This window comes from Macrosteles quadrilineatus, unplaced genomic scaffold (assembly GCF_028750875.1).
Source record: "Macrosteles quadrilineatus isolate MER2022 unplaced genomic scaffold, UCM_ALF_1.0 Scaffold_5__1_contigs__length_97177068, whole genome shotgun sequence".
NCBI lineage: Eukaryota > Metazoa > Arthropoda > Insecta > Hemiptera > Cicadellidae > Macrosteles > Macrosteles quadrilineatus.
This window is the reverse complement of record NW_026542598.1, coordinates 95,796,369-95,918,264: the sequence shown is the minus strand read 5'-3', so window position 1 is coordinate 95,918,264 and position 121,896 is coordinate 95,796,369. Positions and strand designations below refer to the sequence as shown.

The 121,896-nt window shown below is 36.8% G+C and overlaps 3 protein-coding genes across 3 annotated transcripts in view; 1 reads left to right on the top strand and 2 right to left on the bottom strand.

Moving 5' to 3' along the window:
- Nucleotides 1–1,144: 1,144 nt before the first annotated feature.
- On the bottom strand, nt 1,145–15,467 carry LOC128994265 (tRNA (cytosine(34)-C(5))-methyltransferase-like). Its single transcript, XM_054418680.1, has 14 exons — nt 15,307–15,467; nt 14,468–14,551; nt 13,892–14,094; nt 13,165–13,342; nt 12,241–12,460; nt 11,232–11,361; nt 10,487–10,617; nt 8,954–9,155; nt 8,196–8,432; nt 6,575–6,710; nt 5,340–5,417; nt 2,116–2,764; nt 1,588–1,743; nt 1,145–1,487 (listed from the first exon to the last, which is right to left on the bottom strand). Exons 1-12 carry the CDS (start codon nt 15,361–15,363, stop codon nt 2,600–2,602), a joined length of 1,821 nt encoding a protein of 606 aa, XP_054274655.1. The 5' UTR covers nt 15,364–15,467; the 3' UTR covers nt 1,145–1,487; nt 1,588–1,743; nt 2,116–2,599.
- Nucleotides 15,468–16,721: 1,254 nt separating this feature from the next.
- LOC128993960 (low-density lipoprotein receptor-related protein 1-like) lies at nt 16,722–105,098 on the bottom strand. Its single transcript, XM_054418106.1, has 80 exons — nt 104,995–105,098; nt 97,604–97,720; nt 88,366–88,506; nt 87,637–87,762; nt 84,942–85,052; nt 84,423–84,548; nt 83,438–83,692; nt 81,275–81,437; nt 80,247–80,472; nt 79,166–79,337; nt 78,179–78,310; nt 77,328–77,511; nt 76,523–76,756; nt 76,029–76,242; nt 75,472–75,661; nt 74,270–74,536; nt 73,338–73,589; nt 73,034–73,176; nt 72,202–72,478; nt 71,393–71,572; nt 70,500–70,748; nt 68,948–69,148; nt 67,836–68,040; nt 66,916–67,086; nt 66,437–66,681; nt 65,784–65,912; nt 65,182–65,282; nt 64,849–64,975; nt 64,314–64,492; nt 63,563–63,719; nt 63,101–63,340; nt 62,621–62,794; nt 61,738–61,872; nt 60,504–60,635; nt 59,795–59,885; nt 58,182–58,371; nt 57,419–57,567; nt 56,338–56,462; nt 54,594–54,713; nt 53,690–53,923; nt 53,057–53,243; nt 49,859–50,063; nt 49,211–49,400; nt 48,318–48,575; nt 47,939–48,166; nt 47,038–47,190; nt 46,552–46,689; nt 45,390–45,506; nt 44,803–44,999; nt 44,347–44,539; nt 43,920–44,039; nt 43,107–43,355; nt 41,834–42,036; nt 40,376–40,563; nt 39,841–40,061; nt 38,604–38,795; nt 37,685–37,887; nt 37,411–37,572; nt 36,516–36,668; nt 35,654–35,925; nt 35,137–35,238; nt 34,009–34,152; nt 33,301–33,519; nt 32,168–32,256; nt 31,525–31,770; nt 30,659–30,810; nt 29,122–29,229; nt 28,208–28,386; nt 27,209–27,429; nt 26,222–26,395; nt 25,391–25,521; nt 25,016–25,228; nt 24,046–24,184; nt 22,613–22,767; nt 21,691–21,796; nt 20,744–20,969; nt 20,133–20,375; nt 19,512–19,694; nt 19,056–19,173; nt 16,722–18,563 (listed from the first exon to the last, which is right to left on the bottom strand). Exons 1-80 carry the CDS (start codon nt 105,089–105,091, stop codon nt 18,432–18,434), a joined length of 14,070 nt encoding a protein of 4,689 aa, XP_054274081.1. The 5' UTR covers nt 105,092–105,098; the 3' UTR covers nt 16,722–18,431.
- Nucleotides 105,099–111,382: 6,284 nt separating this feature from the next.
- Nucleotides 111,383–121,896, top strand: part of LOC128995172 (roquin-1-like) — a 30,759-nt gene continuing 20,245 nt past the window's right edge. Inside the window, exons 1-4 of the mRNA XM_054420095.1 lie at nt 111,383–111,483; nt 119,326–119,488; nt 120,255–120,447; nt 121,826–121,896. The exon at nt 121,826–121,896 is cut by the window's right edge and continues 154 nt beyond it. Coding sequence (XP_054276070.1) covers nt 119,327–119,488; nt 120,255–120,447; nt 121,826–121,896 — 426 coding nt within the window. The 5' untranslated portion in view covers nt 111,383–111,483; nt 119,326. The remainder of the gene's footprint in view (nt 111,484–119,325; nt 119,489–120,254; nt 120,448–121,825) is intronic.

Below are 121,896 nucleotides of genomic sequence, written 5' to 3'. Positions count from 1 at the left end.
TTAACTAGTATTTTTATTCCTTCCTAATGTTTGTTTACTTAGTGCAATACTGTCTTAATGTAATAAAACTTTGTTTTCTAAACTCCTGTGCCTAATATTACCTTAATGTCTTTAGTTATTTGTGTAACTAGTGAGCAAAGTAAGAGAAATGTTTACGCACGAGCCTGAGTGCAGCTAAGGCCATTTGCGCTCGTGTTACACATTATATTTTTCCTAGTCACTATAAAGCATATAAATAATTAGTCTTTCAAACACTATACAACACGTTTTTAGGTTAGGTTAAGCCTAAGCGTTGAACGGAATGGAAAATACTGCACCAGATGATTGTAGTCGTAGTATCTTTAAGTGTTACTTATTTTCAAGAGTACACGTATAAACAGAATAAACAAGTAGATTGTTCTGCAAAATATCCTAACAAAACATTTTCTAACAATTCTGTAACTTTCTTACTTACACACCAAGAGGAAAACAGTTTGTATGCTTGTTCATACTTCTTTCTTGATTTTTCAGGTAACAGGTTTAATGAAACATGTTTGGCAGCTTCTGCTATTTCTTCTGGTACACATATATTCACAATCACTTTCACCGAGTTCATTATTTTTTAACATGTTGGGCCCACTTTATAATTAATCTTTCAAATACCACACTTTAGGTTATGTTCAAACCAAGCGTTGAACAAAAATAGAACATAAACTATGAACACAAAATGACAGGTTAAATCGTAGTTATAATAGTCAATAGTTTTTTTTAAGCTGTACAAAATGGTTTGGAAAGAAATTGCTAAATTTTATATTTTTTGGTTCAAAAATGGGAAAAACCAAATTATAAATACTTACCCCATAAAACCCCCCTTAAATCCCCATTCCCATAGTCCGATCATGCTGGTTCGCGAACTCGTTCAAATAAATGTAGGTTTACAAGTTTATACCAAATTTAATCACAATCGGATCATTTTTGCTTGAGTTATCGTGCTAACGGACTAGCACGTATATATATGTGTGAATTTGAACGGATGGTGTTTTTGGCCTCTAGGGACCTCAAAACAGAAAAGTAAATCGGTCCCGGTCCAGGTCTTACCATAAGTACTACGGTAATAGCTTATTCCCTATATGGGAAATTCGCTAAAAGATCGGAACTAGACATATAAAATAGATAACAAATTAAACAAATGTTTTATTTATACCTAAAACAAGCGAGTCGACAATGTAAAATTATACATTTCTGAATAAGTAAACCCTCTTAGCTGGATTACAAAGTTTCGGATACAAAGTTGTAATTCAACTAAGATATTTGTGGTTAAGTTGTAGCAGTTGTTTCTGGAACATCTTTAACTTCTGTCTCTTCACTGTTTTCATCTCCCAGAAATATTTTCATCCCCTCCTCCTTGAATTCATTTTTTTCTTCAACTTCTGAGTCTTTGCTACCTTCATCGTTTTCATTTCCTAGAAATATTTTCATCTCCTCTTCTTTCTTGAATTTATTTTTTTCTGGAAAAGAAATGAGCCATTAGAAAAGATATCGCTTAAGCCCCCAGAAGAAAACTGTACTAGTTGCTTAATACTTTTACATAACCAAAGTAGTGTTTACCAAACATTGACGTGTCTCCGCCGAGAAGTCTCAGGTAGTGGACACAGTCGGCTTGGTTGGCGTAGGCTCTCAATGAACACTTCCCCTTCCAACCCACCAGGTCTAGGTTGAGACCGTCTTCTCCTCGGTACTCCAACACACAGCTACCACCTCCTGCTACAATAAAGAAACATAAAACTATCAAAAGCTTGACTTCACTAGCAACTTCAGTAGACTCGCCAATCTGACACATTCTGGACTTTGGCAGTGGAGGATTATTGAAAATGTTGGACTAGCGAATTTATCGCCATTTTTCATAGCAGCAGAAAAAGAAATTAAAATAAAGCATACCCGAGTTTTATATTCATGAATCACGCCTGTAGAAAGGTCTACACTCGAGTCCTACATGTGACAAAGTATTGTGTTCCCTATGTTTACTATAGCATACTTGGATATTTAATAGGGTAAGCTAGCTGGTATACGTATGATCAATCCATAAGTGCAATGTTTAAAAAAAAACCTGACAGACAAAGTAAAATATGAACATACCAATCCCCTTGAGCCTCTCTTGTGTGTCTGGATGTAGTGTGTCAGTCTCTGGGGGATGTGTAGGATCTGTACACATGAGCAGCTTGATCAGGTCATCCTTGGTAACCAATACTCTGCGGCATTGACCCAGGTAAGGCTCTATACTGGCCAGTCCCTACAACAAACCAAAGTCTTTGAGCCTCTCTTGTGTGTCTGGATGTAGTGTGTCAGTCTCTGGGGGATGTGTAGGATCTGTACACATGAGCAGCTTGATCAGGTCATCCTTGGTAACCAATACTCTGCGGCATTGACCCAGGTAAGGCTCTATACTGGCCAGTCCCTACAACAAACCAAAGTCTTTGAGCCTCTCTTGTGTGTCTGGATGTAGTGTGTCAGTCTCTGGGGGATGTGTAGGATCTGTACACATGAGCAGCTTGATCAGGTCATCCTTGGTAACCAATACTCTGCGGCATTGACCCAGGTAAGGCTCTATACTGGCCAGTCCCTACAACAAACCAAAGTCTTTGAGCCTCTCTTGTGTGTCTGGATGTAGTGTGTCAGTCTCTGGGGGATGTGTAGGATCTGTACACATGAGCAGCTTGATCAGGTCATCCTTGGTAACCAATACTCTGCGGCATTGACCCAGGTAAGGCTCTATACTGGCCAGTCCCTACAACAAACCAAAGTCTTTGAGCCTCTCTTGTGTGTCTGGATGTAGTGTGACAGTCTCTGGGGGATGTGTAGGATCTGTACACATGAGCAGCTTGATCAGGTCATCCTTGGTCACCAATACTCTGCGGCATTGACCCAGGTACAGCTCTATACTGGCCAGTCCCTACAACAAACCAAAGTCTTTGAGCCTCTCTTGTGTGTCTGGATGTAGTGTGTCAGTCTCTGGGGGATGTGTAGGATCTGTAAACATGAGCAGCTTGATCAGGTCATCCTTGGTCACCAATACTCTGCGGCATTGACCCAGGTAAGGTTCTATACTGGCCAGTCCCTACAACAAACCAAAGTCTTTGAGCCTCTCTTGTGAGTCTGGATGTAGTGTGTCAGTCTCTGGGGGATGTGTAGGATCTGTACACATGAGCAGCTTGATCAGGTCATCCTTGGTCACCAATACTCTGCGGCATTGACCCAGGTAAGGTTCTATACTGGCCAGTCCCTACAACAAACCAAAGTCTTTGAGCCTCTCTTGTGTGTCTGGATGTAGTGTGTCAGTCTCTGGGGGATGTGTAGGATCTGTAAACATGAGCAGCTTGATCAGGTCATCCTTGGTCACCAATACTCTGCGGCATTGACCCAGGTACGGTTCTATACTGGCCAGTCCCTACAACAAACCAAAGTCTTTGAGCCTCTCTTGTGTGTCTGGATGTAGTGTGTCAGTCTCTGGGGGATGTGTAGGATCTGTACACATGAGCAGCTTGATCAGGTCATCCTTGGTAACCAATACTCTGCGGCATTGACCCAGGTAAGGTTCTATACTGGCCAGTCCCTACAACAAACCAAAGTCTTTGAGCCTCTCTTGTGTGTCTGGATGTAGTGTGTCAGTCTCTGGGGGATGTGTAGGATCTGTAAACATGAGCAGCTTGATCAGGTCATCCTTGGTCACCAATACTCTGCGGCATTGACCCAGGTAGGCTCTATACTGGCCAGTCCCTACAACAAACCAAAGTCTTTGAGCCTCTCTTGTGTGTCTGGATGTAGTGTGTCAGTCTCTGGGGGATGTGTAGGATCTGTACACATGACCAGCTTGATCAGATCATCCTTGGTAACCAATACTCTGCGGCATTGACCCATGTAGGGCTCTATACTGGCCAGTCCCTACAACAAACCAAAGTCTTTGAGCCTCTCTTATGTGTTTGGATGAAGTGTGTCAGTCTCTGGGGGATGTGTAGGATCTGTACACATGAGCAGCTTGATCAGGTCATCCTTGGTAACCAATACTATGCGGCATTGACCCAGGTACGGCTCTATACTGGCCAGTCCCTAAAACAAACCACAAAGTCTTTGAGCCTCTCTTGTGTGTCTGGATGTAGTGTCAGTCTCTGGGGAATGTGTAGGATCTGTACACATGAGCAGCTTGATCAGGTCATCCTTGGTAACCAATACTCTGCGGCATAGACCCAGGTACGGCTCTATACTGGCCAGTCCCTACAACAAACCAAAGTCTTTGAGCCTCTCTTGTGTGTCTGGATGTAGTGTGTCAGTCTCTGGGGGATGTGTAGGGTCTGTACACATGAGCAGCTTGATCAGGTCATCCTTGGTAACCAATACTCTGCGGCATTGACCCAGGTACGGCTCTATACTGGCCAGTCCCTACAACAAACCAAGGATTATTTTGAGTACTAATTATTGAAGTGAAATTGACACAACAGAGTCGTCACTCGATAATTTGACTCTTGATCCGTCAGGTAATCCGAGGCAGCGCTTGTGCAAAATGTTGATGTCTGTGTAGTGGATCTTGCTTTTTGATGAGCCCGGAGTCATTGTCTCAGTTTTCAGTCCAGTTCTGCAGTCCTAACCAATAGGGAAACAGTCCAACAAGTCACTTCTAACGTCAAGGACGACATTATCATGGAGGCTGTAGTAACGAGACATACAAGTCAGCTGCAAATACACTCAGTAGCTGTTGCGAAGGGCAGGAGCTTGTCTACAATGGAATAATAATATATGCAGTAAAAAAAAACTGTTACAAGCTGATAGAACTAAAAAGAGCTAAGACAATGGTCTTGTTAAGTTTAAACCAGTGGATTGTACGTCTAGAAATGGCTGCTACTCCGCCCTTTTTATAGTGTTAAAGAGTATAAAGACTGGAAAAACAATATTTTGTGAAGCAATATCACATCAAAAATGTTTAAACTGTGTATTTAATACGACCCCATTTTCAATCTTGACGATTGCAAAATAAAGAATCTCTCTCTCTCTCTCTCTAGTTGAATTTTGCTTATATTATAAGTTGTTTATATATACTTCTTGGTAGATAATTTAATTTTACTATTATTTTCAGTAGCCTAATCCAACAACCTAATGGCCCCATAAATGTCTGAGTTAACTGTAAATCTTTTCAGAAGTTCTTTACCAAACATTGATAAGAAGTACTAGGCCTATATAAAATTGACTAGATAAACCATTTAAAATTGAAGGTCACATTTACTTGTAAACTAAAGTGTTCATAATTAATTGTTAGATATATCTTTGACACAAAAAATTAAATATGTAAGCATTTTCTTATATTAAATTACCTCTTGAGCCAGACGAAAGCAGTATTCACTGTTTTTGTTGTCACATCTAGCAAATGCCTTAACACCAGCGTTGATGATCTAAAAAAGAAAATCAGAAATTGACTGCAAGAACATGCAAAGTAGGCCTATAATTAACCGAATTATACTACCTACATGTATTGCTTACTTAAAAATAGGGATGGTCAAGTCTCGAAATTTCGGGAAATTTTTGGGAAATTTTCAATCTCGTTACACGAGACAAGATTACTTTTTGGCCGAGATTTTTATCGAGACGAGAATAAAAAAAAAATTAAAAACGCCTGCAGAAAGTCAATGCAATACCGCAATACAGGAGCGTGTTGTAGTTGCGTTTCCTTTTCGAAGGCATTCTTATTTAATTAATTCTTTTAATGTAAATATTACTTTAATTCTTTTAATGTAAATATTACTTTCATTATTTTAATAATATTACTTTAATAACATTTGAGAAGTTTTGTTAAGTGTAAGCAGTGTGAGGAATGTTTTATTACTATAAAAAAAGTCTAAACTATTTTATAAAAATTAATATTGCTTTTATTTTATGATTTATTTTATTTTAGGATAAGTTGAACTCTATCCTAACTGATATCACCATGTTTCCTAATCGTAGGAATTTTTAATAAGTTAGGCGTGATTAATAAAAAAATGTTATGCTGATGTTATTTAATGAAAGATTGTAAATATTCTTGCCTATTATCATTATTTTAGTATTTAAACAGTCATCTAACAATGTTACAAAATCAGGTAAAAATTTCAAACGTGCATTTCCCGTTGTGTATGAGAAGAGAAATCTCGTCTCGATCTCGTCTCGAAATTTTATGAGAAATAAAAAATCTCGTCTCGTCTCGTCTCGAACTAAAAATCCAATCTCGTCCATCCCTACTTAAAAATGACATTGAAAGTTACATGTCTGTCCATGCAAATAGTGATATAAAAATGGAATTTTTAATACTCCAGCGATGTCATTTATTGAACAAATAATTTGACTTCCAATAAGCAATTACTTTCAGCATAATTATTATTGTTATTTTAAAATATTTGTAGACTCGGAAGATAGGAAAGAGACAACTAATAAACAAGGGATGTAACATTTATTTGTGAGTGGTCAATTAAATTTGTTTAGGAAAAGGAAGAAAAACCTAACAACTGAAAGCAACAAAATCTGTTTAGCACTGGTTGAAATGTTAAACCTATGTAGTATGAGTTACAAAACTTGCCTTTACTTTTTCCTGGTTTTTGTTCAGAATGTCTCGGATAATCGGGGAGACAAAGTAAATATTCTTCCTCTTTCCACTGGCACACCTTGTGAGCATACAGTCCAACGGCAGATCTGGTTTTATGTCGTAAAAATCCCTGCAGTAAACAATCTTTATTAAACACTGAGACTTTACAAAGGTTTCCTCACTTAACCTTCCCGACTAGGACAAAAAAATTGGAAACTTTTACTACCTGAACGGTTAAATGTGTATCAACTGGGACGGTGGCGTCGTCCTGTAATCCAGCTACTAGGAGGTCACGAATTGTGGATATTTATAGGCATGCACTGTTGACGCGATTCTCCCTAGTGTGGATTAACGTCCGCACTAGTGAGTACTACGACTATCCGCAGTACTATCCTGATAATTAGACCAATTTGTTAATACCAAGGCAAAAATGTGGTTCGGATTCCACTATAAACTGTAGGTCCCTTAGTTGCCATTAGATGTATTGGCTATTAATTAACAGCTGTGTCTAAGCAATATGTCGGCCTTAGTCACTAACAAGACTACAAGATCGCGCCACACATCCTACACTCATATTTTGGGTTAAAATACGCACATAGTAAAATACGCCCCATCTGAAATAATTGATTTAGCTGATATAAGAATTCCCCTGAATGGAATAGGTCACAACGTGATTCTTTGCTTCAATCCAGGGGTGTTTAAGTTTGATGGGGGGAGGGTCTGCAATGTTTTTGAACATTATTTGATTATTATTACTTCCCTACTAATATTTAAATTATAATAATTAAATTCATGATATGTATTATTATTACTACAAGTGGGTTGCAAAAGAAAATTCAGGATGTATATGGGTCCACAGACAAAAAGGTTAGCGAACCGCTGAAGTATAGCCAAAACAGTTAGCAAAAACTAACCACCAATTGAGAGTGAAGGTGCAATTGGACAAGTTACATGAGCACTCATGAGAGTTGCCTTAATAAAGCCCTCGATTTGTTGTCTGGATTCTTGACTTAAAGAAGAGAAAAAGGTTAAAAACCGGAAACTCAAACAACCTCAATCTTATCTTCAAGAATAACTGGTAATATTGGAATGAATATAAATTTGAAATAAAAACTTTGCCAATATTTTCAGAATTTTAAATTTTGACTTAGTGTAGAGTAATGCTTGAAAAATGTACAAATTGATTACTGTTGGAATTGTTAATTCTGTGAAAATAGGTTTACAATGAGCTAGGGAACTAGAATTATCAATATCATGTAGGTAATGCCTTTTTTGAATCGACAAAATATGAGCTACATGAGGGGAATGTACCCAAACTAGAATACCATCGAGTATGTGGGCTGAAACAGACCAAAATACCATGGTCTCAAATGTTCTTGGTTCTTGGTTAACAATTTATTTTTTTAATTTCCATAATAAGCAATCTACTCTTGATAACTTTTTGCAAACCGTCTCAATTTGAGTTGACCAACTTAATTTTGAATCAATATGAAATCCTAAAATCTTGACAGAGTCTATTCTAATTTCCTGCTTGAGACTCAATGTTAAATATTGTGTCTTTTCAAGATTAGAGTGCTCTCATTTGAAGACAACATGGCCAGAATACACAAGTTACCTTATGATAGGCCAGACAGGTTCTTCTTCTTTAAAGAGCACAAACGGGTCCTCACGATAGCCTTGTATTCTCCGTCGCTTCTGAGGAGGGCCGTTAGTTTTGACGCTCTCTTTCTCAACAACGTCTCCGTTACCAGCTTCTGCGGACTTGGATGACTCCCACGGTAGCGGTGACAGCTTTACGAGAACTGCGATGAAGAATCCACCGGTGTCTTGGTGATGGGGTAGAACCCTCATGCTGTGCAAAACCACAATACATTAGTGGTAATAGATGTATTTTTAAGAAGGATTTTACTTCACGAAAGAATGGTATTCAATTTATTAGAGGACACAAGCCCACTTATATTAATGGGCCTTGAATAGTTCAAACTTTATATGGGTCTTAGAAAAGTGGATGAAATAACCATTTTAGTATATTGGACAGCCTTGTTGTTTGACATATTTCATAATTTTAACCCTTCCGAGGAATAGATTATGAACCCAATAAATTAGTAACTATCAAATAATTAAACTGCAATAATTAAAGTATTAGTCAACGACAACGCCTACAAAAATTAGGCTTCCTGCGACTGCGAAAATAAAAACTCAATACAACCCTAGCTTGGCCCAAACATTATTTCCAGCCCGAACTAACCCTTGGGCCAACTGTTTGCCTGGCCCGACTCATACTTGTATCGAACACCCGCAGACTACTAGTCATAATTAAAAGGATTATATACAAGTTTTGCTTATGGTCAACCGATTCACACTTGCCCTCACCATCTGTCCAGATGGTACTTGTCAGCATCCTCTGCTTTGGGAGGAAACATCGCCGGACGTATCATGTTGTGTAGAGACTCTGGTACTTCCTCAAAGGTCTTGTAGATCTCTGTCTCCTTGGACGCCAGGACCCAATGTGACACTCCAGGGCTGTGCCTCAGTCCTGGCAGACTCTGAGAGACATCCTGCAATTCCACAGCTCCTGTAGTCGTAACAAAAGGATTTGTCACAACAGGTTGTTTATTGTATGTCTATCGATTGAAACAACTATTGAATCACATGCCCTTGGCTTCTGTCCGTTTGGTCAACTTCTAAGAAACACAAGGCACCACAAAATAAGAAGTATTATAGCAAATGCCTTACAAAAAAGGTATAATACATGGGAAGTGCATGAAGAAGTACATTGTCTTTCTTCTAACGGAAGCACTAGAATAGTAGATATTTTATTGATCGAAAGAGAAACAAACAAAGGGATAATTCTCGATCCAACGATTTGATTTGAAATAAACCTAATCAAATTAAATAAATGAGGAAAGGAAAAAAAATATGAATCTATCTTTGAATATTTCAAGCAAAATTTCAAAGTTTCAAAAATGGAGGTGATTGGATTGTTTATTGGTTCTACAGGAACATTATCAAAATTTTTGTGAACTTTTGGAAACAATATGATTTGGACAGATCCTTTTTGAAAATTATTATCCACGAAACATCAAGAGGTTCATTGACTATAATGAGAAATCATTTATATGGCAAACATAAAAATTGATCAGTCTTATAGGTGTTAATAATCCTATAATCCTTCAATATTTTGAGTGTATATTTTTTTCTGTGTCATTGGCAACCTTATTTTTTTAAGGCAGATGTGTTTATTTTTATAAATAAATTCTTTTCTCTCACATTTACTACCAAGTGTCAGTAAACTGCACAGAGTAGTTTGACGGCTGATAGTGAATTTGATAACAGGCTAATATTGAACAATTAATTAATCGTTGGCTCTGTTGGTAGAGAAATCAAATCAAGCAGCGAGGTTGTATAGTTAAGTTAACATTTTATTCATCCTGTTACTGTATCAACTCACCCTTGCTTTGTTTTAAACAATGTGTTCCATGCAAACACCTGAGGCCCATGGTGGGAAAATCCGAGGACAAACGAAGTTACCAACCTTTTGAACAAAAATTACTTTACGGCTTTCCATGAAGAATAAGTGGTGTTGTGAAAAGAAAATTTTGTGAAATGGTGAATTTATGAATAAATAAATTAAATTAAGGTCTCAATAGACAGTTCATTTTGACTAAGAGACATTACTTTGAAGGAGATGTAACTGAAGATGGACTAACAATACTGTGTCGCAATTTCAATAATAAATTGTCATTGTCATTTGTCTGGTGGTATTTCAACCCGTTCTATCGACCAAAGTACTGCACTCTAACAATGGGCCAAAATCCGTAAGAAATGTTTCACAGCGCTCATTGAAAACGAAATTTCTTCCATTTCCCCACCCTCCCGTATGTCAGAAAGACCAACGTTGTTTACCTTTGGCCTCGACTAAAGTTCTGTGAATGACTGCCTCGTCTTCTAGTGGGTTGAGGGAACACGTTGAGTAGACCAATCTTCCACCCACTGCTAGCAGTTCTAAGGCTCTTTTCACTATCCGCATTTGTACACTACAAAACCAAACAAAAATCTGGTGTTAGTAGGTAAATAGGTAAATTAAAACCCAACACATAATGTATTACTCTTTAGGTTGAAACTGTAAAATATTTTTTAAGTAGAAACGTAAGTTATTAGAGATGTAGGATGTAGTGGTTATTTATTGCACCTGGAATAATACAGTTCATAAACCATTGAGTTTGAGCCAAATATGTTAACTACTTCAAAGGTTTTATTAATACTTTGTATAGCTTTATCTATGGTAACACTTGTTCAGTTGCACACTAACATACACCTTAATAATGATTTGTTCAGGGAAAAATCAAACGTCTACCAAATAGTTCAGGGAAAAAATCAACCTTCTACCAATGTATAACAAATCTTTACCACCCAGTCATTGTCAAAGCACATGTATATTTTCTCATCCTCTGATTATTAAATTCAATAAATGGTTTTAAGTTACCTTTGTCAGTAGGTCAAATGGTCGTTAAAACTCTACAACCAGGTTTCCATGCTGAGTTGCACCATGATCACCTAAGTCAGGAGGATAACTTCTTGCTCACATATGTCGGTCAAGTTGACGTCGTTAAAAAGTTTATAAAAACAATATTAAATTCAATTGACTCACCCATGCAAATTATTCGAGTTAGCAGGGTTCCACTTTGTCCAGATGTCGGGATTCTTACGCATGGTGCCATCTCCGGTGCATGGAACGTCACAGAGAATACGATCGTACCTCATAATCTCAGAGCTTCCGTCTGCAATGTTGATAAAATATTTTAGATTCAACTCTAGGCCTGACATCCATCATCCATAAACATTGTTATTTGATATTCTGTTACAAAATTAATCAAGAAAACAAAAAGATAATAACAAATGCCAAAAGACATTGAAACTGATAAGAACAGGGATTTAAACGGTGTATCTAGCATTTTTGACAGATTTGCCATGTAGATTATAATTGTATCCTAATTAAAAACTGCAAAAAGTTATAGGTCGTTCTAAAATATGTTAGACATAGCACAGTAGGTAAATCATAAATTTACTGTGCAATGTAAATGTTGTAGGTATCATGTTTTTTAACAAAGAAATAAACTTTCAAAAGAGCTTTGAAGTTCATTAAAGTTATAAGAAAATACAAACCACACTGGTCGACACTGGTACAATTCTTTTGCCAGTATATCCGTATTGACATTTGGTATTGAAAAAGCCAAAAGCTTTTAAGCAAATTTGGAAATGCTGGGAATCAAACCTACTATTTCTGCACCGCAGACGCTGACCACTAGGCTAAGTAGAGAGTTCCAGGCAGCAGACATCACCAAATTTTATGACTCAATTAATTTAATATTCCACCCAACAAAGGAACTTCTTCGTAAGGAAGTAGTTGAATTTTGTTATCCAATGAGAATTCTATTATTTTTTTCAGAAGTAGCCCCCGTTTGACAAATAAAAATATCAAATCATATGAACTTTTTGTGTACTGTCAACTACTTGAAACTTATTTCTTGGGTAAAGTAAATGTGTATCCTTAGTGTATTCCTACACCAAGTACTCCTTCCAAAAACTAGAGTAACAACACACCTCCTTACTCAAAGTATAAATATTTTGAAAACGAGTCCAACCACAAAATATCTCACCCTCTTTCTCCAGGTAGATGTTCGGCATGATGCTAGCGTCGTGGTTGGTCACCAACGTACAAGGACTGTTGAGCCGCTTGGCCTGATGTACCAACATGTAACATCTGGTGTTGTCAACGTCATTGGCAATCACAACACCACTGGGTACACTGGCGCCAGTGTGCATCATCTCTATCAGCTGGGCCGTCTTGGAGCCTGGCGCTGCGCACATGTCGAGTACCTAGTCAAACATCAATTACAGCATTGAACTGGTGGAAACTACCAATGATTTGGTAAATACTTAGTAGCTAAAACTGTTGATTGTGTAAACAAAAGTTGGGTAGGGTTCATAATTTCAAACGAGGAGATTCACAATAGTAGGCAGTAAGTAATAATATAGGCATAGTAACAAATTAATTCTTATTGATCATATTTTTAGCCACACCAAAGCTTCACTTTCCCAAATGATCAATTTATGATAACAAAATGTTTCAAATTGCTAGCATTTCTGAGAAGCATGACTAGAGCTAGATTTATATTTTTCATCTGCTAAAATCGATTATTTGACTTCCGCAGGCCAGCCAAAGTGGGCAGCTGACAGATATAATCTGCCTACACTTTTGGCGCAGAAGATATCTCTCTGAAATGTGACAACTTAAGAAAGTACTTTGGAATCATGGGATGATCTCACAACAGTTTTCATAAACTAACAATTGGCGGAGTTTCAAGAGGGGCTTGAAGAGGAAGCCACCAATTTTTAACACTCAATGTAAAACTAACAGTTGAATGAGTCTCGGTTTTTTTCCAAATTAAGGTCACTAGCCCCATCCAGTGCTATGCTTAAGAAAAACACTAATTTTTTATATTCCTCTAGTAAAATAGTCTTACTTATAACAAAATCAATACGTGATGAGGTAAAGCAACATGTAGCCAATGATTCCATACCTTATGATGAGGCTGCACGTCAAGCACCAAAGGAGGTATCATGCTAACCACTTCTTGTCTGCTGATGTTGCCCGAGTCTGTCTCGGACATAAGAAAGTTGTGAAGTTTGAAGTACGTCTCTGAACGACGGATATCCTTGCGGGATATCGGTACTTGCCATCCCAGCCGTTTCGGGTACCTAGAGGAATGTTTGTCAATTTGACTAGTGATGTTTTGGTAACTAACTTAGCCTAAATACAATTCTCAGTACCAGGACTTATCAAAATGTTGGTACGTAGTTCAGTCTTATTAGAGCACAGGACCTTGGCAACACATTCTTTAGATCACCAACCTTAATTCCCTGAATATAACTTACTTTTGAAATAACCTGCTATAACAAACAAATCACCTAATGCACTGAGTAATATTTGATTTTGTTTTGTAATGACTGAATTATTAATATTAAGCCTATAGTGATACAATTTGTTTTTAATTATAGGCCTACTTAATACAAATTATTATAAGTCTAAAATCATGGTTTGATTACCTATCTTTAACCTGTTTACTGTCAATATTATGATCTAAACGAAAATGTTTATGCAATATCCTATAGGCTAACTTAGTTAGAACTTAAAACATTTCATACATGTTAATTTGATCGTTCAATAGCAGATTTTTCATTCTTATCTATTCAAAACACAAAAAAGGTAATCTAAAATCTACCAGGATATATCTGAGGGTTAATTACCATGGCAAGCAAAATGGTTTCTTCTTTTCTTCTTCAGGATCGTCAGTATTGATCAGTCCTTTGAAAAAACTCCCTTCCACAATATCTAATAGGATTGCTGCTTCTTTCTCATTGCAAGCACTAATACGGAAAGCAGCGGGCAAGTCTTGTCTAAGAGCGTTGAGGAAACTTTCCCACTCTGACTCAGGGACGATGTTTTGGGCCTAAAAATGCATTTAACTTAAATACTAGAAGTTCTTAAAAAGTCTTAACCTTAACATAAAATTAAGTTGATTTTTAATTGGGTTTTAAAAAGTAGCATAGGGTAGCCTCTAAATTAATTTCAATATAACAAGCCAACAATTTCATTGCTTAGTGTTAGTAAAACATTCTTAATTTTTATATCAACTTCCACATGTCCGTAAAGAGAAAGGACAAATCTCAGTTGACAATTTAATTAACTTAGGCCAACATTTTATTGAGTAAGTTAACTCAAAATAATTGCAGCCTATTATAGTGTAGCTTAAGCTGTGTTGACTATTAAATTTCCTGAAGGGACAAAGCTTGGTTAGGCCTAGGTAGTTTCTTGTAGCTTACCTTGTAATATTTTTCGAACCCTGCACTTTCTCTCACCAATTCTGAATAAGGCCCACGTACTCTTTTTGGTTTGCTTTCCCTATTCTGAAAAAAATCAGATGATGTAAAAGAGTTTTGTTGCTATTTCAACTCAACATAGGCTAGAGGCCTAGGCATAGAGTGAAAAAGGTAGTCGGTCTAGGACTAAGTCATTAGGCCAACCGTAGCCTAGAGCTAGGGCCTAGGCATAGCGTGAAAAAGGTAGTGTGTCTAGGCCTAAGTCATTAGCCTAGAACTAGAGCGTGCCTTTATACATTTCAACGTTTAACACGTTCACTACGGCCCACCAATGGCAGGCATAGCCCTGGTGCGGCACAGCGTCGAGCGAACCTGTTTGGCTTTCAAATATTTGGTCCTGAAGAATGACAAATGACGTGCGATGATGTGCTGCGTTACGACGACAGTCGATGTAGTTTGCTGGAACACTCACAGAAAGCAGCACTGGCTGGAACTAGCCAGTCCCATTGTAAGTTATTGCCAGGGAATAGTGCGACCGCTGTGGGTTAGTACTGACCCAGGCACAAGAGCGCTGCACCCCCAGCGAACGTGTTAATGGATTCAGATTCAATATATAGCCAAAATCATTAAACACATAGTGCAATATATCTTGTATATATGTGTAACACTCTCTGATATAACATGCAATACTAATACCCCAGACAACTTGATGAAATATGATTATAACAATGCTAAAAATCTCAGTAAGTAAAGCACTTATTTAACATCTCTATCAAAGGTTAGGTTATAATTTAAGCTGGCCTAACCTATAAATGGAAACGTGAGATTTAAAAAAAAATTACCTGATTCCTCTCTTGTCTTCTAGTCTTTCTATTCTTAAACTTCCTAATACCTCCCATGGTTTAAGGATCTAAGTTTTTACTTTAACAGTATATATTAGATTTACAGCCGGTTTGTTTATAATAAGGGCATAAAATAAATACAAAACAATACTTCGCCTTCACTTGACTTGACAGCACGGACGGTGAGAGGAGGAGGAGTGAGGAGAGGAGAGTGACAGAGACAGATAGACAGACAGGGCTTTTTTCGCAGGCTTGTTATTTTAACATGCAGTTTCGTAGTTCTGCAGGCTTAGGCTATAGGAATAGTCCAATAGGAATAGGAGACCTGATTACTATGATCGATATTGAATCACTTTAAATGACAGACAAGTAACATCAGCTCATTAATTCGCGTATTCATTTAAATTTATATTTATGAACATAATGTAATAAAAGATTGAAAATTAAACATATAAAAATGAAAACCAAAACAATATAAATTGAGAAAATAATTCTGTACATTTAAATTGGAGTCAATATTTTCATAACCCAGTAACCATGCTTTCGTAATCTTAAAAAATACCATTAGCTACGTCTAAGCAAAACAGCTGTTATATCACTACTTGCGACGTTGCCACTTCGAAGGCCGGGGCCTGTAGTTGAAGGTGGCCGTGAATATACTCAACATTAATCACGCCCACCTATCTGGTATTCAAATATGAATTAACTTCAAATTAATAATGGGTGTTCAACACATTACAAATGTCCAAAATTGTTGAAATTTTGAGTTTCCCAGCATAAATTGTTTAAGTCTTTGCCCTCAGATAGGTTCTCAAGAAAATTGTTCCTTGTCCCTTGGGGTCGTCTGTCCATTGTCAGTAGCCCCGGAAATTTTTTCGCCAGCTAGAATTTTTTCTGCCACACCAATGCTCAGTACTGGCAACGGCATGTCCACTCAATAACTCGTTTATTGGACCAATTATAGACATTAATTACCGTACTTACTCTCTACGACCAGAGTTAAGATGGTGCATGTGATCACGAACTACGATGCACTGTGAGTACTGAGTGGACAGGGGAGATTAATTTAAGATGCCATATACAAAAATTACATATACATATACAAATTATTTTACATTCCTTAAATTCTAGAATAATCATTCACTAAAAATCATTTAAACAGGGAAGGACAAAGTAGCTATGGAGGTAATTAATACATGAGCCACTCAACAACTCACAAGGTCTAAAGTAATTGAAGCTTTAAAAAACCATTGAAAAGGAAGGCCTTTGACCTTAGAAAAATTCCTTTTAAGTACCTTTCTTGAATGGACGAAGGTAAGGATAAAGAGGACATAATCTCTTATATAAAAACAAATAAAAACACTCTCAACCATAACAGATCAAGCAGTAAAAAGGTGGAGGTGAAATAGACAACATTTAATCTAAAATTTGTTTATTTTCGTACAATCATGCTAATAAATGACTTACAAAAATATGTGTAAAAACAATAGCGAAATATTTGGCACAATTAAAAATATAAAAGTGACAATAGTTACCATAGAGAGCACAACCATCAGGTAGTAGAAGCATTTTCATATGCGACCATGACGTACAAATAGTTGTCTTGAACCTAGCATTTAGAAAATAGATCGAGATCACCATAGAGAAAACATAAATAAGCTCTGAATATTGATATAGAAGAAAAAAAGTGTCAAACTTAAAAAAAAATAAGAAGGAGATAGTTTAGGGTCAAAGCCGTTAATCTATTTGCTAGATGCCCCAGACTGCTAGATAAAACAAATACTTGTACAATCATTTACACGCTGCCTTGGACACTGTTCTTTTTAGCACTGAATAGGATATTTTAGGACGAAATCGGATTCTTACTTCTTAACTATAAAAGTGTAAATTACAATTTAAACTTTATACAAATCATTTAGTTGAGTTACTTAAACTAAACCTGCTTAAGTGATACATATTTACAATAGCTGATTGCTTTTAAAGTAGTTGGCTACTTTTTATCAGATATAAACAACAAAAACGTAAATTAATTTTTTACCCTGTGATGAATTAGATCTAAACATAACCGGTTACATGGCACCAAACATAACGTGATGTACATAAAATCAATAAAAGAGATTCTCTAAGTAAAGATCATTATTGTACAATGTATTTCTTATGATTAAAATGTTACAATTCAAGGGAGCTGTACTCATAAAATAGGAAAAGGGTAAGGTTTGATTTTCTTGTGCAATAAACCTTCAACTTTATTGACAGTTTTATTTTATTTGTGGTATTTCGGCATAAACAAAATTAAATTCATTGTAAAAGTGCTCATAAATATATTTTAGTATAAAAATAACAATAACAAAATATAAAACAATATAAAAACAATTCATTAAAAGCTGCCTGCAGTTTTTATACAACCCTGGATACATGAAAACCATGTAAATAAAACATATAAATTGAAAACAGAGGTTTGTGCAAAATAAATCATAAATTCAATGTCATGAGGTCAAAACTTAACTAGACTACACTAAAATGTAAAGTAGATAGTTAGAACAGTCTTTTAACTAATTTGGCTTATTTATATTTACAGCCAAATTATGGTTTTCCGTTTGTAAAAACAAAAGGACAAAAAATACAGTTGTTGTAGGAGTTAAACAGTTCACAAATAGTTGTTAGTGACAAAAAGTTACACCTTCAAATACAGTATGTTTTGCCTAGAGGTTTGATTAGTTGGCGAGGAAAATATAATTTTTGCTCTCAATATAAAAAACTAAGTTTTATAGCAATTAGTTTTACATCTTTAAAACACTTTTCAAAAGGTAAAATATTTCAAAGTATTCTAACATGGTTTTGACCGTAGAAACATAACCTTACATATACTTACATCTAACACAGTTTAAACGACTATACATCACAAAAGTGTAAAATAAATGACACGTAACTATAAAATCTACATAATCGATAACATTAGTTTATCACATATAAATGAAGGACAGTTCTTGGACTGTTGGTGCTTGCGTTCGAATAGTTAACCTTACACGTTGCGTTTGTACAGCAATATATAATAAAATACTTAACTCTCTTTGAAATAACTAAATAAAATCTCATTTCGATATTTTCTAAAACTTCGACGAGGACTAAAATTTCTCATTGACCAGAGGATGGTGTTTTTCCATAACGGTTTCTCCTTGTAGAAGTCCCTTTTTCTCTTCGCTTCCATTGGCCGTGTTGTAAAGGGACTCGTACACAGGGTTGCCAAAGTTTGCAGCCTAAGTAAAAGGCAACCAGGTTAAAAAAACATCTGTGTGGAATATTTACACAAGACCTAACTATTTTTTTACCATTCGTGATGGAAAATGTGTGTAACTAAACATCACCAAAAATGAAAAATAGACTTCTAACGATTAACGTAACATAAACCTTTAAGATATATGTCAGATGACAATTATTAAAAATGCAGTAGCATCAGGAACAAACATGCAACCCTATTTACACATTTCCACTATTCATCTTACTCAAATACTTCAAGAATATTTTAGTACTTTAAATTGTATCCAATAAAATCTTAAGGTTCACTTCTAAAACTATAGATTCCAATAACAATAACATCTGGACACTCCTTTGCTGAAGGCCAAAAACACTATAGACATTTCTTACTATTGGTAAACGTGTAACACCTGACACATTAGGTCCAGGGAAAACTTCAAAGGTTAATTATAGTTATACGAATCACAGCTGACCTGGTGTATATGTTGACTTACCCGATCAGATTCAATAGTAAAATCTCTCTCAACTTCATCATCCAGCTCCTGGCTCTGATACATGGGGTTGCTGATCTCTACATTATCTTGCATTCGAACATGACTGAACCCTTTTCCACTGTAAATGCAACATCAATATGAATTTGACCAAGCTCAAGAACCATCCTATATATTAATAAACAATTTGCAGCACATTTTAATTTAGATACCAGTGACACCAACTATTACATTACATCAGGAATTGCCAAAACAGCACCTGTGTCCATGAGATTCTGTAAAAGCACTGGTATTACCAGGGGTTATTCGGATAGCACAGGTGGCACAGTGAATATCTTATAGAGCACATATGTAACGTAATTGTCAATATCTCAAGAGGTTAGTATACAGTCTAGTATACATTTGAGAAACAGAGGGATTGAAATAACACATTTTCCTAGACACTAAAGATATACAAACCTGCGCTTGAACTTGATGATGTAGTAGGTGATTCCCAGTCCTGCCACAACCAGGAGTACGAGGGACATCAGTATAAACAGTGTGGTGATGGCTATATTGTCCTCCTCCCAGTCCAACACAGGTGCCGAGGCCCCAGCACCTACCCTGGTCTGACATCTCACGCCTACAAACTGCGGTGGACACCTGCGTAACAAGAGGAATCACGTGAAGTTGCTTTAAAACCAGAAAAGATGTACTCATATTGTTCGTATGTGAATCGATCAACCAGTAGCGAGTCAGACTATGGACCCACGCATCCAGGTGCCGCCACTAAAATTTAATACAGTTTATTCTTGTATTGATCATGTCAATTAGAATGACAAGCGGGATACACAAGTGTACAAGAACCCTTCACCCACCATCGTCATTTTTGTTATTTTGACCAATAATCTCAAATATCAATTTCCGTTGGATCAATTCAATACCACTAGTGGTGTGATTCTCAGTGAAGTTAGGAGTTTCCTCTCACACGCCTTATTAATTGACACTATCTTTACCAGCTCCCCATTTGCTTTGAATCAGGACTGGCAAATGAAAGGTTTAAACTGTTTCAGAAAATAAATTATGCTGAGGTTTACTCACGTGCACACTGGGCCAAGATCTCGGTCAGGACTCTCTTTGCAAGTTCCACCGTTGAAGCAGTACTTGTTGTCACAGACGGCTCTAGTCTCACAGCGGGGGCCTGTCCAGGAGTCCAGACAATGACAGCGGGGCAGTCCGTCCTCCACACTGCAGACCCCGCCGTGCATGCAATAGTCTTCACAGCTGACTGACTCGGAACCCCGCCTCACTGAACACACTTCTCCTTCCCATTCGTCAGGACATCTACAAAACATCAGTAGTTGTATTAGATGTTTTGCTTACAAGAGTAGCATACATTTGACTCGTACCTTTTTGTTGTGCTATAGCTATAGCAATATTATCCGAGAGAGTGATGAAATGGAAATGGTTGAGAATAGAGAGAAAAGTAAAAGTCCCATAAAGTTTTAGCTCTGATAAGAACCAACCACCAAATTAATTCAAGATTTTCAAGCTTTTAGAAAATGTTCCTAAATTTAACTGTCACCAAATCTAATCTTAAAAAATAGTAAAATTTAAAAATGCACACCAAAGCACTCACCACAGACCAAAAAACTTCCCAAACCAAACAAATGTGCTAGTATATTTTTAAAAACTTCTCGCTAAAGTAATACCTGCAAACTCGGTTGCCGCCGCTGATGAAGCAGGTGCCTCCGTTGTGGCAGTGTTGAGCGCACTCAGGCGTGTGTTGTGTACAGTTGGCGGGGGGAATGGGGGGACAGAGACAGGTGGGGTCGCCAGGCGCACACGAGCAGTTACACGTATCTACTTGACACCTGCGACCCACGTAGCCTGGGCGGCACCAGCACACCAGCTTCTTGGATGTTACGTTGCACGTGCCTGTCACAACACATTGTGTAGCACATAGAAATGTACTTAAACTATATTTCTCGTTAGGATGGAACATAGGGTACAATAGTCCTGGAATTTTTGTTAGGGTAGCAGGTTTTCTGAATGGGGAAGAATCTTTTTTTGGCACAAAAACAAAAATTTAACATTGTACACAGATGTTAGAAAATTTCACTAAAAAATAGAAATGTACAAGTTGCAACTCTATTGGTTGAAAACGCTGTCAGTGACAGTGAGGTGAAACATTCTAACTGTTGAATATTTAGTCAATTTTTGTGTTTCTTTTCCACTTTATTTAGTTAAACTGTAAATTTTGAGGATACTACAGGAATTAAAAATCTGAAATCTACCTTATGCGTGTTTCATGTTCAATTACGTTTTTAAGTGCGGACTAAATCATTTTCTGTTATTTTAGGGTCAATTACAAAGTGTACATGTTACTCTTTGACTCAAATACAAGAAAAGTGTTATCTCCCAAATGTATAATTCTACCTAGTTGAAAAAGTTGAGTAAGCAAGAGAGTAAGAACAAATAAAAATCAAAACTCCACAAATACAACAATTACTAGATGGAAAAAACACAATTTTCTTTTAGGACAAACATCCAAACGGTTTAGTCTAAGGTCAAATTATGTGAGTGTACGCGACAAACAAAATGAGACGTTGTAATATCAGTTCTAAAGCTACGGCAGTTGAATGTAAAACGACTTTACCTCCGTTTAGACAGAAGTTGGCACATCCGTCCTTCTCACACTTCTTGCCACTGTACCCCGGCTGACATTGACACACAGGTCCGTCTGGGCTCAGGTTGCACGTTCCCTGCACAAACAACATTGTTAGCAAATGTTATAGGTACACTTGGAGTGGGAGCACAACTTGGCTAATGTTTAGAGTGTGACACTTTTGTTATGGAGGATAAGGTTTAAATTCTGTCAATTACAGCTTTTAGCCAAGTGATAACACCCCGCACTGGTATCCCTGTACTGGTCCCTGTACAGGAGCCATGGGCAGAAAAATAATATAAAATATCAATAGCTTAGTATAAGATAAATAAATTTGCTAGTTTTGATCAAAATATATCCATAAACAAGCAAACTACAACAGATTACTTATTCTCCATAAGAATAACAAGGTAATTTAATTTAATTTTTAAAATTTTCCCCGTGGCTAATAACTGTATGAAATACATTAATATTATAGTTTATTTGTTTTTTAAGATCTACAAAATATTTTAGAGAAAACATTCTGTCTTGAGGCTCAAAAATGAGTAAATCAAATTTTACCCTTTCCCGTAGTCCGATTTTGAAGTAATGCAGGTTTGTACGTTTTCAAATTTAATTAAAATCATATTGATTTACTCAAATTATCATGCTAATGAACATATATATATGGAATTGAACAAATGGTATTTTAGGCATCGAGGAAGATATAAACAAAAAAGTAAATAGGTCCCAGGTCTTACTGTGAGACCTACGGTAATCGCTTATTCCCTATAATGGGAAATTCACTGAACTCCTACAATAATCTAGATTTCTATCTAGAAATTGAGGTGCACGGTCATTTCCGCCCTACAATCGGTAGTGAGCTGTAAGTCACCCTGGCACATTAACATTGAGAGACAGAGAGTGATCACACCTTGTTTTGACAGTAGTTCTCGCAGTGAGAAGTCTCACAGCGTGTGCCGTTGTAGCCACTAGGACATGAGCAGTGCAGACTACCTGTAGAGTTGCTGCGTTGACATACACCACCGTTCTGACACACCAAGTCCGTGCACTTCTCACACCTAGAGCCTGAAATAAACACTCGAATAAAATATAATGAAATCACTAATATCATAATGCTATTGCACAACAAACAGTATATTAAGACAAAGCTGCTAACCTTTATCTACTCATCAAAACAGCTTTACAGTATCATTAACTACTGAGCATACATAGAAGCCAAGAACTACTACTTTTAATTTGCATGCAAGACTTTTTTTACAATGGGTCGGACTAAATAAAATGTTGGCCTTCCGGTCTTGTACAGTACCAAAATTGGATTGCTTTTGAAAATATTGATTTTCAAACATGATCTTCCCTAAATTGCAGTGTGATTGTGAACATCGACAACAGTTACAGCGAAATCAAGAAAAGTCTTTCAAGTTTGTGTTGCATTCATTCTCAATAACAAAATTTTCTGATCTGCATTTCAAAGTTAACACAAATGGATAACAAATCACAAACTTAACCATATTAATGGTTTAATAGAATTTACTGTAATGTATATTCAATCTTCAATATTGATTGGAGAGTATTGAAAAGCAGTCGTTTGAAATGGAAATGCATTTTAAATGAGCCACAGGCAACAACTGATGTTAATTAATTGATTTCTGTCGAGTACCCACAATTATCGACAAAACCTAATCGGCAAGATAACTTACTCTAAACTGTGGCATCTCTTACTTTAGATAAATTATAATTCAAAGAGTAAAGGAGGAAATCAAATTTCAGCAACCTACTCTGTAAGTGGCTCATTCAATTACAGCTAGTACCTAAAGGCTATGTCACACACGGTGAGTTTACTCGCTGCTATTAGTCACCACTACTTTAGTCGCCACTCGTACTCGCAGGCTTGAAAAACACTTCCAGTCACATATGGCGAGTTGTAGCGGCTACTTCAGTCTGGTTGTGTAGAATAAATTGCTGTGCTGAGAAAAATGTTATCATTGGTATTAAGGAGGGAGGCTTTAAGACGTCTGTTGCGGATTTGCGTAGTGATCTGTGCAAAAATCAAGAAGAAAAAACGCAAGTAGGTTCGGGAGTGGATAGGGAGACGAGAGGGTGCTTAATCAATACTAATGAAAGAATTAGCAAATGAAGGCCCCCAATCATATTTTGAGGATAACCGTTCCAAAATGAATTTTGACTCGCCAGCAAGTGCTAGTCACTGCTACTTACTATGTCACACACAGCAATTAGTAGCTAATACTCTAGTCGCAGCGAGTAAACTCGCCATGTGTGACAGGGCCTTAAATGGGATGTCTACTTCAGTATCCAAAACTGAATGGTTCAACACAAACAACTCACCAGTAAAACCAGCGGGACAGTTGCACTGAGCCAGACCTGGTCGTGGGGTCAGACACGTGCCTCCGTTGAGACAACGACCGTCACACAACAACACCGGGACCTCACACCTCTCACCAGTCCATTGAGGCGGACAGTAGCACTGGAACAAATGTTTAATATTCAAGCAACGACATAACAACTTCTCAAAAATTAAAATTAGTAAAATTTCAGTTTAGAGATTCAATTGGAGAGTTTCAACACACTAGCTTTGAAGTACCAGAATTTTTCTTCTTTTTTTTCTGCAGTAAATCTGCCAGTGTACATTTTTATTTTTAAATACTCAGATCAACAGTATTCTGTCTAGAGACAAATGTTTCCACAAGGTACACTTTATAGACATTTTAAATTTGTTATCCCCAGAAAATTTTTAACCTGGTTAGTATTGTATGCAAAAAAGACATACCATTCACATTATCACATCCTAAAGTAAATCTAAATCACTTAGAAGCATACTTGAACATTCTGTAAGAAATTAAAACAAAAAAAATATGTAAGTAAGCTTGCAACAGTGCATTTAATTTTTTCAACAAAAACCAGTAACATTTAAAGGTCCAATTTGAAAAGTTGTTGTTTAAGTTTTAAGATTCATCAATTTTACCAACATATTGCAATTGTTTATTGAGATAGCCATAGTACAAAGTAAGTCGATTTCACAGATCAAAATAATAAGTTGTTAGTCTCAGTGTGATTTAGTCGACATTACCAACACGAATCACGCAAATAAACAGGGTATTATGATTGCAAAAAGGATGAGTCTTCCATAATATTCAGAGTCAATGCAACCACTGACATGTTTCAAACTGATTTCTTATACAACTGGTGTAAATTACCTTTTGTCAATTTATTCCTAGCTCCTTTGGAATGAAAACGATTACACTCTTCCAAATAATCTGAGACAACCATCTATTAAAATGCAAATTAAAATTATCACCTTGAGAGGCGGTGGCTGAGTACTATCCGTCCCTGAGTGTAGCAAGTCAGGGAAACACATTCCGTTGTTCTTGCAGTGTTGTGAGCACAAGTAGTGCTGACACTGGTCACCGTCGTACAGTGGTGGGCACTTGCACTGCGGCCCAGTCTCCGTCACAACACACTGACCAAGGTGACAATGTAGAGGACACTCTGCCCCCGCCACACACTCCATCTACAACATCATACTTTATGCATACAAAGGTGGACATATGGTTTGGGAATATCGTAACTATCCCAACTTAAATTTTCTTTAAACAATCCAGGCCGTAATTCCTAAAGACATAGCAAGTAGCAATCAAGGCGATGCCATAGAAAGAAATGCCTGAGGACTTACCGTACTGTTGGTTTCCTGTACCAGTCTGGGTTCAAGACCGTCGGGACAAAGACACTTGTGCGCACCGCCTCCCTTGGCAATGACACACAACTCTGTCTTGTGACAAGGTGAACTTGCACACGGATCCGTCACTGAAACATCACATGTCAAATATTAGATGTGAAGCAGACATAATGCACTACTACATTTCTGGATAAATTAAGGCTACGACCGTGAAAATTTAAGAAGCTGTCAGAAAGATGGTATATTGGTGATAAGTAATCACCAATATCATTACTATTTTTTTACATGAAACCTTCCAGGCTACTTAGAAAAAGTGGACAACTAAAGAATGTACACTGCATAAATTTTCAAAAATACCAGGGTTCCCATTTAGTTGTGAAAATAAAACTCTTGGATTATCACAGCTTAATCTGCACGTGTTTAAATTATTCAAGTGTCAAAACTATTGAGATATTAAAGAAATTACTCAATGCAATGTTTGTGCAATTAAAAATTTATATTGTCACCATGATCATGGGGAAATATTATGATGCTACCAGGAATCAGTGAGATGATCATTTCAATACCATTATCATAAGTTAAGGAATTGAGAATCAGAATCGGCCCATCTCTATTTGAATTAATCACAAGGTTCACACTTCACAGATGAATCCAGATTTTCACAATTATAAACATTTACGTTACATTCACAACTTTAAGGCTTTCAGGCTTTCGTGGTTGAATGGATAACCTGTTTGCCCAGTGTCAGACAAAATTCTCAGCCCATCTTTAGCGGAGTAAATATACTCTAGACAATAGGGGTTCCTCCATGAGAGGCAGAGCACTCACGGTTCTGCTGCTTGTGCTCGTGTACAATGACAATGTCCGAGGCTCTCGTCAATCCTTGCGAGATGTACGTCGTGTTTCCTCGACCAAACTTGTTGATCCTCAAAATATCGTTGCTCTGGTACATACTGATGAACGCAAAGTCCTCGAATATCTCCACCTTGTATGGTTTTTGGCCTGTAAATTGAACACATGATTAGGGATTCATACAAAGTACTAGGTAGAAGAATACATTTCTAATGAATACTGGAAAATATTTATAATGGATATACTTGTTAAACATTTTTAGGAATATAATTTTCACTTTAATTAACGTACAAGAATATTTTGTAGTGTCAGATAATGTTAGATATATTACAACAAAAAATTAAATATACAAAAATATAAATTAATCATTGGATTCATAACTAGGACCCTTTAGCAATTCAAGCACTTTTATAATCTTCTTGAGTTTCCCCTTCTATTTCCAATTTAAAATTTTTCATTAGAGAGATGTTTATCTAACAAATTGATAAATATGTTGTACAAAAACCCCATCTTGATAAATAAAACATGCTATTAAATAAAACAAAATCATGTACAAGCAGTTATGGGATTCCATAGAAGGGTGGTAAACACCATTTAACACTAAACTCATGAGGACTACTAAAAGCTCTTTCTGCAGAAAATACTGCTATGTAAAAAATATAATATTTAACAGAAGGTTTAAAACCTTTTTAACACTTAAGCACTACTACAGCAGAACTCCAAAATCTGAAACAGTTGGGATCATCCATCTAGATAGCCAATTATTTTTCTTTCCAAATTGATTTACTTTTTCCTCCTTGATCTGGATAATATACAATCTGGAATGAGTTCACTTCATTGGTGTTCTAATATATGAAATAACTACTATAGTTCGGCCGCTTAGAAAGAGACCTCCTCCAGCATTGGTTTAGCATTGGCGCGCAAGTCGTTTTCTAAGCGGCCGAACTATAACAACTCTAGTACCTTGGGCAAACTTGTGCACCAGCTGTCGGCCCCGTCCGTCCAGCAAGATACTGTCGATGGTCAGAGCCTTGGGGTCGGCCCAGTAGAGGCGTCTGGCGGGGTAGTCCACGGCCAGTCCTGTCGGCCAGTTGACAGCGTCCACCAGCACGCGGCGTCCCTCCCCGTCCATACCACAAGTCTCAATCTTGGACACCACGCCCCAGTCCGACCAGATCATCATACTAGTGAAAGAAATCAAATGACATCATAGTGACAAACAATATCTTGTTCACTTCTGTGTCTGGAATCCATGATTAAATTAATGTTTATGTTCTTTTGACCAAATTTAACAAAACATAAATAGTACAAATAGGGCTAGTATTTTAGGGGCGGGTCAGTTTGCCCCAGGAACCGGTTTGGGCCAAAAATATTATCAGGCAATGCTCGAGTAAGGTCCAGCCAAGCTGAACATTTATCTCTAAGATAGGGGAAAGCGTGTGCTAAGATGCATGATTAAAAATCATAGTAGGTTATGTTAACGTTATTGCCAGGAAAAATTCACGATTTTACCGTTATTGCAGAATATGTTTGCGATTTCACCATCACTTTAGAAAGTCTTCATGATTATGCTGTGAACACGGAAGATGTCTTTGATTTTGTCATGACTGTAGAAGATAGTCTCGATTTCACCGTAAGCATGGAAGGTGTTCTTGATTTTACCGTTACTACAGAATTTTTTCTAAATTTTGCTGTGAAATTGGGGAGATAAAATACATTATTGTATAAACAAATTGTAGTATTCCTATTATACATAATCCAAAACTCAATATCAAAGAAACCAGATTTTGGCTTCAGAAAAGAGAATTAAAATTGTTTACCCGACTCGACTCAAAAGTCTGGGCCTTGAGACCCCTAATGTACATAATCTTTGTGATTTTAAATATTACCAAGAACTCTACATTTAAGTGCAATCATTTACTGGCCAAGACAAAATATCACAACCAAACCCTGTCTACTCACCCAGACTTGGGATCGACCACAATGTCGTGCGGCTGGTCCAACGCCAGCTTGATCAGTGTCCGGCGCATCCTACCGTCCAGAGTGGCCACAGAGATCGTGTCTGCTCCAGCGTCCACCCAATACAGCCTCTTGGCAACCCAATCCACAGCCAGCCCTCGGGGCTCCACTAGGTTGTTGATCTGCACAACACATAATACAGTACTACTTGTGAGGTTAGATTCAACTTTGTTTTAGAATATTTAGTAAAAGGTAATGTTGGGTACGGATGAGATGTTATAATGGCAAACAGCTTTGACCAGTCACGTCAGTCATCATCAGTGTCAATCAAAGACAAGATCAAGAAGTTCTATTGTAATGTTAGGGACGTAAAATATATTTTTGTAGAACCTCGATAATTCACCACTGGACAGTTGGACACTCCCTTTAGTTCGACACGGGCTGTGATGACAAGACATGTCGGCTAAAAATTGGCGTTAAGGATTGAGTGAGATTTTAGGTTTAGCTAGTCCTTAAAAATATGGCTATCATGATGTCCTACAACAATAGGCAGGAGTAATTTGAGCTTTGTAGTACAACTGATAACGGAGGATGGATGGAGATAGATAATTCCAGCCAGTTTGACTCCGTCTGTGCCGAGACTGGTTGATATTGTGCCTAATGTTTCGTATGTGTTTATCAATTAGATAATCCTTCGAAAGGAAATCACTTTGCCTGAGTAGGCAAAAATGTTGTGAGTTTGACTACTACTTTGCTGAGCTGTTTAAGTGAAAGTATGTACCTTAAAATTGTCTAATCTAAATAGTTCAGGGGGTAAAATGAGTTTTAATATTTGACTTAAACGTGAGCATAATATATTATAGAAGAAGTTAAAGGTATTTCAAAGAAACAACATTATTTCTATGTACACAACTCACCAGCACTCTAGGTTCCCTGGGCTGAGCGTCTCTGTCGACTCGCGTGTGAGACGACATTGTGATGAGCAAACTGCTTATCTTCTTCTCTTGATGATCCGCCCAAAACACCTAACAGCAAAATTCTATTTAGATTCTTTGATATACACACTAACACTTGATTTTATTCCACTAGTTAAAAGGGAGTAACTGAAAAGTGCTAAGACAATAATAGGTTTTTTACATACATCAGTCAAATAGTCCAAAAATGATATTGCTCAACAGCTTACATGTTTCGTTGCGAAGACAACATTATCAAAGCTTGCAACTCGTCAAAAACACATTTAAAACACGAACACGAACGCAGAAAACATTAATACGGTACGAATACACAATTGACTCACCTACCATCCCCGCCATCTGCTACCAGCCCCGCGCCGCGCCAAACCAAATCAGTATTATGATAGCGCTATCTAAATGTCAATTGTGTATTCGTTACGCCTGAATTTATGATGGTATGGAACTAGGGATGGTCAAGTCTCGAAATTTCGGGAAATTTTAAATCTCGTTACACGAGACGAGATTTTTACCGAGACGGGAATAAAAAATAAAAAAAATGAAAAACTCCTGCAGAAAGTCAATGCAATACCCGCAATACAGGAGCGTGTTGTAGTTGCGTTTTCTTTGTGAAGGCGTTCTTATTTAATTAATTCTTTAAATGTAAATATTACTTTAATTATTTTAATAATATTACTTAACTTTAATAACATTTGAGAAGTTTTGTAAAGTGTAAGCAGTGTGAGGAATGTTTTATTACTATAAAAAGTCAAAACAAGTAACTATTTTATAAAAATTAATATTGCTTTTATTTTATGATTTATTTTATTTTAGGATAAGTTGAACTCTATCCTAACTGATATCACTATGTTTCCTAATCGTAGGCATTTTTAATAAGTTAGGCGTGATTAATAAAAGAATGTTATGCTGATGTTTTTTAATAAAAGATTGTAAATATTCTTGCCTATTATCATTATTTTTGAATTTAAACAGTCATCTAACAATGTTACAAAATCAGGTAAAAATTTTGAACGTGCATTTCCCGTTGTGTATGAGAAGGGAAATCCCGTCTCGATCTCGTCTCGAAATTTTATGAGAAATAAAAAATCTTGTCTCGTCTCGTCTCGAACTAAAAATCCAATCTCGTCCATCCCTATATGGAACCTTTAATAATGTGTTGAAAAAGTTCATGGTACCTATATTTTTATTTTCGCTTTTTCGGTAGAACTCGGATAATTTAGAGATATTCCAGAAACCTTGTGATATTATTGTGATCACAGGAAATGATCATTTTGTTGCCATGATGTCAGATCGTGGATGAAGAACTTGTTTTAAATATTTTTTTTACAGTTTAAATCAGTTAAAAGCTTCATAAATGTTCAAAAGGAAGTGACAGTAAATTTTCACCAATTCTATTTAGTTATAGAGATTATATTTGGATTCAAGATTCAGAATTTTCTTTGTTTTACTATATTTCTAGATTTAACCGTGATAGCTGGTGTACCTTAGTGGCTTGTCTGGCCCACAACACGTCCATGGCGTCCATCTTGTGATGGGGGGAGGCCGACACTTGGTTGACGGAACTCTCGTGAGACTTGTACGGGTTCAAGAACTGAAGGTCGCTGTCACTGGCGACCATGAGCACTGCAGGCTCACCTGTCGACATACAACTCACGACTTTACAAAGGGAAAGTTAGGCGTTTTTATAGTTTCTGAGACTACAGAATAACATTGATAAGTGTAATGTTTGCTGCAAATAAAAATAAAAATCATAAAACATCTTTTTTCCTCTACAAGTAATAAATAAAATAATTAACAATATTCATTAGCAGGATCTAAAATACAAATTATTTTCAATATTCAAAGTACATAAAGACTTAATGAAATTGTTTAAATTCACGAATTTCATTTGCTTTTAAGCCTGCAAAGAAATATATAAATAAAACACTTTAAAAAAGGGTACAGTGTGTTTAGGTAAATACAATTATTATGGGAAGTGTCCGGTTGAATAGATGTGAATTAGTTATGTATATTGATGTTCATGATGTTGATAAGTATTAAGTATGGCCAGGTCTTGATCCCCAGTTTTGAGATTTTTCCGAGACAGAACTTTTTCCACCCTTCAGCAAATTTGCTCTGTTGTGAGTAACAATCATGACGTCTCCATGATTACGGGAGATGTTGCCGGTATGGAGTGGGCCGATGGTTCACGATTTTTCCGTTACCATGGGAGCTGTTCACGATTACACAGTGATCTCTGGAGATAATTACGACTATGCCGTAATCACGAAAAATGTTTACAATGGCGCAGTGATCGTGGAAAATGTTTCACAACAGCGCTACAAGGCAGAAAACAATGGTATAGTTTACCTAGAGCTATGCACGTATTGTTGACTCTGTTGTACTGGTAGCCCTCCGCACACACACACTTGAACGTCTTCTTGTACTCTTGACATGTGTGAGGACAAGCACCGAACACACAGGGCGGTTTGAGACAGCCGACCTCGTCCGAGTTGTCTCCGCAGTCGTTGTTGCCGTCGCAACGCAGCTTGCTGCTGATACAGTGACCTCTGGCACAGTGGAAGTCTCCTGCCCCACATAGGTTGGCGTGCTGACCTGAACAACAATGAGGACAGTTAGTTGTTGCATGATTACAACTAAAATTTATATTCATAATAATTATCTTAGATGAATCAGTTTTACATATCCCTTTACCCTTAATGTATTCATTAACAAGAATTTTATTCAGAAATAATTATAACATCACAGTCAACTAAAAAGTAGCGTAGAATATCATGATCACCATTGAACATGGAGCCCTCAAAAACAATGTAGAGTAAGTGGTAAAATCTGCAATACTTCCAAACATTAATTTCATAGTGAACACTACACTTTATACAATTAATGCTTCAAAGAACTACAATTCAAACTACTGCTTTCCAACCCCCAATGCAAAGGATACCATGAAACTGCAAACCTATTAATATCATGTAAAATAAAGACAATAACTTACAAGCCACAGGTTCCTCATCAGAGCCGTCTCCGCAATGATTGACTCCATCACAAACGTTAGCCTTGGGTACACATTTGTGGTTCCTGCACCTGCAGTAGGAAAATAAATCTGTTTATTTATACATTTCAAGGCACCATAGTCTACCATCCTGTTCCTTTATAAAACACTTAAAATAAGGACATTCCATCATCCATCCTTATGTTAAAGTTGACGCCAGTTTTTTTTTGTCAAAATCGTAGTACTTGATGTAAGCCACCAACAGATTGTTTTGATCTAAACTAATAAAAAACTTTTTTGCCAGGCCAAACTAGCTATAGCAACTGTTATGACCATCAACTTGGTCAGTAAAAAAGGTAGGAAATATTGTGGACACTAGCGCATTCTGTGACTCGCACACAGCTAAATTCTTTTTTAATAAAAATTTGCAACAACTGGTCCATATAGATGGGAAGTCCACTTCAGTACCCAATAGTCAATGGATATAATAATACAGTGTCTCCACTCAAACTTAAAGAAATTTACAGTTATATTTGCTTTTTTGTGATGTTAATAAAAGAGTTGGGCGGCTCTGGTCAAGTACAGATCGCATCAGGGCATCTCGTAAAAGACCAAGACCGCAGAGAGAAACCGAGCAGTATTAATAGGCAAGCAACAGCAGCGACACCACATGTTATCATGTTCCATTTGTAAAAAATTGGCAACAGCTGATGTCTAATTAAATGGTTTAGATTACCTGTCTCTCGGTAGTCCTACTGTCTCCATTGTGACCGGTTTGGAGATTAAACTCTCATTATCAGGCTTCCTTAAGTGCCATATCACTCAAGTTGAGATTTTAGGTGAACACAAAAATAAGCACATAAAACACAAAAACACGGAAGGCCGTTGTACAAATATTTACGACACTATGATGCAGCATGGGTAGAGGTGTGGTCATGACATAGTAGGATATAATATGCGTAGCAATAGACGACAGTAGGATCATCGACGGATAGGTAACTTAAACCATTTAATTCCACAGGTGATCCTGGGCCACTAACCACCATGAGAGATGTGTCTACTTCAGTATCCTTAAATCAATGGTAGAGCTGAAATTTACACCGAAGCTATTTCTCAACACCTAGTCACTCCATTACCTGAACCTTCCGGGCATGCAGGGCAAACTGGCGCACAAGCTCTTCGCCTCGTCACTGCCGTCGGCACAGTCGTTGTCTCCGTCGCAGCGCCACAAGTAGCTGATACACTGTTGCTTGTCCGCACACATGAACTCCTTCAGCGGATCGCAGTGACTCTTGTGGCAGTCCATCTCATCTGACCCGTCGGAACAATCCACGTCACCGTCACATTGCCACTCTCTACAAAACACAAGTTTAGTATTGCTTAGTATTATCACTGTCTCTAAACACAGTGTGGGAGGGGGAATAAATAGAATTCAATAGTTGCTTCTTAAATGTGATTGTTCCGTGCTTTCTCAAAGGATGCGGATGAGGAAGAAAATAATGTGGATCTTTAAATTTACCGTAACAAACAGTCACCGTTTTTAAAAGAAACACTAAATTGTGCCTCTTTGTTTTATTTTCTATTTGGTTCAACCCAATCAGCTGTCTGGAAACCAAAAATTAATGACTAAATCAAACTATACGCCTATATTGATACCTACTGATATGTATTTATTGGCCTCTATTGCAACAAAAAGACACTGCAGAGTAGACATTTACACTCCAATGAAGACACCACATTATTTACTCTGTTAACAAATTAAAAAAGTTAGCAATTCTATTTTTAGAGAAAGCTTTGGAAATTTAACCTTTAAACCCTCATGTTGGACAATCCACTCAACTTACATGAATATGCAGTGTTTGGGACTGCGGCACTGGAACTCTTTGCTAGAACACGTAGTGTTGCAGTCGTTCTCATCGCTGTGGTCCGGACAGTTGTATTGTCCGTCACAACGCAGCAGATCTCTGATACAGCGACCATCCTTGCATCTGTACAACACAGCTGTTAGCCTAAGTATACGTAAGACCTGCACAGCTGTTTCAATCAGTATAAATTGTTATAGCAGGCATTCCCTAATTGGGATGGTAATAACGTACTGCGGATTTCTTTTTAAAATAATGCCTAAACTAATGTAATTGAACCCTCATTATCCAGCCAATACATAATAAGGCCTTCCAAGTTGACTCTTCCTTCTTCAGAGGCTAATTCTTTCAACCCTCTAAAAAATATTTGACCTCAAAGGGTTAAGAGTTTGACGGCTAGTTAATTTTTATATTGTAATAGAATTCTGACGTTTTTGGTGACAAAACACCCTCCCAGTCAAATAAGTTTCCCTGATCTGATTTCTTTTTAAAATAATGCCTAAATTAATGTAATTGAACCCTCATTTTCCAACCAATACATAATAAGGCCTTCCAAGTTTACTTTTTTTCTTCAGAGGTTGATTTTTAAAGAGGTTGACGGCCAGTTAATTTTTATATTGTTTTAGAATTCTGACGTTTTTGGGGACAAAACACCATCCCAGTCAAATAAGTTTTTCTGATCTGATAACCCAAATAATCTTGATTGTACAGCTGGTTAACCGGCTTAAAAAAGGTTTCTTTTATTATATCTTTGGCGATTTATAAGACAAATTTTGCCATTGCAATTACATTACGACATAACAATCCTGTTTGGGTTATCTTGAGAATTTATTGCTAAATTACTGCTCGGTTAGAGCAGTTAGAACTCAATTACTCAAACTTAGTTTAGGCTCAGTTGAAAATTCTAGTGGCTCGCCCACCGTAATTTGGAATACAAAAGTTGTTTGATAGAATACATTACCACTGCCTGAGACCACTCAATTCTACTAGACCAATCTGTGGACCGCCAGAATAAGATAGTTCTGAACCACTGTCAAAGCAGATGATTGGCAGGATTCAATCCTGTGACTTAGGACTGAAGTCCTGTGCTCATATCAGATGATTACTTACTGGAACTCAGCCTCAGAACAAGGTCTAGGTTCGCAGTTCTCTTCGTCAGAACCGTCCCCGCAGTCGTTGTCGTAGTCGCAGTGCCAGCGGCCTGGGATACATCTACAACCCAACAGTGGAATCAATAAGTTGTTGAAGTGCTTGTAAAATATTGTACAAATAATACTTTTTATTTATTTTGACTAGAAACTTATGACAAATCAAAGGAATTTATTGTATTGAACGAATGCAAAAATTGTAGTATTGCAGGGAAACAACAGATGTTACTTGTACAAAAAATTAGATTTAAGATTTATTTTACAAATCCATCACAAGATTCACAAATCTCAAATTTACATTTGGCTTTTACACATAACTTATTTAAACTTAGAGGTTAGAGTTTAAGCTAACCTCTGTCGGTTTTAACGTCTTTAGACAAAATTCTGATCCTAGGCTGTCCAAACCAAAGAGGAATTTTCACTGTTCAAAAAAAATAAGATAAAATTTACACCCACAACAAACAAATCAAGGAAATCACCTGTTATTATTACACTTGAAGTAGGTCGGGTCGCAAGTGTGGACGGTTGGGTCGGAGCAGGTGGGAGGCTCGTCTTCTCCCCCGGGACAGTCCGTAGTCCCGTCACACCTCCAGGACTCCGGGATACACCGTCCGGACTCACACAACATGAGCCCCGGATGGGGACAAGTGCGGTTGACACACAGAATTCCTTCGTCACTGTTGTCGCCACAGTCGTTGTCGCCGTCACACACCCAAACAGATGGTATACACTTCTTGGTTTCACAATGGAACTGTAAAATAGGGGTTTATGTTGTTAACCTACAAATCACTTGTAGTAAATGTAATAGTTTTTATCACAGCGCTTGTCATGTAGTGTTTAGGTAAAACTTCCAAGACCCTGGTGAATCTGACTGGAGGTACAATCTATAATAATGGCTTTAATAAATTTTACTGGTTCTTGTCAAAGAACTACAAGAATCACCTGGGCAGTAAATTGTATTTAAACTACTCACATGGGGAATCAGAGCTTAGATATCACATACAGAATAAGACAACTGAGGTGTATTTATGTTTTAATTTACTAACTGAATTTCTAATCTAACCAAAATTATAGTTCCAGACAATTGAACACAAATAAACAAGTTCACAAAACAATTAATTTGATATTTTGCCCTTACAAAAAAGGGCTTCTTTAGAAGGAAGAGAAGGAAGTAGTTGAAGGTGAAGGGACTGAAATATCAATATTAGTGAAATCTTTATCCTGTTAACTACTTGGAACTTTTTAGTATATCCATTCCTTCTTCTACATATACTAAAGCCAACGTGTGTTCTCTTCCAAAAGCCAATCTAATCTAAACTTACTGATGTTTACAGAACCTACCTTATCCACAGGGCAGGTTTGGTCCAGACAGTTCTGCTCATCTTCTCCTGCCGGACAGTCTTTGAAGCCGTCACATCGTTTGGTGGAGGCTATACAGAAGCCTGGCGTAGTAGCATTACCTTGGCACTTGAACTGTGTGTCCATACATGTGTACTGGAACATAGAAAACCATTATGGTTTTAGGGTTTGTTGTTTGAAGAGGTTGGTGGCCTATAAACCTTGTATTTACATTTGTGTGGAATGTATCCTAAAGGTTTGGCAAGTTGATGAAGCACAAGGGTGAACTGTACTGATAAAATGTTGTGAACACCAAGACATGAACTCATGACAGCGATTGACGACGCTTCCATGAATCCGTAGTCCTTGCACTACAAATTGAGCCACTGACTCACCAATAGTAAATTTTTCTTCTTCACAGTAAATTTAAATTGTCATGACACAAAAGTATGTGTCAATGACTAGTTTCACACCTAAAGGTACATTTTCAAGCTACATACCGAGCTATTTTCTAACCTTAACTACCCAAAGTTTCTCGTCAATCAGCTATATTCCAGTTATAATATAGGACATATTAGTACTGTGCTATGAGATTATTTACTATAACTATACTCTTGAATTAAAAAGCGCTCTATATGTTTTAGCAACAAGATACAATTTTGACTCCAAAGTTTATCATATGAGATCCAGTTTTAACTGGTCACACTATTTGTACATATGACCGGTTTTATTCCAAAGATTACAATTTTTGTATTCTTAATTGTGTAGAGAAAATAAATTAATAAATTAAATTTTCCCACGTATAGGGCTAACACGACTCAAGAGAAACCAAACTGTTAATCGGACAGCAACCACAGGACAGACTAACCGTCATGTACTGATGTATCAAGCTACTTACATTGTCACAGTCGAGTTCGTCAGACTTGTCGGGACACTCGTATTCGCCGTTGCACAGCTGTGATGGATGTATACAGTGATGGTTGTGACACTGGAACTGTCCTGGCAGACACTCAAACGGAGGACAATCAGCCGGCTCATCTGACCCGTCCCCACAGTCATCCTGTGAGACAATATCACACATTTAGTCAAATTGTATGAAAAAAGATGCTTAAATTAAGCACAAGGATAATGGTTTTAATGACTTTGTGTGAGGATATATCCCTTGCACTCACCTGTGTGTCGCACTTCCACCAGAACGGAATGCACTTGTAGGTAGACTCGCACTTGATCTGTGAGCTGCTACAGTTAGCGTCACACGTTCGTCCGTCGTTGGCCAGGGCGTAGTTCTCCGGACACATACACGAGTGTGAGCCGCCCGGCGCCACCAGGCAGAGAGTGGCGCAGCCACCGTTGTTCTCACAAGGGTTGGGTGACACTGTGAACATGTGGTTAAAATAATCCGATAGGGTCGCTAGTTGTATTGAAGTAACAAGAGTTTCTTAGGGGCGTTTTCGGAAAGAGGTGGAGTTCAGTAAATTTATATGAGAAATTTAGAGCCCACAGGCTAATAGACACCTAATGTAGCCAAAAAACAAACCATTGATGTTTCGTCCTCTAGGACTTCTTCATAGCGTAGGTTGAAGATAAAAAATTTTCTCAAAAGATCCGACCCAACCAACTTGGGTTTGCTTTAAAACATAAGAGTTTCTTACTTAAGGTTGTTTTAGCCTATAGAAGATTCAAAATTGGACTAACCTATAGGAGTAAAGGATTTTTTAGGATAGATGGCTTCCCTAGATATGAAACAATCCACTTTGGCACAAGAAACGCAACATTACACTATACCGATACACAAAAATTAGAATTTCTCACTCACCGACAGCCAAGGAAGATTTTAGTTGGGAATAGAGAAGTTCAGTTGGCTCACCCCAACTCGAACCTTCTTTGGTTGAAAATATTGCTAGTGAAAAGTTGACATTTTTGTGGGTCTGTATAGTTTGATGTTCTTTTTCTTGTACAAAAGTTGACTACGTCCTGAAAATGTAAGACTACTATTCTAAAAAAAATCCTTATGTAAAGGCTAGTCCTGAATTTACATTTCACAGCCTCTATTCTAAAAATCTCAATACAAAAAATCAATCAAATTCGTACCAGGTTGTTGTCTGTATGGATGATATATGTGAATGTCCATGGGTCGATGCACAGTCGTAGTAAGTGTGCTGCAGTTGGTAGCACTGTACTTGGGACATCTCTCTACGGACTTTGTCTCCCAGTCAGTCCAGTAGATGTGGTCTTCAAACACGGCGATGGCAAACACATGATGTAGTCGTAGATCTGGCGTTTCTGCCACAGAAACTCAGATAAGTCACGGGCAACAGGGGTTAACACAGAATACCTTAGCCTACAAACATCTTCACTAAATGGGTCAACATTAACCTATAAGCATCTTTACTGAAAGTGTCCATCTTAACCTATGAGCACCTTCATTAAAGGTATTGGATAAAAAAATTAACATTATCACTTATCAGCAATCTGACACATACTTTCTCCCGTTAGCTTGTCAATAACCCTTTTAATAGGTAAGCGGTGAGCGTAACTATGATATTTTATGGGTAAAACAAAAATAATTGCAATAACTTCTAAACAATAATGTTTAGAGCACTGGGGGTTGTACAATTTGTTTAGAGTTAAAAGGACAATAACAAGCTTAATTTGAATCAAAATTAGCCGTTTTGGTAAAAGTCAGATTCGTCTGTTATTTGAAGGATTTTTATGGGAAAATTACCATTAAAAAAAAATTGAATTTCGCAAAAAATTAACCCCTGGAGATGCCATGGAATAGTGCCTAGATAACTAATTTCATCAAAGTCGGAGCTCAGGTGTAGTCTGTAGCTCTGTATACATGCACACACACATTCAGAGAAACTAAAAGATATCCCTTCAAAAGCCTATTTTGGATTCAAGGGACCCAAAATGGATACTGTATTTCCACCCAAAACGGAAACTGAAATTTTTTTACAAAAACAATACTTTCTCCCTATATCCTATGGAGAACAAATCAGTTAGTACTAGAAAGTAAAACTCAGTGGAGCCATAAAGAGATACGGCACAAATTACAATAGAGAGGAGTGAGCTTGTCTAGTGTCAGAACGCACTTTGGTCCCAAGGTCCAGAGTTAAAATCCAACCAATAACCAAAGGATTTTATCTATGTGATAAGGCAACCTCTAGGCCTAGCCTGAAGTCATGTGCAAACGGCTTTGAGATTTTAAAGCGTCTTAGAACGAAGAAGGGACGTAAAAAAAATACTCACTTTATTACTTTTAAATCTTGTGTTATTAACACGGCCACAATAATAGTTTACTGTTGAAGTAATTAAGATAATTTACCTCCTCTGCTCATGAGTTTTCGTATGGAATTGCCGTCTAAGTCCGAAGACGCTATGTAGTCTTCTCTAGCGTCCGCCCAGAACAGTTCGTTGGTCTCGTATGAGATGGTGAGTGCGTTGGGCCAGCCCAGACCCTTGTCTACGATGACATGAGGATTGCTGCCGTCCATTCCTGCCTTGCCTATGTGAGGACGGTCTCCCCAGTCAGTCCAGTACAGGTACCTAAAAGGTATAGAGGATTCTGGGTTACTGGAGGTAACATTATAAAAATTGATAACCTCTTGTAAAAGGGTAAAATTGGGTAACTTTTTAAATGTATTTCAAACAACGAACTTCCTTCACACAAATAATGTTACTCATGAGTGATATTGGCGTTGTTGGATAATAGAACATTTTTGACCATTGAATGACAGACCATTGAGAGTCTACTGTAACCATAAAAACGACGGATGTAACTTTCCAGTGATATCAGTAAATCTTTTAATAATCTTGAAAATTAACTTATAAACATTTTTCTTACTGTTTGTACAACTCACCCTAGCCTCGGATCCAGAGCGATGGCACGAGGCTCCTGCAGACCCTCGCGTATGATGACTCTGCGGTATCGACCGTCCAGCTTAGACACCTCCACAGTGTCCAGTCCCTTGTCACACCAGTAGAGGTTCCGACCGACCCAGTCAACTGCCAGACCATCGGGGTTCTGCAGCGTCGCTGAGTGTAGCGTCTGTCAAGACAAACACAAACGTAAACATTAATGATGTATCAGGACCAACATTGATCGATTCACAATACCGATACCTGAAAAATCAATTCTAGATTGTCGATACCAAGACCATTTTTTTATAGTTTTACAAAATTTTCTGAATGGATTGGTTACACTAATGCCTTTAGGTGGTTCCATCAAGTATTTTTGAGAAAATGAGGAATTTTTAAAGTATAAAAAAAATTAATGCAGCAATGAAATATTCTAAACACCCATTTAAAGTTTAATCCCTTCTACACACATTAAATAACAACATATCAAACGTAAATGCAGATCTAATAACAAATAACAAAAAATTGTACTTTAACTAAAAGGAGTTGTGACGCAAGCGCCACAGCTTCATGGCGTTACGCGCTAGCATGCCGTCCAACCGGTTTTTTTTCTTGGACCAATCTTTTTCTAAGCTCGGCCGGCTCGCCTCTTCTCTCGCCCCTGTCTGCCCGCTGCCGTGATTTGATAAACTTCGAGTCTTCAAACTTCGTACAGAAATGAACAATCATCAAGCTAAGTTAACTTATTAGTTTTAAGCAAAATATAAAAATATGTTAGGCTAGAAGTAAATTTCAGGGGGGGAAGCCACTGGCTTCGCAGGTACGCTGGAAAATGTAATAAATAACTATCAAGTTTGATTCCGCCTAACGGAATCAAACAATCTTTTTCATGTTTCGAAGTCACATGTTCCAAGAGATTAAGTTGCCGGTAAAAGGGATTGCTTAGTTCATCTACCAGTTACAATTCAACCAATTCTTGCTTCAATCAGGTTTTTTCATCATATACATATTTATATATTAGTTTGGAAGGTGTCAATCAAATTAGGGTATTTAAGTGTGTTAGTTAAATAAGTGTAATCAAAGCTGGCTTGGGCTGTCTTCCTGGTCTGGGTAAAAGGTCCAATTCTCTGGGCCCCATCACACATTTCCCGTAATCCAAAGAAGTACTGACATCCAGAATAGCTAAAAACCATATAACAAGATTACCTCCACCACAGAGTGCCAGCCTAAATTTCTTCAGTCAAGCCAAACTCGAAGTAATATTGTGATCATCTCCTGTGGTTGTGTGGACATCATCATCGTCTCCCGCGATCGCGGTAAAATCATGAACATCTCTGACAGTTATATGTGGACGTTGTCATCATTTCCCACTGCCGTGTGGACATCATTGTTGTCTTCTGCTATCCCTGAACCCTTCACACAAGGGAACGCCCCGCTCTATACACACATTAATCTCTCACCTGATACGAAGTGTCGTTGTGACAGAAACGCTTGATGGAGCTAGAAAGCGCAGTGACGTCAGACCAGTAGATACACTGCTCCTGCCAGTCAAAGTCCACGGCCACTGCGTTGGTTAGGTTGTTTGCCAAGAGAGTCGTGTGTCCGTTCATCTCCAACTCTCGGATGTAGTACTTGTTGGAGAAGATCAGCTTTGGCTGCACAGCTGCATAGAGAATAAGATATAAGTAGAAATAAATATAGTTCTGTGGTTGATTGAGATAAATAGTGTCAGTTAGGATTTTACTTGAGCAAAATGTGATCTCTAGGTGTAAAGGATGTTCCTATAGGCTGTTCTTAATCTTACAATTTTGGGTTATTTGGACCAAAATTAGTAAAAGAGTTTCTAAAACTATTTATCAAGACCAGTAGGAATTTTAAATTTTGTAACTGGTTAAAAAGTAAAAACATTTTTTCAAAACAATTTGACAAAACTATGAACAAGAGATATAATTGAAAAAAAAAAAAACTAAAAATACTCATAAAGTATATAAAAATCCTGATTATTGGAACCTCTCTTAATCAGAACTTGGATTAATACTGGATTAATCAGAACCGGCAGCAAAAAGTAAAAAATTATAACACTTTCAGCGACACATGTGAACAGAATTGTAGACTTTAATCCCAGATTTTACCTACAATGCACAACTGACTTTAGAGGGGAAGTTCAAGAATGCAATAGGCTTGGGTATACAATTACACTACTTTTGCCTAGAATTAACAAGACCAACCATCAACCACTGATCTTGAAGACTCTTCCATAAAAAACAGTAATGTTTTTAATTTTCCAAAGCATTACCCTTTTTCCTAAATCAGGTAAAAGGTGTAAAATAGAGCACAAGGGCCTAGGATTTTAGGAAGTTTTTTGTGAGGATAGCAGGCTTATTGGAATGGGAAAAAGTCCAAACTTGTACACAAACATATAATTTTAACTATACACAAAACATTGCTTGTTATCTCCCGTATGTAATGGCATTATTGTACAATGGCTTCTGCCATGAATAAACAAATTGAATTGAATTGAAAACATTTGAATATTTTAGTGTCACTGACAGCATGTTTACCTAAGGAAGGTGAACTAGCTCTTCAACTCATACCTTGTTCAGTCGAAATACTGTCAGTCACTGTGAAATATCCTGATGTTTTAGTGTAAAGTTTTGTGTTTCTTGTACCAGTTTTGACTCTTTCCCATTCAAGTATGCCTGCTATCCTCGCAACCAAATACACTCTACTCACCAGAGTCAGCTTTGCAGGAGTGTCCGTTGGCCTGCAGAAGGTATCCTTCCACACAAGAACAGCTGTAGCTGCCGTACGTGTTGCGACATATCTGAGAGCACTTGTGTTCCTCACACTCGTCCACGTCCACACACAGGTTCAGGTTGCCCGGGTGTATCTTGAACCCTGGACGACACACACACTCGTAGCCGACTTTCAGGTCCTTGCAGATGTGAGCGCAGGGGTTGGTAGTCTCACACTCGTTGACGTCTGCAACAAAACACGTGTTGGATACAGTAGCGAGAGCGCATGGTGAAATAGCAGTTTGTGTTATTTTCAGATACTGGTACTTAGTTGTGGCAAAAGGTTTTGTTTTAAATACAGATCTGATTATGATTTAGTGATATAAACTTGCTTGAATTCGAGCAACGGGTGCACTAGTATGATATAATTCTGTAGAAATATTTTTTTCAAATTTTACTTGCAACATTCCAAACCGTGAATTGGATAAGTTAACAAACTCTTCTGTCCTTACACAACAAACACGGACGACTCATTCAACGCCCATGTGACTTACAATGAACAATTGTAACTGAAACAATACTTCACTGTGTCTAGATTACCACACAGACCAGTTGTTCTACAGTTACAAACAGTTTAGGTTACAAAAATAAAAAAAGTAGTGACCAAAATTCTACTGAAAGCCATTATGTATAGATAGACATATACTTATCTATCTATCTACTTATCTACGGGAACATACTTATCACACCAGACTAATGTAGCAAGATCAGTTTTTTTTTCTAGATTAACAAACATTAAACAACAACTCACTGCATTTTTCCTCATCACTATAATCTCCGCAGTTATTCTCTCGATCACACAACAACGTTGCGTTGATACACAAGCCGTTGGCACATTGGAACACATCGTCGCCCACACAGTTCATGTTGTCTGTAAACAAAAACACACATGTTGGTGAACCGAACTAGTATCATAACTAGTTATAGAATATTATGTATATTTTGCTTCATTGAGGCCAACTCAAAAACAGGTCCACACTCTGTGTTGTACATAAATCCTTGTTAAAATAGATTTAAAAATGTAGTGGTGTATTTCTGTTTAAATAGCCATTGTTTAAATACTTTTGAGCACTCAATTTAATATCGCATACCCTCAAGTGTTTTTTTATAAAATGTTTGACCACGTTAAAGCTTATGATTACAGCACAGTTTCAGTTTTCAGAAGATTTTTCACTCACAACATTCGTGATTGTCGACATCTTCGTCAGAACTATCTCCGCAGTCGTCGACTCCATTGCATATCAGAGCAGAGTTGATACACTTGCCGTTACGACAGGCAAACTCCTTGCTGGAACACTTGACGTTGTGGCCGCAAGTTATCGGCTCATCGCTGCCGTCTCCACAGTCGTCATCTCCGTCACAGAAGTATTCCTACGATCAAATAGAAATATGTAACCTTGAGGAAAACTTTCAACTTTTTCAACTTTTTTTTTTTTTTTTATGCTTAGGATAAAAAAGAATGGTGGTGGTGAGTAAAGAAGATATGAAGTAGTACCTATTGTCAGAACATAATAATAATATGCTAATATACTTGTAGCTCTCAGAGCTAAGATTGTAAAATTAGTGTCAAAATTAAACTTGTTACTGTTAATTAATTTTTTGAAAACACCAACCACAACGGTAAGTAGACCAACCTTCGTAATACACTTGCGGTTGCTGCACATAAACTGTGTGTCCATGCAAGGTGAAGGGTCGTAGGAGAGACAGTCCTGGCGGAGATTCTCATCAGAATTGTCTCCGCAGTCATCCTCTGTGTCACACACCCAAGCCCAGGGAATACAGCGGCCTGTAGCGTTACATCTGAACTCTGACTGCGGGCAAGTCCTAGTGGCTGGGAACAAGCATTCACTCATCATGTATACAGGAAATACAATTAAATGATAAGAGCAACTAAATTTTGTATAAGAATGCAAAACGGATTTCTGAGCACTGCAGATTAAGAGGAAAATGAAAATTAATGAAAATCTTTATTGTTCAAGAGAATGTAGCTTCTGCCAATAATGAGTACACATCCCAAAGCATATGTTGGCATATTGCAAAGCAGTTAATGATTAGGAATGTTCCCTTTTAGAACCCCGTAAGATACTTGATTTCCTCAAGGAATTAGGGCTACAGAGGTGCTTTCACCAGTACTCAAATTTGGTTACACAGATCTTTTAGGTCGCAGTGCAACCACAACATATCAATCAAATTCAGTTTAATATCTAATCTATAGACTCACCGCAATGTTCGGTTTCATCAGAGCCGTCAGTACAGTCCTCTGTGCCGTCACACTGCCAAGTCACTGGGATACACTCACTGTTGTGACAACGGAACTGATCTGACCTGCAGTGGTAGGCTACACCGATCACAACGGAATTAGATATTGTATTTACACACTGGGAAGCAAGAGGTGTAATTTACATCATAAGGTTATTGACCTTGGATACTGAAGTACACATCCCATTTATATGGACCAGCTGTAGCCATTTAAAAAAAGGAATGGCATCGTTGAATGAGCAACCTACAGAGTATGTAACAGTCTAAAATTATATTTTCTCCCTTAATTTGAGTTAATCTTATACTAGGATATAACAAGTCCTATATTCAGTTTTGCCTGGTTTAAAAGTTGCCATATTCAACAGAAATCAGTAATTCAAATCAGCACACTATGTCAGTGGTAATTTTTATCCTTAAACTAGCGACAAGTTAAACATATGAATGAAATGTCTAGTCCTGTTTATGGTCAAAGGTATTCAAGAAGGCATCTAAAAAATCTTAAATATATTATTACATTAATATAATATAATATATTATTACATTAATATTTGTGTGTTACTAACAAATTCAGTATGGTTTCCGTCAGAAGATCAGTTCTCAGTTCTGATGTTTCAGTTAATTTGTCTTATTAATGAAAATTGTTGGCCAAGAGATTTTATAGGCTACTATCAATTTTAATATTATTGGCTGAACTCTCCTTTCATCACTAATTGATTAGCTCTGCAGAAGAACATTGCAAGTGCCAAAAGTGGATATTTTCAGAAACACAAAACGTTCTGGCCACCCTGATGCCAAAACATCCAGGTTCCCATGCATTCAATCACTTGTAAATGCTGCCGACTTGTGTGTTTAAAAAAATGGTAGGCCTATATCCCACACAGTTGAGGATGTCATTTGCATTGTTCTTTCAAATTTCAATTTTACAAAATAACGTTTTTCAACGTTGTTTGATGAAGATAATCAATTATATTTTATCTCAACAATTGTTACACAATTCAACATTGTCAACTTTATACCTAGTGTAAGAAACGGGATTAACCCCCCCCCCCCCCCCCCCCCCCCGATACAATAGATCCCCCCGCCACTTCCCGATATTCATAGGGAGTATAAATACAAATACTTACTACAGTTGCGCTCGTCTGAGCTGGTCAGGCCGTCGTGGCTGTCGTTGCAGTCGTCGTCTCCGTCACATTTCCACGCCAGCGTGATACACAGACCAGTGTCGCAGCGGAACTTGTTTGCGGGGCAATGGGGCATCAGCGCTGCGGAACATAAACAGCGACTTAGTTCTACACTTTTTTAGTTAGATGCTTTCATGTGAGGAATATTCACGAGTGTGTTTTCATCATGTCTGACAAGTCCTGGATATCACCAGTAAAAGTAACGATGAGTGAAGCCTATAATTCACAAATAAATTAGGTCTATACATTTACGAATATTTCCAATAAAAAAAAATCCTTATAGGTTACTTAATTCCTTAGGTTAAGGATCTTACGTTTGCTATCTTCACAAAAAATACTCACAACGTAGGCTTTGTTGAAGTTATTTTAGCTGGTTGTAAAAACAAAATCGTTTATTTTCTAAACCATTGTTGTAGTGTTCCAACTTACTGCTAGAGGTGTGATGGTCACAGTCCTGCTCGTCGCTGTTGTCCCAACAATCGTTCTGTCCGTCACAAATCCACGAGGGATGAATACACGCAGTTGTGTGGTTGCAGTTGATCACGTCGTGGTCAGGCATGTCATTGGTGCAGTTACGTAGCGCTGCGGAACAAAGAAACCGCATCAGAACATTGACAACAGTGAGTCTGTGTCATAAAACTTACAAGAAGGAAACTGTATCAGAGAACCTTCAAAAACTACTTTTAGTTTTGATGCTTACATATAAAGAGGAAGTGGGTGGCAACAGCAATCCAAGGGCAACATTACTTGGTATGCTGAAGAGTTATTTATCATCAATAAATAGTTTTCAAATACCAAGGTGATTGTAATTAAAATATCTAGGGCACTGTGGGATTGAAAATTTTCTTTGTGGTTTTGTAATTGTTTTCCGAGAGAGTCCTTGGAGGCTAACGGCCATCTTGGATTTGCCTGCCATAAGAGCATTGTTAATTTCAAACAGCCACTGAAGAGTTATTTACATTTGCCAGTTGCCAGTGATTGCAATTCAAATATCTAGGGCACTATGAGATTAGACATCGTCTTTGTATTTTGGAATAATTGTTTTATGAGTTAGCAAATCTAGGCTCTAAGGACTATTAATAGATTTGTTGTAATAAATAAGACCAAATCTAATGTTGCTTTAACGTATACAATGACAAGGACCAATTTCAAAATTTGAGTTATAACTTAAGTGCATTTGAAATACATTGCTCTGTAAAAAAATTACTAAATCGTAAAATCCTTAAACACGTTTACCCAAACATAGCTAACTATATCAACAACAAAAAAACTCGTTTGGAGAATGCTGTATTTCTATAATTTACACACTGAAACTCATAGTTGTACTCACGGCAGTCGATCTCATCAGTTGCGTCGGGACAGTCGGGATCAGCGTCGCAGCGGAACTTGACCAGTATACACGGCCCAGCAGCGCACTGGAAGTGAGTGGTCGAATCACAGGAGCAGTCCAGCTCGTCGGACCCGTCACCACAGTCGTTGACATCGTCACACCGCCGAGTACGCTGGATACACCGGTTGTTCTGACATTTGAAATAGCCACTGCGACACGTCCGCATACCTGTTGTTGGGGTGAAGTTAAAATAACATACAAACTTTTTAAGGACGAATGCGCTGTTTTTATTTTGATGTAACCAAGCGCTGGAAACTAACAAATATGGACAGTTTTTTAAAACTTTGTATTTATAACGTTAGACAAAGACACTACTCACTGCAGTAAGTCTCGTCCTCATCACTCGAGTCCATACACTGAGGCAGACTGTCGCAAGTCAGGTGGTACGGGATACATCCACGGTCCGAACATTGGAACTCTTCCTCTGTACAGTTGGGTGTGTTGACAGTCGCGCATCTCTTCCCGTCAGGCAGCAGCGCTCTGTTATCATTGCAGCCGCAATACATCGTACCGTTGGCCCACAAGTGGCATTGGTCCTCGCAACCGCCGTTTTTCAATCGGCAAGGATCTTTGAAACCTGAGGTAAGAGTATGAGATACAATACTGTGTGGGATAGGTTAGGTTATTTTCTACATAGCTACAATGCTTAGTGAACATCTAGACTTTTAAAATACTAAATATGAAGGCAGGTTAAAACATTTTTTAATGGTTGGTTTAGCTAGTATAATTGAGAAAATAATTAATAATATTTACAATCATTCCAATATGGTCAGAGCAAGTGATGCCTTTTATTTCTGTTGAGTTAATTTGCCACAGTTGTCATTTCCAAAAACTATCACTAGATTGGGCAGCAGATATTTTAAGTAGCTGTCATAATTTTTAGGCTCAATAAACCAGATCAATACAGATAAAATAAAGTACAAATTTCTCTGCTCATAGTTGAATGTTAACCGTTTTGGCAAAAAAAATTGATTAAGGCGATGCTTTGCTATCAAGCAGCGTGTTAAGGGCAAGTAGCATTTTTCAATTGTTTATTTTACCTAGTGATCTTACACTTGGTAGAAAAAACTTGACCTCAAGGTTAAAGCATCAGCTGTTTGAAAGATTTTTATTTAAAGCATGCACCCTAAACAAACGACAAACTTATAAAATAGCAAAGCACCCGTATATCTAAAGTTAAACATCTAACAGACTCCAATAAAGTTAACTTACAATCCATGGAGTTGTTGGATATGGCCACAATGCCCATTGGTCTAGGCACGTCCTTTCTAAGCCACACCACGTCGGCCCCTGTGTACTTGTTGGCTCGTATCACAGCATGTTGCACCCAGTCCGTCCAGAACAGCAAGTCTCCGTACACGGCCATGTCAAACGGATGCTGAGGCGTCACTCGGGCCAGTACCTGTGTGAGATCATCAATACTCAGTTAACTATACTAATCATTAATCCATTTTTACTACCATCTTTAATATTTTTGTTATACTCTTGACTCGATAGTGTTACATAGATTAAGCAAAGTGTGGATTGCTGGGACATTTTTTAGCAATAGAACAAAACTATGGTCAGTCAATTAAAACATATAAAGCAATTCAGGTAATTTTTCTAAAATTAAAATGAAAATATTGAGAGAGCTGCAGATATCAGCCAAAGCTGCAGAAAGCCGTCACTATCAAACAATGAAATGCTTTTACTTATTTCTGTGATAAATAATTTGTGTTTAACAGATCTCAGTAAGGCTTACTTTTACCGTTAAAATGGGAAACCAAGCTAAGACTAAATAATGCTACCTCACCACACATCCTGATAAAAACTAAATTAATCAATTTGTACCCCGCCAAATTTAAACAGAACATCACTGACCACTCTGTTAGTGCCGTCGTACTCGCACCGCTCTATCTTGTCGAGCCGAGCGTCGCCCCAGTACAGTTTCTTGGCCGAGTGGTCGAGTGTGAGAGCGTTAGGCATGCGTATGTCCGTAGTGATGATGGACTGCTGTCCGTATCCGGTGAGGAACGCTCTCTGGATGCAAGGGTGGTGGGAGTTCCAGTTCGTCCAGTACATTCTCCTGGAAACATAAAGCCGGGAATGAAAGAAAGCTTCTATGAAAACTGACTTAGGTATTGTAAGGGTTCATAAAATTCGTGAATATTTATAATAAAACTGAACCCTTACTAGCAGAATCGCCTCGCCAATTCGCCGAAGTTCCAAAATGTAACAAAACAACTTAGCAGATGACACAAGTTCAGCAACAGCTGATCTTGTGGTTCACCGCCGTACCACCGGGCCGCGCATCAGTCGCCCGCGCCTGCGCAGGAACCCCAGCCACTGCGCTGGATGTGCGCGGCGCTCGCAGAGACAGAGTGAGTCGGGGTCGGCGAGAGTCGACAGTCAGCAGGAAGCAGGAGGAGTGGCCTGAGCAATTAGGCAGAAGAAGGACGCCCGACCCTACACTCTCGCTCACGCCAAGTAAGTGGACGACATTCGCCATTCGCCGTTGTTAATATCCTAGGGCGCCTAGGATAACTCGACCTCACTCGCAATCGCTTTTATTACGCCAACCGTTTATTCACTGTTAATTAATTACGCTATTTAAGTCAAACGTCCGCGGGAAGTTTCGTCTTAAATTTAATTGAATTATTAACAGAGATCGATTTATTTAAACCGGTGAATATCTTTATCGTTTTACTATAACATAGAGTGTTACCTGTTTTGTTAAAATAACTCTGTAAATATATAACGATCAGCTTTGATTTGTGGAATATCTTAATTTCGTTTGATACATAATTTATAGACCGTGAGTTCAAAGAAGTAACGGTCAGAACGAGATCCGCCCGGTTATAATTCCTTTCTGTTTTAATTGTGTTGTTTTATTTGTATTGTTTAAATCTATTCAAGTTTGATCGGTTTCGGTCACGCAAGGTGGCTTTTTCATATTCGTGTGTTTTTGTTTGTTTTGTTTATCGCGTAGGTCCGTGAGAACACGGTGTTACCTAAATATAATGTGTGGTGTTTAGTTTGTAGTCAATGTTGTTCGTAATTACTGTAGCAGCACTTCAGCTGTGAGATATTTTATCTATGGGAATAAGAGTTAATTAATAGTGGATTTATTAGAGTGATTTTAATACTTTGTTGGCTTCTTTACTAACTAACACGCTTTAATTTGCTTGTACAGATTTCAGAACTATACTAACCATTGTAGCTATTCATTATCTTTTATACTAGAACCAGTGCACAGTAGTTATGTTCTATGTCGTTGTTTAGCCGCTATTAAGTGTTAATGTTCTATGTAGTTGCTTTACTATATTTACCACTTCATTATTAATTATTCATTTAGCCTTCCACTAATTATTGATGTGTTGAACAATATGCATTTAAATATTCTAACTCATGATACGACTCCGCTACTAACACACTAACCTTAGAAATTGCTTCAAATCTTAGCATAACGCTTAACCTTGCTTAACCTTTGACTATCAATGCTTAACTAAGGCTTTGGGAAAACTGATTGGTTTTGGGAACTTTAATTCGCCGTGACGTTAGACAGTTAAGCCCCAACTTCTCAATCCATTCTTTACCATTTCCTTGATTCCTGGACTGTTGCTAATTGAGTGATCTGTGTATCGTATGTGTTGTGTGTGTGCAGCTGACTGCTTTGGTTAGCTGTAGTTTGCTAAGTAGCTTTTCTTCTTTCTCTATTACTTCGGGCACACCGGAAATAAGTTAGATTTAATTAGCACTAAAGCTCTTAGCTATAAGTCTTCTACTCTGTCACTTTATGACTATGAATGTTTGTTGCTTGCCACAAGCTTTTCTTCTTTCTCTATTACTTCCGGAAACACCGGAAATAAGTTAGTTATTAGCTAGATTTAATCTATTCCGGAAAACCCGGAAATAAGGTATTTATAAGTTAGCTTTAATTACTTCGGGCACACCGGAAATAAGTTATTTATAAGTTAGACCTAAGCTATCCCGGAAAATCTGGGAATAAGTTAGTTTTTAGTTAGGCTTAATCTATTTGAAATAAGTCTTTGTGTGCTCAACCTGTCTCTGTGTGTGTGTGTGTCTCGTATCTTACTCTTTCTGTTAACGATCCTTCTCCACCCTACTCTGTATGTTCGTTTGCACCTTTTCATATTCCTACTCTCTCACGGGGCTTTGAACTAGTCCACTCGCCCGAAACGCATTGTATCATTTTAAATAATAAAGACGCATCTAAACTAATTCTGCTCGGTCCGTGGCGCATGGACGTAGGGTATTAAATTAAATAAATAATTAACACTCCACCGAGGAGGTTGTGAACAGAGTCGCGCACGAAGCTATAACTTCGAAACAAAATCTCGCCCTCCCTCTTTTATTCACTCGTTTCCTGGCAATGATGAGGCACGAATAAAGCCAAGAGGCAAAATATTCCCGCCTGAGCCAGGAAAACGACTTTAGGAGACAAAAGCGGGAAAACCCGACCAAAATTGACCCCCGGAATAACCCAGCTCGGCTAGGCTATCAGGGACGCGTAACGCCCCGACCCGACAAATTAGCGAAACACACCCGGAAGCGGGTTACAGTATTCTTTGATATTTGTCAAAAAGATGGAAGTACTTTTGAACAGTTTGAATATCTCATACATAATATAGCATCAGTTAGGTTGGGCTAGTTAGATTGTGACGTAATTTTGTAGTTTGATTGTTAAAAAAAATGTGGTTGAATTAGCCACTCACAGTGTTTGCTAAAGAGAAAATTCTATAATCTTCCTTAGTTTTGTTATCGTGGAGGCTAATGTGATATAACGTAATATTGAAGTTTACAATAATTTGTTTTATCAGTTTCGCTTGGTTGAAGAGCGGACACATTCACCAGAAATTTGTCATATTCCCCAGAAATGAGTTATTTAAATCAGGACTGTCTTTCAGTAGCTCACGTCAACTACGTTTATATCAATTCTTAACTGTCTGAAATTTCAACCCAATGGAATGTCTTCTTCCACCCATAGTAAAAGTTCTAAGCACATCTCTTGAGGAAACATTAATTTAGCTTGGAGTGAATTGAAAAGTTTTCACTCACCAGTCGCAGCTGTCCACGGCGATGCCCCTCGGCTTGTCACTCGGGCCCAGCTTGATGATTGTCTCGGGTTTGAGGCTGCCCCAGTTCTCACTCAGATTCACCTTGTTGATGGTTGCGTCGTTGTTGCATGTCCAGTACAGCATGTTGTCGATCGCCTCGTACGCCAAACCTTCCACCGAGCCCAGACCTGCAATGCCGTACTTAGAAAAGTTGTCTCTTTTGAAATTACTAATCACTTATTAAATTTCCATACTAAAATAGGAAAGTCAAGTTACACCCTTTAAGGAAAAGTCAAAGGTGTCAATAGTTCTGTAGACTAAAGATTACAATCAACCTGTTAAACCTAGGAATAAGAAGTTACCTCTGAACAACTTGCACTACTCAAATAGCGTACCTATATAGAAATATTTTTGAACTCAATTTAGAATATTTCACTATTACTGACGGCATTTTCAAGCAAAATAGGCTTGGGGACAATACATTTCCAGGTCCTATATTAAAAAAAAAAAAAACGATGCTTACCCTTATTATTTATTTGGGAGGGTTTAGAACAAATTAACAGTATTCACAAATACACTCGCAAACAAAAACAATTAGCTGGCCAGATATGAAATAAACAATCCAAAATCTTACGCTCAACGATCTGGCGATGGTTGCTGCCGTTGAACATAACCGCATTGATAGATCCTTGCTGAATGTCGGAGTAGAAAAGCGTGGATCTCTCGTAGTCGTAGGTGAGACCGATAGCATTCCTCATCAGCTCCTTGGACTGGATGCTGGGGTAAGGTGCGTTGAGGTTGTGTTCATCAGAGATGTGTACACTGTCTATCCGTACCACTCTGGAGTACATCAGGAAACTGTCGTATTCTGTAACAAACAATCATTTAGCTTTGTTTCTACAGAACGGTATAAAAGTGAAACACTGCTAGTAACGAATTGTAAAGTAAACATTAAGCCATACAAGAATTAGGTACTTTTTAACACTTAAAAAGTTCTTGAACTATTTTTTCAAGAAAATGAGTTGGAGTTTTGTGACTGATATAAAATGAGGTACAGCATATTATGTCTGTGAGGTGTAACATAAAAATGATCAAGTATATGCTGGAAGTAGGAGGAATCTTGTACGATGGAAGACAAATTCATTTTGCACCATGTTTATTTTATTTTTAATTCCGAATGAATAAAACTGAATTAAAAATTTGTATAAAAAACACAGAGTTCAGCTAGTTTACTTGAGAAAATTAGACCCCAGGGGGTAAAAATCATTTAAAATCTACTCTCTGATTAAGTTGTATATTAAGATGAAATGTCAGTATCACATCATATGATTTTATTGGGTACATAAAGAACTCCTCTGAACTCAAATTTTCTCAGGTAGCTAGCAGAACTAAATCCCTATCCAAAAACTCCTCTTTCATCTTTACAGATTTCCTTTCTAATATGAAACTCAATTCATTATTTATTGAACAATTTACACCTAAAAACAAAAATGTGTCTATGAAGAACTATTTATACTGAATCGTATCAATTATCTTACCCGTGCAGTTCTTGCCGTCGGCCGCCACCAGTCCGTGAGCGCAGGCACATATAGCACTCGTGCCATTGTAAAGACACAACTCAGCGCAACCTCCGTTGTTAACAGCGCACGGGTTGGTACCTGTTAAAACAGAACCCGTAACAATATAATCACATTTTGCTTACAGATTACTTCAATGTTTTGGCAGAACAATATGGGAATAAGATTTGGTATTGTTTGATAAAGAATCTTGATTTTACTGGGTTACACATTGCTATTAGTGATTGAATGCTAAACAACACCTCATAGAAACCTACTAGGAAACTTTTTCATATTCTTTTAAGCGCATTTAAATCATATACTTTATCTAAGGACAGTTTAGTTATGTTAATTCTTTTCATTCTTACAAAAATCTCAAAACTAATTACATTAAGTAGATTCTACTCAATAGAAGTTGAATAGAGTGGTGTTTAAAATTCATTGGTGATATAGTTTATGTCATTTGAAGGATTATTGCGGACATTTTGTATCACAATAAATTCAAAACATTTTCAAGAAATTGTTTGAATCTGAAAGGACAGAAAGTGCTTAAAACCTAAGATTAGAAACCCAGCCAAAGCTGAAAAAACTCACAAAAATTACAGTCATAGATTGTATTGTACAGTCAACACAATAAGATTACAAGTTAAAAGATCACAAAAAAACTGCTGAAATATAATAATACCCCCCCGCTGCAGCAAACCTGCCGACTAAGCGAATTTCCATTTGTCTGAATTGATTTTCAGTTAAATATATTTTAATAACATTAGGTTTAACGAGTACCTAGGTTTGCTGCTACAAGGAAACTAATAAAGTGTGTTTTTGAGTAAAATATTGATAGCTTAGTACAAAATAAATAAATTTGCCAAGTTTGATCAAAATATATTCATAAACAAGCAAACTACAACATTTGATAATATTCTCCATAAGAATAACATGGGAATTTAAAATTTACAATTTTTTTAATGTTCTCCGTTACTAATAATCGAACAAAAATACTTTTATATACTAAATTATTTGTTTTTTTAAGCTCTTTAAAAAGGTCTAAAGAGAAATTGGGAAATTTTGTGTTTTGAGGGTCAAAAGTGAGAAAAACCAATTTTTACCCCATAAAACCCCCCGTAAAGCCCCGTTCCCATGGTCCGATCGTGCTGGTTCGCGAACTCATTCAAGTTTATCCCGCTTTACACCTTTAAACCAAATTTCATCAAAATCAGACAAAAATTACTCAAGTTATCGCGTTCACGGACGTATATATATATATATATATAAGTCTATATATATATATATACATATATAAAAATTTGAACGAATAGTGTTTTTGGCCTCTGGGGACATCAAAATGAAAAAGTAAATCGGTCCCGGGTCTAGGTCTTACCGTGCCACCTACGGTAATAGCTACTTCCCTATAGGGAAATTCGCTAATACTTCCCTATAGGGAAATTCGCTAAAAACAGAAACAATTACTCCTGAAAGAATACAAAAATTAGTATAAAGAAGGTAGGGAAAGAAAATGTACAAGACTTTTTTAGAAGATTTTTGGACAAGATAGTTGCTAAAGCAAGACTTCATCTTCAGCTGAATCATCTTTCTTACCTAAGACAAGAGCAGATTGAATCCCAGAACGTATGGAAAGCTTTGTATTTTGTGATTGTGATGTATAATGATTGCAATACTCCCTTCACAGTTAACAACCATAATACAGTGATATCTCGTAGATATTTACCAGTCTGGCGGCGAGGGCTGAAGATGACCAGATCCTTGAGTGAGTCGCCGACGCCGCGCAGCAACACCGTGAAGTCCGACAAGTTGGTGTCCGGCGCAACCTTGATACTGCCTCTCTCATGTGTGCTGCAGACAGTCAGTTGAGTTAAATAATCTGCCAGACTTGAGTATTGAACCATAAGGTATGTATGTGTAGTTGACTGTACTGTTTAGTGATAAAATCACAGCTAAACATCTAATACATTAAGAATAAGTGTTTACCAGACGAGTGTGGTCATTCCCGTGCGAGACGAAGTCGAGTCTAAATGACTAAAAATCACTGGTCGTAATCTCTAAGAGAGGTTATGTTTTTGTTTATAAACACTCATTGCCAAGCAAATACAGTATAATCAGCTGATTGGTGTCCGGTAAAACTCATTACAGTACAGTAGTACGCAATGAAACCCCATTTGATTAAGCTGGCGGCAAACAGCTGTTTTCTGGACTAAATCCTTGCGTGGGAAGATCATCAAAATAGTGTAGTGTGGTGTAAAAAGAGTTTCAAGCAGTTACACATAAAAGGTTCACATCACAATTTATTTACTTTTTAATTAAATTTGTTAACAAAATTGTGTTGTGAACTTTTTGTGTGTTCAACTACTTGAAACTATTTACTTGTAAAGCCATTCCTTTTCCCTTAATTTGTTCCTAAACCAAACAAAAATTCCTTCCAAAAATTGTATTAATATAAGTAAATTAATAATGATATATGTAAGCTACCCTAGATACCTACCAAACTGATACCTATAAACTGTCAAAATACTTTGTCAATATTTTAAAGCTGAATGAATAACTTAAAACCTGAATATATCACTGAGCATTTGAGAATTGTAAGAACTTTATCAGTAATTTGCTTAAGGATCAGTGTTATGTAGATTAACAAAACACTCTCACAAGTGAGACTGAACGAGGCATCGACTGGGAAAGCCAAGTACTTGAACGAGCTAACCAAAGTTTCAGAAGGTGACTAGCAAAAATCAACTTATGTTTTGAGTGGCCACAGAAGTGCATAGAGTATAGGTTGGTTGTGTTTATGTACTCACATGTCAATCCAGTAGAGTTTGTGGTCGTGGTGTGTGAGTGCGAAGGGGCTGTCCAGGGAGTGGTTGAGAAGCAACTCACGTCCCGTGCCATCGTAGTTGACTCTCTCTATAACGTCACTGCTGGAGTCACACCAGTAAACCTTGCCTTCCTGTAAACACAATTGAGTGACAAACGCAGAAGTTATAGTAACATTCAAAACTACTTCACTTTGGCTTGATAGACAAAATAAATAACTCTCTAGTAACCTAAAACCAGGGATGGACGGTGTTGAACTTTAAGTAGTGAACGAGACGAGATGAGATTTTGATTACCTGATTTTCAGGACGGGATTTTTTATATCCTCCAACAAGTGCAACACTAATTTGTTTAAAAAAATCTTAGGTACAAATTCTTGCAAATGGCAATAAACAATACCAATTTTCAGTCTTATTTCTTTATTACACTGTCCATGTAAAAAACTGTGACTGTAATCCATGCATCACTATCGCAATCATCTACAGCGATCACTGGAACATAAAAATCGTCACCCTCCATAGCGACAAAAATCTCAACATCTCTCGCGATCACTGAGACATCATCATCCATTCCTGATATCTCCTTCCACTATGGATCGAATCCCACCCAAAAATCAGAGATAAGTTTTCCAAAACGCTTCTTGAAATTTTGAGACCCATCTATCCCTACTTAAAACCAATTAGATATACAGTAATGAAACATTGAAATATCATGTTCAAATTTTTAGTGAGGGATTCTCAAACTCACATCCAAGTCAAGAGCAATGTCGTTGATTGATCCAGAGCTCAGTGTGAGGACAGTCATGACATTGGACCCATCGAGGCCGGCGCGGCTGATGCGAGGCGTCTTTCCGATGTCACTCCAGAAGAGTAGCCCTCGCGCCGGGTCCAGCGCCAGGGAGTGGGGAGTGTCTAGGCCACCGGGCACCACCACAAACCTTGTAACAACAAAAACAAAATGTAAAAAATCTAGTAATTGATTAAACCGTTAAATACATTCAAGCAATAGGTCATGTCGGTAGAATAGTTATAGCTTTTTCTGAAAATCTTTCAAATTGACATAGGTCTTTTTGTGCTTTCCACAAAGGCTTTGGGCTTGAGCGTGGAACGTATCCAGGAAAGCTAGGGGTGAGCTGGTACACTTCAAGGATGAACTGTACTGATACCATTTAGGGACAAGTACCAGGTCACGGATTGCTACTGTGTATTTGTGGTCCGTCACGCTACCAACTAAACAGTGAGTTACTTCACAGAGTAGTAAATACTAAATATTGTCCAATAATTCCACAGAGCAACAAGAGGTTTTATATCTATTGAGTGAATCAGATCTTTAACTTTCACCAACAAGCAACTAGTGATGTGTCAAAACCGAATCTCAAATCTCAAAACCATCAAAACTTAAGAAAAGTTTCGGTTTCGAGATTCGATCACCAAGTTTTGAGATTCAAAAGTTTTGAAATTGAAGATTTTGACAGTTTTATTTTTGAAACTGCTGACATTTTTTGTGCTATTGTAACTGTTTTTAACACTGTTTCCGAACAAGCTGGTAGCAACAGAGCAAACATCACCATTAACAGTAATGAAACAAGTAAATTTTATTCTGAAATTCAAAAGGCGTCTTAAATACTATAACTGGTAGCCTACAATTCAGTTTCACATCAATATTTACTAAACACAAAGAAATATTGACCACTAGATGTTCTAATTAATCTAATATTCGTGTTTATGATGGTGTTAGAAGTTTAATTTATTTTTTTGTTGGTTGTTTATGAAGAATTATGTTGTATTGGGTTTTAAGATTATCTATCAGTCACATTCACATATTTATGTTATGTCACGGTCAGGAGTCTATCTCTTTCAGTTTTGATTGCATACTTAACGTTTTATGATATTGTGTATTTTTTGTAACCTTGACCTTTGTAACCAGCTAAGTAAAAAAGTTTCACGTTTAGGTTTTGAGATTCGGGATTCGATTTTTTAAAGTTTCGGTTTCCGTTTTGAGATTTGAAATTTCTGGTTTTGACCATCACTAAAGCAAACCATCCATGTTTAAGTCATTAAATAATATTTCATACCAAATCGCATGTAGGAAAACTATTGAAAAATGAACTCATGTAATTAATTAGCAAGGTGTACCAAAACAAAGACCCAACAAGTAGTGGTACAGTGATAAGGAAATGCAAGGAAACAAAGTCCCAGCTCTATTTTAAAACTTTTACGACTGCACCATAGTACTTAAGTTCAATGGTATTTCATCAAAAGCATTGCATTGCAGAGCAGTATTTGAGTAGGGACAAATGTAACCAAAACCGAATATGTTACCAAAAAGCTCTGGATTAGTATTTTTTTTTTTTTTTTTACCTACTGCTGCCGTCCGCACGACTAACTTCAATTACGTTCAGCTTGGGATCGGTCCAATAGAGATTGTCTGCAATCCAGTCAACAGCCAGACCTGAAAATAAAACAAAGAACGTAGTAAACGAATTCTTGTTTCTGAATTATTTGATAAATATAGAGTTTTCATGAAATTTTTACTGCAAACTAAATCAATTTGTAGTTTGATTGAATTCTTTCTAACAAGATTATGGACTTAAATTAGTATTTATAGTAATTAAAATGGTTCAAACTGTACAAATATCTTTAGTTTTAATTAGTGCTGCAAAATATGCCAAAAGTAGGGATTGTTTTAGTTAATACTGTTGGAATTCATGTATTACATTTTACGATGTTAGTAAGATTTACTTTTTAAATGTTGAAGAAACTTAACCAACACGCAAGTGCAGTAGTAGCATACAAGGCGTAGGATGAAACACAGAGTTAAATGGTAAGGATTTTTATGAGGATAGCACTGGCTTACCTCCACGTTGGGAAGGACCAAACACTTTGACACAAAAAGAAACACAACTTTACATCTACAGAAAAATAACACAATCCCTGTAGTCCTTGACAGCGTTTTCAAGCAATAAATGTTTTGAGTTAGGGTGAGGGAATAGTAGCATACAGTCTGGCTCAAAACTATTACACAATCTTTTAAGATCACTCCAATGTTTTATTTAAGTGTCGTACTAACCAGTAAGCCAGTCCACTGGAACACTATCCATAGTTTCAAAGTGCTCTACGACTGCCTCGCGTCCCGTTCCGTCTCGATGTATCCTGGTTACAGTCCCGTGATCGCTGTCCGCCCAGTAGATATAGTCACTTCCTGGAAGTAAAACAGCTGTTATGTACATGTTATATTTTGTACTATTCATTATCATACAGTTAACACAAATTTGACCTTAATATTTGGAGAGTTGAGGTGTTAGAAATTTAACCCTCTTAGTGCTATGGCTCACAGAGGCCATGTACTTATCGGCATCACTGTGAGCATCCCAAAGAGTGACTATTTGATTTTTCCTGTACTCCTAGCAGTTTTCAGTACACCATTGGGTAAAAGAGCTATAGCACTAAAAGGAATAAACTACTTATCTTTTTGTATAAGGTCTATGCAAAAAGTAAAAATTTGAAATTGCATGTTGTCGCATATTAAAGTTTCTAATATAAGTAGGGATGGACGAGATTGGATTTTTAGTTCGAGACGAGACGAGACGAGATTTTTTATTTCTCATAAAATTTCGAGACGAGATCGAGACGGGATTTCCCTTCTCATACACAACGGGAAATGCACGTTCGGAATTTTTATCTGAATTTGTAACATTGTTAGATGACTGTTTAAATACAAAAATAATGATAATAGGCAAGAATATTTACAATCTTTCATTAAAAAACATCAGCATAACATTTTTTTATTAATCACGCCTAAATTATTAAAAATGCCTACGATTAGGAAACATAGTGATAGGCCTATCAGTTAGGATAGAGTTCAACTTATCCTAAAATAAAATAAATCATAAAATAAAATATTAGTTTTTATAAAATAGTTACTTGTTTTGACTTTTTTTATAGTAATAAAACATTCCTGACACTGCTAACACTTAACAAAACTTCTCAAATGTTAATAATTAAAGTAATATTTACATTTGAAGAATTAATTAAATAAGAACGCCTTCGCAAAGGAAACGCAACTACAACACGCTCCTGTATTGCGGGTATTGCATTGACTTTCTGCAGGCGTTTTTAATTTTTTTTTTATTCTCGTCTCGATAAAAATCTCAGCCAAAATTTCCCGAAAATTTCCCGAAATTTCGAGACTTGACCATCCCTAAATATAAGTCTAATTTTCACAGGTAAGTTAACTGAATCTAGCCACTCGGCTTTTCTTTATAAAGTACAGTACGATACTGCAGTACATAATAGCCACTGACCTGCATGGAAGTCTATACTAGTAGCCATGGATACTCTTGAAATGGGTCCCAGAACTTGACTGTCTGTGTGGTTGGACTCAAGACTAAGACCTTTTACTTCCCAGTTGATAGAATACAACAGGAACTCCTCAGTGCCTACAACACGAACATGTCAATAATATGGTAGAAAACAGTGAATCGTTAGTGAGAAATTACTGTATAGCACTAAATCTTGGCCTTTGAGAGACCTTCAAAAACATACCTCCTCTTCCAGCTCAAAGGCTATGGGCGGCGACTTTTGATATGTTCACGTCCTAACAGTACCAAACAAAGTTACAGAATTAGAAATTGTGTTCCAAACATTTCCCTCCATATTGTTTTGTTTGGAAGTCATGTTTGATTCATTGACTGGACTATAATAAACCTTTGGGAAAAGAGTAGTAGTTACATATGTTAAATTGTGTTTGGTCATTGTTAAAAGTTTTGTGCATATTTAGTTTAACTAAAAAGGTGTTACAAATATCCAGGTCATTGAATGATTTTGAAAAGGTTTCCAGTGAAACTTCTAGATTTTTACAAGCAAGTGAGTGTTTAAGTGGGATGACAATGTGAAGAAAAATTTACGCTCCTGCCAAGTATGAATCACATTCTGTGGTTCAAGATTCCACCCATAAAAGTCCATTACTAATCTAATATAAATGGAGAAACGTGTGAGCACATTCAAAATTTGGGTAAAAGGTAAAGAAAATTTAAAGATGGTTGTTAAATATTTGTACAATCTTAATTTACGAACGACCCTCGTTGGAAGTAAAGAAAGTGTACATAAGAAATTTCTTTCAAATTAAGATCCTTGTTCACATGAATAGCAATTTAGCAACCAGCCAAAACATAATGGCATACATACCGACACACTTGGTAGAGTCTGCGGGGTCGGGAGTGTAGCCAGTGGCGCAGCGACAGACTCTCTTATTGGCCGAGATAGGCAAACACAGATGAGAACAGTTGCCTCGGTTGATGGAACAGGCGTTCTCCCCCTGCTGGGACTGTGGGTCGTAGATCTTGATGGACAATATACTACCTGGAGAAACAGAGGTCGTCAATGTTGAGACATCACATTTGAGAGTAAAAATGACAACTGACACTTAACAAATCTTTTGAATAAACATTCAACACCATGTAGACTGTTGTCAGTGGACACTGGACACGGTCATCCTGATAATGGCGGAGGGTGGCAATTGGACCTGTGTGTCACAGTTCGTTCACGGTATTCTCTTTTCCGAGAAGAACCTTGACCAGGATACGGTAAACAAGAATTTTTACCTCCTCTCCCTACAAGTCCTGAAAATTGTGGAAAATGTGCACAAAAATCCATTAAACTGCTTACCAGTGTTGTTCCTGACGACGTAGTGGTTGCTTCCGTCGTTCTTGTCCACTGCATGTATCGCTTCCTCAGCGTGGTCAGCGTAGTACAGAGTGTCATTATACACCACAGCTGCTGTCGGACTGACCCCTTCAGACAGATGGATGTCCTTCACTATCAGCAGTACAAAATCGTAGAACTGGATAGTGTTGGTCTCCGTGTTCACCCAGTACAACCGGTTGTCTTTGTAATCCACCACAAGACCTGGAAACACAAAATTCTAATTATTTTTCCGAAGGCCTTTATTCGATGCGACGCTCCGCAGCAACGCAATACCTTTCTCACAGTTCTCTGTGTGCTTGTAGCATTTGCTAAAATAAGTGTTTACCCAGTTTGAACCCTTGAGTAGATGAGTGTTGAAATGTTCCACTCAGACTATCCAACAAAAAATCTATTGTACAAAATACATGTTTACTATGTACTTACTAGAGACTCCAGCCAGTATCTTGTAGTCCCGTTGGCTAACCAGCATGTGAGAATCGCTCCCGTCCATCCTAGCTGCCATGATGGAGTTGACACCCCCTGGATACACCTGACTCCAATACATCTTCCCTCTCAGAGGGTCAATGGCTAGAGAGCGGATCTGTAACATACAGAAACTGACTGAGCCCAACTACGAGTGTTTAAAGAATAATTAGAAATATGGTACGTCTCGTGAAATGTGTTCAAAGGAAAATTATAATTATTTACTATGATTGACCACTATAGCTTATTTTCTGTCACTTATGAATGACTTGTCTTTGTAATTGAAACACAGACTGAGGCAGAACACCCTCGTCCACTGATAGTGATAGTTAGATAATTACAATTTTTTTTATCTAGGCCTAGTATATGTTAATGTAGCAGTCCTAATTAAAATCTGAACACACTCTAGAAACCACTACCACCCTGTTAAAAAAAAGTTAACACAACACACACAGGTCGGAACCCTCTTGTTTTAATTCTACTAACTATGAAATGAAATTATACTAAGTACATAGTTTTCGAATGTGGTTAGACAGAGTGTTTTTTTTTCTCTATGTAGGGTGTGTATTTTTATACCGTTTATTTTGAGTAAGCCAGCCGCAACACAAGTAAGTATCTTTTGAGTAAAAAGATTACAATCTTTTTATAATTGTTTTCAAATGAAGTTGAATAAAATATTTAAGATAACAGTGAATATATATTTATCACTCACCTCCCAGAAGGCTCCGTCGTTGACCTCCGCTGCGGAGGGTTGGTCAGCCTGGTACACCGTAGTGATATACTCCCCTTCCAACGTACACACTAGTATCTTGTTCACATTGTTGTTGCTGGAAGTGACGTACAAGTTCTGAGAGATCCAGTCCACTGCGAACCCCATCGGGTGGTCGATTCCTAAACACAATGTACACTCGTCAATGAATTTATATTTATATCACGGAGGGCTGCAAGTTCAGGGTGTATGTACATATCTTCGTAAAAATATTTGTTTATGTTCGTGTCTCGTGTATATATTTTGAGGACTTTTTGACGACTTCCTAAGAACGAAAACGTCGAAAACCATACGTCTAGGACTTGACAATGACATCTTAAAGTTTCAAAACCGATCGCCATCCAGATGACCAAGAATTAAATTGGCTACAAGGTATGTAGCCTCTAGAATAGTATAATTTTTAAGTAATCCAGGAGGCAAGACCTAAAAAACGACACAGTTATAACTACTCCTATTGCAGTACAAAGCCTATAGTTACCAGTATCAATGATGCTGTAGGTAGTGCCTCCTGTGAGAGCTGCTCTTCGGACCTCGTTGACTTGTCCGTCTGCCCAGTATATAGCCTTGTGGGCCGCCACATAGTCTAGCTGTGTAGGCTGTAGTACCTGCATATAACAAGTAAAAATCATTTTATAATAGACATCAATGTTAGCTTCAATAACATAAGCTGGCTGGTAAATCGCTACAATGTTCAATTCAATTTGCTCAATTTGTTCAATTCAATTTGCAATTTGTTCGGTTGCCAACAAATATTTGAGTCTGAAACTGCTAGCTAACTAGAACATGATAAACTATTTTTTTTTAAGCCTACCTGCGGCAAACTGATGGTGGGAATTGTGTGGTAATACGGCTGAGCCAAATCCACACCTCGGATCTCGTTTGCTCTTGAAAATAGGAGGACTCGTTCATTTACTGAAAACAGAGGGTGATTTTAACCACGCAACAACACAAACTTTACATCCTTCAGAGAATTAAAATTTATATTCATAGCATAAACTTACTATAAAGATAGGAGCAAATTATTGAAAACAACAATTAATTCAATATATTTTTTTACCCAACTGAGTCAGCCGAAAATATTAGTTAAACTGAATTTAAGTTGTATTTAGACTGTTTTTAAGCTTTTATGAGTCAAAATAGTTTTTGTCGTCAAAGTTTGGAAAATGATTTTGTGCAAAAATAGGTACAAGTAAAAACAGGTCTGAAATGCTGTCAGTGACAGTGACATACTCTAATTTTTGTGTATATACTGTAAGTTTTGAGTCTCTTGTGCCAGTTTGGACTCTTTCCCATTCAGGTAAGCCTGCTATCTTTACAAAAAATCCTAAAAACCTAGGCCCTTACTCAATGTTACATCCTTAACATTTTCTACTGAGTAATTTGACTTATTTCATCTAGTTGTAAGTTACTCACCGACACAAGTAACACCGTCATCAGACAGTCTCATGACGTGAGGACAATCGCACTTCCTTGTAGAGTTGATGTTTAGTAAGCACAAGTGAGAGCAGTTCCCGTTGTTGACTCCACAGGGATTGTAGACATCTGAAATTGTACAATAATGAATATTATCATACACAAAAAATAAAAATAACTTTACTTGAAAGGTGTCACAGGCTTGCTTTGTCTGTTTGGTGTGGATTTTAGTATTATAATTTAGAATAATTGAAGGAAGTGTTGAGAAATTAAAAAAAAAGTCTTTTGGGCTGCCATAGAGAAGTAAGAAACAGAGGATACACTCTATGGTACACTTAAGTGGTGTCTTTGGTATCTAGGGTAAAGTCCTACACCGCACCCTCATGTACCATAATGCTCATGGTGGAGGAAGACCCTCTGCCCTGTGCAATAGGAATTTCCGCACAGTGCTTGCTGTTCGGGCTCTTCTTTGCTCGTCACAAGTACATTTCAGAGCTGAAAGCGCACGGTTGTCCCATAAGTGTGTTTCATCTGTGTCCAACTATTCTGTGGAGTTGCACAGAGCTGTAATTGAAAAAATATAATTTATCATGATTGTGACCTCAAACTCAATCACTCTTTACTTCTTCTGAGGGTAAAACCATCACAGATACCTCTTGGCTGCCGGCTAGGATGAAGTATCTGGATGTCGAAGGGCTGCGTGAGCGTCCGCTGCATCACGGTAATGTCGCTGCCGTTCCACTTGTTGGCTCGGATGACAGAGTTGGTGCGCCAGTCCGTCCAGTAGACGTGGTTCTCAAATAGCGCGATGGCGAACGGATGAGACAGTGACACATGACCCCTCATCACCTCGCGATGGTCTGCTCCATCATACAGCGCTGTGTGTATAGAGTCTGATCTGGGAATGGTGAACAACACAATAACTAACAGTAGACGTGGTTCTTAAACTATTGTATATTGTCTAACGAAGCACCAACTTTGGGACTGACTGGTAGAACAATTAGTTTATTCAATGAAAGAGTTAGTTTATTCAATACAAACTTTACCACTGCAAAGCAAGAAATGTATAATTTTGTGATACCATTGCATTTATTCAAGAAATCACAAACAATGGCAATTGTCTATTGTCTACCTTGCGTCTATCCAGTATATCCGCCGCAGCTGATAGTCCAGCGTGAGTCCGTTAGGCCAAGCTCCGTCAGTGACCTCGTCTACATGGATCACAATGCTGCGATGTTCTCCACTCATGCTGCAGCGCTCGATACGCGGCCCGTTGGCATCCCAGTCCGTCCAGAACAGCAGCCTGTAGGTAAAGTCACAATCACCCTCAGAAAGTTTGTGAAAGTTGTATAAGTCATATAGTTGTTTAGAACGCAACTGTTTGGATTGCAGGCTCACTTGGATGGGAAAGAGTCATCACAAAGCACTTTGCACAAAAATTGACGTTAACTAATTTTTAAATAGTATTTACTTGTATTTAGTTTGACAATCTTGTATAGTTGTGGTTATTTATGTATTAATAGGCAAGCATGTTTAAATTAAAATTTAAAACATTATATTAGGACTCTACAATTCCACAAAATTGAAATTTCACAATCACTTACAGCATTCTCGACCAAGAAGGGTTTCCAAGGTTGGATTTACAACATTGGTTTAATTTTCTACTTTATTTGGTCAAAAATGCTGAATCAGGGGCGTCTACTATCGTAACAAAAGTCCTTTTCCTTTAGTTTAGCTTTGACTGTTGGCAGAACCACACATCTATTATAATCTATAATCCCTATTTAAAAGTTTTCAATAGGTTTAAAATAAAATAAAAGTGGTTGAAGCCTCCGACGGAGTTTGCTTATGTAAATTTAAATTACAGATTTTTATTGAATGCTTATGTATACTTGGGTGCTTGGTCTTGAATGGTAAATACACCAAATTTGTAAATTGTAACCAAGCAAAATTGAAATAACTCAAATAAATGGTAATCAGTCCATATACTGGGATGTTTAGAAGTCAATGGTGTAATCACCACTACCAATCTGTGTCTAAGTATTCTCATACCCATATCTAGGATCCAGTGCTATAGCCCTGGGAGACTCCATCTCCCCAGCTATGAGTGTCCGGCGGAAGCTGCCGTTGAGCCTCGCCACTTCTATCTGGTCCAGGTTACTCTCCACCCAGTACAAGTTCTCTCCTATCCAGTCCACGGCCAGTCCCTCGGCTGTAGCTAGGCCTGTCTGTACCACCACTTCTATGTTGCCCAGAGCTGCAATCACATATTAGACTTATGTTTGAATTCTGTGTTACATCAAATATGTATTAGGCTTAAACTTCTCCAGAAAGAAGAATTATGTATTCCTTGATGTATAATTTGCGCATACCTTGAAATGTGGAGGAACTTCGAGAGATTATTTGGAATTTGATATCGGGATCAAATGTAAACTTAGTACATCAGAGTAGGCAATTTTTACTAAAAACTTGATTTTAGAAAATTATTTTCCAAAATTGGTTTGATATAAACAGGGGTTCAACAGCACTCCTAGAGAAAAATCCAAGCATTTTTCTCGGTTTTCCCATCTGTGATACCCGGTCACAAAGTACACCTTTTACTAGGGGTCTGCTGGTCTTTGGTATTATTGAGTCGGGGTGGACAAACAGGTTCGGGCCAACGACAATGATTATCAAATAGCTAGCTCGGGTCAAGTCAAGCCAAGCAGATCGTCTACTTCCGCAAACGCAGAAAGGTTTTGCGAAATTGACAGTTAACTTTGTCACAATCGTAGGGGACGTTTACAATCTGCTGCAATCATGTGGTCGCCATGATCGCAGATGTTTTTGATTTCGACTTTACCTTAGAAGCCGTACACAGCTTCACTTGCTACATACTTTGCTTTGACTGAACTACTACACACTTTATAAAATGGTATTTACACATAAGGAATAAATATATAGTGAAGGGGAAAGCAAGTATTTCGGTGTATCTGGTTTGCTAATGTCAACATGTAAAGATCTAAAGATGTAAAGATGTGTCATGTAAAGATTCAAATAATAGTATTAATAAATTAATAGTACTATAACTATAACAAGTAGAAACTAACAATGGTTTCAAAAAAATTCTCAATATAAATTGTTAAATCCAAAAGCTCAATATTGACACATTTAGCCATACTCACATCCCCCAATGAGAGTTCCCCGGTAGATCTTGTCGTCTATGACGTCCGTCCAGAAGATAATGTCAGCTTCAGGTGTGTGATAGAAGTCCAGCGCAATGGTGTTCTTGAGGCTGGATATCAGTGCTTTGACATTGAACGTCTGAAGATCAACTCCTCGTAACTCGTGTCTGTTGCTGAATATCACATATGGCACAACAGTCACTGGAAATATAAGTGAGGGTTAAAAATAATTTTTCGGTCCAACTAAATATGTGTTTGTGTTTTCTTTTTGTGTAAAAACATAAAGTAGAATAGGAAACACCAAAATTTTTAGAAAAGTAAAGTGAATGAATGAATGAACTTTTACTCTAGGCTACATATAAATAGTATAGTAGTCTATTATTTTTGCAATGAAATGGCTCATGTCAAAAGAAGGTGAAAAACATTTTAGTTAATCATAACGATATAGCTAGTTGAATATAGCGCTAGAAAAGTAAATCTGTGATGCAGACGGTTGGATCCTGAGAAAAGTCTAAATCTTTTTACTGGTTAGAAACTGGACCCAGCTGTCATTGATCATTATTCATTAGGCTTTTAAAATATGAATTCTGACAAAAGAATGAGCTGATCTAAGGCCTTGTACACATGAGGGCGGTGGCCGCAGCGGCTGCCGCCTAGGACCGTACACATGGCAGCGGCTGAAGCTGCGGTTACGCTGCGGTTGCGGTGTGAATTGACCGTCGCTCGACAGCCAGTACTGTATTTACCCAATTATTTTTCTTTTAAACGCGTTACGCTTGGCAAATCTTTTCAGCAAAAAACTCAACTAACTCTTGCTACGCAATCTTTTTTAGTTTATGTCCTAAACGTATCTTCTTTTTGTACTTCTGTAATGAACAGATCAGTGTCAAAGTTTTCTGGTTCCACAGCAGCACGCATGGCCATTTAAACTTACACTACGAGCACTACATCAACTCCAGCCACAGCTACACACTTCACCAATACAGAGAGCGATGTCCACAGGGCAAGCGCGCAGATGTCTGTGATCATATATAGTAGCAACTGCAGTCAACCGCGGCGGCTACCGCCCTCATGTGTACGCTCTCATGCCAACTCTAGTAACTTCAACCGCACGGGAGCCGCGGCGGTCGAAGGGAAATCTACGACCGCCGCGGTTAGTTGCGGTTGACAGGAAGTGGGCGGTTGCATGTGAACGGTCCCATTTGCTCCTTTGTACTTTCAACTGCCGCGGTTCCCGCGAAATAGCAACCGCGGCGGCTGCCGCCCTCATGTGTACAGGGCCTAAGTTAGTAATAAAGCTGTAGTTCATTCAACATCAATTGTTCACCCACTCCTCGCCTTAAAATACATATTCTACGCCGTCAGCCTCATGGCATTTTAATCTGATTGAATTTAGTGTCAGATATTAATTCAATTTTTCTAACATATCAATAACGAAGAAGCAATATTACAGAATAATACATAAACTCCAATTTCCTCAAGTAAACATCCAAAAACGACCTTTTCACTAACAAATCAGTAACCTAGCTCTTCCCTTAAACCTGTCACTTACGATTGCTCTTGCAGCTGAAGTCGTCTGCCTCCAGTATGTAGCCGCTGTTACAGGTACACTTGTAGTGGTGTCGCCCGACAGGTTGGCACCCCTGAGAGCACACTCCCCAGCCGTCGCACGGAGGCGACTCATTGCACGTCACCCCGTCGCTCTGCAAGTGTAGCGGTTCAGGACAGGAACAAGTGAAGCCTTCTGGAGCGTTGTGACACGTATGCGAACACTCAACAGAGAACCCGCACATGTTCTCATCTGGGGACAGACGACGGTTATGTAAACGATTTTGTAAAAAAAATTAACAATAAATAACACTTGTTCTTACAAAACTTATGGTGAAACATAAGGCATAACAATAGGGATTTAAGAAACTAGTTTAAAGACTCTATTTGTCACCGGTCTACCAATTAGTTATGTTAGTAACGAAATGAGGCACGTGGAGGAACAGAAGATGGGGATGCCTAGTAAAAACCCTGACCTGAAGATAACCGGAACAGGAGAGGATATGTATGTATGTATGTATGTATCTAACATAAGGTCGGGGAGCAGTCTGGTCTAGTGGTAGAGTTTGAGGCTTTGGTCCTGAGTTTTTGGGTTCAAATCCCACTAATCGCCAATGGCATTAAGAAATGTGATTCCACGACGAGGTCTAACCTGAAGTAATGTGTAAATTATGGGCTAGAGCCAAGCGTCCCAATGTTTATTCATAGAACATTTTTTTTCTTTGTAATAAGATTTGTTAAAATCATGTTGAACAGACTTAACAACAGTCATTCATTCTGGAAAGCACTAACCAAGAAGTGCTTGAGTAGTAAATACATTTTATTTTCAAGTGTGTTACAACAATGGTGAACATCGCAACATGATTTCTACCTAGGAAATACTCAAAGGCTACTTACCACATCTCATCCCCTCGTCGCTGAGGTCCTTACAATCGTACTTGCCGTCGCACAGCCGCTCAGGTGCGACACACACTGTGCCGTTGTCACACAGTCGCGACGGTCGCACACAGCTAGTGGTTAAAGGTGCTGGTGTGGTGGTCGCACCCTTGCATTGACTACCCTTACACGCCTTGTCATCTGTAATAGTTCATGGTTGCTATACAATCTATTTACCATTACAAAATCCACGATTGTAGCCCACCTCAGAATAATGATGTTAATTTTATTTTCACATATATTTACATTTCATGTTGATTTAACAAAATAAAGTAACTTTTCTATTGCCAGGCTGCAAGGAGCTCTCATAAGTCGGTGAAGGATTTCTCAAAATATTCTTTGAGTAAAGGCTATTTTTCATTAGCTAATTCTTGTGTATTGTTATCATGAAAAAAACATTTCCTAGCACATGAACAAGATCTTCCCAAGTAGAAGAGAGGTCAAAATGACCCCTTTTTTCACCCCTGACTTTGCTCAACTGCACTTGACTGAACTTTCTGATTATTTTAGCTTGTTGCATTGCATATATATTCATATATTTCCTAACCCTGTTGACTTAGTTACACCACAAACAGACAGCTGTGACTAAGAAGGCAGAAAACGCTTTATTTTACATTTTACATTTACAGTAGTTAAATGTTTACAAGTTACTTAAACATTTTCAAATTAAGACAGATATCCCGGAATACCTTCATTCACATATCTCAAGACCGAACAAATATCATTTCACAGCCACAACAGTTAACAACAAACAACAAAGATTAACTTACCGCAGTTCAATTCATCTGAACCGTCCAAACAATCGTTCCTCCCATCACAGACAAACTGTTTCCTGATGCACGTCCGTGCGACATCTTTACACTGGAACTCGTTCTTTTCACACATCGACTGTTCCTTTTTCCTATGTTTTGACTCTTTTGTCTCTTTGTTCTTCCCCTCTTTATCGGTGTTTCCACATTTCGCTTCGTCCGAGCCGTCGGAGCAATCATATAAACCGTTACATTTCTTCTCTAGTGACAGACATGTTGAATCGGCTGCACAGTAGATCTGTAAGACAAGCAATGTTAGTTTACCATGACCATTTAAAAACATTTATTTAGAGATCCTAGCAAAAATGGTATAAAGAGGTTTCTAAATTAGGGAAGTACAAATTAACAATATTCCACAGTAGTCAGTAACACATTGAAATCTATATTTTTTTCTGGAAAGAGGATTAAAAGTGACACCAAATTTTTTATACATTGTATATTAGTATACTTTTTTGGAGGGGAAAAGCGCTTTGCTTTGAAATTGATTAAGACAGAAGGGAGAAATGGGTACATAATTTATTTATCTAAGAACAGTTGACCAGGCAGTTAATAGCAAACAAAATTATTATAATACATGAAATTTGATACTTTGTCCTAAGAGGGCTATGAGAAGGGCTTACCCTTCTAAATACTTCTGAATAAACCACCATTGGGGCCATAACTGCCCGGAACCCTTTAATTCATGATATGTAATTTCAATTCTATCTTCCTCAGTATATTAAGTAAAAGTATTAATAATAAATACAAAAAATTCACTAATTTGTATGAATAACATTTTGTAAGCTAAGCTCACGTGGGTGCTGTTATCACAGATCTCTTGACAGAATTTCTCATCACTTCCGTCTCTACAATCGTTGTCCGAGTCACACACGTAATCTAGAGGAATACACAGGCGATTGTTGCACGTGAACTCCCACGGATCACATTCCGCAAACTCTGGAATAAATCACAATACTCGATAATGTTTTCATCAATAAACGGATATGTTAACAGCAAAGTATATTCAGTATTCTATTATCTGAAGTTTTTGGGGAAGTATTAAGAGTTATAATGATAAGGTTTTTACACACTTTGACTAGGTTTTACAAAATACTTACTACAGTTTTGTTTCTCGTCGGAACTGTCGCCGTCGCCGCAGTCGACCTCAAGGTCACACACCCAGGCCTTCGGAATACACCTGCGACTCTGCGCGCAGGTGAACTGGGACGGACTACAAGTGGTGTTGACGCAATGGCTCTGTAGCTCATCAGTGCCGTCCTTGCAGTCCTTGTCACCATCACACACCCAGTAGTTGCTGATACACAACGTGCCGTCACACAGGAACTGGTTCTCTCTACATGGATGTGTCTCTGTACAACAAACAACAGTAAACGCAAGGGATGATTCCACTATTTTATGTTTGTTTTTCCATGTTTTCCTCAACATCTGACACACACAGACACAGACACATATTAACATATTTTCAACAGACACACAAAGTAAGGATTTGGAAAAGTAGCAAACTATCTAAACTGACTGACCATTAATCCACCTAACTTGTCAACTTCCACAAAAACGTTAATTTTTTGCGGATCTCTTTCACAAAGTTCTGCTACAATCTGGTGAAAAATTCATGAATTGCACACTAGACCTCCTCGAAACAGTATTCAAATCCTCCATCTACAGCGTTATCTCTTGGCCAACAATACAACACTCTATATCCTGTATGCTATTGATCAGTTGGATCAGACTACCACAACAACAAAACCAATAAATGTAAAAACCCAAGCATATTAGCTCTAAAGTTAACTCTAAGGACACATGCATATTTCCTATCCCTTTAATATACAAATTCAAAATCCTGGCATGGATACTTTCCTTTTAAAAAACTATAGTAATTAACATGCCGCTGATAAAAATTGTTACCTAAAGGAGATTTAAGCTAGTTACATGTCTGTGTCTTCCACTACTTCAATGACATAGATTCCTTGTGCAATGGGCAAACTGATAAGACAAAAAGCTAATGAGTTAATTTCTAGGTCCAACTCACCACAAGCCCCGCCAGGTTCGACGGACTCATCAGAGCCGTCGTTACAGTCGTCGTCTCCGTCGCAGACAAACCGGTTGTCAATGCATCGCAGATTCTTGGTACACTGGAACTCCTGTGGGCCGCAGTCGGAGGGCTGCGTATAGTTGGCTTGCGGCACACACCTTGTGTTGGCAGCACTGAATCCGTCTTTGCACGAACACACGGGACCGTTCGGCGTGGCCAAACACAGCTGGTTACATTTCAGAGAGTCGAAACACAAGTTGGTGCCTGCCACAATCACAAGATAGTAGAACCAAACACAAGCCCTCAAGAGACAGTAAATTTAAGAATTGCATAGTTCGCTTCTCGTCAAGGTGCTTGGTAAAGGATTCTGTGTAGCAGCAAACCAAAAGGAGATTAAAAAATGCACTAGCAAAGAGGCTTTTAAATCAACTCATGCTATTAATGTACCCGATTGTAAAATGTTGTTGACGGAGGCTCACCCGGATAGATTTAGGGTAGAGCCCTTTCCAGTCTTTAAACAGGGTGTCCACAAAAAATTTGTCATTAATTTCCATGACTTTCCATGACTATCCATGACCATTTACCATTGATTTCCATGACTCACGAACTTTACACGCAAATTATAATATAACATACACACACAAATATAACTGCCTGGACATGTTATTTTGCAGAAAATACTGAAATATGTAATAACAGATAACAATGGAGTACAATAGGTACAACAATGAACTAAAACGAACCGAAGACTCATAAAATAATACAACTGTAATAAATTGAATTGTCGAACATTTGTGAAAAATCCTGAAAAATGCTACAACAGTCCGGGTTACAGCTGACTAGAGCATTGAATGGTCCCCTCAAATCCATCCATAATTGGAAATTTCCATGACTTTCCATGACTTCTTGCCTATTTCCCTGACTTTCAATGACCAAAATTTTTTTCCATGACTTTCCATGACTATCCCTGACTTTCCAGAATGTGGACACCCTGTTAAAATATCACAAATACTGAAATCTAAACCCAGAACATTTTGTGGATATTTCAAGAGTTCTACCCATCACTATTGCAAACAATTCAGAGTTGTCAGCAACACACCTCTTCTTATTGAAGTTGTACAGTGCATTGGATCTACAGTTTAAAATGTCTACTTTAATCAAACAGGACTGTATTACTGAAGATACAACACACAACTCACCAGTCTGCGTGCTGTTGTCAAACACCCTGATCTCAAACAGAGGAGGGTTTTCTGTAGTCAGAGTTGTCACCGTGTTGTTAGCCAAGTTCAGACTTTCTACGGTTCCTTTTTGGAATTCCGTCCAAAACAGGAGATTTTCGTAGTAAGCGAGGCCGTACGGATGATCCAGCTGGGAACCTTGAAATACAACCTGTAGGAAGATTAATTAATGATAAAAACAGGAATATTATGATGACCTTACTGTTTTATCAAATTTAGTGTTGTCTAACTTCAAATTAACAAAAGTAATGAATGGTGTGTTATTTATAATTCAAGGTGCACAAGCAACTTAAATTTCAGGCTGGGCTGAGGCTGAATTGAATAGTTGAGTAATCAAGCTAATGCAAAAAAACTCAAGTAAAGGTGGCAAGACAGGAATATTAACTCACACCTATCCTTAGATGAAAGTGTGACTATTTCAATAGGTTATTTAAACCAGTTTAACATTTGATTGTTGTTGGAAAATTAAATGATAAAAGTTTCAGGGGTCAACTGAATCAACGCAGACAATCACAAACCTGACGTTCAGTTCCGTCTAGACTGATCCTCTCAATCTTGTCGAGGTAAGCGTCGCACCAATACAGCTTGCGAGTGAAGTAGTCAATAGTTAGTCCGTTGGGCCACTGAAGTTCCGAGTCAACAAACACCTTTCGGTTCTCTCCGTTCATCCAAGCACTCTCGATCTTTCCCATCGGCTCTGTCGAGGTTGACCAGTCCGACCAATACATCAGGCTGAAGACGGAACAACCGGTAAATACCAATCATAATCATGTTCATTATGGTAATACATTATTCACTAAGCAAAAAACAAAAACCAACACTGTCTCCTGATCACAGATACAAAGCCCAAGCTTGTAGTTCCAAACTTGATTTCCAGGTTGCAACAGTTGTAAGGTATGTTTTACCGATATTTAATCACTTAGTCATCAGGAAAACTTTACTTATATTCCTCTTGATAACCAATATGTCAACCTTTGAAGCTCAAAGAACTAAAATCAAGTACAAAACTTACCCTTTTTTAGGATCTAACGCAATGGCGCGTGGGTGGAACTTGTGGTCGTGTATGAGAGTGCGTCTGTAGTTTGGTTGGTCCATCCGACACACGCTGATCGTACTAAGACCCTCGTCAGTCCAGTAGAGGTTGCGTCCCATCCAGTCTACGGCTAGTCCTTCACAATTGCTGACTCCTCGCTCAACCACCGTCTCTCTCTTGGACCCATCCATCTTCTGTCTGTCTATGACGAACCTGCAACATGGTTAGATTGATAACATTGAACACGCTGATCGTACTAAGACCCTCGTCCAGTTCCAGAACAGTTCTAAGACTTATGTGAGAAGGTAAATATTTGAACAGCCTTTGAACCAGCCTCTTAAAAACCATTATTTAGTTGAGACAATATATTTAACAGGTTTAACAAACAGTAAGACTATTATTATTTGTTTCTCTAAGAATCAACTTTTGTCATGAATGATAACTGTAAATACATTACAACTCCAATCAAACAAACCCTAATCATCTAATTAGCTTACTATCTGAATTATCTTAAGGATAAAACACAAAAATTAACAGAAAAATAAAGTTTATTGCAGTGTTTTGCAGTTTGAAGTAATCCATTACCCATTTAACGTGTAAATATATTGCAGTGACATCAATTAACACGTGAACTCATCTGTGTCTTCCTTTAAAATAACATTCTTGAAAATCTTCTGGCTAAGATTTTGATTTTTTAATACCTAGAAGAGGTTGTCTACTGTACTTCACTTTAGAATCACAACTACAGCTGTAATGGCAGAGGGTATAATGTAAGTGTATTTACTTCTGTCCGTCGGAGTAGTAGATGAACTGCGTCTTCACGTCGTAGTCCAGTGCTGTGGGCCGGGTCAGATCGGTGATGGGGATCATCTCCTCCTCGTGTTTGTTCAGTTTGGGCAGCATGGAGATACCTTTGATCATACCGGGCCTGCCCTTGCCATACAGCAGGAACGAGGACTGCTTGGCCACTGGACAAAAACGTAAAATAGGTGCCGCTTTGTTTTTTTGTACTAATTTTAAACATTTAAATTAATGTCAATAAATTTTCAGTTCATGAAATCGGACGGTTTCACTGACAGTAAATTATTATTACTCTTTAATTACAAACATACTTTTATACCTAATTAATATGAGAATGTTACATTTTTAATAATTGGTTGATGTACAACAGTAGGATATCATTTTACAGACACATATTCATCACTGTGTCTCAGCTATACACAGGTTTTTCTGAAAATAATTTTACTCAACTGGCTCCATTAACACTGAAATAATTTTCCTCTAAAATAGATCAAACTTTTTTCAACCATCCCTTAGCTTGAGACTATAACTATCTCTCGAATTGGGTTTTAAATCATTGGTTGCAATAAGATTATATAAACTGGAAGTTAGGCTTCCTCAGTCAAATCTTAGGGTTCAGAAGATGACTGATAGTTAAACTGTATTTTGTTCCAAAGATGAGATTGCTGCAACACACCAAAAACGTTGGCTAGTATTTTTGCAACCTCCAAAATTCCTAAATGGACTACTGTTCTGGATGTCTAATTTCAACTCCAGGATACACTTTCTGTATCGTCTCTCGACTGATTTTGCAATACCCACAGAAGTACTTCCAAGCATGAGTTGTCAACATACCAACACATTTTCTGCTGCGGACCAGTCTATAGCCCGGCTGACACAGACATTGCGCCTGGGCAATGTTCTTCTTCCACGCGGGAATACAGATGTGTTGACATCCTCCGTTGTCCTTCTTGCATGGATGATCAGCTGTGTAACATAGTCACAAACATTAAAAACTTTCATTGATCCAAAGTACCACTTTATGTAATATGATACAATTTTGAAGGTTTCTGCCTGTGGATCTATTTGTTCTGTATAAATGCAAAAAATACTTAAGTGAAACATTTACACCAAGAGTGATCATGAATCCAGACAAAACATAGGCATTTAAGTTCTTCAAATCCATTCGGTCTACCCCATAGACATCCAAAATGACTAGGTAGAACTTGAGGAAGTAAATAAATGGCAACTCATAGAGAAACCACAAAGCTTTATTTACATTTACTTATTTTATACCTATATAAGGCTGATAGTTTTATCCCACTATAAAACTGAATTAAATTAAAGAAAATTATTTTTTTAACAGTAGGCCTGGATTTAAAATTACTACAGTTGCACCTAACCTAACATAATTTCAACTACCGTTATCTGACACGACTTTGCCTAACCTAAAACCCCTCCTGTTGGTCCCTTCTTTATCTCGTTCTTGCAAAGCACTGGTATCGCTACTTGTTTTACCATTAAATAAGAGGTTTTACTTCAGTCAAAGAACTTCTAGCAAACCTTACTTTGACACTTACAGATTATAGCAGCATCGAAAAAAAGCAGTAAAGATCGAAAAAAATGACAAGTTAACCTGTGCATTGAGGTGATGGTTAGGTTTTCAAAAACTTGCGTTAAGAAGAAATTTTTATCATCTTCTCTTTTTTTAAAGTCTTACTAAATCGGTGAGTGGATGGATTTTTCCCCTTAGCATAAGACTGTTTAATGCTACTTGAGTCAATTCAAACAACTTCCACTGTAAATGTTCTTAATTTTTTTAGCAAGCAAGTAGTCACTGACCGTCAGGCTGTCTCTGACGATGGAACACATGTATAGCGAAGGGTCTGCTGATGTTGGTGACTGTCTGATGATTCTCTGTGTTGAACTTGTCCAGTCTGATGATGCTTTGGTTGCGCCACGACGTCACAAACAAGTTGTTCTCCAGTAACGTAACGTCGTACAAGTTCTGAACCTGCAACACAGTTGTTTGACAAATCTGTAGAGAATTGTTGTTAGGATAGCTGGCTTACCTGGATGAGAAAGAGTTAAATCTAGCACAAGGTTTTTTTAAGGGGTTGGCAGCCTCTTTTAACCTTGCATTTACCCGTGCACATAGACTACAGATCTGTGCGTGGAACGTATCCAGCAAAGCAAGGGATGCAGTACGAAGGTGAACTGTACTGATAAAAGTTTGTGGCAGTGACCAGGATCCGAACCCACGACACTACTGCCTTGGACCCGAAGTCTGTGACGCTACCAACTGAGCCACTGACTTACCATACAGCGCCAAAATGCAGTCAATGGCAGTTGTATTTTTTGTGAAACCATTTTTTTTTACGTCTTGTTTCAGCTGAATCTTTTCCAATAGCTTAAGCATGTCCATCCAACAAAACTCTATAAAACATAGGCTCTTATGTTCTGTTAAACCTTAACTTAAAAACTGGAAAGTAAATAAAACGTTTTTGGGCGATGCGACTTTAAAATATTGTCCATTATAAAAATATTTTTATATCACAAATTAGATTTAAAGAGAAATCTGTACATTAATGAAGGATTTCTTCAGAATCCATGTATATGACAAAGTAGATTTTTAAAAATCTAAAATTATGTTTAAAAAGTAGGATATCACATTTTTAGTATCATAGTCTTCTGGCAACCACCGTGTTAAATTTGACGATACACTTGACGTTGGGTTTGAAGTTTTCACCAAAAATCTATGATTCTACACGTGACTGTGAAAGCCTATCCGGGAAGTATTTATTTCAGTTTTCTTGTAAAAAATATGTAGGCAAATTGGTTTTTAAGTTCAGTACACAACAGATAGTTCCGGCACCTGAATTTCTAGTTCTGCTCGGATAAGACTGTAATTACTAATGCTCACCGGGAACCCCTTCCGGATGGTCCGTCGGTTGGACCCGTCATAATCCACTCTCTCTACAAAGTCCAGGTAGGTGTCCACCCAGTAGACATGTTGTGTTGGGTAGTCTATGGTCACTCCGTACGGATACACTATCTTGTGATCGACCAGAGTCTTGCGTTCACTTCCGTCTAGCAATGCCCTCTCCAGCATGGGTGACGTCACACCCCACTTGGTGAAGAACATGTAGCTGGAAACAGTTGGAAACGTATATATCGCAGAAAAGACTGTCAAAAAATTATATTGAAAAGTAAACAATGTTTTGTTAGTTGAATAAATTAATGAAAGATTTTTTTCCTAAAATGGCATATACAGAATGTCCTGTGAGTAAGTACCAAAACTTTTGTTTATTGGATAAAAATAAAACAAAAATCACAACGAATTTGCTTTCCAAAAACACCTGTCAAAATTTACAAATTTTGTTTTTTCAAAATGGCGATCATATAATTTTCCATAACTTAATTATTTTAAAACGGTAGACTTACAAAAATATTTCAGGAACACTATTCTTAGCACTTTAAATTTCCTGTCAAACAATACCAAGTTTAAACAAATCTATTAATAAATAGGCCTAGTTGAAAAATCAGGATATTAAGTTACAGGCCACGCAAAAGAGGCTCATCAGTCAGAGTTTGCTTCATTTTGTGCCTAAAAATTGTGATTTATGATGTAAACCCTTGTAACACACTAGTAGAAACAGTCTTCAGTCATCTCACTCCTGGTAGATCTTTGAAAAAAACCTAATTCATATATACTACAGAGCAAATTATTATATTTTTAAACACAGCAAACATTAGTCTAACAACAATTAACTTAAATTTGACAATAGTTAGGAAAATATTAAAAAAATATTTACTGTATCTGATACTCCAATTAGGCTTCAAAAATACGCCAGCAAGGACATGGCCATATCACTTCTTACTGCAGATAATCTCAACACTACAGTAGGCTACAATTAATCATCACATTGTGATAAAATCTAACACACTTACCCTCTAGTGGGGTCCAAAGCGATGCCTCGAGGTTTGCTTAGGTTGACGTCAATCAATATAAGGCAGTGTTTCATGGACGACGTGCAGACGAATATCATCTCTCTGCTGTCGTCCAGGAAATACCAGTTGCCAGAGATCCAATCCAGAGCTACGTGTGTGTTGGCTGGAAGGTAAAAACAAACACTTAATAAACAATACAAGCATTGTGATTGTGGTCGAAAAAAAAATATGACAAGGCTGTCTTAACTTCCCCTTCCTCTGGTTTTTATAAATTCATAAGTGTTGTGTCTGTAATTGATATGGATTAAAAATTACTTCAACCATAAAAGGACGAACACATAAAAAACAAAGAGTGCTTTTATTTGGGTTAAGTATTACATTCAAACATATCGGAATTGACCCATTATCTGGACTAAAAAATTATAAACCATCAGAAGTTAGTACAAGGATGATACTTTTTTAACAACATTATGTTCTCACAGTGCATACTGTTAAATGAGATAAATAAACGGCAAACCTTTGCCAAGTGTAGTATTAAGGGTCAGCAGGTCCAAGATAATTTTGGGTGAGGTCAGGCCAGCAGTTGGCCCGAGAGGTCAATTCGGGCTAAAAATTATAATTGGGCCAAACTCAGGTGTTTCGGGCCAAACTCAGTGAGCTGAGACAAGCTTTTATTTTTGTGATCCCAGAAAGCATCTGCGAAGATGCACAATCGAAAATTTACAATTTTGCCCTGTTTGCAGGTTATGTTCATGGTTTTGTCATGACCGCAGAAAAACCTTCACGATTTTGAGGTAGCCGTAGATTACAATATTGTATAAACCGGTTGAAGTTTCAAAATTGATGTTTTTAAAATCTATACTTTCCCAAATCAACCTGAATCAGTCCTGACCTGAAGTAACAAAGTCTGGCCCACCAACCCCTGCCTATTATCAACATATTACCTACAATAATAGGTGAAAATTTACTTAAGTAGGTGGTTCAGGTGGTATCAAACATAGTAATTTTTTATGCTGTACATGTTTTGTGCCGTTACAGCTCATCTTCAGCAGCATTTCTACAGTATTTAAATAAATCTCACCAACTGATGTTTCTTGAGTATACAAACACTTGTACACAATAATAAACATTACGCACATTGTTTTGCCGGTATTTACACATTTTCCGTGTGAAACTATCAAACAGGACGACTTCGTAGGTCTACTGAGGAACATTGGATTGTGGCATCACTGTATCAGCTGACTGGCGGTTCCTATTTTCAGTTTTGCTATCTCATAAAATAATCACACCTAGCATACCTACGTAATAGGGATAGACGAGATTGGATTTTTAGTTCGAGACGAGACGAGACGAGGTTTTTTATTTCTCATAAAATTTCGAGACGAGATCGAGACGAGATTTCTCTTCTCATACACAACGGGAAATGCACGTTCGAAATTTTTACCTGATTTTGTAACATTGTTAGATGACTGTTTAAATACTAAAATAATGATAATAGGCAAGAATATTTACAATCTTTCATTAAATAACATCAGCATAACATTTTTTTATTAATCACGCCTAACTTATTAAAAATGCCTACAATTAGGAAACATGGTGATATCAGTTAGGATAGAGTTCAACTTATCCTAAAATAAAATAAATCATAAAATAAAAGCAATATTAATTTTTATAAAATAGTTACTTGTTTTGACTTTTTTATAGTAATAAAACATTCCTCACACTGCTTACACTTAACAAAACTTCTCAAATGTTATTAAAGTAATATTATTAAAATAATGAAAGTAATATTTACATTAAAAGAATTAAAGTAATATTTACATTAAAAGAATTAAAGTAATATTTACATTAAAAGAATTAATTAAATAAGAACGCCTTCGAAAAGGAAACGCAACTACAACACGCTCCTGTATTGCGGGTATTGCATTGACTTTCTGCAAGCGTTTTTTATTTTTTTTATTTATTTTTTTTTTTTTATCTCGTCTCGATAAAAATCTCGGCCAAAAAGTAATCTCGTCTCGTGTAACGAGATTGAAAATTTCCCGAAAATTTCCCGAAATTTCGAGACTTGACCATCCCTACTACGTAAGTAGATTTTTCATCTATAATTGAATTTTAAAGGTGTCAAGGCTTTTTGAAATACTAACTACAACCTACACTCACCGTAGAGAGGGAACATGGTGGGTGGCGGCAGGTCCCAAGTGATGGAAAGGTCGTCAATGTCGGCACAACTGAGCAACGCGGACGTGCCGTTGTTGCGGATGTAGCAAAGTGTGCGGTTGCGATGGTTGAACTCCAACGCTAACGTCTGCAGCTGACTGATACTGCTGTGTCCCGGCCATGCTGAGCCGTTGAGGTATATTCTGCGGATGTCCATCGTACTGCTGAACACTAAGCTAGCCTCTTCGTCCGTAGGGTCTGATAAGAGATAAGGGTTGAATATTGTGAAATGTTACAATGATTGAACATAACAGTTAAAACAAACTGCAACAACTTTAACGGACAATAGAATGACTAGTTATATTTATAGTGATAAGTTTTCAATAAGATGTATGCTATGATACTGTGTTGATTATAATTAACATTTAATCCAATACACTAGTATCTGATGAGATGGTCCTAATCTTCATTTATTTTTTTTTGCTTCAAAATTTTACATTACATGGGAAGTGTATTATTCTGTCTATAGTCAACAGTTAAACTTAATAAATTATGGAGTTAACTTTGACTTTCTTTTAGAGATAAATTTGCCTCTAGAGTTAACTTAGTCACCTTTGAACCACTTGATGACTTTGCATACCTATGACTGACTAAGAGGGATAAGATTGTCACATGCTCCTTCTAAGACCTCCTCCATTCCATATTTCAGGCAATTAGGAACATCTAGTCTTTGAAATGTTTTGAGTGATGTATAACATTTTTTAATCAGCTCTTGATTAATAAAACAAAATATAGAAACCCTTTTTTATTAAGTTAGATTTCCTGAAAAGGATAGTCCTTTTTGTTCATATGTTTTAAATGAGAATGTCTAAAAACTATCAACAAATTAATGTCTGTGGCTTGAATGTGAATGCCTTTTGTTAATAATAAGTCTGGCAATGTACGTTCCAAATATTAATATAATTTTTACACAAAATATAATACTTACAATTAATAGCTTTGCAGTGAGTTCGGTTGGATCTAGTGTACCCTGCTACACAAGCGCAGCTGAAAGATCCTTCTGTGTTGGTGCAAAGCTGGTCGCATGAGCCGTCTATCTCACATTCATTCAGATCTGGGACAGTCAAACATACAGGTAAATGAACAAGATCGCATGATAAAACAATAGAATTCAAATTGAAACAACCTTAGATATTGGTCTAAAAATCACTTTAATGGAATTGAAACTTTAACATGAATTTACAGTAATGTAGGAGGAGATACACTGTGAAAGAAAAATTTGAAAATTAACTCACAAGTAGATTGCATTAGCTAATTACTTCATTAATCAGAGCGTAGAAACAACCTTCAAGCAACAGGAATTAGATTTTTTAAGACAATTAAAAAGAATAGTAAGAAGTGAAGGAATATTTAAAAAATTGCATACGGTAGTTAAAAGTAACAAAAAATATCACGTAGAATACATCTAAAACATTTTACTTATTCATGAGAGAAAGATGAGACCTACCAACACATTTTGTTTTGTTGGGTTGTTGTCCTGTGGGGCAGAAACACAGTGGACCACTAGGGGTGATTTTACATCCATGGGAACACTTCAGGGTGGAACACCCTTGTCTGTCTGGAACACACATAAACGTTGTATCAACACTCACATACTTGAACACAGCATATCAAAATCTCTCGTATATATTAAAATCCCAATCAGCCTAAATGAACAATCTAAGGTATTTTCAGATATTGTTTTTCCTTTCTTTTTTTTCATCAACAATATAGATTTTAAGGTGATATCAGTTCAAAGAGGTCTACAACAGTCGTCTTAAAGAATTACCATCATATAAAAATTTACGACGGATAAAATCTATTTCTTAAGATAATCGACAATTGTTTTCTGAGCGCAATCTTCAAAGCGATTTTCAACAATTCGCGCCACAACAGACAATTCTCAAAGCCTCGCTAATTTTTGTAACTGATTTGAATTTTTATTATAATTTGGATTAACCCTGGTTTTGGTTCAGCGGAGTGCACTTAAAATAAGGTTAACTGTATAATGTTGAATTAAACTTTTATCACAAACTAAGATCTTTTCCTTATCAAAGGATATATAGCAATATAGCTGATTGAAGGCTTGTTTCAATAAGGCTAGAGCCACACTATCCTGTTTAGCACGATGCGGTTGAGCGGGATGCGTTTTTGTCGCATTGACATTACCCTGTCACACCTTGCTCCTCTACCGCAATATACTTCGAGTGAAAATGGTGAGCATCACATGCTATGCACTGTTGAAAGGGACAACAGTAGGGACAAACGTGTGGCACAACCCATGCCATAGTGTGGCTGCTCTCATTTAACTGCATGTGTTTCCCCGTCGTCCGGTCGTCTCACTGCGCCGCAGCAGCATGCGGTGGATCCCGTTGACACACCGCAACCGCAGCAATGTGACCGTGCCAATTAAAACCCACCAGAGAAACAGGATAGTGTGGTGCCAGCCTTAAGACTTTGTTAACTTGAAAAATTAGAGAACAGAGACCAGTTGTAAAAACATACTGAAAAGCTCACACATCATAAAATTCATATTCCGTCCAAATACACTTTTTCAGACACTCTTTACCTACGCTTTTTGGAAGAAATCCAAAAGTAACCCAAAATATGAGTATTACGCTGTGTGACATTTTTACCACGTATCAATAACTCTTGGACTCTAGCTCTGCAATAATATACAAGCATTTTATGTTGCATAAAAGTAAAGTAATCAATCGAATAAAACCCAAGTGAAACCACTCTAAACAACATTGTGAACAGTTTAAGCACAATATGAATGGATTAAGGTGTACAGTAGAGTTGCATTGATAAAACAGTAAATGGATTCAGGCCGATCCAGATGAGTTAGATAACCAGAAACATTGAGTAAAAATTCAGTTGCAAAGCCTATTTCTGTAAAAATCTTTCTTTTATTGCATGATTACTTACAATAACTATAAAGAGCGTCATGAGAATAAAATATCGTACTTTCCAAACTAAATCGACAAACTAATCTTCAAAATACCAGTGAAAATTGTAAAAACTGTTTCATTTGGATTAGCCTAACATCTTACAGAATTAAGAATAGGATCGAATACGGTTAATATAATAATAAACAGTATAAGAAAGAATTTCTAAAAGTTTATAAATATATATAATTTATCTATTGTAATGGACAAAAATATGTTTTTCCCAACACAACAAAATGGATATGATGCTTTTTGGACCTTAATGTCGAGTGTTGCCTTAAGTTAAGTTTATTCATACACCCTATATTGTTGAAAAGGGTAACTAATAAGTTGAAGATATAAAATAGATGCAATGTAATTTTAAATGAGGATCGAAAAACCCATTTGAAAACCTGAAATCTAAAGCATGAATAGTGTGCTGTAAGCTTCAAGCGAATTGTGCAATTCCGAATGATCTCCCAGAAAAGCAATCGTTAACATGAAACAACCTGTTCAGCTTAGTCCTGGATAGAGATCCGTTCACTATACAGGGAGTTCAAAACTCCTGGAGAAAGCTGTAAAAAGTTAAAAACTAAGAAAAATGTATCAGGAATTCCAAAAACCTACAGCAATAAGCAATGTCAACGACATTAACTTGTACATCCTTGCAATTTGCTTGGTAAATTAATAGCTTACAAAAACTAAAAATTAGTAAGACAAGTGCGTTCCATCAACGTAGGGTCTAGGGACGTTATTTATTTTTTAATCAGTCTGATATGATATTTGAACTGAAGTATAATATGTGTAGATTATTTTTTTTTATGATGAACATCTAACAGTCTTTGTTAGTTTTATTTTGAACCAATAAAACAGATGTGTGGATAATGTTAGCCAACAGATGTACTGTATGTACGTTTTATAGCAGTTTCAGCCTTAGCTGGTTAGTAAGAACTTTCATTGGTACCTTTGCTCTCACATATGATGGCTTCTTAAGCAAGTTACAGAAAAATGTGTGCCATAAAAATTATTTATTACGATGTACTGGTGTTAATTTATCTTAAAATAAAAATCTATTTCAAACATACAAGTACATTACTCAAGGTTCTCATGAGTAGGCTTACTTTACACTCAAGATTCTCAGAAGTAGTAGGCCTACTTGACACTCAAGATTCTAAGATTCTAGAGAGTAATTTACACTCAAGATTCTCAAGAGTACTTTCTACTGTAGATACTCACTACACTGAGGTCCCTCGTCACTCCCGTCGTGGCAGTCCGGATGTCCGTCGCAAAACTTGTCTATCGCCAGACACTCGCCTTCCTTACACCTAGCAGTGTTGTAGAGACACAGGCTGCCTCGCTGACCTGACCGAACACACAATGTCAATAAGAGACTTACTTAAGCTGATATAATGTTATAAAAGCAAGCAAACAATTGTAAAACTTATGTTGCGTTTAATGTGACAGTTTGTAAGTGAACACCCTGCTTTTTGTCTACTACAGTTAATTTTACTTTGCTCTACAACTGTTTCAAATCACCTGACAATTGATTCATCTCAAAAACAACTAACATACCGGCAAGGCCACACTAAAAAAACAGGCTGTAATGCTTGTCAAGCATGACGTCACGATAGAAGACGGCAATGACATAGGTATTTATTTATTTATTTTCCATGGAAAGATTAAAACAAGCAGCTGATCACAAACGGCAAACATTACGTAATTGCCGTCTTCTATCGTGACGTCATGCTTGACGAGCATTATGGCCTGTTTTTTTTAGTGTGGCCTTAATACCGGTGAACATATATTATTGCAGTTGACATTGTATAGTTCGGCCGCTTAGAAAACGACCTGCGCGCTAATGCTAAACCAATGCTGGAGGAGGTCGCTTTCTAAGCGGCCGAACTATAGTATGTTATTGTGATTAGTTCTTCAAAATTGTATTAAAGTAGTGACAACAGTACTCACATCTATGAGGGTCCTCATCAGAGTTGTCCACTTGCTCCACGGAGGCGCCACAGTCAGGTTCTCCGTCACAGATCCAACCCATCGGGATGCACTTCTGGCTCCCGGCACACTGGAACTGACCTGGCCTGCACATCTGGGGCACTGCAACACAACATACACATTTGAAAAATTCCACTCGTTACTGATCTGAGTCCCTACCTTCACATTCTCGGACACTAGCCTCCAGCCGAAACCCCTTTACACATTACTTCAGGCGAGGTCAGATGAGGTCAAAAGCTATTGGCGATTGACAGGATTTGAACCTTCGACCTCAGGGACTGAAGTCCAACGTTCTACCAGTAGACCAGCCTGCTCCCACTGGTGTGATAACTAATTTACATTAGAGTAGTGTTAACCCAAACATATTCTACTACAGTATTACCAAACCCTATTTGGCTCAGAGAAAATTTGAAGGGCAGTTTTTTTAATACAATGCAACGTATTGACATTATAAGACGCAAGTGTATGATGAGTGAAGAAAATTAATGGTATGAAATCACATACTCGTTTACAGGTAAGGTTGCTTTTTCTAATTCAATTTAATGTGACTATAATCCAAGGTAAAATCAACATGACGGAATGTACTTGAGAGATTTTGATTAATTTTACCCCTAGGCTTTAGGCGTTAATGTTGCAGTTATGATCTTAAGGTAGGGCTGCGATCATGGATTATAATCATGATGGCATTGTAATAAATTCTTCAAATTACATATAATTTATGAGAATCAAACTTATACTGTTTTTCTTAAGTTAACGGTATCACACAGTCATAATAGTCCACAGAGTTTAAATTTAGGTTTGTGTTGTTTAAAATCAGAAAACTTTAGTTAAATTATTACAATTAACTTCCTATTGAATGCTTCAGACATTGTCGAAGTATAACTGGATGCATTTAAGCTCGAAGATTCCCTACTATAAATGTTAACATAAAGTGATAGCTTTAAGTATCTTATGTAAATGTTAGATATATATGTTCAACAGTCCAGATAGATGATTACGAAACGGTTTAGGTTTTAAATAACAAACCTTTTCTTTTAAAGTAATAAAAATGCTGTCTCATAAACCCCTCTACTGTTTATAAGTATTTTTGATGGCTGTCATATATTTAATTTTTCATCAAATAACTTTCATATTTATACACTGATTGTTATTATTTTTTATCATATATTAATAGGCAAGCATGTTTCTCTAAAACCTTTTTTCTCAGCTTGTGTTACAGTTGTTTTACAGGGAAAATCTACGCATACCGTTAGAAAGATATATTCCTGTAGATGTGCAGAATCTCTTTATAAATTAAGATAGGCTCAAAAATAACCACAAAAAATTAATTTAAAATTTAAAAATAATTAACATAGGCCATATGGGTTGTCATGCTGGGGACAAAAATAACAACGAAATATAAACAGAAAATGAAAACAAATGAAAGAAATTCCAAACACATGTCTTATTTACAGCGTGGGGTGAAAATAGAGAAGTATGTACATTACATAAAATATGTGGTCAAGTTTTCGACCACTTGACGACCTCTAGTTCTAAATTAAAATGAAACAAGTAATTTATTCAAGTATATTTAGAGGAATTTTTAGCCACTCACCATACTAATCTCCGGAAGTGAAGAATTTTGAAACAAATCATTTAGGCTCCATTGATTTTAAACTCAGTTCCTTCTTTTGTTACAGTAAAATTAACTTGAATAAGAGAAAAAAATTGACAAAAATATATTGAACTAACACCAAACCCATTTTTGGGGTAATTTTTTTGGGTTCATTTGAAAATTGTATATTTTTTTACTATTAATACTTCAAAATTTATATTTCAAAACTTAATCGGTCCAGTGCAAATTAATGAATTATTTCAAAACCCATAAACACATTACTTATCATGAGTATTGTTCAAGAGGTCCAATATTAGAAACACCAATCTTGTTGAGTTGAGGGTTTTAAATATAACTTGACTGCAGAGTAAATTGAGTAAATATTTACCGTAACCAGTCGACCAAACTAAACTTACAGCTCTAGAAAATAAGAGCGCCTTTGGTTGGAGTCAGTTTCTATTGAAAGTTGAAAGAAGCCATATTTTCTACATTATCTTTGAAGATAAAAATAGGAAAATACCCAACATGTGCCATTTAAGAATTCTACGTTATTAATGACAGTAGGGCCTATGGCATATTTAATCTAAATTTAAATATTTGAATAGAGTTGGGTTTTGATAAACTTTAATTTTTAATTGGAAACAGACTTTTAATTTTTTTAATGTTGTTCTTATATTTTTGATCCTGTATTTTTTTCAATGTTAACCATTCAAATATCAAACCATATTGAAATTGCTTTTTTTCTGTAAATAAAAATTGTACCTATATTGAGGCTCAGTACAATCTTATAGATTATACCAGCGGTTCCCGAACTTTTTGGTCTGGTTACCCACTACCACATTAGAATTTTTTATCTCGACTAACTTATAAAATAATATGATTAGGGTATAATTATTTATTATTATAAATTTATTAATATAATCAATGCGTATTGAGAAACACACAATAGATGGAAACCGCGAGGACGACCTTATTCAGTCCGAAACATTATTGTTTGGAAACGTTTAAATGACTTAGAACTGAAGTTTAGGCCTACTATTTATAAGAGACTTTATCTGGATTGAGTGTTGACAACTACTTGGGCATTTTCCACACACAGCCTATTTCTGTATTTAATTTTTAAAGAGGATGCCCTCTCACACAAATATGTATTAAACAACTCAACTTGCTCTTTTCAATACTGAATTGATACAATTTATTTTTTTTGGTGCTCTTCTCCATGTGTTTTAAGTATTAGCTACAGTATTATACAATAAAAAAACATTGTAACATATAACAACATGTAAGGCACCAAGCATGTTAAGGACCAGGGCAGACAACAAGACCACGATAAAATTATTACAACTCCTATGTAAATACTCTAAATCTGAAACCACATCACAATTAGAACTATTTATTCGTAAAACATTTCATTTGAATCTTCAAATCGTGCTCAAAAGACCAGGTGCAGTACGGTATTAATATATATTAGGTCAAAACAATCAATTTTCACTATTTATTTATACTTTTAGGCCAATTTTCAAACAATCAAACTAAAGTTATGTCATGTTTTGACTGACAGCAGCACTGCATCCTGGGCGTCAGTGACTTGACATGCGAAGAGCATTAAACATTCAGTAGTATTGACTGTATGATTAGCCTGTGTGACCCTTCTGGCATACAAATAATCTACTCAGTGCCAGTGTTGATAAGACTTAATGATCAATAAACCTTGTGTAGTAGGCTTATCTAAATATTTAAGCTAATATAAATTTAACGCATCCACGTTAATGTTAATAAATTATAAAAATAGTATAAAAAATAAGTAGGCCTAGCTAAATAGGGAGTGGTTTGGGTATGGTATGAACCTAGTTTAGGTTTTTGACACAAACCCACGTCCCCTTACCCACCCCTGCTTTAGGTTGGAGAATACACACCTGATATAACTTATATAAGTGCAATTTAAGTTACAAATGGTGAAAAGATTTCTTGCCACAGTCAATTTTATGAAACTGGCTGAAGTCAAATGTTATGTTTCTGAAACTCAAAGGCATTGAGTCTTTAAGACCCGATTGCACTCTGCAACTTAATAACGGGTTTAACTCTGTTTTCCACATAGTTTGTTATGCCTTGCTCTCGACTTACCTTCGCAAACTGCCTTATAGGTTTGTCATCTTAAAGGGTCAGATGAAGACAGGTTAAAAATTACATTTTCTTACTGTAGGGCTACAAGTAGAGTGTATTTTTGTTTACTTTTAACCTTGTTATTTCACCTACTAAAAACAATCTTTACAAAAAAAAGACTTATTGTAGTGTATTAGATTTACAACAAAAGGTTAAGGCAGACATTGTAAGACTTAAAATAAGAGAAAAACATTACCCAACGTCATAATAAATATAACCAGTTAAGAAACACATTGGGTTTTGGATATCACAGAATGAGAAGTCTACTTATAAAATCGAAACTCAATGTCCCAACGTGAGTGTTTCTAACGACAATAGCTATGTCCACACTCGTGCGCTTTTGTGTGCGCCAAGCGCATGCCTTGACGCAAGTAACGCATGCGTCCAGGCATGCCCGTATTGAGTCGGAAGGAGCTCCATTTCATAGCGAACAGCGTAGCGCAAGACGATCCACCAGCCTTGGATTTCTGTGCGTTTCAACTTGCAACATTTTTGACTTTTCTGCTTTACATTTTTGACAAGTCGTCTGTTTGGTGGTAGTTTGGAGCAACATGAATAACGACGAAACCTTAGAATTCATATAAGATTATCGCTCGAATTTATTATTAATTATCGTTATATATTATATAATAATTAAATATATTTATTAAATATATTAATTAAATATATAGGCCTAAATTAATAAAGATATATAATAATTATGTATTATATAATTATCACTTAGAATTTATAGAAGATTAAATATGCCACACTAATTCCTCCTAGCAGGATAGCGTCCTCTTCATCCATCATCAATCTTGGAAAAGGCATCTAAAAAGTGAGGCATGAGTGTGGACAGCTGAAAGGCATGCCTCCTAGCGCATGCAATAACGCATGCGTTGATGCATGTTGAATTGAAAGTTGAAAGGCACGTTGAAATTGAAAGCGCACGAGTGTGGACATAGCTAATGTGACCTTGGAATCACTGCATTAGACCATTCTACATAAACATACACCTTTTTACTAATGCTGACCTCATTTTCCAAACCCTACAGTACTTCCAATACCAAAATACAATGTTTTAATGTGCGCGTTCTACAGACGATAAAACAACTACACTCTTTGACAACAATGTCACTGCGGAATCACTGCTTCCCCTTTCTCCAAGGTTGCTCATGAGTTGAACACGTTTTCGCAGTATCCGAAGTTAATGTTATAAAATCTACAGAATGAAAACTACGGTCTCACTGCATTAGTTTCTTCTGCAAAAACGTATTCATTTTATCAATGTTCACCTTATTTTACCCATAGAGAAGTAGGATACAGTGGAAACACTGAATGGTACACTTAAGTGGTGTATAGGGCAAAGTCCAACCCACCCCTTCACCCTCATGTACTGTACTACAACGCTCATGATGGAGGAAGACCCTGTGTGACAGGAATTTCCGCACATTACCTGTCTCTCAGACTCTTCCTTGTTCGCCACAAATACAGCTCGTGACATCTAAGCTGGCACTTGGCTGATCGTTACTAATAGCTAGTTCAAAAACATTATGTCCCGTAAAGTACATAATACAAGGGGAGTCAACCCCGTGAGGCAGCGGAAAAGTTTTCAGTACGGTCTTTTCCCTACCTCCACCCTCCTCCTGCCTACACTGCCCGCGCTAGGCCAAGTGCCAGCTTAGATGTGACGAGCTGTATATTTCTGACTGTATATTTGAGCTGGGAGCGCACAGTTGTCCCAAAAGTGTGCTTCATTTCTACCTTACTTCTCTGTGTTGCAGGGGCGGCGGAAGCAAATTTTTGTTAGGGGGTCAGAAACCTATGGTGGAGGTCCACATCCAGGGGGTCTGGGGAAAATTTTGAAAAATAAAAGCCTTAAAACGTGTTTTTAGGCTACCTGAAGAACATTTTTCTTCAAGCAGTAACAAAGAAAATTTACAATTTAACAAAGACGCTACTCTGTTCATTGTAAAAACATTATAATAAATAATACACATACATCTCAAACAAACATAAAATGAAGTACTGGTGCCCAGATTTTACTAAAGCTGCCAGCAATGAGTTGCTGCAGACGACAGAGAAGAGTAAACAAGCTCTAGGCCCTAGGGATTTATGTGTTCGCGTAATTTCGGCAGGCTCTGCCCCTCCCCCTCAAAACTGAATTAATAATAAGTTAAATTAAAATTGGCTGCTTGATTATAGTTAATCACAAAAGTAAGACGGTAGGGTATAACCAAGTAAGTGTGTCCACTGGGGATAAATAATGGTTTACACAAAAAACATTACAAACATTGTATTGGCACAACATAAAATTACTAAGAAATACAAAACCTTTTTGATGAATTATTGCTAAAATATGTAAAATCCCACACGAGAATCTCAAGATATTAGCCTACTACAAGTTTACTAGATTTTTAAACTTCTGCTGATGAAACTTCAGTAGGCCCTAACTTGAACTCCAGTCTTTGAAATTCCCGAAAACTGCACAGCGACTTTCAACTCTATTGACAAACATTCTTGCAATGTGCTTATCATCAATAGATTTAGCAATGTCCCTATGGACGGATAAGATGGCAAGATGGTTCAATCTCTTCTGCGTCATCGTAGAACGCAGCCACGTTTTCAAGCGACGAAGACAAGAAAAGGTTCTTTCTGCAGTTGCTGCAGACGCTGGTAAGACAAGCAGTAACTTGACAACCTTTACTACTTCAGACAAAAATCGTTTGTTTTCTTGAGGCTCACTATTTAAAGTCACAACTAAATCACGTACACTTTTAACTTCCTTCTTTTTTGGTAAATCTTGTAGACTGTTTAATTGGCTTGTAAGCTTTTTCTTATCCACGTCAGTTTTAAAATGGTCACATATATTGTCCACTTCAATTTTTACTTTTTCTGTCTTCCCGTTTACTGCTTTCATCAAAACAGTTTCAATGTCTCTGTATATTTTGACTCCGGGATGTTGAAATCTATAATCAATGTCTGACTTTAAGTTGTCCAAAACGTCGAAGTACTGTTTCCTCAAATAAGTCTCTGGACCGGAGAACGTCCCTGGTGGGGAAGCATCACTTTTCTGTTCTAGTCGTTTTGGAGGCGCTCGAACACGTGGAAGAGTGACCGGGAGTAAATCCATATCTGCCCCTCGTTTCTTCACTTTCTCCCATAGTTCGTTAAACTTCTCATCGGTTCTCAACTTTGTTAAACGTTGTTTAACTCTGTCAACTTGGGCTAAGGCATAGGTTATACTAATGTCACTTATTTGCAGTTTTTTAGCAAGCTCGTCTGTTATTTCAAAAATCAAAACACCGAGTTCTAAATGAAACAGTGTGAGAGTTTTCTCAAAAAATGAATGTAAACCATTGGCAGTAGGATCAGGATCTTCAGTTTTGATGCTTTCCAAAGCACTTAGAACAGTCTCATATTGTGAGTTAACAGCTTGTAGAGACTTCAGTCTCACTGTCCATCTTGTAGGACATAGAGGTTTTAGCTTAGTATTTTTAGTCAAGGCAAGATTGTCATCTGATTTATGGTGAAGCATGATATCTGTCCTTTTAGCAGATTTATTGAAATACTTGCCGAGTTCATGTACATTTTGTAGAACATTTCCGAATTCTGGTACAGCCCCAGTAGCATCGATAACAGCTAAATTCAACGCATGATTGAAGCAGTGTATGTATGTTGCACGGGGTTCTATTTTACTTATTCGAACCTGAGTACCTTTCATGTGGCCCTTCATATTTCCAGCCCCATCATAACACTGTCCACGACAGTTGTCTATGTTCAGGTCTAACCTCAACAGTACATCTTGTATTATTTTGGTCAGAGTTTCCCCAGTTGTCGAAGATGTCTCATATAAACCAATAAAGTCTTCAGAAACCTCAAAGTCGCCATTGACATGTCTTATACATAAGGAGACTTGTTCTTTTGTCGACACATCTGTTGTCCCATCTACTATTAAGGAAAAATATTCATCTTCTTTTATGCTATTATTGAGTTTCCGCATCACCTCTAAGGCCAAGAGCTCCAGGATTTCATTCTGGTTGTCATGAGTAAGCCACGCTCTTTTTCTTTGAAGCCATTCTTTCAGTTCGGGAATGTCATTTGCTCTCAACTGCAAAAGTTCATAGAAGTTTCCTTCATTGTCTCCGTGACCTCTTAGTGCCATGGTACGGCTGGCTAAATACTTAATTGAAGACACAATGCTAATAAGGGCTTTTTGTGCAGCTATCATCTGATTATTTATTTGATTAGACAACTGTGCCGTAATTGGAGTTTGGTTGAAGGACATTATGGATGCAACTGACGCTTTATGGAATTCACTGCTTTCATGAGAAGAAAACTTCTCAGAAGCTTTTTTCCAATTTGAAAATCCACTGATAATGAATGTTTCGTCTACTTTCGTTTTGGATATAACCTTTAGGTTAAGCTTCTTTGCTTTCATACAAACAAAGCATTTTACTGATTCAGATTTAGAATTCCAGTGTAACCACGACCATTTTTTATACCACTCTGGTTTAAACGATCGATTTACTCCACTTATAACTTTCGTTGGGTATTTAATAGTCAAGGGTTGAAATGGTTCATTACCTTCATCTTCATCTCTTTCAAACGTAGATTGTGTTGAAGTTGAAGCTGGAGCAGAGTCACTGGCTCTAGGACTAACACTAACACTCGGGCTACTTTGCACCACAGTATCACACTGTTTTTCACCACAGCCATTTTCACTTAACGATGTGTCAACCTTAATTTTCTTATTAAAATAGTTCGTGATTTTCTGTCTCTTCATTGCTGCAGATAAATTGTAAAATTGAAGAACAAACCACTCATGACATCATAAAAACATCACTTACACCGATAGAACTGACAGCGACAAGGTCCCGTTTTAGGTTAGGTGTGTCGCGCAACCTCCCTGCGCATACGGCATGAAGAGTTGCCAACTATCCAGGAGTAAAATATCGTACTACTCCATAATTATCATATTTTAGGCGAAAATACCGTACGGTACATACTTAAGTTCCAACTTTGACTATGACGAATACTCAGTGCGAAATTCAAGTGTTACCTGTTAGTTAACTCTCCAAAATTCCAATACGATCATGAACATCAATTAAATTAATTATTACTTTTATAAGGTTTTGTGAGTATTAAGCCCCTTCATAATAATAATAGATTATTATTAATAACTTAATTGTTTATCTTTGTACTTATCTTCAGTAACTGTTATTAGGCCTACTTATACTTTTCTTTTTGGGCCGAAAAAATAAACGTATACAGTACGGAATGCTTTATATCTTTAAATTTTTTATATGAACCCCTGACCCTTGACCCCCCTGACCCTTCCTAAAATTTCAGGGGGGTCAACTGACCCCCCTGACCCCCTGGTTCTGCCGCCACTGCTGTGTTGAACCACATTTAGTTGCGGTATCTGACGATTATTTTACAGTATATAATGCCAGTACTCACCACAGTCCGATGACTCGTCAGTGCCGTCAGGACAGTCAGGCATGCCGTCACAGTGCCACCTCTCCGGCACACACTGGCCACTCCCACACTGGAACATCTCCGGCCCACAAGTCACCTCTGAAACAAAACGAGTGTTTGAGTTAATAACAGTGAGCTAAGGTCTTAGAAAGATTCAATGTCCAGTATTGGCTAGTCCCAAAACTATAACCTCAAAATCTGTCTGTGTGATCCAATAGTGCTGTCAGAGTGTTACGTGTCGATCAAATGAACCATTCTACTATTCATAACACACTACATGTACAGAACGGTGTTGATCATGTTATGATAACATTTTAAAACTAAATAACTAGGTATTGGTTTATTTTCCTAACCCTTCCTGGATGTGATTGTAGCATAGATTTTTATCGATTCTCTACACAGACTGGTTAGTCTAAAGGAACTAGCAGGTTTGCGCTACTATGGAGCCACTTTCCTACACTTGCAGAAGCGTAGGGACTTTGTAACTGGGACGTAGCACTCACTTCCGATGCTAAACACGATGCTAAAACACACTAGCTGATACCCACAGGCTTCACCCCGTTTGACTTCATAAGTATAAAACTATTGATTGGTTAGGTTAAGCTGAAATAAACAAAACAGAATACAGAAATACAAACAAGTAATCACACCTGGTTTTAATAAGGTTATAAATTGAAAGAATAACAAACAAAAGAACAGATGAGGTATTTTTAACATTAGATGTATGGAAAGTTCCCTTTGGAAAGGAATTACAACCTTAACCCTCCAAGTGTCCATAGTTTAGGCCTTAATGTCCACACCTATTTTTGGCGCATTTGCAAGGTTTTATTAAAACGGATCTGAGAAGCTTAAAACAATGTTAATTCTAATGTTCTATATACCATTTTGTTTGGAAAATCATGGGCTTCAATATTATATATAAAACATAAGGAACATTTAAAAAAAAAAAAAATTTTAGGTAAAAAAAATATAATTTCGAAAATTTTCAAAAAAAAAATAAGTTCGCGCTCAATGAAATTGTATAAATTATAGGCCTATAAATATTTGAAAATAGCCACTTTGTTCTAAATTTTATGAGGATTACAAATATATAATAATATAAGGAAGTAGATTTGCAAATAAATAAGTTATGGGCAAAAAACTGATTTCAGTACATAGCGTTTAGCTAAGAATGCATAGCCTAACCATAGCTAGGAATCTGGCTGATAATTTACATCAATATCACTACCTACTTCTTCAGGATCATCAACCAGCACTTCAAAACCACTTAAATCTTCTTATAATGCACCACGTATATCACTACTTTTGATTTTTAACACTAAAACAATGATAAACGTAATAAAACACATCAGTCATCGGTCCGGGGTAACCTAGCTGTTTACAAATACACGCACGTCAGCTGTCTGCTACAATATTTTCGGAACTAAAATCAATAGCGCTTAGAGACAGACCTCTGGAGAAAGCTTAGAATATTACGGAAAGAACGATACCTAACTCGATCCAGTTCAATCCGATTCAGTAAGTCATAGAGCCTTCGCCGTAAACGATGTCTGCGTGTCGAAAAATCGACAAGTAACACTACACAAAGTGTGCTGCTTGTCGAATTTTCGTCAAGTAACACTGGGAGGGTTAAAGTGCAATTTATGAAATAATGGATAGTTTTACGCAAGGGTTCTCATCATGACGAACTACATGGTTTATTGGGGGTGTGACTTTTAGTTCTCACAAAAGTTCATGGGTGCTTTGGGATTTATGGATAACTTTTTGTATGAGAATGATTTTCTCAAAACATAAATATTGTATGAATTTACCAAATAGGAAAAGTTAGTAGACATTCCATTTATGTGAACCAGACGTACCATTGACGTAGCTGTTTGTGTGTTCAACTAAAAACTATTGTTTTTTAGATTTTTGTCCAAGAAATAACACAGCTGCTTTTATATTTATTTGTTTTTTTTTTATTATTGGTTTTAATGATTATCCAATTCCTTTACTTGGACTAATTGTTTTAAAAATCTCTGGATCTGTTTTAATTTGTTATTTGTTTTTTTTATTATTGGTTTTAATGATTATCCAATTCCTTTACTTGGACTAATTGTTTTAAAAATCTCTGAATCTGTTTTAATTTGTAACTAGCGTCCCTGTTGCTCGAATTCGAGCAATTGCTATGTATTACATGCATTATTTTAAAACGAACAACAGTCATAATTTATAGTGACTTTAAAAGATTCGACTCAATGGAAATACTTAAGATCTACATAACAGATCGATATAATCAACATTTCTTGTAATTATCTTATCATTTTCCAAAAGCTGATCTTGTTTTTTTTAGTGTTTTCTACAAATAGCCTAACTCATTAGTTAATAATCCATTTCAACCAATTCAGTAAATGTTTGTAGCAAGCTATTAAATTAGCAAACTTGTTGACTGTCTACAATTAACATACGTTCTTCTTCTCACTTTTAGTTTCTGACAACAGCTGGAGTTTCATAACAATTTTTGTTTCCCATGTTAATCTTACGGAAAAATACGAAACTTTAAAGGGCCCCAGGGCCTCACTCTATAATTATTTCCCTAAAAAGAAAGTTTCCTGCACAGCTTCACGTTACGCTCTTTCCAATGACACCAAAAACATGTCAATCGGTCCAGTAGTTTTGGAGGAGTAATTGTCACAAAATACCTGCTTGCGTATTAAATAAGTATAGATACTAATGGTTGGGAGTGAGCTGGTCTAGCAGTATAGCACGGGGCTTCGGTGACCGAGGTCCCAGGTTAAAATCCTGCCAGTCACCAATGGATTTTATCTATATAACGTTACAACCCTCTATGAACTAGTCTGAAGTAGCCTAATGTGTAAAACAGTTCCAGGCTAAAACTAGCGTCCTAAGATATAAAGGTGGGACATTAAAAAAATAATAATAAAGGTAACAAACTGAAACCTTAGCAAAACAAGTTCAAAATAAATAAATAAATAATAAGTACAATAATATTGACACCAGTAGACCACAACAATTTTTAATTTGCTACATTTTCCACCAAGGGTTCAAAGACAGATGGGTGTTTTGTAACTGACTGTAATTTACAAGCCAAAACCAAGTGGACTACAATTGGTCAATTGAATGTGATTCCACTTCCCGCTGGGACCCCTCCTAGGGTCAGCAATATAATGTGTTTTTATCTATATACTCCTTTCTTCACTTTTTTAAATATTAATTTTGCAAAACAAAGCACAAAAAAAATGTTTACTGGAGATAATAAAAATACATAAAATAAAAAAAATTTAAAATAATACAGATAATCAATACTAGGTGATACTAATGAAATAATTGCTCTTTCAGATAGGTTAATATAATCCTTAGAGTAATAGAGTAAGGCAAAAGGCCTTACAAAACTTTAACTAAGACCAAATTAGCGATCATTATCTTAGCTAAGACAAGACAAAGTTAATCAGCTTGTTTACTTGGAAGATCTCGGCCACAGAAAGTGGAAGGACGAGTTTTTGTGGTGTAAACCTGGGCTCATTGGGTGTAAATGATACCACGTTACTAATACCACGACTATACCAACACACAAACACACTGATACTGACTTGTGTTTGTTACACAGTACAATCATAGAATATAAAATGCTAACAGTGAAAAATTTAATGAGGGGTTATTCCAGATTTTTAAAAAATATTAACTTAAAATAGATTTTAGAAAAGATATAATGATTTTATAAACTATGGTGTGTATCTACTCTTCACAACATAAATCTCACTAATTAATGTTAACGAACAATAAAGCCTGTGCAGGGAATAAACATTTTTAGTAATTGAAGCAACTCGTGGTTGGGAAGTCCAGCCCGTCACCATTACAACTGCAGTTTTATTTCAAATTATCATGATTTAGTCTTTAGGTATTAAAAATGTAGTAGGGCACTTGTATTTTTGATCAAATTTTAAACTAAATTTTTATCCTTTGAGAGTAAAATGTTGTGACTTGGTGATAGATAATATTTTGTCTCATTTAAAAAATATGTTTTTGGATATATTTATTAATTCAAACTGTGCCAACACTTTATACCGAATAGTAAAATTATTTCGGCAATTAGAATCAGACTTAACAGCCAATTAACAAAAATAAAATACCAAAGCTTATCAAAAATTACTATTTCTATCTGTACCACAATGAAAGAAAAATATAAAAGCAATTAGAGGTGAAACCTAAATGACAAACAGTTATATATTTCCATCACAAACAATTTGTTATTTTTTTTAACTGTTTCTAAATGATTTCCTAACAACATTTGTGAGAGAGCTAAGAACCTGAGGTTCAAGAGAACAAATATTGGACGAAATGTCAAGATAACCTTATCAGGTCAGTCTTTCAATCACAGCAATGAACAGCCTTGAAGTTATCTGTCGTCTGCTCACCACACACTTTCCTGGATGGTCAATGTACTATCAACCAGTTGATAAAAATGTAACACAAAGTATAAATTAGGTCATACACCAATAATTTAGGAAATGATTTAATATGCCACTAGAGAAATAAAATTTAAAAATAATTATGATGCCATTTATTTAATGTTACAAGATCAGCTCAGGGGCAAATAATATGGATTTTAATGATTTAATGTCGCGTTTGAGTTTTTATTCCTTACAAGCTTATAAGTTAGCATGGGCTCAAATATGGTATGGCTCAATGTGGGTAAAATACAATGATTTTTCAGTTTTTTTTTTTATTTTATTTTTGTTAGTCCTTATTGTTAAAAGTAGTGATAATTCTTAGTTCGAAATATGGATTAACGTTCCCTACTGAGCGTCGCATATCTGCGACGCCGCAGTCATTGCCACAGACCGAGGTATACATTTGAATCTTACACATAGACTGGCTGTAACTTGGTTTGCAGTACACACAGTCTATTTTAATGTGACTAGCCGTCGCATATATGCGACTGCAGTCTATATGGGTAGAAACTGGCCATCGAATGTAGTCGCTAGTCCATGTGAATGAAAAATTTCGTACTATTGCAGTAGGGAACGTGTTGGGGATTTTACAACGAAGAGATTTACTTTATGTATGACAAATGAAATGGATGGTATAAACAGGTCATAAAGAATTGCTGTTTAGATTTTTAAACCTCTGTCAATGGAATGATATGAAATATATAATTCCAAACATACAATGTACTGGTAATTTGTGGTCGGTTTGGTTCTCAAATAAGTTCATAGTTTGAGTGGTGTGTTGTTTGGAATTGTATTCTAGTCTACTAATATAAATTCAGCACAAGATATTTGAAATTGTTTTTTAACAACCCCTTAATATTTACCGGAGAACTTGTAGTTAAGCGGAAAGTTGTGTAAAGCTAGAGAACACCTAATTTATTTTACAGATCGTAGGCCTAATACAAATTTTCCAACTTCATCTTAAAAATGTGTTGATCTTGATTCAGTAAAATTATTTTTACGACATGTTGACATCAACCACAGGCTAATCATCAAAAGCATAAAATATTTAAGGTCTAAACTATTCAATTTCCTAAAAACTTCTCCAAATGTAGGCTTCCAGGTCAACCTTGAGAATGGTAGTTAAAATCTTGTTTTGATGAATACAGGACCCAACATTGTTTGTGTATTTATCAATAACAATGCTACCCTATCTTATCATTCATTCAACATTTAAACTTCTCTATATTTATGCCTTGGGCTACAAAACTTCAATTGTACTGGCATCCTAGTACTAGTAGTCCCTATATTTCGATCAACTTGAAATTGTGTTATTATGTAGATCTTTCAAAATCCTCAAGGATGTAGGTAAACCTCTGTTTTGAGAAGGACCTGGCTTTAAGAAAAAGAACTATGTCAAGACAAAGAGTCCTGTTGATGTAAAACCGGGTAATTTACCTGACAAACTTTGGAGTACGTTCAGCCGGTTTTTAGACAATTTCCCATATAGGGAATAAGCTATTACCGTAGTACTCATGGCAAGACCTGGACCCGGGACCGATTTATTTTGTTTTGAGGTCCCTAGAGGCCAAAAACACCATCCGTTCAAATTCATTATATTATATATATATATATATATATATAGGCTACTGTAGGCCAATATATATATGTGTCCGTTAGCACGATAACTCGAGCAAAAATGATCCGATTTTGATGAAATTTGGTACAAACGTGTAAACCTACATTTATTTGAACGAGTTCGCGAACCAGGATGATCGGACTATGGGAACGGGGGGTTTTATGGGGTAAAAATAGGTTTTCCCATTTTTGACCCTAAAAACACATCATTTCACAAATTTCATTTCCAACCATTTTACAAACGATGTGTCAAAATTAAGTATTTTTTTTATAAACGCCCCCTTTCACCAATTCCTGTAATTAAAGTCCTCAGTCTTTGCCCCACAGGCCATCAAAATCCCAATGTATTTCTTACGAAGAACGGATTTTATTTACTTAAACAGACGAATAATTTGTAACTTATTGATTACAGCTGTTCATAGTAAACACATGATACACACGAGCCTTCGTTTTCAGAGTGAGTTCGTTTTCAGAGCGAGTTCGTTATCAGTTTCAATAACTGGAGTGGAGTGATTGATGGCATTATCTTTTTGAGTCGAATCTTCTAAGACATCGGAAATTATGACAGTTGTTCGTTTCGAAATAACGCCTGTAAGTTAATTCTTGGCAATTGCTCAAATTCAAGCAACAGGTGCACTAGTGGTGTGAGTGAGTCTTTGTGAAAATTCCCTATAACTTATGGCTTAGCCTAAAATATATAAAGTAGCCCACTGAATAAATACCTGTACAGTACCGGTACTGTAACTTAAGTTGGGCTACAATCAATAATTACATTGTTTAAAAATTATCTTTTATACTTATACCGGCATTGGATCACTTGTTCTCCGCAAGACTGTAGGAGCATTAAATCGGTAAGCATTTTAAATTATTGTAAAATGGTTATACCGTAAATAAATAAATAAATCGTACCAAACTGAAATAAGTTGGGTTGTACAGTACGTATGATTGATGATTTCAGCTGAGGAAGTATAAATTGATCTTGTGCGGGCAAAAATTTTGATATAGGCCTAAGTTAGCCTAACTTACTAAAATTGAATCTAAGCAGCACATTCTTTGCAGCATAAACTTAGATGCAGCAATGCATAGATGCTTTAGCGTGATCTAGAGCTAATTTATTGATCAGAGTTGATTTTTTAACAACTCAAGAGTCCAGAAAAAAATCCATGTTTAGATAAACATATCCAAGGACCTAGGTGTCACCATGAAAACTAGTTTTAAATGCAATAAAAGTTAGTAACTTGTGATGAATATGAAAACGTTAAAATAACAATTTAAACTGTAACTTTAGTAGCATAGTAAACCTACCTTCAATTATCGGCTTCCTTTCATTACACAAAACAAAACAAACATTCAGTAAAGCAAATGCAGTTCCGATGCCCACTAAAAAGTGTGGACTGGTCATTATTAAAATGTTAGTCACAAACTAAGAGTTTCGTAATATGAAAAAATACATCTCTGTCCCACATTAAAAAGTACGTACTAAAAATTACACCTCTTCGGCATTATTCATTTATGTTTTATCCGCACAACAGAAAGAAACAGACATCCGAGCGACGACAGACAGTACTCAGTTCAGTGCTCCTGCTCCTGCTCCAGCAGCAGCAACAACAAAAGTCAGCCTTGTTTTCTTTCTCTCTGACTGACTGCAACCTGCTGCAAACACCATCGTGAAGTTAGCGGCTCTTTTCATCGGCGCTTTTTCGGTTTGTAATAGATGTGGGTTGGTACGCCTGCTGACGCCACAAACGTGTTTTGCAGGGATGTCGGAAACACAATTCAATTACAATACGGTGCGAAATGATGTTTTTATATTTATATAATGTCAATTATACATTGATAAAACGTGTATACACGTTAAAACTAATTAATTGACGTATTTTAAAAGGCATATTTGAGACCGTACTGTAAATTATACGTAGCTATGGCTTCACATAACGCGATCAATTAAAACTCCGAACATAAAAAAGTGCATAATCTTTTTTCCCAAGCCCATCACATCAACTTTGAGCTATTCTAAAGGTAATATACAATGTGTAGAATACTCAGTATAAATATTATTGAGGCAGTCCAGTGAATTACGAAGCTATAAGGCAAAATGTATATGGTTGATAGTAACTCGCATCAGGAAAAAGTGCACAATCTTTTTCCTAAGCCCATCACATCAACTTTGAGGTATTCTAATGGTAATGTACAATGTGTAGAATACTCAGTATAAATATGATTGAGGCAGTCCAATGAATTACGAAGCTATAAGGCAAAATGTATATGGTTGATAGGAATTTGCGTCAGGAAAAAGAGTGCACAATCGTTTTCCTAAGCCCATCACATCAACTTTGAGTTATTCTAATGGTAATGTACAATGTGTAGAATACTCAGTATAAATATGATTGAGGCAGTCCAGGAAATTACGAAGTTATATGGCAAAATGTATATGAGTAATAGTAACTCGCATTAGGAAAAAGTGCACTATCTTTTTCCTAAGCCCATCACATCAACTTTGAGGTATTCTAATGGTAATATACAATGTGTAGAATACTTAGTATAAATATGATTGAGGCAGTCCAGTGAATTACGAAGCTATAAGGCAAAATCTATATGGTTGATAGGAATTTGCGTCAGCAAAAAGTGCACAATCTTTTTCCTAAGCCCATCACATCAACTTTGAGGTATTCTAATGGTAATATACAATGTGTAGAATAATCAGTATGAGTATGATTGAGGCAGTCTCCTAAATTACGAAATTATATGGCAAAATGTATATGGTTGATAGGAATTTGCGTCAGGAAAAAGTGCACAATATTTTTCCTAAGCCCATCACATCAACTTTGAGGTATTCTAATGGTAATATACTATGTGTAGAATAATCAATATAAATATAATTGAGGCAGTTTAGTATATTACGAAAATCTATATGGTTGATAGGAACTCGCATTAGGAAAAAGTGCACAATCTTTTTCCTATGTCCATCACATCGAATTTGATGTATTCTAATGGTAATATACAATGTGTAGAATACTCAGTATAAATATGACTGAGGCAGTCCAGTAAATTACGAAGCTATAAGGCAAAATCTGTATGGTTGATAGGAATTTGCATCAAGAAAAAGTGCACAATCTTTTTCCTAAGTCCATCACATCGACTTTGATGTATTCTAATGGTATAATACAATGTGTAGATTACTCAGTATAAATATAATTGGGGCAGTCCCCTAAATTACGAATATATATGGCAAAATCTAAATGGTTGATAGGAATTTGCGTCAGGAAAAAGTGCACAATGTTGACCCTAAGCCCATCACATCAAATTTGAGGTATTCTAATGGTAATATACAATGTGTAGAATACTCATTGTCTAAAAACGGTCATAAAAACGTCTAAAGAGAAATCGGGAAATTTAGTGTTTTGAGGGTCAAAAGTGAGAAAACCCAAATTTTAACCCATAAAACCCCCCGTAAAGCCCCATTCCCATGGTCCGATCGTGCTGGTTCGCGAACTCATTCAAGTTTATCCCGCTTTACACCTTTAAACCAAATTTCATCAAAATCGGACAAAAATTACTCAAGTTATCGCGTTCAAGGACGTATATATATATATATATCCACCTAAGCATGTTTAAATATAAGTCTATATATATATATATATATACATGTATAAAAATTTGAACGAATGGTGTTTTTGGCCTCTGGGGACATCAAAATGAAAAAGTAAATCGGTCCCGGGTCTAGGTCTTACCGTGCCACCTACGGTAATAGCTACTTCCCTATAGGGAACTTCGCTAATTGATTGTTGTTTCTAAAATCTATTGTGGAAAATGTAATTATTTCGTACAGTAGTTTTACTGAATAGAATTCAAATTTTCCAAGTCTATGGTTGATGCAAATGAGTGTATTATGTGTACAAATTGAATATAATTTAATTATCTTTCTGAAGGTATAATTAGTTTGTGATGGGCTTAGGCGCTTAGGGCAAAACACTTTTTCCTGACGCGAGATCCTATCGACCATAGAGACGTGGCCTTTTATAGCCTCGTAATTTAAGGGACTGCCTCAATAATACTCATACTGATTATTGTAGACACTTTTATATTACAATTATAATTGTTCAAAGTTGATGAGATGGACTTAGGAAAAAGATTGTGCACTTTTTCCTGATGCGAGTCTCTATCAACCATATACATTTTGCCATATAACCTCGTAGTCTAGGGAACTGCCTCAATCATACTCATACTGATTATTCTACACATTGTATATTACCATTATAATAGCTCAAATTTGATGTGATGGGTTTAGGGTCAACATTGTGCACTTTTCCTGACACGAATTCCTATCAATCATATAGATTTGGCCTTATAGCTTCGTAATTTACAGGACTGCCTCAATCATAATCATACTGATTATTCTACACATTGTATATTACCATTAGAATAGCTCAAATTTGATGTGATGGGTTTAGGGTCAACATTGTGCACTTTTCCTGACACGAATTCCTATCAATCATATAGATTTGGCCTTATAGCTTCGTAATTTACAGGACTGCCTCAATCATACTCATACTGATTATTCTACACATTGTATATTACCATTATAATAGCTCAAATTTGATGTGATGGGTTTAGGGTCAACATTGTGCACTTTTCCTGACACGAATTCCTATCAATCATATAGATTTGGCCTTATAGCTTCGTAATTTACAGGACTGCCTCAATCATAATCATACTGATTATTGTACACGCTCTATATTACCATTATAATTGCTCAAAGTTGATGTGCTGGACTTAGGAAAAAGATTGTGCACTTTTCCTTATGCAAGTTCCTATCAACCATATACATTTTGCCATATAACTTCGTATTTTATTGGACTGCCTAAATCATAATCATACTGATTATTGTACTCTCTTTATATTACCATTATAATATCTCAAATTTGATGTGATGGGCTTAGGGTCAACATTGTGCACTTTTTCCTGACGCGAATTCCAATCAACCATATACATTTTGCCATATACCTTCGTAATTTAGGGGACTGCCTTAATCATACTTATACTGATTATTCTACACATTGTATATTACCATTAGAATACATCAAAGTTGATGTGATGGACTTTGGAAAAATATTGTGCACTTTTTCCTTATGAGAGTTCCTATCAACCATATACATTTTGCCATATAATTTCGTAATTTAGGGAACTGCCTCAATCATATTTATACTGAGTATTCTACACATTGTACATTACCATTAGAATAACTCAAAGTTGATGTGATGGGCTTAGGAAAACGATTGTGCACTTTTTCCTGACGCAAATTCCTATCAACCATATACGTTTTGCCTTATAGCTTCGTAATTCACTGGACTGCCTCAATAATATTTATACTGAGTATTCTACACATTGTATATTACCATTAGAATAGCTCAAAGTTGATGTGATGGGCTTGGGAAAAAAGATTATGCACTTTTTTATGTTCGGAGTTTTAATTGATCGCGTTATGTGAAGCCATAGCTACGTATAATTTACAGTACGGTCTCAAATATGCCTTTTAAAATACGTCAATTAATTAGTTTTAACGTGTATGTTTTATCAATGTATAATTGACATTATATAAATATAAAAACATCATTTCGCACCGTATTGTCATTGAATTGTGTTTCCGACATCCCTGCAAAACACGCGTGTGGCGTCCGCAGGCGTACCAACCCACATCTATTACAAACCGAAAAAGCACCGATGAAAAGAGCCGCTAACTTCACGACGGTCTGCAACCAGTAACTCTATTTGGTTGCCTGGACTGAAGTAAAGAATGGAACGGACGATGTGGTCAACCAATCAAGACAAAGAAATTTTATTATGAAAAAGAATGCACTAGATGAGTGGCGTGAAGCTGGCTCGCCCATTCCAGCACACTTTTTTAAATGCGTACAATAAAGTGTGATAAAAGCACTAAAAGTGTGCTTTTTATAACGTGGGTTTTTAAAGTGTGCTGTTCTAATAGTAATGAGATAATCAATTGTATTTCGGTGGGCCAGAATCACGGCCGGCCCACCCATTTCAGCTACAGATCTTTAAACCTTGCCAACAAAACTGTGCTCACAGGAACCATTAATAAAAAAAGTGTGCCGCCATCGTTAGTAAACAAATAACCACTATTTAGTAATTAAGGGTGATAAAATAAAATAAAAGCCCACCATTTCAGCTAAAGATCTATAAAACGTGCTAAAAAAAACTGAGCTGAAAGTGTACTCACAAGAACTATATTAGTAAAAAAGGGTGCCGGTGCCACTCCCGTTAGTAAACAAATAATCCCTAATTGGTAAGGGTAATCAAATGATCCAGCCCGCTCTTTTCAGCTAGAGATCTATAAACCATGCAAAAAACTGTGCTGAAAGTGTGCTCACGGGAATCATTAATAAAAAAATATGCAACCCTGTTTAAACAAATAACTTGTTATTAAGACGTTTCATCAGTGCCGGATTTAGGATACTTGCGGCTCTAGGCCAAATTACTTGAGTGGCCCTCCCCCTGTGGTGGAAATTCCTTGCAATCGTGGAAGTAATCGTGATGAATATCTCCTATGAATTAAGGGGACATCATCCTCGACACTCGCAACCACGGAGAAATCGTGATCATAACCCGTTAGCTGTGACCTTAAGGACATCACCACTGTCACCCGCGACCGCAGTAAAATCGTGAACATCTTCCGCGGGCCGCAATCACGGGGATGCAATCATCATCAACACTCGTGACTGTGGCAAAATCGTAAACATCTCCCGCGAAGCAGCAATCACGGGAAAATCATCATTGACATTTGCGATCGCGGCAAAGTCGTGTTAAAAACATCTCCCGTGGACTGCGATCATGAGGACATCATCTAGTCACTCGCGGCCGTGCCCAAATCGTAAACATCCCCCACGGGGAGCCATGACGGGGACATCCTCATTGACACCTTTAGCCGCGGCGAAATCGTTAACATCTCCCGTGACTCACGCTGTTTTAATCACGGGGACATCATCGTCGACACTCGTGACAGTGGCTAATTCTTGAATGTCTCCTTTCCTTTTAAAACTATAGATAAATCATACTCCCTTGTGTTGCTTAGTCTATGATAAAACATACTGTCTTTGTCTTGTCCATGACAAAACTAAGAAACGAAGTACTGAAGGGAGTATGTTTAATCTATGGTACTGTATTGTTTAGAGATTTACCATGTTAGAAATCGAGCATGTTTATAATCAATGTTATCAATATGTCAGTTAACTGGTCATTGAACTTATAATAATAATTGAGGAAGAAAATTATACGCTTATTGAATCAGTAATAATGATTTATTTTATGCTCTGCTCCTTTGACGATTAAAGTGGCTTTCATATTCATTATCCGCTTTCGTAAAATGTGCATGAGGTGGCTAAATACAATGAATACTGATTAAATATTTGAAAACAAATTTTTAGATATGTAGTAGATTTGAAAGTCAACTCAAGAATCCTTGGTAGGTAATGTATACATATTACGTATAGTTGCATTTTTTTAAATAGTTAATGTATGGTTATAAAATCACAGATTTTACTTGTGCAGGAAATTGCTTTTCGTATAGTACAGACTTCGCCGGTTTTCCAAGCTCAGATGTGTTCGTATTTTGTTTCCTGATCATATGGTAGTACTTTTCCTATTACGTGAGAATGATTTGTAAACTAATGAAATGAAGCTGCTAAAGCAGAAGCTTTTGGAGGTGGGCAACTGTCAACAATGGTGTGTCATGGTCTCGTTACAGCCGTACGGATGTGTTTTTTGAGATATTACAAGGTAAATTTGCTTTAAATCTATCATATAATCTGTTTATTACTCATTTATATCCATAAAATAACAGGATGTTTGGTTATAATAGCATTTTCAGTACGGTACCACAAATGTTCCATCAGTTTCAGACTGCAATCTCCATTTTTACTCTCTAATATGTCTATCCTTCATGAGATTACGCATTACACAATAATCCGAACTTTCCCAAATATATACTCTTACCCGGTTTGTTTAGTGCTGAGTTTCTTGATAATGTTTACATAGAAATATTTTATGAAGTACAACTACGCATAAAAAATATAACGTAAGTGCATAATGAGTCGAGGATGACCTAGTAAAATTGTGATGTTAGCCTTCAGAACCTCCGGTAGTATTTAGTTCTTCCATTATTATCAAGGCCTCACAGATAAGAATAGCATATTATATAGCCCATAATAGCAAATGTTTTAAACATGCATAGGCTATTGATCGCATTTCCTAATATTTTTATGTCCTAAATATACTAAACCATATGTTAAGCAAAAAGTTTGTGTAAACAAAGATTCATAAAATTATTGGAGAAAATTTGTTGAATCCATCCTTAGGTCTAGGCTTATCATGGTTAATCCATTAATGGAATATTTTTCACAATTTACATGACATTTTACTAGTTTGCTATTAGCTAAGTTAAGGGCTACAGATCCTTTAATTATGATCTACCAGTTTAAATGAGACTTGCAATTTATGCTACGGTACCTATTTCATGATCCCCCCTTTTCCTATAAGTTAACTTAGTTTATGTATTAACCCAAACTAAGTCTTATATGTCATTTTGTGAATATATTTGAGTTTAAAGTACCGCACTGGTAGTTTAATACTGATAGCTGAAGATGGTTCAAAACAAGAACCGAACCTAGTTGCCTAAATCAGCAACAAAGGATTACTATATGCAGGTATTGTAAACCATTTTAAGTATAATACAGTAATCCGGAGGCTAAACAACTATTTTTAAAATGAAACTGGTAGCTAAGCCTAAAGAGAACTATATTTATGTGAAGTGTCATAACCGTTCTACCTGCTATTGTTCATGCTCTATTTTGGGTGCCTTTTGTGGCATTTTTACTGTTTTGGCGAGTGAATTATCAAAACCATTGTCTTGTTACAACTTAGGTTACACCTAGAGAATAATATTCATATCTGTGCAGAGGACGTTTAACCCTTTGAGTGCCAACGTCCGTGCCAACGTTTTTAAAAAGAGCCAAAAGTGCCGACGTCCGGCCGACCGGACGTTTTTAGAACGAGCCAAAAGTGCCAACGTCCGGCTGACCGGACGTTTCGTAATGATCGAACAGTTGTCATAACAACCGAATGGATACTCGGATTCTTTTAACCCATATATTAACATTGAGTCGAAAGTTACTAGATGCGATACATCGATTTTCGTTGGCCGAAATATCGAAAATTCAATTTTTACAAAATTTTAACCTAAAAATCGCCAGATCGCGCTCGGCATTTTTAGCGTGACCTTCGGGAAAAATCATCGGCATTTTTTGAGCGTTACTTTTATTTCTCGCCTGGCACTCTAAGGGTTAAAAATAATAAGTAAATAACATACGAGAGGGGAGAAAACGATCAGATTTTCGTTTTTCAGTAACAACCTCAACTATGTAGCAGCTAATGAAAGGGACAACGAGGTGAAATAACTTAGCATAAATGTCATAACTTAAATGACTGGTTCTACTCTTGGCTGCACCAAGCTTCTCTTCCCCGTCCACAATACTTTTTAGGCGTGCTTAGCCAGGCAATAATTCAAAATGCTGACAACATTTTTAAAATCCCATGAAAATAACAATTCTACGATAGTGAAAATAACTATGCCTACCATTTAGGTATTGAAATTAATAATTACAACTGACCATTATTCATTCAACAGTTTATTAGGCCTTCCTCGACAGTTGGTACAGTAATGATAAGTTAAACTCTAGGTCCCTTAGGTTGCCATTAGCTGTATGGGTATTAATTAACAGCTGTGTCTAAGGAATGTCAGCCTTAGTCACTAACAAGACTACAAAATCGCGCCACTCATCCTACACTCATCTCCATTTATACTTGGCTTAAAATACCTACTTCGTTTAGTCACCATTTAATATGAAAGTATTAAAGTATAAATGGATAGGTAATAAGTTATTAGGAAATGGTAATACTATAAAATAGTGTCCCTAGTTTTTACAAATTCAATTTTAATAAGTGTTGTCAATTTAAAATGTAGGCTAATGAAGGGAAAATCAGTAACTTATTTACTGGGTACTCAAAATAGAATCGCTGGCCATATCGGAGCCGCTTTTTTAAATGGACCTCAATACGGTTTAAGTTTGTCGGGGCACAAGAATAAGAAAAATTCCCCCACAAGGTAGGTGGTCAAAGGCCGCAATTACCTCTCAGGCCAATAGCGCATCACATACATACTGGGAGCTTGGGCCGTATGACAATTCAACTCAAATTTGCTGTAGTAATAAGTAACTTAAATCATTTGAAAAAGTAAAAGCTATACATATATAGCTAACGTTAATCACCTCTTCACATTGTTAATTCTGTTAACTGTTCAATGAAATGGCGACCATACATAATGTATTTTAAGCCAAGTATGAATGGAGATGAGTGTAGGATGAGTGGTGCGATCTTGTAGTCTTGTTAGTGACTTAAGATCGACATTCCTTAGACACAGCTGTTAAATAATAGCCCTTACAGCTAATGGCAGCTAAGGGACCTACAGTTTAGTAGAATCCGAACCACATTTTTCCTTGGTATATAGAAATTGGTCTAATTATCAGGATAGTACTGCGGATAGTCGTAGTACTCACTCGTGCGGACATTAATCCACACCAGGAAGTATCACATCCACAGTGCATGCCTATAAATTCCACAATTCTTAAGTTAGGTGTAGGCTACACATTTATCACTATTTAATTTTGAGCTGCAACAATATAAATAGGCCTACTATGGCTCAATTTAAAGTGGAGTGTAACAGATTGAGTGTACGGTACCTCTTTCTAAATAAATGTTTTTGCTTCTAGATTTCATGCTTCATCAATAAAAAGATTAGGCTACTGATGATACTGCATGTTACATTACTATTTGTCAGGTTTAGTAGCATGTCTTTGGAAGTTATTGGAGAGATTATGCAAGATGAATAGAAAGGCTCATTTATATCTCTAAATTGTAGTTCCGTTGTTTCAAATAGTAATAAAATATCATCAAGCACTGTATATAGCTTCTGGATTAAAAAGTGATAAATTTTTACTATGTTTATTAATTTTTTGCCCTTTTTTAAAACATCAACACAGACTTTGCCCTAATCTACTTGCAATTAATGTGATAGTAGTTAATCAACATTAAAATTAATCATGAGTTATGTTATCATTAATTTGTTTTGCAAACAAGTAAGATTCTGCTAAGAATAATTATTAATCCAAAAAGTTACAGCTAAAATATACTTTTAGCATTGTATAAATTATCTTTCTATGTCATGAGGAGAGTTTAAAACTAGACCCATTTCTCATCATATCTTTACCATTTGTTTTTCTAGTAAAGTTAGGTTAAGTTTATAATTTTGGATTTAAATCATAATTGTTTACAAGGTTGGAAAGACTTGTAGGTTGGTAGCTTGTAGCATAGGTATTTTTAAAATTTAGAATTTTGATTAGGTTTTTTTATTGTATTTATCAAATATTTTTTAAGCCTATTCCAGATGTCTGATAAGTTATCAATAGGCAATGCTTATCTACAACCAACTTCAAGGTGTGACTCATAGTGTGAGTCATACTTCTGTGCCTGTCACTCAAATGTCTTTGTCATATCAAACTTTAGACTGCACTGTCTCAAGATCACACAAAAACTTCTCGGGTCAGTTATGAAAAATTCATAAGGAAAATCAATGTTGTTATCTGTGGTAACTTATTGTTGATATCTAAGTATAACCCGACATTAATCTTTTAAGACATTAATACTTTAATACAGATAACAAACATTGAAAAGTAATATGTTAGTCCTAGTCAATTTAATTGTATTAAATTTGATGCTTTGTAGACTGGTTGTGAAAATACTTTTTTTTTAACTTTAAGAGGTACACTGGGATTGATCTTTAGAAAGTTATACCAGTTTATATTTAATGCAGAAATGGGTATCAATGTATTTAATAAAAACTATAGGCTAGTGTACAAAAATCATTAAATTGCTAAATTGCATTAAATTGTTGGCTTGGCCTAACATTAAATTTTCAAAATTTTATCCTTAACACATTTAGCCTACTACCTACCATTTTTACATTCTCCCCCTATATAGTACCGTAGCAGCCTAAAAGGAGAAAGTATTGTTTTTGTCAAAATTGTTTAGTTTGAGTTTTTTGGATGTATCCGTTTTGGGTCCCCCTGCACCCAAAAAAGTGGTTTTCGAAGTGATGTCCGTGTGTGTGTCTGTATGTGTACAGAGCTACAGACTACACCTGTAGTCCGATTTTGATCAAATTTGGTATGTAGGTATCAATCCATGATATCCTCCAGGTATTTTTTCATTTTTTTAAATTATGTTTTTTAATGTTGATTTTCCCATAAAAACCCATGAAATAACAGAAAAATCGAATTTTCTCAAAAATGGCCTGAGCGATTATGATAAACACTTTATGTTGTAGCCCTTTAAATTCTGAACAAAACTGTATAACTCCCATTTCTGTAAAAGTTACGGTTCAAAAGTTATTGTAAATTATGTCATTTCCCCTTAAAAAAAACCTCATAAAATAAGAGAAAATCATATTTTTGAAAGAAACCGGTTTTGATTAAAATTAGTATGTGATAATCCTTATAATTCCAAACAACATAGTGCAACCCCCATTGCTGTTAAAGTTATGGTTCAAAAGTTATAGTAACTTATGTTATTTTCCCATTATTTAAAAAACAGAAAAATTTTTTGAAAAAAAACTACTCTGTTTGAAATTCTTTTGTTATGGTCCTTATAATTCTAAACAAATTAGTGCATCCCTTCATTCCTGTTAAAATTACTTTTCAAAAGTTAATGAAACTTTTGTGATTTTACCTATTAACCCTCCGAGTGTCCATAGTTTAGGCCTTAATGTTCGCCTATTTTTGGCGCATTTGCAAGGTTTTATTAAAACGGATCTGAGAAGCTTAAAACAATGTTAATTCTACTGTTCTATATACCATTTTGTTTGAAAAATCATGGGCTTCAATATCATACATAAAACATAAGGAATATTTGTTTCAAAACAATTTTTAGGTAAAAATAAAAATTATTTTGGAAAAATTGAAAAAAAAAAATAAGTTTGCGCTCAATGAAATTGTATAAATTATAGGCCTATAAATATTTGAAAATAGCCACTTTGTTCTAAATTTTATGAGGATTACAAATATATAATAATATAAGGAAGTAGATTTGCAAATAAATAAGTTATGGGCAAAAAACAGATTTCAGTACATAGCGTTTAGCTACAGAATGCATAGCCTAACCATAGCTAGGAATCTGGCTGATAATTTACATCAATATCACTGCCTACCTCTTCAGGATCATCAACCAGCCCTTCAAAATCACTTAAATCTTCTTATAATGCACCACGTATATCACTACTTTTGATTTTTAACACTAAAACAATGATAAACGTAATAAAACACATCAGTCATCGGTCCGAGGTTAACCAAGCTGTTTACAAATACGCACGTCAGCTGTCTGCTACAATATTTTCGGAACTAAAATGAATAGCTCTTAGAAACAGACCTCTGGAGAAAGCTTAGAATCTAACAAAAAGAACGATACCTAACTCGATCCAGTTCAATCCGATTCAGTCAGTCATAGAGCCTTCGCCGTAAACGATGTTCGTGTGTCGAAAAATCGACAAGTGACACTACACAAAGTGTGTCGTGAGTCGATTTTTCGACAAGTGACGCTCGGAGGGTTAAATATCATGGTTACCCTCATCGCTTACCCATAATAATGGTTGTTGACAAGCTAATGGGAGAAAGTATATGTCGGATTGCTTATACCGTTTATTGATATTATGAGTAGTGAAGTGTGATAGTTTGTGTTAAGTAAGTTATGTTGGCTTACATGAATATGTTAATGTACTGATTGAATATAAATGAAGGCCTATTATCTTGAAACACAATCTGGGTCATAAATACAATGTGATTTCCTGAATAGTTGAGTGATAAGACTGACTAACAATTTTTATGTTAGGCTACATACAAACAATATTAGTAGTATTATATCAAATCTGCTTATTTTAGTGAAAACATGGTTGTCTATACTGCAGGAACATATAGCCTACTAAATATGTTAAAAAATCCACTTTTGTTAAAACCTGAAATATTATTGTAAAATTACTAATAGACTTTTAAATTTATAAAGTAGGCTATACATTTTTACATGTAGGCCTATAGGTTTTTAGCACAGTAAAATGTTATGAGCATGTAATTGTTTATTGAAATTGTATTAGGATTTAGGAGTTCTAATTGTTTGAGTTGTTTTAAGCAGAATCGCTTAAGCAATATATGCTCAAATTATCCTGTTCAGCAACGTTTGCCACAAATAATGTTTAATTATTATTTATTCGATGAAAGATACAAATAAATAGCAATGTCAGGCAGACATAAATTCCTGGACTGTAAAACTCTACTTATGCTACCAGTAGGTTTTTTAGCTGTTTCCCAAAACCTTAAGGACCCAACCTTAAACCCCTGCTTTAGGCTACTTCGTCAGCAAAAACTTGCTATAGAAGTAGGGTCCAGAAAGATCTGCATTCCTTCCAGATGATGACACTGGAGAGTAAAGATCTCCCCCATACTTAGTAGGCCTACTGTATTTATGACATTGACCAACCGATGAAATATCCTTCAGACGATTCAACGCCGACATTGTTCTGTTACTGAATATTGTAGGCAATGTTAAAAGGTTTTGCGCCCGGAAGACTTCTCCACATGAATGGGTGGTGGTGTTAAGGATACGCTCATCCCTTTTTCGGACCCTAAAGACCTCAGCAGCATGAAAGTAACCACCCCAGACTTCAATAAAATGTCATGACTGAGAAAAATAAACATAGTAGACTGCAGCTAACATTTCCAAATCAAGAAGAGGTTACAGCGTCCTATTGATACTATTGATACAAGTCCCTATCGATTAGTGACTCGATCTTGTGTGTAATTGTAAGAGAGGGGTTTGATCTCCGATATAGCCGACCAACAAGAATTAGGTGGATTTTCAGTGCTTTCCCTTAAAAGTATTTAGTTCTCTTTCGAATATAAAATGTATCTAGCTTTAAAATAAGTAAAATGTTAAAAATATTATGATGACAATTGGCTTCTAGGTGATAAGCATCTTCGAAATTGGGTAGCCTACTTTCGTATTATACGGGGACCACCCTTAAACAGCGTGCTGCACCGGTTAGGTTAGGTTGGGTCATCATACATTTTTATGACTCATCTAGTATTGTTCGATTCATAACAAAACGAGGAAAAATCCTACAAAACTATGTATTTCAACCCAACCTAACCTAACCGCCGCAGCAAGTTGAAAAAAGTGGCCTCTGTTTAATATGAAAGTAGGTACCCAAAATTTATTAGATTCTTTGTCGTTCTGGTTGGAATTGATGTATGTAAGGGTTCAAACAGCTCCTAGCTAGTATCCTAGTTTGTTCATGTCCCAGCTTAATTGTGTTGATGTGTGTTCATTGTATTTTTGTTATTTTAAATTAATAAAATTTTTAAATTCCCGGATAGGCCTTGACTATTTATGACCGACTAATAGCAAATTTAGCACCATTTGCATTAAGACTTTTATATTGATAACCGTTTGTAATTTTCACAGAATGCCAATCCAGGCACCGCAGTGGACAGAGTTCCTGTCCTGTCCAGTTTGTTGTAATGAGTTTGACGCAACTCTACGCAGCCCAGTCAGCCTCGCATGCGCACACACTGTCTGCAAGACCTGCCTCGTCAATTTGCACCGCAAACAATGTCCGTTCGACCAGGTGAGTGTACTGTTTGTTACAACAAGCTCAGTTTAAATGTCATATCTGCAACCGAGGTTATCAGATGACTCAGAATCACGTCAATTTATAGTTTGTAGGCGGGTAGGTTATAGGTGGCCTATAGTTTGTAGTTTGTAGATGGTTTATACCTTTGTCTGGACTTCTGAGTCCCTGTTTCAATTTACACCCCACTTAGCTCTAGGGTTTCCAGTACCTATTTGAATTGATTCGGATCTACCTTCAGAGCTTCACAAACCAAATATAATTCTTTAAAGTAGTGTGGGACATTAGATTGATGGTTTTGAAAATAATTCAGGAAAGCAATACTCACAAAAAATATAAAATATTACAAAGACAACTCCTACATTAAACTTGACGTACAGAGCTTAGTTACAGAGATTGTTGAAGCTTGCCCTATAAGTTTTAGGTGATCAACTGAAGTTACACAATATAGGCCTAGGGTAAGGACTACTTTACTTTATGACCCACCGTCACATCCTAGGATCATCAACTCTAAATAGTTTCAAACATAACTTCATACTAAGCCTAGTGGGTTGCAGCGTTACTTGAATAAAATTCATTGGCGATTGGTGGTATTTGAACCCAGGACCTTGTGTGGACCGAAGCCTAGCGCTCTCACCAAAACAAGCTTGTGCTTTAGGGTAGAGACTACCAAACATCAATAATATCAATTCATTTGGTGGACTTTGACTAGTAACCTTGTATTTCAACTCTAATTTGCGTATCAACAATGTTTTGTTTACAGACGGCTATTACGACGGAGCTGGAGAAGCTGCCGGTGAACACAGCCCTACTTCAGCTAGTGAGCCCCGCCGACCCTCCGACTGCACCTCCGCAGCCCCCGCCTCTACATTTGGCCCAGGACGACTCTCACGCCTACCTACAGGCCAAGACATGCATAGAGGAGCTGGCTCTCTACCTCAAGCCCTTCTCCTCCGGTCAGTCATACTAAAATACAAGGTTTTAGTTTTTAGCATGTTATCTTGAATGTTGTTAATACTCTAAGAACGGAATGAACATTAATACTTTTGTTCAACTCCACCTAGTAAATGAAACCAAATCATTAGATATAATGCTAGGGCCCATTTCAAAGGCGTGCTAAGTCGAGGAGAATAAGCATAAGCCTCTAGTAAAAGTTAAAGCCATAAATGCATTTTTTTTTAAACAACTTGATGCAAAGTTAGCCGTGTGTGCTAGTTTTGCCACTGAAGCAATGATAGTAAATCCATCTGTTCCTTTCCCAACCCCAGCCTTACTTCAGGATTTACTAGCAATAATAAAATTAGCTACGGTAAAAGAGCACAATCTATTTTACGGTCTCTTTGGTTTTTCTCCGAAAAGTCTTTTGGGTTACCTACCGGTAAAAATGTTTGGGATGATTCAAACGTCTCTGGGAAGGTTGTATAGCTTTTACATAGTTTTACTTAAAGCTGCCTAATTCTTTGTCTATAACAAGCTTGATTAATTACTCAAAATTATATTAGCATACATTTCTGATGTTCTTAAATTAACACCGTTAATACAGGTACATGTATAATTTCATGCTCTTTTGACTACATTTAATATTTATGGTTTTATGATTTGATCTGATAAACTTTACCAATGAATCCCTTCCAACAAAGTACAGTGTGTGTATCAAGTCCTTAAATTATATAATAACAAGATACAAGGGAATGTACAACCCATGTTATTCAACCATTTTAACTGAATGAAAAATATATAAACACAAACATAAACATTAAAAACAATAACATAAACCATGTGTGTTAAGAAATCATATGTTGATGACAACTCCTTATTAATCCTCCCCCTCAAATTTACACGGCCGAATGTGGTTAATGTGCCTTCTCCAAACCTGCCCATTGTCCAACTCGATTTGATAATGCACCAATCCTTCTCTCCTTCTTACGTTTCCAAATTTCCACTTTCCGTCTTTTCCGAAATAGCGCACCTGAACCCTGTCCCCCACCCGAAACTCTTTTGATTTTAGTATATCCGTTGGGCATTTCTGTGTGATCTTGGGGTCTCTTCATAAGATCCAGCCTTGTCCTTATTCGTCTCCCAAGTATAAGTTCATATGCCGAGCTACTGCCAATACAGCTTCAACATCCCATCCTCGTCGCCAGTTATCAAGTCCTTAAATTATATAATAACAAGATACAAGGGAATGTACAACCCATTTTATGCAACCATTTTAACTGAATGAAAAATATATAAACATAAACATTAAAAACAATAACATAAACCATGTGTGTTAAGAAATCATATGTTGATGACAACTCCTTATTAGTGTGGGTAAACAATGTTTTATTGCAGGGAGTGGGACAGGAGTGCTGTCGCGACCGATGCAGCGCAAGTTGGTAACATTGATCAACTGTCAGTTGATG

Bases quoted from the DNA above. Each gene is read 5' to 3' on its own strand.
- LOC128993960 (XM_054418106.1), bottom strand. From the start codon at position 105,091: ATGACCAGTCCACACTTTTTAGTGGGCATCGGAACTGCATTTGCTTTA. The intron at 74,537-75,471 runs GTGAGTTGTGTG...TGATTGTGGCAG, and splicing joins TGACAACAGCACGCAGACTG to GCACCAACTTGTGTTTCGAC. The intron at 22,768-24,045 runs GTGAGTTGTTTG...TGTTTATTTCAG, and splicing joins CTGTCCCGCTGGTTTTACTG to GCTCTAGGTGTGAGAAGTGC.
- LOC128994265 (XM_054418680.1), bottom strand. From the start codon at position 15,363: ATGGGAGGTATTAGGAAGTTTAAGAATAGAAAGACTAGAAGACAAGAG. The intron at 13,343-13,891 runs GTAATTAACCCT...ACATTCCTCTAG, and splicing joins AAACCATTTTGCTTGCCATG to GTACCCGAAACGGCTGGGAT. The intron at 10,618-11,231 runs GTGAGTCAATTG...TTGGTTTTGTAG, and splicing joins AACTCGAATAATTTGCATGG to TGTACAAATGCGGATAGTGA.